General features: G+C 36.7%; 2 protein-coding genes across 3 annotated transcripts in view; one reads left to right on the top strand and one right to left on the bottom strand.

Moving 5' to 3' along the window:
* Window positions 1-27,729: 27,729 nt before the first annotated feature.
* Window positions 27,730-132,968, top strand: LOC114652364 (uncharacterized). 2 transcript variants are annotated; one of them, XM_051932610.1, is made up of 14 exons: window positions 27,730-27,762; window positions 32,294-32,430; window positions 107,619-108,756; window positions 116,469-116,698; window positions 117,760-117,933; window positions 118,699-118,906; window positions 119,232-119,292; window positions 123,672-123,814; window positions 126,926-127,029; window positions 127,292-127,367; window positions 128,594-128,682; window positions 130,302-130,448; window positions 131,128-131,228; window positions 131,839-132,968. In XM_051932610.1, the coding sequence occupies exons 3-14, from the start codon at window positions 107,688-107,690 to the stop codon at window positions 132,149-132,151; spliced, it is 2,715 nt and encodes a 904-aa protein (XP_051788570.1). In that variant the 5' UTR covers window positions 27,730-27,762; window positions 32,294-32,430; window positions 107,619-107,687; the 3' UTR covers window positions 132,152-132,968. The 2 variants fall into 2 exon arrangements, with proteins under 2 accessions (XP_051788570.1, XP_028658565.1); XM_028802732.2 differs by lacking the exons at window positions 27,730-27,762; window positions 32,294-32,430 and adding an exon at window positions 89,779-90,083.
* Window positions 132,969-143,107: 10,139 nt separating this feature from the next.
* The window catches only part of b3gat3 (beta-1,3-glucuronyltransferase 3 (glucuronosyltransferase I)), a 25,599-nt gene continuing 24,527 nt past the window's right edge, over window positions 143,108-144,179 (bottom strand). Inside the window, exon 6 of the mRNA XM_028802724.2 lies at window positions 143,108-144,004. Coding sequence (XP_028658557.1) covers window positions 143,906-144,004 — 99 coding nt within the window. The 3' untranslated portion in view covers window positions 143,108-143,905. The remainder of the gene's footprint in view (window positions 144,005-144,179) is intronic.

Genomic DNA, 144,179 nt, shown 5'->3' with positions numbered 1-144,179 from the left:
AAGAGGATTTTATTACAGAAGCCTTACAAGAACACAGAAGTGTTCAGTACAGGCTGAAAGTCATAGGATATGACCACACATCTATTGTAGGCCTGAATATACAGTTGAGTCCTGTCCACTACCTGCCTGAGTAAACACACTTCTTCCCTTGCTCTCCTATCTCGGGTTTTCTTCCTTTTTCTTTGCTCTTCTCTTCCTCTTCCTACTCCAAGCTCTCCTTCCTATTAAGGCCTGACATAGGAGTCCTTTAGTTGTCACAAGGGCGTAACTCAGAACAACTTCCAGGTTAGCCAGGTTCTCATAAAAATAATGAGGCTACTTCCTGAGAGCACTCTCCAGTAGCCTTAGGATTGAAACAAAAGAGATTCTTAATTACTCTTTGTTAATTGAAGTGTTCTAGTAGTGGGCAATCACAAGTTTGGATATAAGTTTGAGTGTGCTGCCTTCTTTTATAATGGTAGCACATGACATGATGCTCTGTGTCACCGTTGGTCATGTGAGTAGCTGGGGGTGTTTTGCTGTGGTGAAAAACATGGCCATGCCCATGAAAATAATGCAGAAAAGACTAACTTAACACTCCACAAAACTGAAACACGGTGCTGTCACAGTGAAAATGGAAAAACCTAACAAAAACAACAATGCAACCCAAAATAAACATAATAGATCAGGAAACAAGGTAAAGAGTTTCTGACACATCCTACATTTTTTTTTACAATAATCATATAGACAATATATATGGTAGTTTATATTTTTCATATGTTTTTTGTTTTTGGACTCTCTACCTCCAATGATGCTTGTTAACAAGATTTTGGTGATCTTTGTAGGAAAGTTCGGGAAATCTTTCAGGATTGTTTTGGACTGATGCAAGTTTTCTATGTAAAATATTAAGACATGATATCAATGGCCTTTATCATCTTAACTTATACTCTGCCAAATCTGAAGGTGGAGAAACAGACAGCTTTTCAAGAAAAACTATTTTAAGTTCAGCTGATTTTATTCTCATGTAGCACTCATTACAGAGTACAAGCACAAAAGGCTTTAAAGACTTATACATTTACAATGAGATTATTTATTTACATAAGGCGGCTGGCAACAAGACATTGGCATTGATAAAGTGGTGGTGGACAGTAAGATAAATACATATCCTAGGGATGTAGTATTTATCAAATGAGACATGGCCACATTTTCATATCAGGGTCATGCTATAAATGCATTTGCTATGCACTATATATAAAAAGCCTAAGAATAAGCACATCAGTCAAAAAAGTGTGCAAATTGTTAGTCATAAAGGACATTAGTTTACACCCAGTGATCACACTTAATACTCCTTCCAGCATTAATGCTCGAAATTAATATAAAAGAAAGTTTGACTTAATAGGTTTTCATTACAACATTTGGTTCACAGTACATTTATGAAATACGAAGAAAGTAGAGTTTACTCATGCTTTCAGTGCAGGTGTTTAGAGTGCAGAGATATAAAGGACATAAGCCACTTTGACAGGATCAAATGTTGGTTTGTTTGTTCTACATTTACACTTCCCAATATATTTATTACTTTTTTTCCAAAATGACTACTAACACAGTAGAATCCATATTTCTATAATTAAAGCACTGGCAGGTTAACTGATGACCTCAGGGACACATAGTGTGTAAGTTAATGAAATGGGACTGACATCTTTTTGGTTTAAAGTCCAAATCAGCCAACTATATGCCTTGTATGTTTATTATGTGAACAGTCATGTGAAAGGTGTGGTCTTCATTCATGCAGTTTTCTGGTCTGAAATGTAGTAATAGTATTGTCATTTGTCGAGTCAGTCTTAATACTGTTCTAAACACTGATCCAAACTTCTTATTTTATGACATCTGTCTGTAATCTTAGGAAATGACTTTTCAAGGTTTAGTGCTTTTTGACAAGGCAAAAAACTAAATGTGTGCAAGTAATGACTAGGTAATGAATACTGTCATGCTTAGAAAACTAAGCATGAAAACAAGGATTATTTGAGTTTCTAACTGGTTTACTAACAGCACTGACGGTTTGTGCCAGTTGCTTAAAGCTAGTCTAAAAGATCAACCTTTTAAAAAGGTTGAGGCAGCTGGAGCCTGTTTGATGTGGTCTAGCAAGTTGTTCCATATTTTAGAGGCCCAAGGGTAAAGTGATCTGACACCTGCATTTTTTTCAGTAATTGGAAATTTTGTCGTAAACTAGTATCCGGTGGTCTAAGTGACCTCCCAATACATATATGGTACTAGCAGCTCTTTTATTCAGACTATCCATCCATCCATCCATCCATTTTCCAACCCGCTGAATCCGAACACAGGGTCACGGGGGTCTGCTGGAGCCAATCCCAGCCAACACAGGGCACAAGGCAGGAAACAATCCCGGGCAGGGTGCCAACCCACCGCAGGACATTTATCAATGCATAGTAATATACAGTAATTTGAATACCATTGTTTTATTAACTAGTCTTTACATGTATCTAAAATGTATTCTAAGTTTCAACATTAGTTCCACACTTTTTCCAATGGTATTACATATAATGCCAGAATGATTTAAATGAAAATGTTAAACAGACTTAACTCCATCCCTTTTCTGTCTTCTTTTTCCTGTTCAAAGTAATGGGAAGCCAAAGAATATTCCTGAAGAAACGAATACAAGGCAAGAATTAGCTCTAGATAACTGAATACCTAGCCAATCACTAAACAGCATGCCTTTGGACTGACAGATGGAAATCAGAGTCACTGGTGGAAAAACATACAAATACAAGGGGGACATGCAAACTCCACCTGGTACAGAGCCAGCTAAGAATTAATTGAGGGACCAGATGTTCACTTTTATTATTTTGTAGATAATTTAAAGAGAAGGAAAGAACATCTAAATTATAACAACATAATGAAATCCATGTACTGTTTGCATTTCATATGACTCCTTTATTCATGTATGCAGCATAGTGGGGCCTTGAGTATACATCAAGAGAGAAAATGTACTAAGGTATGTATGTTATTAAGATTAAATTCTATATTTACAGGCCCACATCTATATAGTTCATTCTGTGAGGCCAAGCAAGTCACTTATTACTTATGTAGGTAATAGTGTGCTTTTCTAAACTGTTCTGAGAAGAAATGTGCCATGTAGGGTACTTTATCAGTGTTTTCCAAACAGTGTGCCGTGGTACATTGGTGTGTCGTGAGAGCCACCCAGGTGTGCCATGGAAAAAATAGTGTAGCACACCTGGGTCCGAACCTGAGGGGGACAAGCATGCAGGTGGTTGAAATCCCGTCTGAGGATGACAATACTACCGAGAAAAGCTGGCATAAAAGCAGCTCTGTGGTCGCTATGCTGCAGGCACAGCACTTAGAGCATTTTGGATAGTCCATCTGGCTGGCTGTGAGGTCACCAGCGAGTCTCACATAGCCGTTGTATAGTCGGCATATGAGTTGCCACTGAGGCAGACAGGCAAAAGGACAAAACAGCTGGGAGATGCCACCGAAGTGCTCAATAAGTGCTGTGTCTGCAAACGATTAGCTTGGTGCTGCTTTTTTACTGGCTTCTCCAGTAGTCTTGCCCCTTCTTGTAGTTGAGCACATATATGAAATATAATGTATTTGTGGTTAGTAAAATACGGGTGTGCCTTGGGAAGTTGTTGGTTACAAAAAGTGCGCCACCACAGGAAAAAGATTGGGAAACACTATACAATATTATCAAATATTTCAAGATTAACTTTAATTTCTTTAATGAGAAAACAAATGAATTCATTTAAGATAAACAGAAATTTGATTTTCAATTTTGTGAATTAGTAGACTTTGGAATTTTAGGGTGCCATGAAATATAAATGCAAGGCACCTTAATGGCTTTGTAAGATCTTTCTTTTTAGTTAATTTCTGTTCAGTTTATTTAGAGTTTTGGAACTATGGAATTTTAAAATTTCCTTTTAAATACAACTAGAGAAATTACAGATGCTGTTGGTGTGTCATCTGCAAAGTTACAGCCCCATTGAAAGTTACTATGGAGTGTAATTCATGTGTATGACCATCGATTATATGTTGTTGGGAGTTATTAGGGTTTTGATTATTATAACATGATAAATGTCACAGCAGCCATGAAGAACAAATAAGTAATACAAATTTAGCAGTAGTAGCAGTGTCATGTATAAAGTACAGTGAAATTATTAGTCACATGTTCAACCAGCATGAAGCATGTAACCCTAATACACAGGAAAGTATTAAAATAGACAATAGAAAACACAAAGCAGCATGCCTGATGTACTCCATACCAGTGTTTCCATACTGCATTACTAAATTAATCCATTTCAGGATTGTAACAGCCAGAGGTCATTCTATCAGTATCAGAAGCAAGGCAAACACCAGCAATAAATGAAAGCCCAATCATGAACATACCCACACTCACTTAGCAGATGCTAGAGTTGTACTGGAGGCAGGCTGAGCTAAAGTATTAACTTGAAGTTCTGAGAAGCTACTCTTACATTTATTTGAGCAAGTTGCCGAATTGCTGTCTCAGTTTTTCTTTTACTCTGAAGATGATAAGCATCACAGCTACTTGTGAAAGTGAGTCTATTGCCTTTGTAATGCACATTCTGATATTTGTTTATTCCATTGCTGTATTTAAATTTTATATTCAAGTTTATTATCAAGTGTACACAGTACATAGTGTACATAGTAAAACAAAATTCTTACTTACATATCTCCTCAGCATAATATAATGACATCAAAATCACACAAATACACACACAAATACAGTATATACAATATGAATTTGCAGCTATTTCTTTTTAGAGTTTAGAATGTCCCATTTTTCCAGTTTTTACTGAAATATAAGCAACTCAAGTCTAGTGAATAACTTGAAAAGGTACAAAGGCAGGAGTTAAACTGCCAGATGTAAAAAAAAAAAAGCTTAGATTACCAAAAACTGAAAACAACACAATTTTCAGAGTTACACAAAGGCACAAGTAATGGGGTGTCATCTTACAGATTTTCTGCAGCAGTGGAAGTTAATTAAGCTTTGAAAGCTGATGTAAATAATTCCTTCAGGTGTCCCAACTTCTGATGACTACTTACAAACCCTCTTTCTGCATAAGAGGAGTGTTGGAATAAATTGTGTTGCTATACCTTCTGACCTACACTTTTAGGGGTTATAATGGTCTCTCTGTCTTCCTTTGTTAATTTCCTTTTTCTCGCCATTATGATAGCAATATGCAGTGCAAATAATGCTTCAAATGATGTAGCAACACACTGAGCAGTAAGTGAGGATGGACTAAACTGTGCATATGTTGAACTCTGTGAGAACAGATGGAGAAATGCATAAGTGTTACATGATGAGGGTAGTCTTTAAATAGGACTCTGGCAAAACAGTTTTTTTTTTATCCAGATGTACCAGAATGGTATGAAATGTAAGGCATATGGCATCCTCTGTGGATCGGTTGTGATGATATGCATGCTGGAGATGATCACGGCTGTCTGGAGTATTATATTTAATGTGTCCCCGTACTAGTCTCTCAAAGCACTACATCATAATTAAAGTGAATGCCACTGGTATCTAATCAGTCAGATGGTCCACGTTTGTTTTCTAAGGCACTCAGATAATTGTTGCCCTTGAGCTGTGAAGGTAGACAGTAAAGCAAAACATGCTGTCAATTGTATGAATGTAAATGATTTTTTACATATCTTATGCTACTGAAGCTACATGTATTTCAACAATTGTCACTGAATGTCTCTGTATGTAGCTTGGGCAATGTGTTATTTTGCTGTTATGCTGCTTTGTTTAAAGGAGATGCTGTACAGTCTTGGGAGCCACAACCTACCCCAGCAGAACTGGGCACAAAGCAAACAACAAGGGGAAGGGGTCACCAGTTCTTTGCTAGATATACACCAAGCCACTGTCTGACTGAAAGTCTTCAACTAATATTTAAGATGTTGGAAGAAACCCGCTGTGCCTGTAGAAAACAACAACATAGACACTGGAAAAAAGTGCAAACTTAAGCACACATTTCTACTGTTTTATATGTTATTAACATTATATAATACATTTGCTGACATAAGCTAATGTATCATGTTACCTTAAACTGTGTGGAAAATGTCAAACTATCTTTCAGTTTCCTAGATAGTGTCTATTTTCATAGGAATTTTCTCATTGATTCTACATATGTAGATAAATAAGACCCTCTCAAATGATACAGCCCAAGATGTGAGCTGCCTGTATGTTTTTCGCTCTGACTTGTTTTTTTCAAGGGATTGGAGCTTGATTCACTTTTTTTCTTCTTTCCACATCGTGAGAGTAGCAGTTAAAGCATAAAAGTGATTTCAAAACAACGTAAAATTTGAAAACAGGCTAATTCAAATGAGTAGTGAAATAGGGAGTCTAACTGTAGCGACCTGCGTGGTTTCTGTGGTTTATTTGCCCCCCACCCCACCTGTTCTGACGCTGTGATATCTGAGAGCCAAGTGTCTTGTTGTTTTCTGTTGACTCAATTTAAAGTTTCCCAGTTTAAACAGGTGAATGACGTTATCCCCCCACTTCCTTTTCCTTTGTCAAAGGTGAACTGCAAAATTCCTCTAGCCTGTGTTTTCAAGGCAATACACATTTCCACTCAGGACACAACATTCTGACTGATTTGCAGAATACCATTGTTAAAGAAGAAACACACAAGGACCCCCGCTTTGAGGCCTATTGCAGTTCTAACCATTGTGTTACAGTGTGTTGCAGAGACCAGTGTGTTGTCCGAAATTCACTACTTTAAGTTTAATGGCAATGTGCATAACTCATACAGGCAACCAGAGCTAACCAGTAAGCCCATGTTTGATCACAGTTTGTTAACATCATAAGGTCAACCTATGAAACACTGATATTCTTAATGTGTAACACAATATTTTTTGCTTATGTATCATTGCACATTTTTGTTTTTAGTTTTCCTCAGCATTGTGAGAATTTTGATTTAATTACATTTCTCTAAATACTCAACTACCATTTTGTATTGAACTTTTAAGCAATACTGTTCTTTTGCATTTTGACAGTTAGTTTTAAATGATGCACCCCTTTGTACAGTATTTGATAATAATGACTCTTTGATTTACCAATACTACAAGGATGGAACTAACCCAGAAAGTGTGGTCAGTCTCTTTTCTCACCATTTTACATACTTACACTGGGTCAGTTCACAGAGGCCTTTTAACTTAACCTGTATGTTTTGAGATGTGGAAGGAAATTGGAGGCCCACTGACAAGATAAGCAGACACATCAAGAGTGTGCTAATTTCACACTGACAGTAACATGACACCAGTGCTAACTACTACATTTCTGTGTGTACAGAAAAATCACTGTAAATAAATAAAAGGTTACATAAAAAGAGACTAGAGTTTTTTTTCCATAGTTTTAAAAATGAATGGGCTTGGGAGTTTAATCTTTCACTTACTATTAGAAGTATTTTTTTTGTTTATTTATTGTTAGTTGGGAGTAGGGTTTGCACAAGTGAACTGATTAACAAATACAGTATGCCAAAATGGACAAGGTAGATGTACAGCACGAGATAAAAGAGCATTTTAGGTTAGAGAATTTCTACATTCTGTGAAATTCTGGAAAGTTAGCAGGGTAGCTTTCATAATATGTTTTTTTGTCATAATTGATTCATTTATTGTGTCAACTCTGTCATTAGTCTGGAAAAGTGATGAATAAGCAAAGAAGTGGGTGGAAATACCTAAAAAAATGAAATGACAAATTAAGAGTTCCATGTAATGCTAAAGCTAAATATGACCTAACTAACAGTTCATATACACAGCAGCCATTGATCTCACGAGATAAAACATGTTTCCTCATTTATGTCAGTAGTTGGTGGCTAAAGTCATTTCTTAAAAAGCAGAAACTGTTTGGCTGCATTGGCTGAGATGACATAACTAAAATAATCTATTTCAAATTTTTTTTATTTTTCTCTGTAAATTCTTTTGCAGACTTCCTCAGTTTATCGGGCTAGGTTAAAGAAGGCTATTCTGTTTCAATTCAGTATGTTTTTTTTGCTTTATAGTAAAATATATGCCAGTTATACTTTCATGTGAAAAAATAATACTCTCTTTCAAATTAGTGGTTTTACATGTCAGGACAGAAGTAACAAAAGTCCTCAAATTAGACAAACGTAATCTTAGGTGGCAGAGAATACTGTACATAACACTGACAGAATCGCCGGTACTGATACCAGTTTTTACCACTACCAGAGAGGAGTTTGGTCACAGGACACCCTGAACTGTCACAATCAATGAGGATCTCCTATTAAAATTTGATTACTCTACTAAGCCACTAAAGGTCTTCATAGTTTTTGTGGACGAAAAAGGCACAGTGACAACAGGCAGATAATATTTCTCAATTCTCTTTTTTATTCATCCGGAGTCACAGTAAGTAGAGATTCAAAAGAGCATAACTTATTGCCGCAAAGCTCAATTTGAGCACCGAGAAAAAATTAGGAGGGGTTTTTATAATTCAGCATTTCATGAGTAATAAGACAGAAAGAACATCCTTATCAAAACAGTAAAGTTAAACAATATGTCTGTTGAGCTAAGCATTATCTGTGTTCTCAAAGCTAAGCACAGGAGAGACACCTTTGCATAAACTACATGTACTTTCTGCAGCCTTGTGACCTTGTCCCTGAAACATTCACTCTGAGAAAGGGAAAACAAGAAACAGCTTAGATTTTATTTATGTGGACACTATTTCTCCTGAACCCTGGAATAACATATTTTTGTTAGTTCATAAGCCAAAGCGTCTCTCACTGGCAAGTTATAAATTAGCTGTTATAAAATTCTAATTAACTATACATGGTGCTGAGGAGAACATTCTTCTTCTACATTTTCCATTAACATAGGGCTGGGATCCTATATGGGGATCACTAGCCAATGCATATGTTGCAGGAACACCTGATGTTACTGGAGGTAGCTCTGGGTGTATGGCTACTGGATGTCTTTATGTTTGGGATCCCAGAAGTCATTTTCAGGGGATATCCAGGAGTATACTGCTGGGGCTTGAAAGCCTTTTTCAGGTCATAACATCTTTGAAGGTTTTGTTGGAAAGCAGAGTTTTAAAAGGGGTCAACTGGCAGGAGAAAGAAAATGCTGGAAATGGAGGTGGAGTGTACTGCTGAGGAAGATAAACAGATAGTGTGATAAGATATGATGCGTAAGCAACCACATGGGATAGCTAGGAGCTACTACAGCTGCTACACTTAGAAACACCTTAAGGGCTTGGGTCTTTTTTGTTTAATTCTTGATACACTTTTGCATTTCTCTCTGTTGAAATTAATCATTCCTCCTTAATAACTACCATTTTTTTGCTTTGGGTTTGGGGAATGGGTTGTAAGTATTCTCAGTAGTCCATAAAATATTTTACTTTGTTATGATTTATTTAACAAAAAATAAGGCAAAACACAGAGGCCATTTGTGACAATTTATTTTACTCATTTATTTATACATTTTATTTATAAGTGCCTTTCAAGACATCCAATCAAAATCAACAATTAAAAAAATCAAACAATTCAAAAATTAAAATAATAAAATATAAGATTAAAAAACCAACATACCTTTAAAACTTTTAGAAGTGCCCTTGTAAAAACATAAGTTTTCAGCAATTTCTTAAAGGTTAAAAGTGAAGTGCAAGTCTGCAGGGATAGAGGCAGGGCATTCCATAGTCTAGGACCAGCTACACTGAATGCCCTGTCACCCATAGAGCATACCCTGGATGGAGGTACAAAAAAAAGTTGTGCTCCAGAGTATCACAACACTCGAGATGTAGGAACATAAAAGGTTATACAGATACAGAGGACCCAAATCACAAAGAGATCTGAATACCAGTACACTGTATATGATATCGCAAAAGGAGTCAATGCAAGTGCTAAAGAATGGGAGTAACATGAGTTAAAGGATTTAGTATCGGTAAGAACCCCTGCTGCTGAATTCTGGACATACTGCAGTCTATTCAATGCATGACTACACACTCTGAAGAGAAGTGCATTGCAGTAGTCATTAGGTCACAAAAAGCATGCATGAGGGTCTCAGCAGCTCCACAATTAAGAAAAGGACATATCTAGCGACTGTATGTTTCTTAAATTAAAAAAAAATGCTGTAGTTGTGACATTTTAATATGTGAATATAAAAATGAGTAGAATCCAGAATAAGACCAAGATTTTTCACCTCACCTGTGTTGACTATTAGAAAGCCTGGAATAGACTGTGGTAGGTGAACACATTTCTTGAGTACTGTGTATGATGCAACAATGAGAGCTTGAGATTTATCATAATTTACCTTCAGAAAGCTTTCAGACAACCATACATTAATATCCTATAAACAGTCTGTCAATACTCCAGGTGGAACCAAGAAAGTAGGTTTAAAGTTCCGGTACACTTGAATATCATTGGCATAAAAATAAAATTTCAGACAATGCTTCTGAGTTGGATTTTAATCTTGTCTCGCCACAACCCTTCATTTATGTGGAAAGTGTAGACATGTACAAAAATGTTATTACTATAAAAGATCATATGTATGAAACACACTGTTTACTGGAGGTGGGTTCATCCTGCTCCTCAACCCAGACACAGTTGTAGAGAAACAAATTACTATGAAAATAATTTTTTTCTTTTTACTTTGAAAAAGGTAATGGGAGAATCATTCAAAATACATAAGCACAGAACAAATAATAGTTCATATACTGTACAGTCTACTACTACTACTACTACTACTACTACTACTACTACTACTGGGGGCTAAACAACCCCAACCATAGGTGACCAAAGGATCATATCAGAAGAGGAAGCAGCCAGTTTGCTTTTTTTTCAAAATAAAAAATGTATTCCCTCTCATACTGTAAATGCATTTTCGTGTTTTTTTTTTTTTTTAGTTTTTACAAGTTACAATTTTTGTTGTTATGAATTCCACAAACATTTACACTTCATATGAATAACATGTGAACTTTGTAATAAATATATATATATATATATATATATATATATATATATATATAGACAGAGAGAGAGATAGAGCTGTATCTGTATATTTGTTTATATCTACTATTATCTTATGTATTGCGGTGGGCTGGCGCCCTGCCCGGAGTTTGTTTCCTGCCTGCGCCTGTGTTGGCTGGGAATGCCTCCAGCAGACCCCCGTGACCCTGTAGTTAGGATATAGCGGGTTGGATAATGGTTGGATGGATGGATTATCTTATGTATCATTTATATTTCTCTCGATATATGTTCTCTGTTTATAATTATTCTTTTTAGGCTTTTTCAATCCATTTTTTTCATTTGTGTTTATTTCCAATACATTCCTGAATTCTGAGCATCAATAATTTTTTCATTGTTTTCATTATTCACTACATTCATTTACTTCATTGGACATTTTTGTTTTGTGCCGAATATACTGTTTCACACATATTATATTATTTTTGTAATTATTTTTGTTTATTTCTTTAAATAGATTATGTTCTGTTATTATTTCTCTGCTGCTTAAACTTATCATTACTATTAGTTAACCTACTATAAACAGCCATTGTTATATTGTGAGGGCTTATTTGGTGTGCACTTCCTCCTTGCCAGTGATCTACTATCCAGTTCTTTTTAACTGTGAGTTAAATGCATACCAAAAAGTGCAACCATTTATTCCTCACCTTAAGGATCCTTTCTAACCAATTCGTATAGTTATATCCACCAAGCCAATAAACAATCTAAAAGGCACAGATTTTTCTGCAACCCCAAGCTCATGGAAAAATGTAGCAGAGTCTTACTAGTTTCCTCTTGTTTGGCAGGAGTAGCTTGAGCTTCGGTGAGGTCCTGGCAAGTCCCTGTTATGCAGTGACCCCTACACTAAGAACTCTGGGACACAGACCTTACATAATTGGATCACCATCCCCTATCAGCTAAACTGGGAACTAAAATTATCTGTCCTGAGATATTCAACATGAACTTTCACCCATGACCTTATGTGAGAAAAATGAACTAAATTAGACGGCCAGCTACTGATGTTTTGCATTACAAATGGTTTTCCATAGTGTTATCTTTTCATTTGTAAAGTTTACTAAATTTACCGGAAAGAAACTGATGCTTACAGTTTGATATATACACATATCAAATAAAGATGTATTAGGCTGTCAGATGTATTAGTTGTGTTATATCTCATATCATTCATCTTTAATACTGTTTGGAAGCACAATGTAATTTCACTATAGGTAAGCTGCTGTTTTATTGTTTGGCAGAAGATGCCATATATTTTTGTATCATATTTTCTTTCATTAAAAATACAAAATAAAATGGGAGAAAAATAAACAATGGTTAAAAAATTTAAAATAGCTTGGTTCAAAATAAATCAGTAAGCAAAGAGAAAAATCAAAGAGAGGAAACCTTACATAATGTGAACTGCAAATATCAGATGCAGGCTCAGGAACTACCTTAAGTAAAACCATTTGCCAGTATTTTACAGTCTTCCAGGCTCACTGTGGTTTTAAAATCTCCTCCTGGTTTGATGGAATATGAGCACAGAAGGGCAAGAATCCTAAATAAGAGGAGACATAAATATTTACTAGGTACAACGAATAACTTTAAATCAACATATATCAATCTAATCTGACAATGTGTCACTTGTATGTTCTTGACTTGCATAAATTGGCTCATAAACAGTATGTCTGCGCCATCTGATTTACAGGTGGAGGCTATATGTCCTTAACGAGAGCATATGTGTAACTTTTTAATACTTATAAGACTGGAAACATCTATTTCTTTTCAATATTCCCTACTCCAAAAACTACGTCTGGACACAGCATGCCTATCTATCAACTGGGTTCCAAGACAAAGTGTTACACTGATGTCTAGCAAGGGATAAAGGGTGTTTAGAGGGATGATACTTAATTCACCGCCTGTTAGCTAAATTATTCTGCCAAAGTTTTCTATTACTAACTAATGGACATGAGAATTCATCACTGTGCTCGGACAGCAGTTTCTAAAATATTCTCAGAGTTTCCAATTCTCCAATGATCAAAACTACCAAATTATAATTTGGTCAGTGAATATGTTTCAGTCTCGAAGAATTATATAAATGGGCATTGGAATGATCCCTTTAGTAGTCACATGCAGATACTACAATATTGAATTGGTGGATGTTTTCACCTGTGGATATGTTGCAATTAACAAAATATTAAATTGAAGTTATGTATTTAAGTACATTCTTGCTGATCATGGCACCCTAGAGTAACCCATACTGTATGTGGGTTAGTCATGAAAGTTAAAACTTCTCTTTACACAGAACACTACTGCTACTCAGCCATCCCAAGAAGGACTATGCATAGTACCTGGAGCAGACTTAATTCAATAGTTGAACTTTAAGATCCAGGATGGACAATTCTGATTCAATGCTTAGCTATAATAAACTCAACTTTTTGTCCTCACAAAGATATCTGAGGGTCATGGGAGTTTGTCACTCTTGTCTATTTGCACTCTGTAGCAAACACTTATGATTGCATATGGAGTTTTGGGAGCTGCTAGTGTATGAATATGGCCCCTGGTCTGTCTGCCAAACATGAGTTGTGAAGACTTTATAAATTTCAAAATGAATACACTGTTTAATTTCGTTAGACCTATAAATGAATATTGCTTGTCTTTAAAATTAAATATAGTAAAAATTACTCCAAAATGCCAGTAAGAATTTGGAGATTTGTGAATGCAGAACGAATATAACAATATACGCAAATCAACAATGAAATTGAAAGTTGATTGGAGGAGGATTCATACTTTGATAAACTAATAAATACCCCATTGCTGTATTTAGTACATGCTAAGGTATTTCGCAAATTGGAATTCTTGTTGTTTTCAATAATCAAGCTGCTACGAGGTTCATAGCCTGATTAAACTCTAAATATGGTTGCCTAAGATCCTATTAACCAATCACTGCCATTTGATTCATGATTTTATGTTGAGACTACAAATTATTTTACAATTTAAGAACAATCTGGATTGCAAATCTAGATGTTAACCTGATAACTAGAAAGTGACTAGCATTTAAACATTTTGATTCACATGTTAAATTATACAAATCAAAGAGGCAAACCCTTTTCACATTATTCATATTATCTCCCAGTGTACTGCTGGAGGTAATTGTCACTTCATAGATGCTCTGATCAGAGACGTTTCTTTTCTTTACTTTTGTCTACTGTTTCTCCGGAGTCCCCCGCCCACATGTTTAAAATGTCATGTTTATTAATTTTAATGTAGCTAATCGGTGTGAAATTAAAGCCGGGTAATTTACTGTGCAGTATTTGCATATTCTACCTGTGTTTGTGTGTTTTTGTCCTATTTTCCAATTCTCCTCTCACACCCCAAAAACATTCATGTTGGGTTGATACACAATTCAGAATGGACCACTTGTGAATGAGCTCAGGTGTGTGTAAGTGTGTCCAGTGATAGGCTGACACTTTATCCAGAGCTTGTTCAAGGCTTGCACCCAATGCTGTCAGGATGTCAATGTCTGTCCTCCTGAGCTATATTAATAGGTTTCAAGAAATGGATGAAAGGTTGATACTAGAATATTAAACATATTACCTGTAATATGCTTGATTAATATGAACAGAAGCAGCATTCAACATTTTATTAGTTAGTGTTAACACTTATAGTTCCAGAAAATTTACAAATACAAAAGATGCTAGTTTACTTGTTACTTATAAATACAAAATACTAAAGGGCATTTTTTTCTAAAATGGCTTACAGTTTTATACTGATCTTTTTATCTTTCATTCTCTTCCTCTGCTGCAGCGTCAGATGGTTAGAACCAGTAATCATGATTATTGTCATTCCTTATTATCTATGTTCAGATCCATCCTTTTTTGTAATTTGCTTTTCCATTACAAAATAGTGTGTCTATCTTAGTACAACTGGATTTAGGGCAAAAACAATCCTGGGTGAAACAAAAACTGAATCTATTTGTAATTGCCAGTTAATCTAACCAGACATCTCTGGGAAGTGGCAGGAAACCATCAAACTCAGAAAAACCCACAGTAACACAGAGTGGACATGCAAATACCACACAGACAATGACTGGTCTGATAATCAAACACAATTCCCTAGAGCTGAAAAATAATTAGTTACTACACCACGGTGCTACTACTTGTCACATGTAAATAGTGCATTCTGTATATTAAAAGGTATCCAAGTCAAAGTGAAGCAGTGTCCAAGCACTGCTGCAGATTCTTAATTTCCTGTTATAGTTTTAGGAAAATAATCAGGTAAAATTATACACAAAGAAGTAAACTTTTATGAGAACACAAAACACATTTTCAAGTTCTAACCAGTTTGAGGCTGTTTTAACTGAACAGAAATAAATGTATTGATTCTTTTTCTTGCCCTTACAATATCATCTCTGCATTTCCCACATACTGTATGTTAAAAAAAGAAAAAAATACCACCCAACATATTTCTGTAAAAAGAAACTTCAATAATGCTGCATTCAAATGGCTCCAGTAATCAGTATATGTGGCGGTTGTAAAGGCTATAATGTCAAAATGTATCTTTTAATTTAATTTAATTTTTTTTTTACTTGAGCATACTCTAATTTTTACTTTTAATTGAACAAGTAGTATGATGGATCTACTGATTCAAACCACTTAACATCAATGGTGCTTCAGTGAAGCATGAGAAAGTAGCAAATAATCATAAAAATTAACTAACAAAGAAGATAGACAAGTATATATAGGCAGATAGAATGGCAGACAAATAAATATCTAAATAACAGCTGAAACAATCATACCTTTATTTCCTATACAGCTTTGCTATAACAAAAACCATCCTAAGACAGCATATAATTATTCATAAATAGTTTGACTATTTATAAATGTTTTTGACAGCTGAAGTATGTGCAGTTATCACAGTGCCAACAAGAATATAAACAGGCAGATGCGTAGATAAAACCAGTATTTTTATTAAACCAGTTACTAACCGTCTCCTAAAAATATTTAAAATATTATTCAAGATGAAGTAACTGCAGACTATTAAAAATTACTAATAACAACCTTAAATGTACCCATTTCTGCAATAGTTTTCCATATATCCAAAGGCTCTCACCGGTCTCAAGCGAAGTGCCGCTTACTGGTTTTTCTGAGAAACCGAAAACCAACCTGAGCTTCAGGCTGTTTGTAAAAAATAAAAAATAAAAAAAAATTGAAAGAACCTTTTACATGGTTCACAGGATATATATTGATTTTCTAATTACAGTATTTCATTCATTTAGAGCACTTTAATTGTTTTTTTTTGTTCTTCAGTGTGGTTATGGACCTTTATAAAAAAAGCCTGCTAAGGTTTTATTTGACCATGTGAGCTACATACTTATTTTCATCATATATTTTCAGGTTGAGTTTCATTTTTTTAATCAGTTTATAGTCTACCTGCCTTTAGATCAGATTGATTAGAAAGTCTATACCTTACAAATTAACTCAGTGCAAATGCTGAAAAGAAAAGGTATGATGGTGATAATTGTTATTTTTTATTCCTACTGTAAACTAGGAATCTAAATACCAATAAATAAAAGCACTGTTCTACTTTGGCCCCTGCACTATTGATAACTTAACTATCCTCTCCAGCTAGTGTTTGAAAGAACCACATCTCCTCTCTGTCACTTCTTCCATTCCTTGACACCCCACAAATTTGCCTTCTTGGGCTTCTATTTGAAAAATAAAAGGTTCTCTTCTTTTGTCAGGTGGTGTGACTTATTTATCCATCCATCCATTTTCTAACCCGCTGAATCCAAACACAGGGTCATGGGGGTCTGCTGGAGCCAATCCCAGCCAACACAGTCTAAGGTATTCATATTTTAGTGCTATTGTTTAACTGATTGTGTGGAAAATAGAGCACCTATACAAGAAATTGCATTTTAAAATAAAAGTATGTTTGTACTGAAAATATAGGTCTAAAAACCTTCACATTGTTATTTAACTTAGTGCAGTATTTCTTGCATATTTCTCAACAGCTAAGAGTGAGTCAATATCACAGCAGAACTTTAAAACATTTTGTCATATTAAAGCATTTTTGGCTATCCGCTTGTTAATTATATTAAGACTTAAACTAAGCCTTTTACACAAGCAAATGATAAGAAAAAATATAATTTTCTTAATTCAGTATATACCATATACTTATATATTATCATGATGTATATACACAAAGACATAACTGTGTAAAATCTATTAACAACAACTAATGATTTATTTTTTTAATGAAAATCTATTTGTACGACTGTGTTTGGGTCTGTTAAGATATAGAAAACGAGTCTCATAACTTAGACAAACTGAAAGTATGACTTTTCACTTCACGTATGCTAAGAAATTTATTAACTAACTAATGTTGTCACCTTTTTTTTACACACATGAAGGACAGAAATGCTGTTAATTTCATCATGAGTTTTGGGAATTTCAAACAATATGTCATATCATGCATTTTGACAACCTGAAAAAAATTTGCATAAAATTGGTTATTGTGGACTGAATGACCCCATTTTATTTATAAAATTTCTTATAGCATGGTGGCTTAAGAGCTTAGACTCCAGACTTTAATCTATGAACTACTTCCTTGAATCTCCCTGAGCCATTGTGTAACTGGTAGTCACTTAATGTGTTTGTGCTCTAATTGTTAAAAAATGTAAGCAGTTATACCCTTACAAAGATGTTTATTGAAGCAATTCACTACATACATTACTGTAAATGTTCTTTTTATATTCCTGTCCAAGTGACTGTTAAAAGATGAAACAAACAGCATTTATAAACATAAATTACTTAGGGATGAGAATGAAATGTCAATGAAACCCTACACCAACGTTAGAAGGCAAACTGAAACATACACGCTTACATTTAAATATACTTCAAAATAATAGGTAATCATATATGTTAGCCAAAACTTTATGCCTTAATCTGTAGACAGGCAGACAAATTCAACAATACTAGATAGATAGATAGATAGATAGATAGATAGATAGATAGATAGATAGATAGATAGATAGATAGATAGATAGATAGATAGATAGATAGATAGATAGCTTTAGATATGATGTATCATTTTGAGATATTTTCCCATACATACGGATGAATGCTGTACTTTGAATTTTACAAATATTATATAATAAAAAGAAAATGAATATGCTATTTCAAATTGGTTGTACATCCTTAGCATTAAATTAAATATCTTCATTTTGCAAGTTACTTTATCAAGCCTGTTTCAAATGTTCATACTGAGGACAGAAGATAGTTTGTATGTGGGTGTATACATATGTGTCATGAGTATATATATAAGTGCACTTACTGTAATTCTATTTCGTACATACAGTATGTGAAGTATAAAACAACCATTCATTTTAAGCAAATGTTTTGGCATTTATTATGTATGTGATCCCTATCATTTTCCAGCACTTTAAAAGTTATCTGATTAGAATCTTTGCCTTGATTGTAATCTTAAATTCTGGAGTATGTTTTATAATCCAGACCATTTGGTAAGATTGATTGGTAAATTGCTAACTGCTGATGTAGTATTTTTGTGGCTGTATGTAAGTATTTGAAAAATGCCTGAATTAATTTTTGTCACCTTTTTATTTAATCTTATGGTATTATTTTCAATGCTGAAAAAAACATTTTTCCTGTAATATATATTTCACTGCTTAACATCAAAAATACAGCAGTTTAGAGAACTCATTGGCAAGTGCGATGCTTGCAATTTTACTTCAGCTTATATAGGGTATGTGGTAAATACAAACAGACGCTCGTTCGGATAGATACAAAGGCAAGATGTATGAATAAATGGATACAGAAGTGGAAGGTGCTATATCATGAATATAAAAGGCCCTATGAAATATTTGGATGGATATACAGCATCTATAAAACAGAAGAAGAAACAGAAGAAGCTTTTTCAGGTAAGACAGAAGAGTAACCTAAAAGAAATTGAAGGCATTTCCACCGTACAAGGGCTGTAGATTAAAAAAACTTCCAAATTACACAAATACACTGTGTTACATGCACAGTAAAAAAATCAAACATATATACACACAAATACATGTACAAAGTATACACACAAATACATATTCATCACATAGTACTATACTATATATATTTAGAAAATAGGTATAATTATACTTTATACACAATTATTCCATACTGTATATTTAACAAAAACATTTCCTAATATCAAAAGTAGTTAATCATAAATGTAATTTGTGCAAACATAAACACTAAATATAAGTATAAAATATAAGAGTACTGAGAAGTCCCATAACTGAAACCGTGAAGTCTTGCACTTTGACCCCACAGTATAAGAAATGACAAAAGAAGCCTAATATGGATTCCCTCGTTTGTGCTGTTTTGAAGCCGTTTTTCAATGTTTAAATACACAGTGAATTACTTAGCTGTAGTCTACTTAAATATTTAACATTACTAATGGTTTAAAAGAAGCACATTACTCACAATACATACCCACAGAATCGAGAAGCACAAATTTAAAAAAAATCTATGGTATGTGGTAAAAGACAAAAAGCATAGGAAAAGACATTAATGATCCATTTTATCTCCTGAACATTAAACAGTGAACTTCACATTAACACAAACAAGATGTAGAGCATTTAAAGCTCACGTAAGCCTACAACTAGCATGTTTTCTTAGAACGAGATGGCTTGATTCAGAATATTACAGCGCTGGCTTAACCACTTTAAGGGTCGAGGGTGAAGTTTCAATATGATCGTAAGACGTAAATGATTTACAGATACCATTACAGATCTGATACAGCAGGTTTCGGTACAGTGCACACTCAGAGAGCAGTTATGTTTTATCCTCCAAGTGTGCTGGTTTCATTTTTTCAGTCAAGAGAAGACTTGTACTTAAACTGAAACTACAACCTACTGTTTTTTCTCTCTTGTCTCTCTCTGGTGTTTAACATGAGTGGCTCTTTTCTCTTTCATTTCCTTCATCACCTATGAAAATCAAGCCACCTCTCTCCTCAGCCTCCCACCTCGCTACCCACCTTGAGACAGGAATCAGTCATACTTTGAGCATTTGTCAAACTGATCGTTCATCTCCTGACATTCTCATTTTGAAAATTACAAAAAAAAAAACTCCCCTTTTCTTAGAGTCGTTGACAGGTTATGGCTTTGTTTTCATTTACACTTTTTTAAATGTTTCAGTTTACATAAAAAAATCCTATTTATTTATTTGTATTGCATACAGCTCTGCATACTGTGTCAGAATGCATAAAACATAATGTGTGAAAAAAATGGAATGGATAAAGGATTTGGTCCTGCTTCTTTGTTGTTTTGTATTTACTACAAGGAAGAGGAAACAGTATTCAAGGTACACAGTTAAGAGGTTTATGCTCATAGCAAAAATCAACTTTTCCATAAGTGCTTTAAGCTTGTGTTGTAATCAGACCAAAGTGCTTGCTATTGCGAAAATCTAACAAACTAGTGGTCCACTGAAAATACTATACTTTTTTGTAATTCATTTAAATATTGGCATTCTATTATATCGGTCCAATATAATGGAAAGTCTGCAAGGGAAATTCACAAAATATGCTAAAATGTTTGTGGTTAAATATGTCTTTAGGAGTGGAGCTGGGAAGAAGAAAGTTGAAAATGGTAGTGTAGGAGTATGCAGCCTGCTGTAAGATAGGCAATATTAAATAGTGAATCTCTAACAGGCATGTAAATAAAACTTGAATATTTCTGCACATTTGCAACAATTATATTCATCCATCTACTATATTTATTGTGCACAACCTAATTCAGGGCAGCACAAGTCTAAAGTCTATTTCATTATCTTTTTCAAGTAGCAACCAATGTCTTACAGCTGTAAAGCAGACACACTAAACTTTGCCACCAGCAGTTATCCATTTAGCTATTGATATGTTTGAAAGAAATGATTAATCTTCCATTCTTGCCATGGATAGATTCAATTACATTAATTATATTAATCCCATGGTGTAATTCAGATGCAAAGAGCAGCAGAAACATAACAAACATGTGTACAGACTCACAAGAGCAAATAATACAGCCAATCTGGCCACTGTGCACTGATAGAATATTTCCAGCAGCTTGCTGCACACATCAAAAGACCCGAGTCTCCTTAGGAAGAACAGTCTGCTCTGGCCCTTCCTGTACAGCACCACTGTGTTTTCAGACGAGTCCGGTTTGTTGTTTATGTGACTTCCCAGGTACCTGTAGCTCTGCACTTCCATATCCTCCCTCTGAATGGTGACTGGACTCAGAGGCTCCTTGGCATGTCAGAAGTCCACCACCAGCTCTTTTGTCTTGCTGATGTTGAATTGTACACTAGGTGGTTGTCCCTGCACCACAAGACAAACTCCTCCACAACCTTCCTGTACTCTGACGCATGTTCATTATAAATGCAGCCTTATAGTTGTATTGATTTATCCATTGTGGTAGTGGTAATAAATGGATTGGCATTCCGAACAGAATGGAGACTGGTCTCTGACTCAGCCAGGAGGCTGTTAAGTTAAGGCGACGTGGATGGATGACACTCTGGCCAGAATAGTTTTGATTCCTATTTAGGGACAAGATATAATGGATGGACTGTGTGATACTGCCTGCAAAGAACTGTGTGGTTGTGTGTGTTTGGGGCTTTGGGATGCCCCCTATAGGTCAGATCATTCATCTAGCCCACTCAATCAAATTATGGATCATAGGACAATGAAGCCTATTCTAGTAGTATTGTCCGCAGGGCAAGAACAAACCCAGGGCTCTCCTCTACAGGGTAGATTCAAGCACAAACCTACATTGAGCTAATTAAGTGCTGTTAATCAACCTAACATGCAAGTCAATTGAATATAAGGAAAAAATTGAAGGACGTGGAGAAAAAAAAAACACAAAGCCACGGTGAATTTGCATGCATTTATTTATTTAAATTGATTTATGTATATGTCTTTTATATTGTGACTCTTACTTCTATCTTCCTGTGACCGAGCAGAATTAAGTATAAACAGTTCAATTCTAAATGATTTACATTTAATCATTGAATTTTATATACTTCTCCAGATATGACTTTTATTTTATGCTTATGTAGGTTTTTGACACAACCTTCTATTCCACTGATAAGGGTCTAACATTCTTGTGCTGGAAATAAGTAGTGATCCACAATTTGGTTCATGGAGCATCACTGTGGTGGAATTCTTTTCTAAAAACAAATTTGTTCCTGTAAGTGAACTGTTTTATTTAATTATACAGTTTGCTCCTGAAAATTCTACAAATTAATATTTTACTTCATCTAAAACATTGAAAATGTGTTGGAAAATGTTGCTGGTTAAAAAAAGCCATTAAGGTATTATCTATATATATAATTCACTAAGCCGCCGACAAGTAGCCTCCCATAGAAAGCACGCCGGAAGGGGCGTGGATTCACTAAACCGCCAACAAGTAAGACGCCAATGGCGCACGCAGGAAGGAGCCACGCCCACCAACTCTAAGACCATTGGATACGACGACAACTCGCAGAGCCACGCCCACCAACTCGGACGTGATGACTCGGAAAAAACGCCGTCATTTATGTTCGTCTGTGCTACAGTACACGTGCACCTCTGAGCCACGTTGACTTATCGGTTACAACACACGACCGCATGCACCATAGCAAACTGTTTTACATGCTACATACAGCAATTCGCATCCGCGACAAACATGCGTCTTCTTAAATGGTCCTGCATGAACACGGAAAACGTTTCCCTGCCCACCAACACTCCTTATTCCCCGCCCGGCATCCACCGCATCCGCGACAAACATGCGTCTTCTTAGATGGTCCTGCAGGAACACGGAAGACGTTTCCCCGCCCACCAACACTCCTTTTTCCCCGGCCCGCATCTACCCTCGCTCTCTAGGCATTCACACTGCCTGCTCATGTGCCCGGACGCAAAAACTCACCAACCACCCAGTTAGTCCCTTTCATCTGTGCTAGGAGTCCACATGCACCTCTGAGCCACGTTGACTTTTCATTATTCTTTTCGGTTACGACCCCCGACCACGTCCACCATCGAAAACCATGGGAGAGGAACAACGAAGCCCCGCCCAGAAACTCTAACCCTCCTCACAGAGTTTCCCAAACTCGGTCCTGGTGAACCCCTGTAAATGCAGGGTTTTGTTCCAACCAGATTCCTAATCGTTAATGCCGGTGAAACTCATCCGGGATAAGTCGGTTTTTCAAACGCAGCCGTGTAGCAAATTATTCTAGCAGGATGTAATAATCCGAGATAAATGTGTGCCCCCGCGCTCACACTGATTACGTCCCTGCCCTTTGTACACACCCCCCCCCCCCCCCCAAAAACCGCAAAGAACAATGAAAAGTCTACGTGACTCACAGGTGCATTTGGACTGTGCAAACAGGAAAACAACTCAGGTGACGAGTTGGGGGTGGGCACATGAGCAGGCAGTGCATACTAAATGAGAAATCAGCAGTTTAGCATGACGGAGGGGGCGGAATGGGCGTCCTTCCCCTCTCCTCCCATTCCGCCCTCCGCGCCCGAGCACCTACCAATTTTTCAAATGTTAATTTTCTCCCATCCATCCATCCACGGTGGCGCAGTGGGTAGCGCTGCTGCCTCGCAGTTGGGAGATCTGGGGACCCGGGTTCGCTTCCCGGGTCCGCCCTGCGTGGAGTTTGCATGTTCTCCCCGTGTCTGCGTGGGTTTCCTCCGGGCGCTCCGGTTTCCTCCCACAGTCCAAAGACATGCCGGTTAGGTGGATTGGCAATTCTAAATTGGCCCTAGTGTGTGCTTGGTGTGTGGGTGTGTTTGTGTGTTTCCTGCGGTGGGTTGGCACCCTGCCCAGGGTTGGTTCCCTGCCTTGTGCCCTGTGTTGGCTGGGATTGGCTCCAGCAGACCCCCGTGACCCTGTGTTCGGATTCAGCGGGTTGGAAAATGGATGGATGGATAATTTTCTCCCTGTGCTTAAAAATCATTAAAAAAGCGGCCTGATTATGCGGCGTATGGTACGCCGCGGGTTCGCTAGTAAATAATAGTAGGCAAATTTGAACAATGATGTACATTCACATGTATGCAAAGATAGAGAGAGGTTGGGAGCATATACAGGCATAATTACAAATCCTAGGTTACAAACAATAACGGTATTACAATAAATTCAACAGAATTCAGCAAAACCATCAAAAAGAGATTTAGGTGAGTATAAAACAGAATCATAAATATAAAGGTTGAGATTATCGGTCACAGAAAATAGAAATATTCAGACACTTAAAATGTTTATAAATAACTAGGGGGTTCGCTCGCCAACCCCCCAGCCTGTGCTATGTGCCAGCTACTTCATGTCTCTGCCGCTCGTGTTTTGAAGAGAACACACCCCAAGGAGACGCACTCGCTCCTCCAAAATCCCCTCATTAATGGTGATACAATGGGAAACAAATCCATTTTTTTTACCTTCTTTTTGCTCAATCAGCTGCTGGCTTGCTGCTGTCATGCTGTCATGCCACGTGATCTGCATCTCGTGCAGCGCTTCAAACATTTAAAAGCCTGTACAGCAGCTGTCCTACTCTTTGTCTTTTATTGATGACTAACCCAATATGTTGCCCAGATACATGTTAAAATTTGTCAAGGTTTCTGCTTTACCTACACAACTCAGCAGTTTACTGTAGTTCCCACAACTCATTCTGTAAAGAACTGTTTCCTGGCTTCAGTCTTAAATGCACTACCTCATAATTTCATATAGTGTCCTTGAGTATATGATTCTCTGTTCAACTGAAAGAATTTTTCTGGACTAACTTTATCAATGCTTTTGAAAATTGTGAAGACCTGAATAAAATATCAACATCCTTCTCTGCTCAAAACTGAAGAGGTTTAATTCTCTGAACCTGTCAGAGTAGGGCATACAGTATCCTTTCACTTGGTTGCTTTCCTCTTCATAGCTTCCAGTACTTTCATATCTTTGTACTTTCTCCATACATGGAGGAAATATTGCTTTCATGAAAAAAAATTGTCTTGGGGTTTTGGGTATTTATAGAAACATACGTGTGTGACAAAAATATTGTGGATACATGGACACAAGAACAACTTCTTATGAAATTTTATAGACAGCTTGCACTTGTTAGTCCTAAGAGCTGATTAAGTTTTGGGTGAATTCCAACTATTCCGCTTCAAGCTTTTAAAGTTTAAAGTTTTTAAAAATGATACAAACAATAGTCAAATCGATCGAAGTTCACGAAATTTCAGATGTACGACTTTGAAAAAAGGCATCTGTAAAATTTCAGTTTACTGTAATCCAAAGCTTGCACTTTGAGCTTTAAGAGTTCAACATTTTCACACTCAGTAGTCACAGCACCAAAACTGTAATTACAAAGAACAACTGATTACCATGACTTTATTAAATTACCTAGATGTCTATTTTTTGTTGCAGGTAGTTACTTTTTATTTTAAAAAGTTACCCTTTTGAACTAAGCAACTTTAGTTTATGATTTGGGGTACATTGCCCCAAGACCACCCGAGCTGCATGATGGAAGGTGTGGGTTTCTACCCCTTCTTCTAAAATTTTTACCATCTTAAATAAAACAAACCATGAGTAAAGGAACTGATACAAAATTAAGATAGCTACATGTGGATTAATTAACTAATTGTTCAAATTCAAACAAAAGTTTAATAAAATAAAAATATGATTTTCTTTAGATAGATTTTCCTTTAAAGTGAACTAAAATATGAACAATGCATTTCAGTGGTATTGCATCTTGCATATATTTTGTCCAACAGTTATTCTTTTGAGTACATGACCATATATAGAGAAATCGTGAAACCAACTGTGGATGGAAAACCACTAGATTGCTGGACACGTTTACATGCATACAGACATGTTCATTCACACCAGACCAGTTTACAATTTTCAATTAAACAAACTGCGTATCTACAACATTTAATTTTCCTATTATGACCTTAAATAACGTTAGAATTTTTGCCTTATTTTTGCTTATTTGCATGGACCACGGATATTCCAGAAACTTATTTTTTTATAGGAAGCTGTTAACTGGAAGTTTTGCTGTTTTCTCCTTAGCTGACAAGTTTATGGATTTCTCTCTCCCATTCATTTAAAAATATAAAAAGCATGCTGACATTATTAATGTTATATGGTTATGTACATCTCTGTTACGTCTGTATGTGCAGTCCTCAGCAAAGTTCTCATCAGTAAAGATGGCTATTTAAGAATAAATTAAAATATATGAATCAGAAGTTTCAAAGAATTAAAGAATGTGACAGTACTTGGGAGGATAACACTGTGTTTAGAGAATAAAAGTCCACTTATATAAAACGTTTTCACAAACATTAGCAAAATAAAACTGAAGCTTTTATTAAACACAATTTCAAACACCACTTCAAAAATAATGAAGGCAAAGATTAAGTTACAAGTTTGTTGATAAATGTGTACTCTTTCACTGCATGGCTGCAATGCAGCATATGTTTTCTAAACACTTGAAGGCATTCTCAAGAATTTGTGATTGAAATCCATGTGAACAAAAGGAGAACATAGAAACCAAAAATATTTTTCCATTTTTATTATTTTAAATCACTATTTCGATTTCCCCTAGAGATGCTAAATAATTTTTGTAGCCGCTGACTTAAGCAGAGCATCGAGCTGAACTGAAAATATTGGAAGACATAAAAAATTAAAAACTAATCTGCATTTAATCAAAAAGTGATGCAAAAACAGGTTAATGATAAACTGAAAAATGAAACCCATCTAGTTAATATGTTCAGTAATTTAGTGTTTAATTTATTTTGCATAGAATTGAAAACATGAAATGCGTCTTCTGAGATGCTTTCCCAGAGAAAAGTATCAACAACAAATACACACAATAGAAAATGCTACGTAAATTTGACAGGAAATTAAAAAATATTCACAATTTAATTTACAAAACTAACATTTTCAAATGTTTAGACATGGACCATGTTCGACTTAATTGTTTGATAAGACACACTGTAAGGGTCTGTTGGAACTGCAGCAATAAGACAATGGCTCTCTAGAGACTATAAGATATTGCTGTGTTTATGCTGTATAGTAGATTTTACGAAAGTAAGTACAGTACACTGTATATTTTTCATAGCTCTACCAAGACAGATGACACATGTAACGTGCTTATTATTACTAAGATTGTGGAAACAACCACAAGCTGGAGCCCTTTATAAATCAGCAGAGACCAAGAGAAAAAGTAAGACTGCTTAATTAAGCTACAGAAGCTGAGAGTAAAAACACCACAAGCACTCCAAATGTACACGTTTACATTTCAGCAATTTAGGTTTCAGTTGATCATTTTTCATCATGCCCAGTACACGGAGTTGAAATGAGAGGACAAGCTTTATTTTATTATGGTAAAATGAGCTCACTTGGTCATACTGCCATTCATAGAGATGGCAAAAAACTTGTAGTTTATTCAGTTTTTAATAATATTTGTTCCTCTATCTCTGGGCACATCGTAAAATATACTGTAGATAATTGCAGAATAAAGTGCCTTATCACCTGAAAAGCACAATAAGAAAGAACCAAAAACTGCTCTTGTAAAACTGAAAGTTGTAGGCTTTAACACTCTCCTTTGACTAAGCTTGGTTAAGAAACAGAGAATTGATCAGCTTCTTGCTACCAAGACACAGCACTACAAAAGACAGTCATACTGGGCCAGCATACCTCAAAGCTGATTGGCTCATTTGGATTTAACTAGAACGTTTTCCCTCGCCTACTCAGACACTTGCTTTTGAAGGTGCTTCCATCTGTCTCTGCTCCAAGGTAGGTTGTTTGCTTTATTTCATAAATAGCTAAATCAGGCAATTTTTTGTGATCCTTCTACTAAAACAAGACATGGCTTAGAGGGCCCCTTCTGCTCTTTCACAGATCTTAAAAAGGGAAGGTGAACTGTGCGTTCCAGGCTCTCCTCTGTTTTAGCCAGACAGACTACTTAGCCATTATTTACACCTTTTGAAATGTTATCTCTTACCTGTGGTGCCTTTCCAGCCTGTATCACTCTCTTCCAAGTGTTTATCAACTTTAAGGCGTAGCAGTAGAAGCACCACACATTTGCTAATATTTTACACAAAGTTCTTTCAAAAGCTTAGCATGCGAGTTACTAAATAGTAAAAAAAATTCTTTTGTAAACTAGCTATAGTTCTGAAATGAAATATTAATTTATTTACATTTTTACATTATCATTTTATAAGTGAAACGAGATAAAATACTCTCAATGAAGATTATCATATATTGTTAATTTATTATGTATTTATTAATTTTTAAAAGACAGCTGTTGTTTATACATTTAAGCTTAATCTGTACTGGACACTATATGACAATGAATAAAACTGTCTAAAATACCTCAGCGATTCCCTTAACAAAATCCCAGTGGGCGATGACACATAATCACTACAAACCATTATAGTATTTTTGATGATATTGTTCTGCAAATCGTAACGAGTAAGTTGCACTACTTGTTTCATAGTTCAATATCTTAAAAGTTAATCAAGGTCATATTTTTCTAAAGAAATCGCTGTTTTAAATAACTATAGATCAGTGTGTTAGTATGAAATGTATTTTGCAATTATAAGAATAGTAAATAAGTATAAATAATATGTTATTTACTGTTTATAATTAAAGTCTAGGAAGTACCACCCAAAAAAGCAGCTAGAACAACCTTTCCCTCTTAATTCTCTGATAAGTAAAGTGTATTCTAAAGTGAACCCCACATGATTTGTTTGAAGCATCCAGTGGTGATGTATGTGTGCTGTTGTTTTACAATATTTTTAAATGGCAACACTGCATGCCGTCTACTTCCTTTAATTCATGGTGAAACCAGGAAACACTCTAGTAATCGAGTAGGCCTAGATTGCCAGACATGGAAATTTTTAATTTGTTTTTCAAGAATGGCATGGTGACAAATACAAATAAAATACGGCACATACCTTTTAATTACATTATTTTGTTGTAACCTGGGTTTTTAAAGGCCTTTTCAAAAGTGATACTTCAGATTTAAAAAAATAGTTAAAAGTACTTTTGCAGATCACATAAAAATGCCCTGCCTAAGATGGTCTTTTTTTGGTCTGAATTTCTTTATAATACCTTAAGAATTATATGATTATTGACTGAATTTCAAAGTAACATGTAAAGAAAGAACTATCTCATATATAATAATGACATTTAATTTGAACATTACGCAAATTTTGATTTGATTATTTCTTTTTTTCCAAGTCTTAATATACCCTTTTAAATTCCACTTAATTTTATTCCAATAATATTAAGAATAACTTTAGTACTGATCACTTTAGCAATATAACAGTTGTGTCTAAATTTTTGTGTGTACAAAATATAGCTACGTTTGCACCTTAACTTACTAAAAAAGATTTTGAGTGAAACATGTGCTACCTGTTAACCTGAACTGGACAACATGATTTTAAAATGAAAGGATATTAATGTATACTGTATGTACATACACATTTGTGTTGAAAAAAGGACCAATTCTCTATATCAGTAAACACAAAAAATACTTTTTACCACATGATCGAAAATTAAATCCTTTCCCTTTTTTTGCTGAGAAGACTCAAGATATAAGAGCACAGTGACTAGTGCATTCCCCAGACAACTGTTCTGTTTATATACAGTAGATCAGTATGATTTATGTATGATTAGAGACTTTATAAGATTAATATTGTGCACAACAGAAACTCGAAATACCTGATTGGATTTTTATTACTTTTTTGTTTTACTTTCTATATTACCAGCATGTCTGTTGAACATATATACTTTATAACCCAAGGTATGTTAAACCAAAAAAACTGTGGCCAAGTATACAACTTCCTGGTTTATAAATTACCCACATTGTTTATGTTCAGTATCGAAAAATATGGACACAATGAAAAGCAAATGACAATTACTATATATGAGATTATAAAATATTATATATTCATTTTGTGTTTAACTATTACTGCATTAACTGATAAGCTCTTCAGTAACTTTCATTAGATAATTTTTGTGAAAGGCGGCATTTGAAATATTTATTACTAAAGTTTGAACTCTTTTGTAAAGATTAATAAATGCTTAGTTGGCCCAAGTAATTTCCTATGTATGTGCTTGGGAAATACATATTATGTATACAAAGGCCTTTATAGCCTAACTTTACTAATTTCTAAAAATAAAATGTAGACATATTTTCCAGGATAAACATTAGCATGTTATACTTAATTTTCATCTTTATAACTGCAGATAAATTTAATTTTAAGATCAAAGATCTGTCACTCTTTTGCAAATGAATTTTTTCAAAATGTTTTTATTAAAAATTTAAATGTAATAATTTTCTTCAGATATCTGAACTATTTCAGAAACTAGAGGCACATATTTAATGTTTTCTGAAATTAGTGTTAATTTATGTTGTCATTTATTTGCTTAATTTTTGTCTATTTCATGTACAGTATTGGATAAACAAGCCGAAATAGTTTCAATTGCAGATTTGAATTGTGAATTAGCCAGTAAACTCTCATGTTGTGTTTCTTAGGCTCATGTCAATATATTTCCTTAAAGCAATTTTACCTTATTCTGATATGCTTTTAAATAGGTCAAACTATTTTTGCACTAAAAATTAAGAAATAAAACTCTCCAATTCTGCTTATTTAAACACTGAATCATGAAGGCTGAAGTACATCCTGACAATGCCATGTGCAATGCAGGAAAAGAACATTTGACACGCTCACTCATACACCCCGACTTAGTCACCCCAGGCAATTCTTGAGTCGCCAATCTTTCTAACATACATGGCTTGACGATGTGGGAGACAAAACACACAGATACAGAGAAAATGTGCAAACTTCAGGCAGACAGTGACCGGGCTAGGATTCAAACTCAAAAATACAAAGATATGAGGCAGCAGCAACAGCCTATATGGTATAGACTAATATACAGTATAATTAACACCACAAAAACTGACTTCATTAATGGAAAGGCAATAGTTGCACTTTTACAAAAAGTTAAAAAGTTATTGTGACAGCAAAACGTGTATACGTAAAATAACATTATACAAGATCCATTTGTCTATCGAATTTCAGTTCCTATTTTCTTACAGGCATGGTCATGCAAAATCAAAACCTATTCCAGGGGGATTAGGAAAAAGTTTGGAATCAGTCCTGGATGGGATCCCAGTTAGTGGCAAAGCACATACCCTGTGACAGTTTGGAGAACATTCTGAGAAGAACGTTGTGCATACTTAGTGTGAGCATACAGAACATGTAAAAAGAACTAGTCGCAAATGAAAGCGAGTCTGAAATCCTGATAGGGGAGAATACAATCTATTATGCCATTTAATCAATTTACAAAGAAACATAGGCAGCATTTATTTATATTTACTTAAAGTCAATCTGTTGACCATAATTGAGTCTACAAACCTACATATTCTCTCACTTCCATTTGAAGTCTGCTCCTCCTGTAATTCTTTTAAAACAGACCTATTCAAAACTGCTATACTGATGCCAGCACTACTGTTCTGATTATGCCTACCATTGCCTACCATCTGCAATGTATTCGGGTATTAGTTGCTGCAAGGGCATAAACAGGTATCTGTTTATTTCATTTCTTGTCCTGCTTTTTCAATTTTCTGTGTGTGATAATGCCTGTTATAATGGCATTTTCTACTGCTTGAAACAAATAGAAGTTAATTAACTAATAATGGTATACACACATGCAAAAGAAACATGTACAGCTGATGACTTGAAAATATGCACAAATGTCATATATTTACACACTAAAAGTGTCCAACCTTTTCCCCCCAAGACCCTATTCAGGATTAACTGGTATTACATTAATACTACATTTGAAGAAGAGCTTTAATTTATCTGAATAAAAGTTGAAGTGAACATTAGGCATCTGAGACTAGCAAATCTGGATGTGCAAAGTTAATATTATTAATATTAATAATATTTTAAAAATAAAAGATCATGGAATGGGTGGTGTAAAAAAAAAGTGAGAAAGACACTATATAGCTTATATAAATAACCCAGCAGAGAGGATTGTTTAAAGTTGGAAAAGGAAAAGCGTCCATATAGAAAGAAATAACAAACTCTAATCTTCCTCAGTTGTGTGTCATTTAAGTAGCACTGTGATAAACAGCTTTGAAACATCATTCTTAATGTAAAGCAGATCAACTTTTGTTTGTTACCCTTTGTTTTTCTTCAACACTCAAATGACATAATATTAACTTTAATGGATCTTTAATCATCTTTACTGAGTGTAGTATGTGCACAAATGCACCTTGCATCCAGCACTGGCTTTTTTTTTTACTCTCCAGGTTCCTCCAAACCTTACTGATTTAAATTGGTTAAGGAAAATGGACAGTGCTATGAACATGTATGAACACACAAGTGGGAAAAAACAAGGCAAGTGAGCAGTCACCTCAGTGAAGGTGCAAGAGACTGTGACATCAAGGTAAGCCCTACCAGCACAGGCGAGATTAATATCATTTTGTGTGGTGTTAGGATTGTAGTATTTAAATTTGTAAACTTTCTCTAGTACAGTGTTGGTGCATGGGAGCCACTCAAGCAATGAAAGGAGAGGCAGGTAGAAAAAGAAACAATTCATGAGAGTGTGAGTGAAGGACAATGGTTTAATTTACACCACAATCTTTCCTCAGCACTCATATTTCCAAATGTTAAGAATAAGCCTGCTAGCATTAGAAACAACTAAGCAATGAAAAATTATTAGTATACTTTAAGTCAATGGCTACATACTCATAACAATCTCAAATGTATTTAATCTATTTTGGGGTCAGAGGAGGCTTGGAGATTACCCTGGGTGCTTTGGGCACAAGGTAGAAACCAGCCCTAGATAAGGTACCAGCCCATTGCAGGACACACTCTTACACACATATGGTCACATAGGGTTACTTTGGAATTGCCAGTTAACTTAAAATAAATGTCTTGGGAATGTGAGAGAAAAACTCATACAGACATGAGGTGAATGTGCTACATTGAAATGTAGGACTCACCCTTACCTTTCTATTCCTTATTGAAATATCACAGGCACAATGTCAGTTCTTAAAGGAGTTGCTTGGTTGATTACAAAACAAGACTGCGGGTAGAAACCAATGGAAAACATTGCCGATGCCTATGGTACCAGGTGTCTTCATTAATTTGCCAATGTGCTATGTTCAATGCATCAAAGACAAACCAAAAATTGCCAGATGCATCCAAGTTGTTTATATGACTTTGCATTAACAAGAGTCAGCTTGCAGCCACTTTTTGTCACAGCATATCAGGCGAGGTTACACTTTTTAAAGTAACCAATCACATTTTATCACTATACGAAAAGACATTGGGCTCTAAACTGAGAAAGAGCTATAATGAAAACATGTTATAGATTGATGTGGTGCAACAAGAGGTTTAGCTACACTGTATTTCTCGATAGAACTATATTTTGTCCTCAGGGGGAATTTTGGCTTTTTACAGAAGCTTTATAAATAAACAAAATACATAAATAGGTAGATAAGAAATTTATTAAATAAATAAATACACACACACACACACACTTTGGTCTGAACACACACTTGAATAAATATAAAGCAAGAAAAGTTTACGTAAAGTGAAAGCTTCAGGGTTTTTCCATCATTTGTCAGGTGTAAACACTCCCTATTGTATATCACTTCACCCACAAAACTATTCCATCCCTGCACAACTGGGTGCAAAGCTAAAACACAATTGAATAAACACAAAATATCAAACAAATTTCCTGTCAATAAAAATTTACCCCACTGTTTTCAGAATGCGCTCAAACTTTCTGGGATTGGTGACTTTGTGCTCCGCATAATTTAGCCAGCATTTTTTGGACTGATGCAAGTGTTCAGATAAAATAGCTTTTTCTAAAAAAATACATTAATTAATTAAAAAAAAAAAAGTAAAAAAAATATGAAAATTTCACCTTCATGTTTAGTATGTGGATAAACTTGTTTAAATGAATACATAGCCCAAAAAATGTACATGTTGTTGAGCTTGTAAATGGACACATAATTATCTTGTACATTATGAATCTTGTTTAAAACTGCAAAATACATTGTTATAATGTGAAATCTATGTTTATGTCATGCCTTTAAACCTAAAAAAATTTGTGTAACTATGCAAACTAAAAGGGAGTAAAATAAAAAGAATAAAGCATATCAATGAACATAAAAATGAATAAACAAATGTTAAAGTCAAAAGTGCAAATATTCCCTTAGATATTTTGGAGACTACTGTATAATGATTTAACACTGAAGCGTTAGGGGTTACTGTATTTGCTTTAACACTTTCTTAATGAAGGATTGTATGAAAGATCTAATGATACATATATCTGAGCTGCTAATGGCATACCTAATTGACCTAGAAATTTTGCCAAAAATGATACCTTTCAGGTCACAGTATAACAGAGTTGATGAGTTTAATCTTGCTCTTTCACACAGCCAAAACCTACAGTGACTATTTATAGTTTCTAATATTTTAATCCAGTATGTCCCAAAATACAAAATGTTTATTAGCTTTTTTGGACTGACAGAAACTTAGTTCTTAGTTAAAAAGTGAAGTCATGGCCAGTGAAACCAGTACACTTCCAGCTCAGAAATAAATAAATAGCAGTTCATGGAATTATTTGCACTTGGTTTTATACTGAAAAGGTTTTTATCAATTACATTAAGAATCATTGGATACTTTTGAAGTCTGAATGCTGCAAAAAGATAAAAAACACACAAATAAAGAAATAAACCATAGATTTCAATTGGACTCACTCAACATTTAAATGGAAAATGCTAGCTGGATAAAATTATTTTCTAATTTTAAGAGCCAATTGGTTAACCTAATTAACTAGAAAGTTTCAAGTCCATAGCTCCAAAACCATAAGCAGAATAACAATTTAAAAAGGCAGAAGAGAAAAAAGCTTCACAAGTGGAAAATGGTACCATGCATAAAACAATGCAATGAACTGACATGAGCATGTATTATACCAAGGCATTGCTTCTCAAAAATAACTCTTTTTAATTGGACTCTTATTCTAATTTAGCAAACTGTTATATCTCTGTTTCTTTGTTTGGGGTCAATGTAGAAATTAAAAACTAAGTTTGGTAATTTTTATTAGAATGTACCAAGAATTTTTGTATGATAATTTTGGTGATAATTCAGCATTTTTTTAACTTGGTTTCTACGATGCAGCATGTTAGCTTTCTGTGTTGTTTGCCCGGGTGTCTGCACATGATTTGTCTTTACTGGGAGAAATTGAAGGGAGCAAACTACGAGACAAATTAATACAAAAACAACAAAAGAGCAGAGCATTAAACATTTAAAACTGTGGCAAAAATATAGATAATTCTAAAAGTCATATAAATGTGCAAATCACACTGTTGTGCTTTTCTGAATGTAAAATAAGACAAGAGAAAAAATATCAGCTAATTAAATTTGTGAAGCTGGTTGAAACAAACACCTGCGGCCATATGGGGCCCTGAAGATTGACTTTGAGAAGCACTGTAATAAGAAATATTAAACATAACATCTTTTATATTAAGAGCAATATATTATGGAGTGTATAACAAAACTGTTTACTGACAATTATAGAAAAAGGGAATAAATTGTACTTAATACACGAACAAGAATCAAATAACCCATCAAATAAATAAATATCAAATAAATATCATACAGAGCAATTTGTTTAGGACATGAAAAACAGTGAAATGTTTATATAGATTTAGATCTACTAAATAGGTTAAGATTTGGTACATGGAACACTGATTTTTTAATATGAAGCAGAATGATATTGTATAGCTATTTGAAAAAATATATCAAAAACCAATAAATAATAAAATGATTTTGTCACCATCTCCTGTGGCTGTTCTGGCAGTGGCAATTCCCTTTCTTCATGTTTTTTCATAGGGTTTGGATAGGAATGAAGGGCTAGGGAACAATATTTCTGGGACTGGGCTCTCTTTGATTTCTTTATTCTTAAATTTGAAATAATTTTACTTCTTATACTTGTTGATTTTGATTAAAAAAAATAATCATCATGACCATCATCACTGGTTTAATAGACATTTTCTGGGTTTACCCAGGTTATCAATTTAACACTCAGATCTGTCTCCTCCCCCCACATGAATACATAAAATGGTGCATGGAATACGCTATGTGATGTTTTCACGCACCACTTAGTGTTGGTTCCATGAACCTGAAACTTCTGGGAAAAGGATCAGTCACCCAATGACACTGTATTGGATTAAGCAAATATCATTTAATGGGCTGAAGAAAAGTACAAAATACAGTATATCATTATGTATATAGCTTGGTTTAGTTCAATTAAAGCCTTAAGTATCTCAAAACACTTTTAATAGACATTTTTTCAATAGATTATTTCTGTCAGTCAACTTCCATGTACCCTATTCTAATATCCTAATGTGATACCAGAACATCTGCAGGTTCTTTCCATACATTTTCTTTTTCCCTACCATTTACTTTCTGTCTGAATTACTGCACAAATTAGTAATTCTGCAAAGATTGAAAATACTGTCTTGTTTTACTTTAGTTGTTTTGAGTTGTTTGTATAGTACTTTATGATAGAGTTTGCTGGGATGGCACTATATAAAACAACTAATTCACTGATACTCCCTAACAACATGTAAGTCAGTTGTAAGCATTGGAATGTTTATATATCTACCATAGAGTGCCACTCTTTTTTTTTTGTTGTTGTTTTTTATTTCGCCTTATACAATTTCTTTTATTATTAATTTGTTAGTTTTCACATACCCCTTGGGGTCAGAGTGCAGGGTCAGCCATTGTACAGTGCCCCTGGAGCAATTGAAGGTTAAGGGCCTTGCTCAAGGGCCCAGCAGAGTAGGATCTCTTTTTGGCAGTGACAGGGATTCAAACCGGCAACCTTCGGGATACCAGCACAGATCCTTAGCCTCAGAGCCACCACTCTGCCCCAATACTCAACATTACCTACAGGTTAGGGAAAATTAACTCCGAAGGTGATTTAAAAAATCAACAACATGTAATCTTGTCAATATTAGTTTAATAGAGCTTTGACCCAGTAAATACAACTTTAAAATGTTTCCAAATCATATAAAATCACAGAAGCATAAAAGCAGCAAAACACTCGATTGAATATGAAATTCTTCCCCCATTCTTTTACATTATCTGAAAGTACTGATTGACACTGTATAGTCCAGGCAGTAATAGTCAATTTTCCATCCATCCATCCATCCATTTTCCAACCCACTATATCCTAACTACAGGGTCACAGGGGTCTGCAGGAGCCAATTCTAGCCAACACAGGACACAAGGTAGGAAACAAACCCCGGGCAGGGCACCAGCCCACCGCAGAGGTCAGTTTTCTAGAGGGTTTAATTTTACAGACTTGCATTTGAAGAGGGCTAAGGAATTTTTATGCATGTTTTAATGATGGCTCATTAAAAAATAAAAAACAAATAGTAAAATTTGATTTCAGAGAAGATGTAATTCTTTGAATAATTTCATGCATTTTATTTGACAAATGGAAACTATACAGTCAACTGAACTTGCTTTGTTAGCTACATACCAGATTGTCCGAATATCTGATAGACATCATTTTTGGCTGTCACAATAACTTAAGATATATGAAGTTTTCCAGGGTAACAGAGAGCCAAAGTCTATCCCAGGCACATGGCAGAGACCAACTGTAAACAATATGCTAGCCTATTGTATAGGATACTCTCAGTGGCCTAACCTGCCTGAGTTCTGACTTAAGACTTTAGTCCTAATAGGACCTATGTGGTAGAAATCAAAAGAGATGGAGAAAAGTGGCTTCAGTATTCTTGAACGCACTCACGAAATTGGAACAATAGCTAAAGGCTCACACTAAAAAATTTACACAGAAAACTAGAGACACAATGTTTAATGTTTTACCTTTCTTCAGGTTTAGTCTTCTACAGACACCTGATGCAGGCTTAACAACTAAAGCACTTTCTTTTTAATTTTTCAGCATGGAAATAACTTTTACCGACATTTTCCTTTTGCACATTGACACATCTCCTCACTAACTCATGATACTGTGATATCGAATGCACTCACCTGTTTTCTAGTGTGACAATGATGTTAACCTTTTCACAGAAATATCTTATTCAGTTTATGGAAGAGGAATGGAGGTTTCAGATAACTGCAGGCCTTGACGTCACACAAATATATACATACATCCACTTGTTTTATTAATCTTTTCACTCTCACTTGTACATTGATTATGGATAAATTAGATGATCATTAATTAAAAGATGAAAAGAGATTTTCCACAGAAGATTTCAGCATTCAACTTACTGTCTGTAAGATCAAACGTGATATTTGGGATGTCTCAACTATCTGTTTTGGAGTAAACAAATGAGTATTTGGGATTTGAAAGTGATTTTACTTTATATACACTTAGCAGTGAGAGGGTTAAACTGGTGACAAGGATGAGACCATGAAACACCTTGGGTCAGTGACTGAGTTGATGACTGAAACAGTAATAAAAGAGAGAGGAGGGAATTCATTAAACAAATGGTCTTAATAGCTCTTGGTTCCTCAATAAACATTTTGTCCATTCCAGATGTAATCAGTTGCTTTTCCAGTCTCCTGTGTTAAAGCTTTACAAGGTATACCCACACAGTTTCAGGCTGTATATTGGAATGTAAGGACTAGCACTGCAAGCAACAGATTTGTTGTAACAGTGGATCATGACAAGAATGAGACAGTTAGCTCTGACACAGGCAAAAGATGCAGCTGTACCAGAAATTGTAGCTCTTGGGTTTGTGAAAAGTCCCTAGGCAGTAAATACATCAGCAGCACAGAGACAGAGATATTAAACTGTGACATTTTTAATTTTTACACTTAAGATCCTCAGTCTGACAGTTGGAGGAAGGGAGATGCAGCATATTATGGCTGACCTGATATGTGTTAAAGTGGTGAGGTTACCTGGGGTGATTACCTAATACTTTGGGTACATTTGATGGCTGAGGACTGCAGGAACACCTTGGGCTGACAGTGGGATTATGGACCTAACCCCAAGATGTAGCTCCTTGCTACAGCTTAAAGAGCCCATCCATCTACTGGAGGGTGGAGAAGAGGCCAGAGGTTCTAGCTAAATAGAGAGGTATGGATGGTGGGAGATTGGTGGTATTATTTGAAAAATAAATGGGTATATGGACAAGACAACCCACATTATAGACAGGGGTTCAAGACCCAGACATAAGAATTTTGCTTTCTTCCATTTGTCTTGTACTCCAATACTACGTATGTTAATTTCCTTTCTTATGAAGTCTGTTTTTGCCAAAAAAGACAAACATTTTGTAAATTTGATCACTTTGGAATTTATTTTGCTTAGGGATGGCTTAAGAGGGTGCCCTATTTCACATACAACTATATTAAGTTAACCAATATAACTCAGAATTCAGGTTAAAGTGAAACAAAGTGACACATTTAACCCTAGGGATCTCGCTTCAGCAACACTATCAGCACTAATTAATTGAGTTTTGAATAGCAGAAAAGCATGTATTATTCAAAATGTGAACAAATTCACCTGTTATACCTGTTATTATTCACAATTTTAACACAGAATATTGTGAAGCTTCTATACTGTTATGTAGTCTCTTTAAAGTTTATAAATATTAACATCTTGAATTGCTTATAACATATGAAGAGTGTTATGTGTTGTTGACACCTGTGAAGTTAAATCTTTACATTATAGGTTTAGTCAAACAGAGATGCTGCAGTGTCCCTTTGCCAGTAGGCAGACAACATACACTTCAGAACAGGCACTCTCCCTGAACCTAAGCATATTTGGACCCAGACAGTACTTGGATAGGAGACCATCTAGGAAAAGCTTGGGTTGCTGCTGGAAGAGGTGGCATTGTCCTTCGAATAAGACATAAAACTGAGGTCCTGACTCTCTGTGGCCATAAACGATCCCTGGGCTTGAATACTTGAATACTTGAATATTTTTACTGGTGCCTTTAGAAATGGGCCAAAATCATTCGGTGCAGGCTTATGAAACAGTATGTGCAATACCCTGGACTGATGTCCAGCCTAGGGTCTATTGATACCTTGTGACCGATACAGCTTGGGTAATGTTTTGCTCCCCACAACCCTTTAATGGACAGTAAAAATTCAGAAAATGGATGAATGTATTTTAGTAGAACATATTGGCAGATGCTCTGCATTGTTGTGGGATATTTGGTTACTGAAATGCTGTAATCCATATATCAGCTTTTTCTGTTTGCTTTTGATTACGTCAAGCTATACTGAGATAGATTATCATAATATCTCTTATGTATATAATATACTGTATATACCCCTCACTACAATAATATATAGTATGATCATTACCACTGTGTGCTGGCAATCCTGAAAACTAATTTAAAAAGTACACTGATCAATCAACTAGTGGATTTAGCTTCCTCATTTTTTCTAGAGGTGAACACTTTTTTAACATTTACTTCCTTGCTTGTATGGTACAAGATGATCATTTGTCTTCCTTTTATTTTTTAAATCCCCATGATAGTTAAACTTCTAAATATCCTGAAAGTTATCTCTTTGCATACACTATTCATGGTTATGTAATATTTTTATCTTTAGTTTTGTCCTGTCATTTACACAGTCTGTGCATCAGGGTGTATTTTCTCTGACTGCTTTGCTTGAATCTGTTGGGATGGACTCTAGCACCAACGACCTGGAACTGGAGCAAGACAAACAATTGGCATGTGAGTTTTAGGTGACATCTCCATTTGAGCTGAGTAAAAGCAAATAAAGAGGAAGTGAAGATGTAGAGAGAAAAAATTAAACACTGTATGAAACCACATGAAACTTAAAAAATAACAGATATATAGAGAAACATATGGTGGCCATACTTTTAAACTGCTCATTACATTCGTAATAATCATTAGGTATTCATACAATGACAATGCTCTCAAACATGAAACACGTCCAGCTCTTTTTCAGTTTGCGTTCCTTTAAAAATATTAATGTTTCCCAGAAACAGCAGATGGTAGGTGTGTGCACCAGAGACAGAAGTATTCACAACAAAGACATTACTAGACTAAATTTGTTATTGCAGTAGCTGGTAACAAGGATGTGGGGGCCTGAGATTCTCATGTAGGTTTTTTTTTTTCAGATGGGGCGTTGTATCCACAGAATGGGCCATAACCACTCACCAACCTGGACAAAAGCACAAGCACATTGTGCTTTTCAGTGTAATGTGTACTAGTGTTGATGAACACTCAGACAGAGTGAGCTCCCGTTATGCTCATGATGAATTGTTTGCCAGGAGACAAAAAAAGTTCTCATCCATCAATAAATACATACGTAGACATTTTTTAAGTATTTTGAATAAATATCCGCGCAAGTAGAATATAATTTCTTGTAGATACAAATATCAGGTGAGTCACTTCATTGGAGCTGCAAAATATACAATTTAATATTTCAAAGCTCCTCTATTAAACTTAACTTTTAGATTTCCCTGTATATATTTCAAAAGGTACTTTATCAGTAAGATAAATGGTCTACATCAAATTTTACTTGACCATACTGTTATTCTAACAAATTTAGTCCAATTTGAAAATAATTATTTTATTTGCTTTTGCTGAGCTTATGAAAAATATCAAAAATCTTTTTATAAGTAAATTCATACAAATCTATGATACAGTATGTTTTTGCTAATTATGCACACGTTGTCAGGACAGGATCAGACACTTCATGGCCTTCTAATGCAGTGTTTCATGAATTATGGGTTGTGACCCAAACTGAGCCACAGACATGTCTGCAATAGGTCACCACATGATTGTTTGGTAAATTTGCTGAGCTCATCCATGTGTGAATTCTATGTCGTACCATGCCATCTGCTATTTGATCTACTATTTATTGCAGTAGTACATTTTGTGAAACAATGTCATTGATGAAACACAGAGAGGTTTTGTTTCTGTTTCATGAAAATATAAAAAATATTTCCCACCTCTTGTGAGGTGAAGAGACAGTACAGACTGGCACTGGTTTGAAATGTTGAAATTAAAATAATAGGTTTGGGACAAGAATGGGATGATTTTATTCTAAGTTATGAAGGGTGAGTAAATTGGGTGGGAGTACACAGTATATATAGTGTGCCGTGGTCATGAACAACTGGTCAGTGTCTCATTGTGAGTTCACCATTATGGCTTACATTGAATGCACAGCTTTATATTTAATTACTTGTATATGCAATAGTGTAGACCATGCAGCACTTGTTAGTGGAAATGAATTAACTTGGTTTACCCTAAATTTACCTGTGAATGATGTACACTGCTGCTCCGCACCAACTACCTACCATTTATATTCCCATAAACACAAACAAATTAAAAGTGCAAGACATTTTTAAAATGACTGCCTCCAGCTAGTCTCAAAGACTTTGGGATTTTCTGAATGCTCACATCTTACTAAAATGGTTCCAGTATTTTATGACATCCCTTCAACTGCTGTATAATGCAACTCTGTCCTCTGCTAGCCAAAATAATTTACCTAAACTCCATGTTCATATAATCTTTGTACAGTTGCTTATCCATAACCATTAACACAAACGACCAAAATTCTAAAACATAGCATCACAGAAGATTGGGTAACAATACTGTGGAGCACTCAGTATATGAGAAACACAGACTGACATACAAAAAAATTTAAACAAAACATAACTTCCAGAGGGCGGCACTGTGGTTCAGTGGGTAGCGCTGCTGCCTCGCAGTTAGGAGACCTGGGTTCGCTTCCCGGGTTCTCCCTGCGTGGAGTTTGCATTTTCTCCCCGTGTCTGCGTGGGTTTCCTCCAGGTGCTTGGGTTTCCTCCCACAGTCCAATGACATACAGGTTAGGTGCATTGGCAATCCTAAATTGTCCCAGGTGTGTGTGTGTGTGTGTGCCCTGTGGTGGGCTGGCATCCTGCCTGGGATTTGTTCCTGCCTTGCGCCCTGTGTTGGCTGGGATTGGCTCCAGCAGACCCCCGTGACCCTGTGTTCGGATATAGTGGGTTGGATAATGGATGGATGGATTAAAGTCAATGTTTTGGTGTGCATCTTAAATAAATGTTGAAAAACACATACATTCCTATAAAAACACATTGTGAATAAATGTGTTCTTCTATAATTTGTGTTTAGGCCATTGTCCATTTTCAATGTGTGAAGATGTCTTTGAAAAACAAACATCTAGATGCTCTTGCAAAAGTTTTGATTAAAATAAAAGTGGAGTGATTTACGGTATTGCAGTAAAAAAGCATTTAGTTTAAACTGGTTTAACAGTATGCATTTGTGGTTGTGTTTCTGAATTGAACCTTCAAGGATGCATAGGCCATTAAAGGGTCGTTGGTTGACTACGTTATCTAGCAAATCACCTAACTAATTCACCTGTCAACTGACTGTGCTGAACATGTGTGATGTGTTGGCATAGTGTTCATCTTTAATCATGCTAAATAAAATTGATCAGGAATGTATTGTGTTAACCACATGTTTGTTTATACACCGGTTTTGATTTTGATTTTTTTAGTTAATGTTTTCTTATTTAATAAAACGTACAGGCCCTGCGTTCTCCTTTCAAATCCCAAAAATGAATGATAGGTTAACTGGTGATTCAAAATTTGCCTCATGTGACTGTAGATATGTGTTTGGAACTTGGGCTGGCTCCTGCCTTACTCTTGATGTCATCAAACTGGTTGCAGAGTTCCAAACCCTCAACCGGATTCAGTGGGTTTGACAAAATATAATATTAGGTAAACCATAAAGCTTACAGAGCAGCACATTAGAATAGTTCTAGGGACTTGCATCTGATTTTGGTATGAAGTCTGCTCCATGACCATGTGAATTTTCTTTGATATCTGCCCATATCCCAAAAATGTCCATCATAGTTTAATTAGCATAGTATGAGTGAGTATAGGTGTTGAGTATCTTCACAGTTGGTTCCTACCTTGTGTCTACAGCTTAAAGAACTGACTTAAGGCTTGTTACAACCCCGCAAAGGAAAATGTGGACTTAAAAAATGCATAATTGGAGATATTAAGAATTTCTCAAGTTCAGACTTAACTCTGTCACATATAACTGTTACTATGGAATTGTTGTGTGTATTTGTTCCCACAGTAACAAAACTAAAGAATATGATTATAAATAACATAATAAAAGGGAAATTGCAATCATACAACATAAAATGTGACAAACAACAAATAATATACAGAATCAAAGCAACATCCAACCATGCATGAGCCAGTATTCACAGTTATAAAGGATTAAAATTAAAATAATCTGGATTTTGAGCTGTCAATATACATACTGCTTTAAGGCACACACTGTTTTTGAACCTGTTGGTGGAAGCTTTGATACTGCTGTGCTGTCTGATTGCAATTAGGGAAGTTTTTGTTAAGGTGGCTAGAGTCTTGTAATGTGATTTGGATGTCTGCAACTGACCATGTGCCAGATCTGATGTGTTTTTATAGCTGTTGCCATAACCTTTGAGATATGTCTTTTATTCATGTATAACCATATCACGTTACACCCTCAGAGTCTTAGAATTTGGAGCTCCTTCAGAGATAACTACTGTAGATGCAGAAAACAGTACCAGAAATTCCACTGTGGTGTAGAGGAATTAGAGAATTAAACCTGTGCAATATACCAATAAAATGTGAGTTACCCTTCTCGGAATATTGTGAGAATTTTTTCCAAAAACAGCAAGACGAAGTTCATGTAAAGAGAAACTCTTACTGGTTAAACTGAACAGCAACATATTTTTCTCTCTAATTTTTCAAGGTGTAACTTTTTATTTATTCCCACCAAAAATACCAAGGTTGGCATTCAAATATAAGTAACAGTGTTGACTTTTGAGCTGACTAAAAGGCAGGGAGACATGTGGAGGTGGTGGGAAGTAGGTGGTTTGGTTTTCAGTCATCTGTCTCGACTCAAGACAGAACAGAAAAACTGCTGTTCACTGAAGGTCCATACAGGTTTTTTTCTGTATATAATAAAGAATAATGCACATTCTCTGATTGAATATGGGATAAAAAAATAAACCTGACAAAAATATGCAAATGCTACACCTTCTTTGCCTACATTTGTGGTCTGCTTTTTTAGCACTGGGGTGGCAGCATGAAGGAAGCTTGATTTAAGGGGATTTCAGCTATTTCATGATACTAAATTTAATGTGATACTAAATGATAGTAAATTTAATTTTAGACAAAATGTCTGCTCTTTTTAAACACTGATTTGGTGCTGGCTTCATTCTTTGCTTAAAACTAATTTTTAGAGAGGAAGATGGCATATCTGTCATCTGTCCAAATAAAATATCAGACAATTAAAAAATGTCTTTGATTACAAAAGGTAATTTAACCAGAATATGGCTGACTGGCCACCACTTGCATTTGCGACTATAAGTAATTAAAATACAGTGATTATAATATGTAGCCATGCCTTCCATCATAGCAGTAATTATTATGCAGTTATTTTTTTTATTTACAGTTATTATTGAAAATTATGTATGGTATTTTTTATTTCATTTTGACATCATAGGGTTTTTTGTGTGTTGACAAATTAAGTACACCAAATAAAATAAGATTCCAGACTATGACTGTATTAAATGTGTAGAAGGTGCTTTTATTGCCAATACATCTGATTTTAGTGTGTACAATTACGCACACTCAGCTCATACTCTATTAAATAAATGTTATCAGAATTCATATGAGTCGGGGGGATAGTTTAGGAACTATTCTTACATAAATGTATTATGGAATAACAATGCCCATATGCATCAAAATCAAGAAATTGATTGTTACAGTGTACACATGATGAAGCACTCAAACACTAAAGGCACATGAATCAGTGACTGTCAATTTAGAAACAGGCTTTCCCCAAAACAAGTTAACAGGGTGTCGGGGCGTATCCTGGCATCTTCTGGTACAAGGCAAGAACTAACACCAAATGTAATGACAGACTGTAGACCACATGCATACTCATACTAAGTCAAACAGGAACCGTTGAGGGAACAACACCAATCAACTTAAAAAGCATGTCCTTGAGATGAGGGACGAAGCCAAATATCTGAGACAAAACATACCCACTCCACAATGACAATGACTGACCCAGGATTTAAACCCAGATCTTTGGATCAGGATCAGCATCTTCAGTCAGTGTGACACTTCAACAGACATTTTAACTCTCCATTGGGTACTTGTTTCATTAGTGTCATGTTTAATAAATCTGAACTACAATATGTCACATTGTACATTCCTTGAATTGGAATCTGCTATTGAGCTACCACAAGCCCATTTGTCCTTCATTCGATACTGTAAAGTGTTATATATTTAATGTAGTCTACTAACACATTTAAGTGCATTCTGTTATCATTGTTATTTTTAATATGACTCACTGTTATAAAAATATTTAATAGACAAAAATGTAATGACTGACTCTTTGATAAAGTAACTAAAAACATTTTAAAATACTCCAGTATTTAAATCAGTTAACTAAGTTTCTGAATGCACCTGTTACATTTTCTAACTTACTCAAGTATACTTTTTTCATTGCAGTGTCATAGACATTTAGAGTCCATCAGGACAGCACTAGGATTTAGGTAAAATGAACCATGGAAAGCATACCAATGTGTCCCAAAACACACTAAAACACAGAAAGAGATTATTAGGAGCCAAATAGGCTCTGGAGTATGGAAGTAAAATGGAATACCTGGAAATAATGTATGTACGTGAACTGCTCCTATGCAATGACACAGTCTTATAATGATATCAGGCAGCAGCTCCATGCTTCTATCCTAAAGTCATAAAAGTAATAGGCTTCCCAAAAATTTATTTTTCTTAAATGAAACAGACCTTCAAGACTGATTTGGCATAAATTTGAGTCACAGTTTTTTTTATAGACTATGACCATGGCCATGTATGTGTACCACCCTAAATTGGAAGAAAGCCAAAGACCAAAGAGTATCAAAAATATTTATTTTAATTAACCACATTACACAAATATAAGCTCATATATTGTATAAACTGTCAAACATGATATACCTTAGATGTTCTACTGGAGTCTACCAACACAAGCCCTGGTCATTGACTCTTAAGTAGAGGGATTGCCTACTGTCCAAAACTACAGTGCCACAAACACTTTATCTCTACTTTGCTGACAGTTAAGCCTGTGCCCTAAGTCACCTCTCGACTCAACCCAGTGGCTACTTTCAGAGATATCCCTTTCAAACTTAGGAGTGCCTTTTCATCTCAACAGTCATTCCTGAATTCTCTCACTTGGGAATCCACGGAGTAATTACCTTAGAGGTGCCATTTTAACAAGTGAAGCATACTGTCCCCAGCAGTCCTTTCCTCTCAACACTAGTACTATGAACAACTCTTTAGTCATCAATGTAGATTTCCCTTACAAATAGACCCTACCATGCCCCAAAACTTTGCCATCAATGAAACCAATCACAGAAATACAAATTTTCCATTATAATTTGCACACTTACACGAAATTAACAAAATTACAATGATGTTGTTCATACTTCTGTAAATTTTTACTTACTGTTAATGTGCAAGTGCACTGTTACCAGTCATTACATTACTGACTATAACCCTACCCCTGCAAATAGGCTCATTCAGAATGTGCTTACTGCTTTATAGGAATTGACGATGCTCATTCTATTGTGGATTCCAAAGAGATAAAATAAACAGAAAATGTGATTTTGACCTTTAAACCGAATCTCATTCATCTGTTAACATTGCGATGATCTGAAAATCCACTACCATGCAAGAGATGCAGCAATCTACTCTACTCTTGTAGCTATAAATATAAGAGTATGCATCCACATCAAAATATAAAATGTCAAAGTGGTGCTTGAAAAATTGTTGAGATTAAGCAATTCAGAGAATTAAATGGAAATTATCACATTGAACCTGGGTAGAAAGGTGGTAAATTAAAATTACTTTTGAAAATGTCACGTAAGTATACTAAATAAATCAGTAGTTTCAAGTGATACATAGTGATGGCAACATTGTCACCTTGAGAAAGGCAGTTGGTTCATGTGGCACTAGTAGTAGACTGGTAAAATAGAGGAAGGTGCCAGGATTAAGTGACTAAGTGAAGTAGGTTCAATTGATTCTCAAAGAGAATGGTTTAGTAAAATTTAGCAAGACAGTGAGTTCAAGTTATTTGTGTCATTTAGTGGCATGAGAAACTTGAATCAAGTTAATCCAGCAGTCAACCATATTTCAGAGCTGACAAAGAAGATTTACTGCAGTGATTCTAGACATCAAATAGGATGGATTTAAATTAAAGCAATTCATATGTCTGTTTTTGGTTTTTTTTTCTTTATTTTTCCATTTGTCCAAAGGTGCCTGAAACCACCCATGAAAATTTTACTGTTCACTTGGCGCCTTCAAAGAGGCCGAGGTGCTCTTCTATAAGAGTAGTTTTAGCCTGTGTCATTTTGATAATGACAATACTGGAACTGATATGTTGTTGCTCAGGATGTTGATTTAAAGATTCAAACTAGCTGTTTGGATTAGTTTTGTTTTGTGCAAACAGTAGTTTCAAGTGGGATGAACAGCACAGAACAGTACATAAAGAGTACAAAAAGAGGAAAAAGAATGACTACTATAACTTTATCCATATCTTCTATATGCATATTTCATTCACATATCTGTTCCCTATGTTTAATAAGTAACATACTTTAGCATTATTGCTTGCAACCAGAAAAAAAAAGTTGGAACTGTCTGGTTCTAGTTTCTGGTATTAGGGGAAAAGAGTTAGAAAGTAAACAATTATGATTTTTTTTCAATAAGACAGCAGACTATTTTCAAAAAGCCAACAACATGAATAAGCTAGTGAGTTCTACAGGATTTACATAACTAACCAAGAATGTGAAAAAGTAAAAAGGTTGTGTTTGTTCAGGTAATGATGCCTGTTCTACTTGGTTCCTTCTTAAAAACTGTGAGAATTCTTACTAACTGTTGTGTGAAAATTTGCTCATCTTGAACATGGCTTCAAAGTTCACAGTGCCAATATTTTATCTGATTGTGAATGGTTTAGGTGTGTGTAATGCATTTTTTGCTTAGGTTTGTTTCTTGACTGTGGTTCATCATTTTCACTTTGTCTTTATGTGGATTTCCTCCCATAATCCAAAAACATGCAATTAAATCAACTAGTAACTCTAAATTGAATGCAAGGATTACATCCTCACAATGTCTCCTGAAGAAAAGGTCCTCCCATAAGCTGTGTGAGGAGGAAATACTCTTTATTCTAAAAATATACCTATTTTTTTCTTCTCAGATTTTAGTACAGCTGTAGGTTTTCTGAAGCTCAGAGACCACAACAGCTCACCATACTGAAAATGAGGTCATGCCAGAGTGTTGAAGGGTGTGACAAGCACTGTCTGTAAATTATTTTCTAAAATGAAGCTATGCAGCTATGTGCTTAAGTCCCCAAATGATATGTTTTACCTTCCAACACACAGAACTACTTTTCAAAATTGATGCTTTGTAAACTATGCCTTGTTTACTTACAGAGTGCTCCTCACATCAATGAAATCAGGAAGAATGAAGATAATAACTAAACCATGATCTCTACATTGATCAATATGCCCTTTTCTTCAGTTTTCAAAATATACACCTGTGTTTTTATTAGTAGTTTGTCCCTGTGTGATACTAAAAGGATAAGATAGTCAATAAGGAACTTTCATTTCTCCCAAGCCCCTGGCTAGAAATGCATGTAAACAAAGTGGTATGGGAAGGTATGATGTTACTAAAGATAGCTCCAAAATCTTCTATGGCATGTGAAGGTACCAAAATCATAATGGTAAAGACGAACAAATGACAGAGTTAAAAATCAAGCTGTTGAAATAGAGGTCAAGGAGTTTTAATAACTCATGGAGTTGGGCAGAATTTCAAGAAAAAAAGAGGGGTGTGGATTCAAGAGATTCAAGGGCTACATGAGTAATGAAGACTAGACTGTGTCTCTGCTCAAGAGAGAGAGGTTGGGAGCACACGCTGATAGCGCAAACAAAATAGATTGGGACCCGAGAGCAACAGGTGACACCTCACCACCACACTGGAACAGTGTAAGGTTTTTCATGGTGGCTGAAGTGCCAATCTTGCCACGAACACCCAAGTTTTCCCTATAAGTTGGAGGACCTGCAGTTGCAGGTTATAGGCTCAGAAGATTTAAAATTCTGAAGCTGAAATAATTTCTAAATAAACATGGGTTGGGGGGTGGATTGGACTAAGCAGTTGTGCCAGCATTTTAAAACAACCAGTTAAATACAATGCTTCTTGGGAAGCACTGCTGAGAAACAGTAATAAAGACAACAGTTTCAGAAGTAGTGATGTTAACTTAAATGGTAGTTGTGGAATGGTTGACCATGCTTCGTCACAACTCCAGAGACCTCAATTTCTGCCACAGTTTGTATGCAATTTAAATGTTTTCCTGGTTTTTTGGATTTGTTTCCTCCAGGTGCACTGTTTTCTGACATACATACTGTCCAGGGTTGGTTCCTGTATTGTACCTGGTGCTGCCAGAAAATGTTCTGGATAGATAAAAAGGAAAAAACATATTCAGAAAATGGATAGAGCATTCTTTATTATTATTTACTGTTATTACTCTGCAGTGGGCTGGCGCCCTGCCAGGGTTTGTTCTTATCTTGCGCCCTGTGCTGGCTGGGATTGGCTCCAGCAGACCCCCGTGACCATGTGTTAGGATATAGCGGGTTGGACAATGACTGACTGTTAGTACTATTTGGCAGACTCCTTGACAAAATCAAGGTACTTTGCACTTGTTTACAAATATTATTTATCGATATACAGGCAGGTTAATTGATATGTCAGTGTTATGCAATAATTATGTAAACAAGCAGAACATATAACATTGACTTGTAAAGTCCAAAGTCATAGCCACTATGCCACTTACAGGACTTTGAATAATTATAGATGGCAGTTCAGTAAACATAATAGGCAATGGGCCACAAAGAAGCCACAAAGCAGACTGCTGACATGAGTTCAACACAATAACATAAGGTCAGGAGCTGTTCTTAAACAATTCTGATTCTACCCCCATCCCCAGTATTGCTTTGGCTTGCGATATAACAAATTAGTCAGCTTTCCATACCAATGTTGCTCTTTAACCCACATGGTTTTGAAACTGCTATGACAAAAAACCCGGCATTAGTTTCATTGTGACTAGGCTGTCATTGTTGGATTACTTACACCTTTTTCTTCTTTAGTCTCTACTAAACAGCGTATATGCTACCATATTGAAGCTCTTGAGCTCAATGGCTTAAACACTTAAATCCAACCACATCCTTTCAAAATATAATTTAAGTGGTGTTTTAAAAATTAACGTTTTTTACCTTTGAACTACTTATACATTAAATGTATGCAGTTCACTGGAATCTTTCACATAGTTCACTCTGCTTTTTCCCTCTGAGGCGAGATTCCAACATTCATATTTGCCATCTTTATCTCTACCACAGCAAAATAATACCTTACAGTATGTTATCTTCTTCAACACGCTATTTGTTCCATGATGCTAAGATTATATCCCTCGCCTGCCTGCCCCACTCAGCCCCTCCAGTTTAGGGACACAAGCAGTTGAGGTTTAAACATGCAGCACTGGGTGTATGGCAGTAATCATTGACAAGATGAGATGCTTGCCTGATAAAAATTGCTAACCAAATTGAATCCGGTAAAATTAAACTTACTATGGTATGCCACTTTATACATATTCTCAAGATACTAAAAAAGTGTTTCATTCAATCATTGCAAGATGTGCCAAAAACAAAAGTTATTTTAAAATCATTTTCAGAACCTGCTTTCTCTAAAGCAGGAAAACAAGGAATCAGGAGTTGTTCTGGCTGCCATGTGTGTAAGGCATCCACCAGATAAAAAGGATTCCTAACTTGCATGTAAAGATGTTGGGATAGGAAGTGGCTTCCTATTTCCCTGTAACAGAATAATTAGGTTCAGGAAATGGAATGGAGGATGTAAACTGTAGGGCTAATGATAGCAATAGTTAAACATGGACATTAAGAAAGTATAGAATAAAAGTGGGCATTGCCCATTTTGCTAGGGTTTAGTGGCACACAAGCTCGGTTAAGACAGCAGATTTAACCAGGATGCAAAAATTCAGCTGCACCCCACCCTCCACCTGCATTCCTGAACGAACACTTAAGTTAATGACTAAACTCTAGCTCAACCAACACTTCATCAGATACAAAAGTATAAATTAGAGTTGTGTTGAAACCACTGCAGAAACTCCTTCAGACAAAAATGTACCCAGATGAACATCGGTTTTTGATTTGATTTGATATACTTTGTTAATCCCCAAGGGGAAACTATTTTCACATGACCTTTGGAGGTCAGAGTGTAGGGTGACGGACAAAATAAGGCACCTATAAGCAGGCACTGGTTTTGTAACTGCAAGTGACCTTGATCTAACCACCAGAGGTTACACCTTCCTTCTATCCTAGCTGCATTCAGCTCTTCTGCCCCTTTGGGAAAGCTGAAGGCTTATAATCTGTGCTTTTTGTGAGCTGAAAGCTGATGAGCTACACTCTTTGGGGTGAGAAGCCACCCACCCTCTGCTGAGCAAAAAGCCCACAAACTTTCTTTGGCCTGGAAGCTAACCTCCATATTGCCTTGGAGCTGGATGCCTCAAACTAGCTCTAAAATCCACTCTGTCAAGTCAAGCTCTATGCCAGTGACTGAGCCCAATCTGAAAGGTCTGATGATCAGCAGTACTTCAAGAAGGGAACTTCACTGTCTACTCTAAGTTCCAAAAGGCACAGCAAAGAGCCTAACAGTGAGTTGAAGAAGGCAGCAGCATACCCCACCAGAAACAAAGGACCATGTAGCAAATGCCAAGAGTGCACTCAAAGACAAGAACAGTCATCCTCTGTGATAGTGCAGGTCAGCTCCATGCTCTTATTGCCTTCAGAAGACTCATGAACCCATCACCATTGACAACATAACCAAGAGAAGAGCAGGGCAAATGAGGACAAACATGCAGCAGCAAGGGGTAGGTGCATAAGTTCATTGGTGCTTTTATTAAAATTTAAAAACAAACAGTGTTAAAAAAGTGGAATGTGTCATAAAGTCTGCAATAAATAAATAATCCATAAAAACAAGTGAATTGGTGCTCATCAGGGTTTATAGTTAGCACTGTTACTGTTTTTGACATATACAAATATATACATAGTCTTAATAAGAATATAAATAACAAGCTGGTCAAGTTAGCAGATTATATTAAAATAGGTAGAATGTCAAATAATGCAGAATAGTCAGTCTGGACAGAATATAGACTTAATCAAATTTTTGGCAGCATAAAATATTCTGTAAATAAATGTAAAGTATAGGAAGTAGGAAGTAAAATGTTAGACATGAATACACAACGGGAGATCTGAAAATTTAAGTACATCTTAGGTGTTATTTTTATTTTTTTGTCTTAGATTGTATACTACTTCAATAAAATGTATGCAAAATAGGGGGCAGTATATTACCCACCACAGAATTCACACTTGGACGAATGGAGCTAATTTTACTACATAGTCATGTGGTAACCCATCACAAACATGTCCGTGACACAAGTTGGATGGCAAACCATATGTTTGCTGATTTAAACAATTATATTTTAGTTCTTTACTTGTAAAGCATTTTCATCATGGAGTTCATTAAAGAAGAGTACAATATAAAATAGTTGATTGGCAAGGATGGACTTTTACAAGCCTCACTCTTTTTCTTCCAAACATAACAATGGTTATTATGACGAAACAGTTTGATCTTAGATTCCTCAGACCAGAAGACATTTCTCTAGAAGGTAAGATCTTTGTCTGCATATGCCATTGCAAACTGCAGTCTGGCTTTTTTATGGTAGCTTTGCAGCAGTGGCTTCTTCCCTGCTGAGTAGCTTTTCAGGTTATGTTGATATAGGACTTGTTTTATTGTTGATATAGAAACTCGTCTACCTGATTCCTCCAGCATCCTCACAAGGTCCTATGCCGTTGTTCTGGAATTGATTTGCACTTTTTGTCCAAGTCCATTCTTCTCTAGGAGACATAATGCATCTCCTTCTTTTGTGGCATGATGGCTGTGTGGTCCCATGGTGTTTATACTTGCAAATTATTGTTTGTACAGATGAACGTGGAACCTTTAGGTGTTTGGAAATAGTTCCCAAGGATGAAGCAGATCTATAGAGGTCCACAGTTTTTTTCTAAGGTCTTGGCTGATTTCTTTAGATTTTCTCATTATGTCAAGCAAAAAGTCAGTGAGTTTGATAGTAGGCCTTAACAGAGATCCACATGTTGACTCCAATTAAGCTAATTGGTGATCAGAAGCTAATTATCTAATTGCCTAAAGGCTTGACATCATCTTCTGGAATTTTCCAAGCTGTTTAAAGGCACTTTTAGCAAAGTATATGTAAACTTGTGACCCACTGAAATTGTGATATTGTCAATAAAAAGTAAAATAATCTGCCTGTGAACATTGATGGAAATTATTACTTTTAAACAATATGCCAAATTTATAGTTTGTTAATATAAAATCTGGGTAGGGGTTATAAAGTGAGCTTTAAAGAATTCATCATAAGTGTATGTAAACTTATGACTTCAACTGTACTTAATATTATTTATACAGCAAATTTGTCAAAAAACAGACATATCCTTTAATGCACTTTCTTCCTAAGAATATACTGTATCATACTGATTAGTCACTTCACTGTATAGTCAAATTTCATGGTTATCACTATAAATTGCTAAAGATCAAAAACGGTATGCTGTTATTAGTCTGTTTTCCATCAGTGGCAATGCCACTTGAGTAACTCTTCAAGTTATTAAGCAACTTTGGCTCTCAAATGCTCAATGTTGTGCCAGTATATTTTATCAAATGACATTCTACATAACAGAGGATTTTTTTTCATGTTTCATACTACAGAATTAAATCCTGTTCAACAGCTGTTTTTACCCATTTTAATAAATAAGCAACTTTAAAGATATTATTTATTTTCTGTATCAGTTGTACTAGATGCAGTGTTAAGAGGACACTGAAGTTGGTCCTTGTACAATCAGGCCAAAAGCCAAGACAAAAAACAATTTGAATAGAATTTATAGTGTATAAAAACACTCATGTAATTCATCACAGAGCCCATTTATGTGCACACTCACCTTCACAAAAAGCAAATGTGAAATAGCCCTATCTATCTCACATCTTTTTGGGAATGTGTGAGTAAAACTGGAGCATCCCAATGAAAAGCCATGCAGGTACAGGGAAACTTAAAAATCCACTTATGCAACAATGCCTGATTGAAAGTCAAAGTGTTAGATCTTTAATGCAACAGCACCACCCACTCTGCCACCCTCTTTATACATTTTTTAACATGAAAAATGTGTATGAATAAAGGATTATAACCAACAAAATATTTAATCACTTATCCATTTTCAATGTACCGTATATACTTGAATATAAGCCGAGTTTTTCAGCACCCAAAATGTGCTGAAAAACGTCACCCTCGGCTTATATTCGAGTCAGGCGAGAGAGAGACACACACGCACGAGAGAGAGACACACACACACGCGAGAGAGACACATACGTGCGAGAGAGACGCACACACACGTGCGCGCGCAAGAGAGAGAGCTAGTGAGAGAGATACCATATTGTTTTTGTTGATCCTCTTCTCCACTTACAGAGCTAGTTTACTGTTTTTCTTTGAAATAATTACTCAAAAACATTTAACCTACTGATGCCTCAATTACACGGTGGTGCAGTGGTAGCGCTGCTGCCTCGCAGTTAGGAGACCTGGGTTCGCTTCCCGGGTCCTCCCTGCGTGGCGTTTGCATGTTCTCCTCCGGACGCTCCGGTTTCCTCCCACAGTCCAAAGACATGCAGGTTAGGTGGATTGGCGATTCTAAATTGTCCCTAGTGTGTGCTTGGTGTGTGGGTGTGTTTGTGTGTGTCCTGTGGTGGGTTGGCACCCTGCCCAGGATTGGTTCCTGCTTTGTGCCCTGTGTTGGCTGAGATTGGTTGCAGCAGACCCACGTGACCCTGTGTTCAGATTCAGCGGGTTGGTAAATGGATGGATGCCTCAATTAATGTACGGTAATTTTATTGGTATTTATTTTGATTATTGAAACTTACCAGTAACTGCTGCATTTCCCACCCTAGGCTTATACTCGAGTCAATACGTTTTTCCAGTTTTTCCCATTTTTGTAGGTAAAATTAGGTACCTCGGCTTATATTCGGGTCTGCTTATACTCGAGTATATACGTATAAATATAAATTTAAGATCCTAATCAAGATGGGGCTTTACTACACCTTTACTTTTCTTTTTAATGATGAAATTTTACTTATTTCTAAATATATGGATTACACTAGAACACTAATATGTCAGTCCAATCAAAAACACAATCAGTCTAGTAAATCACAGAGGGAGCTAAGATTCATTAATCTCAAACAACACTAAAAGCTCCAAACTTACCCAATATAGACAGATAATTTGTAATGAAAAGCCTGTTATTCTATAATACTGATTAAAACAACATATTTTAGAAAAGGAGAGAGCAGTATGATTCTTCCTGTTACATAATGTAATATACAAAATCAAATCACAGTGAGTAACTCACTAGATAGTTTAATCCCATGGGATATAACTCCAAACACTGTTGCAAGATGATTTTGGATGATTATAAAACATTGCAAGAAAACATTGTCACCCCAAAAGGTTTTAATTCAGGACACTGCAAAAACATATCCTCTAGAGAGGATTGAACCACATACAAATGTTGAATTTCAGAAGATCTTCAAGTATCTTTGTACTTGTAACTGTAACTCCCAAATACCTGAACTGTTCTGAGACAGTGCAGTTTCCAGAAGATATGCACACACAATGTCTCAGTCTTAAGTCACCAGTCAATGTAACATGCATGTTTTAGGATGGCAAAGTCAGAAACCTGAAAAATAAAAAATATGCAAATGCCAAACACCACCCACAGAGACAAGGAAAAAACATACAAATCTCACACAGGGAATGAATGGGGCAGTCTTTTGACACTGATTTCTAAAACAGCAGAATTACAACAGAAATAAGGACTATAATGTTTAATTAAATTGTACTTTCCATTAATAATAAGCAGTTTGGGGGTAACAAATTAAACGCAATGTGTTACGTAGTCAGATATCTTTTTAAAGTAATGAGTACCCTAATGTAATATTTGTAAAAATACCTGCACTATTTAAAAAAAAAAAAACACACACATATATGCATTACTGTGTTAACACGGAAGCTTAATCACACCACTCTAAAAAAAAGTACTGTGTTATTACTGCCATTATTTTGCAAAGAAAATGCCTGCTGGTGTCAGTGTAATAGTATTTATGTGCATACTCTGGCCATTTAGTGTGTGGCGTGTAATCAAATCAAAAGAACTCAACAAAAGTTATAGGTATACATTTAACCCTGCATGTGCACAAGAGGCACATTTGCTCAGCCCAGTTTAGGTTCACAGGGAGCCAGTGATCATTGCAGGTGTAAAGGTGGTAGTATGGTATGACCGTATGGCAGTCCTTTGCAGTGCTCAATCACACACCCAAGCAGAAAAGAGTGTGCTGCATACAATCAAATAACAGAAGCCTATTAATAAAGTGCAGTTTAATTTTAATCCAGCTATTTGCTATAGATATTTTGATACAGTGTTATTGTGTGGGGCAGCAGCCATTGTTCATATTAGGCATCTTTGGGGGCTTGAATGGAAAAAGTTAATGAATGTTATTTACTTCCTGGCATGTGAAAGAATAAAAATATTTATAACACACAAGAAAATTACCAAACTTGCCTGTTTCTGGTCAGTTTTAATGAAGGGTTTTAACAAAACAAATGCTGGTCAGGAAAATGTGCAGATTTTCATACAAAAGAAAAAGTAATGAAAAAGTAATGCACTATTTGTAATGCATTCAATTTTATAATAACTACATAATATAGTTACTTTTTTGTAAGTAATGAGTTATGTAACTAAGTTAATTTTAAAAGTAATGTTCCCCAACACTAATAATAAGAATTGGCTTTGTATTAAAACAATTAGTAGAAGAAAAACCTGCAATCACTTTGAACTTTCAGGAGGTGGGCTGGCCGTACTTCACACAGTAAATGTCAATCTAAGAGTGGTGGTGACTAGCAGAATAATGTAGAAAAAAAGTGGTTGTGATATATTTCTTCAAGACTTAACAATTTACAGCAATGACATAATGTTAGTGCTGTAGGCAAGACTGAGTTTGGTTATGTGCAGATGGTGGATGAAATCTTAAAGGATCCTAGGTGTGGGCAATATTAAAAATTAGGGCCCTTACAACCTTCATACTTCAGGTACAGGGGATCGACTAGTACCTATATTTATCAAGCATCTCACAGTTACTCCTAGGAATTGCACTCTGACTAGGTAAGAATTTGTCCTACCTCAGAGTAGTACATGAGAAGAATTTATGAAGCACCCAATGCTTACTCCCAACTAGGAGTAGGTCATATTTGAGAATGAATTACATCATAATTTTATGACATTCATGCCACAAACTGGCACTCATAAAGGTGTTTTGTAGATTCCTTGGAAATGTGGATGAGGCTTTGCAGTTTTCAGATACTAATGCTAAAGCTTCGCCACAACTATTACTAATAATAATTGTAGCTGCGTTTACCTAAAATTACCAAAGTTTTGCAGCTTTAGTATGCTTCCTGGGATTCTGGCAAAAGTATGACACATTGAAATGATTCCACAGACAAAATATCTTTGTTTTTAAAAGCTTTAGTAAAAATTAAAAGTAAAACAGTTCATACAAAAATAGAGAAAGAATTGATATAGCAAAGAAAAGAAAAGTTCTTGTTTAAGAAAAGTTCTGTTTAAAGCTTATGTATCTTGTTTTCCTGCGGTGGGTTGGCACCCTGCCCAGGATTGGTTCCTGCCTTGTGCCCTGTGTTGGCTGGGATTGGCTCCAGCAGACCCCCGTGACCCTGTGTTCGGATTCAGCGTGTTGGACAATGGATGGATGGATGTATCTTGTTTCATTCTTTAAGTTTGCTCATGCAGTTGAACCATTTTTAAACAGTCAGAAAACTGTATGCCTATCTGATTTACATACTGTAAATGGGTCTTTCAGTACATGCTAGCAATAAGCCTATTCCAAAACACACTGACTTAATTAACACACTGTATTACATATATAGCTAATAAAGTTCTATCGCATATTGCCTACAGGGGGTAAAAGCTATACCATATTCTGTAGCTATTGTAAAGAAATAGAAAATTGTATTCTATTCCACTTAAGCAAACACTAATACAAGTTTAACTTAAAGCTTTAACTTTCCATGATTGGCTCTTACAATAATACTCAAAGTAGTAGTAGAAGAAGAAACAAACATAATAAGGTAGGATACTAAGCTAAACTGTATGAAATTATGGCCACTTTGCAAATACAAAAAGAGTAATACTGTAAGCACCAAGATAGAAAGACCAAGACACACACATCGAGTGAAAGTAAATCCCATAATGGTGACGTTTGTTTAAAATAAATGATCCACAGCCATACTTTCAGAAGAATCACCTTCCCATTGCTATGGTCATGGGAAACACCTTGTAAAGTAATAGTTACTGAAACTAGCCGAAGCTTACGCTGTTTCTGAACTCACATTCATTCTTCCAGTATTCCCAATCATCTTCCAGATTTGCATGCCGTGTCCGTCATTCTGACACCTCCTCATTCACTCTGAGGTTCTATTTATCCAAAGACCTGTGAATCTGTAATGCAAATATTCCAAAGGTTCATTGAATGCAAAACTCAGCGTAAATGTGTGACATTTCACTGATTATTAATTATAAATTTACTAATTTGCAATATCTATACAGTACTTGCATTTTAACTGAGAACTTGTCACAGCACTCTGAACCTGCACTCAGTGAAAAACACTATACAAAAATAATCTGTATTGAATTGAATTTTGGGTGAACACATATGGTTTAGCTGGAGCAATTACATTACGAGATTTGTTACAAGCATTATTAGATTTCTGTCAAATTAATATCTTTTTGCAAGTTAATCATTGTTCAGCGTTTCCAAAACAGCCTTTCCTGTGTTGATCACTGCCTGAACGCCATCTTCTGGCAGTTCCTAAAGAGTTAGGACAGATCACGAATTCTCCTAAATCATGGGGTCTGCTCCAGGAAGCAGAATCATTGTGAACTCTAGTTAAAGTAAATTGGGGTTCATGGAAATCAGGTTAATTCTGTTCCTGAAATGCTAGATTTAGCCAAACATGATTTTCTGGAACAGATTAAGCCAGAATTATGTTACCCTTGAGGCCAAAGATCCAGATAACTCAATAATCTTGCTTTTTTAATATGCCCCGTATTTGCCTATCCCAGAAAGAAACATCTGACGAAATCCAACTCAGTTAATGCTCTGAAACTAACCAGAAAATAGCAAGTCTAACGTGAAGGATTAATGCTTTAAGGTGACAGTAATTAAGGAGCAGGGCATCCAGTCATAAGATCAGAGTCTATAAAAGGCCTGTCGGAATATTCAGATCCCTATCAGACATTCTGGCATCCCCAGAGAAGTGTCTGAATGAATATTACCATTTTACATCCAAGGCTTTAATATATCTGAACAATCTTCTAAAACATGACATATACAGTGTCACACATCATGCCTCTTACCTGACATTGATGCATATTGTGGACATTTTTTGTCTTTTTTTTGCACACTGGTCGGGCTTTTGCTGAGGCAAGTTGATTTTGAAGTATATGCCTTCAACTAATGTATATAAAGTTTTTCTCGCAATTCTACAGCTGTCAGAAAATGCCATGGAGTCTATGTTGTTCTTTAACTATGTGTTAACTGGCAAATTGAGCTCCCACATTCGTTTAATTCTCAATGAATAGACACGCAATGGATGATTTTTTCAAGGAATAGACATGCCATGGATGACTTTTTATGAATTAAATGTAACAACAAACAGCTGTATGAAAATCATCAGCACAAAGACCAGACCAGATGACAAATTTTATAATGAGTGTTTCTGTTTTACTGGCACGGCCTCAATTACAGAACATTTTGTTGTTTTTAATATTTTACTAGTGGATGGGGAGAAATCAATATGGTCTGTTATAAAATAATAATGAAGTCAAATACATTTAATTATTGAGGAAAATAATTTAATATTAATATGTTACTTTTTATTATTTTTAAAATGTACTTACAAATACTGTCATGACAGGGGGCTTTCTTTCTAATCCTTATTTGTGCTTCTGTTTTAAAAGCTCTACGTAGTATGCGACAATAGAACCACATCATTCTTGTTCATTACACATCTCTGATCTAGATAGATAGATAGATAGATAGATAGATAGATAGATAGATAGATAGATAGATAGATAGATAGATAGATAGATAGATAGATAGATAGATACTTTATTAATCCCGATGGGAAATTCACATTCTTCAGCAGCAGCATACTGATACAATAAATAATATTAAATTAAAGAATGATAATAATACAGGTGAAAAAAAACAGACAATAACTATGTATAATGTTAAATATTAAGGTTTACCCCCCCTGGTGGAATTAAAGAGTCGCATAGTTTGGGGGAGGAACGATCTCCTCAATCTGTCTGTGGAGCAGGACAGTGACAGCAGTCTGTCGCTGAAGCTGCTCTTCTGTCTGGAGATGACATTATTTAGTGGATGCAGTGGATTCTCCATAATTGATAGGAGCCTGCTGAGCGCCCTTCGCTCTGCCACAGATGTTAAACTGTCTATTGTTGGCATGGAGCTGGATCTACTGTAGTATTACAGGTTTACTAACTTGGAAGTGGTACTGTTTTAAAACTGACGATTTTAATGTGGAACTTAAAGCTTAAACTTAAACCATTTGTTTCTCGCGGACAAGACGGGCAATGTGGATTAATGGTATAATACTTAAATGTGCTACATTATTACTTCTTGTCGTTTTTCAGTTAACAGTATAGCATTTAATCTTTTGTCACTTTGCTACGAACATCAGATTAATTTAAACGATTGTACGGAAGCTCCGAGGTTTTTGTTTCTCATCGAATGGGAGTTTCATGACCTCACAATCTACCGCTTTACGATAAGATTCACGTTTATGCTGGTACGTAACGCTTACGCCAAGTTTATAGTTGACGCGTCTATGACATCATATTTAGAGACACGCAGTCACGAGCAGTAGTTTCGAACGGAAGATTTTCTCAGTACGCGGCCCAAGGAACGCGACTGCCGTGTATCCAAAACGGTGAATCTAAGGATAATTGGACACGTGGGTGCCAGAATGATGAAAAAAGTTCTGATTGTTACGCAGCAGGTCATTATAACGCAAGGAAACACGTAAAAACATCTGAAATGCATCTGCTCGTGGTGTAGGTCCCCTGTTTTGAAGATATCAGTGCCCTGTGAATTTCAGCGACCGCAAACTAACACGATGCAACTACACCTTAGTGTGCCTGCGCCAAATCAGAACGCACACTGAATTACTGAATTCCACGGGGCACAGATATATATCTTTACAACATCCCCTAGTTTTGATGCTTTCGGGAAAAGCAAGTCCTTAACGCCTCCCTGGCTTTCTAAAGGAATCCCACATGTTATCAGTTAACCAAGCAAAACAGCATCATTGCACATTTAATATTGGCCATAAATGTTTACAGTGATCATGCATGGTTAAAAATTTTTAAACATTAAAGCCGGAGACACGGGGGTAACAACCATATTGCAGGTATTCAAGTTATTGCCAGAATTCTAGAGTTTCATCGGTGTAATAACATAATAAAATGTGACTACTTACATTAATAAAGATGCGCGCAATGTCAACAAACTAATTAAGCTTGGCGGGCTGTCACTGCGAACCGCAAGAGAGAAAAGCCAAAAGTATCACGTGGTCGTGCGCAAGTTCATTCATACGAACATGGCGTGTTACGCCAAAGTGAAAAAGCGCGGTGAGTTTTGAAATGCATATGTAGCTGGAAAAGAGCACACTATTATAGATATTAAACATCAATGCCGTTTTTTCAATAACACTAGCAACCAAGAATAAGCTTCATTTTTGTTTCCAGATATTTTTTATGCGAAAGTTCTCGAAAAAAAAGCATGCTGGTGGTGACGTCAAGATCACTGATTGATTTCAGCCTGTGTTGACAAGCCGATTAACCGCTTGGACATAAAAGTTTAGATCGATGTGCACTTTACACTACCTGTTGTGTTTGTATTCCTCTTGTCTGTGAAATGCTTTCTCATAAACTAAATGGAAATCTGTCTGTACTGGACCAAATACACTGGTGCTTTTTTTGACAGTGTTAAACGCGACTTGGAGTTGGAAACCAAGGTGTGTAAATCAAATATTAAAGACACTGGCAGAAAATAACGTCTAGAGAAACATAAAATGGTGTTGAAAAAATCCTCTAAGTGCATAAGAAACCACAGCATCTCTGTCAAGTCTTCATAGCCTCATATTTCAGTAAGTATGCAAGTATCCAAGCTGTTAGCTTAATCATTAACTGTAATTTGTGTCCCCTTGAGTGTTGGTGTATGTCATAATGTGCCCTGTGCCAGACTGGCAAGCTGTGCCAGGTTAGTTCCTGCCTTGTACTTTTCTATTATCGTGACGCAAATCGATAGGAGCCACCGCCCCCACTGTCTTCCACTGCAAGTCACACATGCACATCATGCCATGTTGGCAGTTAATTCCTTGCCACTAATCTTTTCGCTTTATCTCTTTGATAGTGCAGTGTACCCCAGAACAATGAAAATCTGGGAACTACCAACCAGTGAAGAGACATCCGTGTCCTTTCTTCAGGGCACAGATATTCTTCCTATAGAAAGGCAGTGTCTCCGAAACCACCCTATGAAATTATATTTCTCCGACTGGGTAAAGCGGAGGTACTCCAGGAAAACTTGCCACACAAGTGTCACCATCCGACAAAGGTATTGGTTGGAGAATTCCTGATCACCATTCACGACTGTGGTTCAATTCATTTATCCGTGGTGTGAGGAGCTAATGTTAGTGAAATGGTACGAAAACCAATTAGACATGGCGAAGGTAACAATAGTTGACTGGAACAACTATATGTGGGAAGTTTGCACGCAAGACATCAGTCGTCGTGAGAGGACACAAATTGGAAGCGAGGGACTATGTGTTGAAATTGATGAAAGTTTGTCCGGCACGCCGGTTGAGGAGGGGGGCCCTACCGATTTGCATCACCATAATAGAAAAGTATCCTAAATTTTGCCAGATTAGGTTTGTAACTAAAAACTGGATTACAAGGATTTGAGAGTGAATGAATTAAATACTTCCTATGGATGACTTGATTCTAAAAACACCTGAAGACATGCACTTAGGTTTATCTGATTTCTGATATTAATGGAAAAGTAATTACCTCTGTAATATCAGCACTACTGATGCTTTTATCAGGTGCTTTCTTTATTGAATTTTTTTGTCTGCTTGTTATATCAATATCAGAAACTTTGTTTGAATAACAAATCATATACCACAATGTATGTGGGCACCCATGCATTTACAGATCTGTACTTGTGGGTATTTCATATAAAAATCAACCTGCTAAGTCAACATCCCGGAGTAGTGTTTTCTCTGCTGCAAATAACACTGGTATTTGCTATGTACTGTATTTATGAAGAAGCCAGCCGAGGACCTGTAAGGTGTTTCTTTCTCTATCTACAGACTCTGATGAATTTATCCTTTTATGCAGTTGTGCATTTGGGCCTTCTCTTCTTTTTCTATCCTGGTTAGATCCAGTTTGCCCTCTTCTCTCATGACAGTAATAGACACCTTTGTATGAAGTCTTCAGTTTCTTGGTACAGAGTAACAGATTTCAGAAGTGCTGATGTAATTACATTTGTACATGGTTAATTATGGATAAGCTAAGAGAGTAGACTGTTCTGACACTGAAGGAATGGCTGCTGAAAATGAGCCTTTGCAGTCATATGTGGGGTACACACAGAGTGCAAATAGTACCGTGTGCAGTTTTGATGTCTAGGGGCTATAAAAATTACATAGAAGTGCTAGAAAAAGTCCAGAGAAGAGCAACTAGAATTGCAGGGGATGAGTTATGAGGAAAGAGTAAAGGAGCTGAGCCTTTTCAATGTAGGCAAAATGAGATTATGAGGAGACATGATTGAAGTATTTAAAATTATCAAGGGAATTAGTACAGTGGATTGAGACTGTTACTCTAAACTTGTTGGAGCCTTGTTAAGGGTAAATTTCGCACAAATGTTAGGAAGGTTTTCTTCACACAAGGAACCATAGACACATGGAATAAGTTACGAAGTAGTGTGGTAGACAGTAGGACTTTAGGGACTTTCAAAACTAGACTTGATTTCCTTTTGGAAGAATTAAGTGGGTAGGACTGGCAAACGTTGTTGGAAATGAATTCATCTAGATTGTTCTATTGCGAACAATAAATTAAAAAGGAGAAATTTCAAGTATTAATAACCATTAGCAACACTAGTAATGTATTGGTTGTAATACTTGCTTGTCATGGTGCCAGTGAGTGACAGTGTTGCATGCTGTTTAGATGTGCAAGTGAGAATTTCAGTGTAATCTGCACATGTTACAACACAATTAATTTTGAACTTAAAGTATGCAGAAGTGATTTTCTGCATGAGTGGAGCAAGTTACATAACAAAAAAAGTAAGTGAGGATGATACCAAAGGAAAATATTTTTTAGGCTGCCCATCTTTATTTTTAGTGTGACCGTGATTAGACATGCAAAACATTTCCCACAGGCACCACTGGTCAGAAATTCCAGTTAATAAAGCTTGTTCATCAGGATCTTCAATGGCTCAATGAAGTGCCAGAACAATGACAAATAACTCAAGTTCATCATACACTTTCTGCACTCATCGTTCAAGGTTGTTTGCTCTTAGATCTCAGAGATGTGTATGTTAGATGAATTACACATTTTCACAGTGTTAGTGTGTTCCCTATGATGGACAGCTGTCCCATTCATACCTGATTCCTCCTTTGTGTCTCTTTTATGGCTTTCTACAACCCTATAATCCCTATAATGGGAAATGGTTTGTGGGTGGACCTTTCATGCTGGCACGTGGCAGTTTTTCTGCACCCTCCATCATACTGATTATGCATTTTGCCTTATTTTATATGGCAAGCAGAATCTCTGGGCATTCCACTCTCATGTCTTTCCTGTAGCAGTTAGTAAAATGACTGAAACTGATAACGGCACACTGGATGTATTCTACAAGACCACAATCTAGTGACTTCTTCAGTAAAGTCTGAACTCCTGAAAAATTTTAGGAACTGCACGTACCCTGGGTACAATTTAGAGAAAATAATAGTGATGTGCTAATTTTTTGTTTCTTCTGTCCAAAAAGGACAGTGATATGATAAAATGAAAACAAGTTAAAGGAAAAAATGCAAAACTGATTTAAAAGCACAAGAAATGTTTTTGGTGAGATGGTGAAGAAGACAATATACTAGTGGCAACAAAACATGATCAAAATGTGTGCAAGAAAAAAAGAGGGCAGGGAGAAGATGGGGAAGGGGTGGGGGGGACCAGACATTTAAAGAGTCGTTAGTGAGAATCTTGTCATCTCAACACTTATCTGGTGTTCATCTACCTTCCCTTTGGTTTCAGTCAAGTATCGTGCACACTTGTTCACATAGGCTGTGGCTTTATCTGTCAGCTTGCCAAAATCAGCAATCAGACCAACATGAAATGAACTGCTATATACAGTACATTGAATGTACGTAACAATGTGTTTCCAGGAAACGACAAATCATACAGATTAACCTTTTCATAACCTACATAATGACAAAATAGCTATTTCCCATTTAAGCAAGCATATTTCCAGAAATAAAAGAAAAAGTTTTAAGCAAATAAATGTTTTCAACTTGACATTAGTGTAGTTTGTTTTTATCTGTTCATTTTCAACAGTTATGTACAGTTATGTAATTTGGCTTTCTCTTAACTCATGCTCATATTAGACAATGTCGGCCCCTTTGTTTGGAGCACCTGACAGTTGTTGTACCCTATCCTTATTTGTCAGATCTGTTATAGTGAATTGGGGAAGGCATCATGTGCACAGGAGGTTCCCCTGCCAGTCTTATAGGCAGTGGGGCAGCCTCCACCGATGAGGCTTCGGGGAGGCCAGGCTTCATTTCCGACACAGGAGGCACAGCGGCTCTCACTGCTGAACAGGAAGTGGCAAGGCGCTCGCTTGCTCTCGTAAACAATAAAACCACACAAACCCTGTCAGTAATCACAAATGCTCTGTGTCACTTCACCCACGCATGCAGAGGAACTTTCTGAACCACTTCTGTAGCCCCTCCCAACATATTGGACATCAAGTTTGTAGGTGGAATTATCTCCTGTTTTTACATTACTACAAGGTTTGGAAACAGCGGACCTGTTAGGATTGCCTCCTGTCCCCTGTATGCTTTAGTCCTTTTTACGTCTTTTTCAAGAGAGCACTGTAATAAAAGCTGAGCCAAGTTTTCATTCTCCACTCTACCCGCAGCACCAAAATAAGCACAGTGAAGCTTAGTCAATGTGCTGCCTGTGAGAGATTTGCATGTTCTCCCTATGTCTGCATAGGTTTCCTCCAAGTACTCCATTTTTCCTCTTGTAGCAACTGTAAATTGGCCAACACTGAATGTGTGTTCCTTGCAGTGGGTTGCCATGCTATCCAAGGGTGGCTTCCACCATGCCCCAGTTAAGTATAAGACTTAACTACAATAAGTAAGTTAATTTAATAGGTGAATTATATTTCAGCTTATTGTTTCCCAAGTTGGTTCACCTTTATTTTTTTCAATGTCATAAATTGTCATAAATAAGGACGGTGGCACAGTGGCGCAATGGGTAGCGCTGCTGCCTCCCAGTTAGGAGACCCAGGTTCACTTCCCGGGTCCTTCCTGCGTGGAGTTTGCATGTTCTCCCCGTGTCTGTGTAGGTTTCCTCCGGGTAGTCCAAAGACATGCAGGTTAGGTGCATTGGCGATTCTAAATTGTCCCTAGTGTGCGCTTGGTGTGTGTGCCCTGCGGTGGGCTGGCGCCCTGCCAGGGGTTTGTTTCCTGCCTTGTGCCCTGTGTTGGCTGGGATTGGCTCCAGCAGACCCCTGTGACCCTGTAGTTAGGATATAGCGGGTTGGATAATGGATGGATGGATAAATAAGGACTCAATTGACCAATGGTAAGTTCAGACACAGTTGCCACCTAGCTGTTGAACTCGGACTTTTCACTCTTTGTTTTTTTTCATTTTGGTATGCAGAAGAGGAAGTTAGATTGGCTTTGTCACCATATCTCTCCCTCAACTTCTTTTATACCTAACTGGTTTTTCTGTCTTCCATCCTTAATTTCTGTTCACATTAGATCTATTATATGATAAATCTGCATTTTGTGTATGCTGGATTTTATTTGTACCAGTAAGCATTTCCTTGGTAATATCTCTGCCTTGATACAGTATATGAAGTGTCCAGGGGCAGTTGACTATGAAGGTTTAGTACCAATTTAAATTGAATAAAATTTATTTTGTTTCTTTATTGAAACATAGACTATGCCAAAGCACTTAAGAATGATGTAACATAACAAACATGTTAAAAATAAATATAGTGGGCATAGTTTTGAAGATGAGTAAGTACTAAATGAAGAATAAATGTAACATTACTAAAATCCACTTTATCATGTTTAGCCTTTCAGGGAACCATACCTCCTCCAATAAGCATTGGGTTCAAGGGGGAAAATAGCCCAGGAGTTGTCCATCACAGAGCTCACTTAAACTCACACCTATCCTCATACCTGGCCAGTCACCCTAACCAGCACATTGTTCAGGATGTGGTAGGAAATCTGAATTACCTAGAGAAAAAACAATCCAGAAACGAGGAGATCATGTAAACATGGGTGACAACTGGCGTGAGATACAAATTCAAGATAGTAGATCTATAAGGCAGCTTAAATAAATAAGTCAGATTATTTGGAGTGGGCACCTGTGTGGGGAGGAGGTTCAAATATATACATTTGAGGATTTTTTTAGCTTGTTATCCTCTTCCTATTTTTTGAAATTAATTAAAAAATTGATTAAAAATATGTCAGATTTAGGCAGGTATAAATTATCAATTGATATATGGTAGTTCGTGTTATAATTCAAGAGTGGTTATATTAAGTAAATACACAGGTGGATAAAATGTGCATGCCATGCAAGTGCACAATGAGTGGCAAAAAGAACAATAATATAATTTAATATAAAGGAGAAGTGGTGCTGGATGTTATTGTTATTACACAAGAAGCCTAACGAGTAGGTAGTAGTAGACATGTTCAGTATATGAAGCACTTGTAATAATACCAGTTGTAAGTGCTCCTTAACTCTGAGGTGCACATGTTCTTAATGGACAATTACCAGCAGCAGGTGATGTGAAGTGGGCTGTGCACAGATGATGGCAGAGGCTGGAGGTGGTAGCAGCCTTTTCCAGGGGCGGGGATCAGAAAGAAGTGTTATGCGCATACAATAATGTGACACTTAATGTTCTCTTGCCACAAATGAAGATGAAGCCTAACCAGACAATGCCTAATTTTTAGGGCAGTGCATAAACTTGGCAGAAAGTGGGCCAAATAACCTTTGGGGACAATGTAAATAAACCCATCTAAACAAATTCTCAAGTAAAATTGAATGGCTTAATGTATGTCAGCAGTACTAATATCTGTATCCCTATTTAATTTTGGCTGTTCTGACATCCATTTATATGGATTTTCTGTTTGGACTCCACTTTCCTCCCACAATCCAAAGGTGTACAGTGAGACTGTGTAGGTAAATGTGCTCCGCAATGGCATCCTGTCAAGAGCTGTGTGGGTAAATATGCCCCGCAATGGCATCCTGTCAAGAGCCCAAATCTGACTCTAAAAAGGCTGTCATAATTTTACAAGCTGCTAGTATATGATTCAGTTAAAACTAAGATGCTAAGGAACTCCTGTTTTTTCGGTTTCTTTCTTGTATTTTATTTGTTGAGATTTATGATGCCAGAGATTCCAGAAAATGTTTATTATAATTCCAAACTATGATGTCCAATCAGTGTTGGCAGGATAGTTACTGTATTTGTTTATAGTATGACACTCCAAGTGTCAACTTTACCGTGGTTTGTATAACAGCATGAATTTGAGATAATTCAAGCCATGATTAATCAACCAGCTTGAATGTAGACACCGGTACTGGAAGAGAAACATATCCATCACACTTAACCACAGCAAGCCATTTTAGAAGCACCCATCTAACAGCATGTCTTTAAACTATGGAAGGGAATTCTACAGACACAAGAAGAAACCCACTTAGAGTTCACCCCAGCTTGAATCAAAACCAGGATCCATGAAATTTGAAGCAGCAGCACTACTTGCTATATTATTATGCTACCGATAACAGAGTATGATAATTAAGGAAATTAACAGCTATTGACATAAGAGGGCACAGATTTTGAAAGTCCATGACAGTATGGCCAGTTCACCTACAGTATAAGAACATTACATGTGCTACTAGGCTGGTATCATTCTTTCAAGGCTGAAAACAGAATATGTATCGACCAAGAAAAAGGTAATAAACAAGAATTTCCAATGATAACTTAAATGGCCAAATATCCCAGAACTGTTCCAATTATGGTTTCACAATTGCTGGTGACACAGCAGATAACATTACCATGTCGGTTAAGCGCCGGTTCAGATGTAGATGTAAGATGCAGTTTCCTTTTTCTCCAAATGTTCATGTGGGTTTCTTCCATTAAATTACCGTCATTTTTTGTTGGGCTGCATTAAGTGGCCTCATAGCTGATTAGTATATATTTGACGTCTTGGACCTTGATGGAACCAGTTGTTTTTGCATGAAGCTGTAAGCGTCTCTCACAGATGCAAACAGCTGATTTAGCCACATTTCATTGGCAAATTCTACAGACATTATCTTCTTATGCTTCAGAACAGTTACACTCTTGTAGCTCAAACTTTGCTTCAGTTCTGGTATTTCTGTCTTTAGCAAATGAGTAATGGACATAAACAGTTCAAGCTGATTAATTTAAGAAAATTACAAAAATGTTGGTTATATTCTAAAATAACATAATGTGTCTTAATTTCAGTCTTTACATCAACAAAAGCCAAACAAAAATATGGGAAAGCTTGCATTTTCACACCCATTTTAATGAGAAAACCCTGATCTTGTAATAAAGCTTTCACCTCAACAAAGATTCACTTCCTTCTTATTCCAATTCAAATATACATGCTGTTTCTACCAATAGAGTGTGTGTATAGTATAAAAGGCAAACAAAACACAGTGTTTATTTTATTTAGTGCCTTAATTGTGTACTCTAACATTCTTTTCAAAAACTTCCATTTAGTAAACCAGCAGGTAAACTTTTTACCTTATGATTTAAATTAAGATTGTTGTATAGTATATGCTGCGGTGGGCTGGCGCCCTGCCCGGGGTTTGTTTCCTGCCTTGCGCCCTGTGTTGGCTGGGATTGGCTCCAGCAGACCCCCATGACCCTGCAGTTAGGATATAGCAGGTTGGATATTGGATGGATGGTATAGTATATAGAAAAGAAAAAATCAGAAAATCCTTATTGTATATTGTGGCTTTTACAGAAAACACAAATATCTACAGGGATAAAGTTGTGCAGGATGAATAAATGCAAACAAAGTAGTAATGCCACACTCACTGTGTAAAGACACACTTAAGTGAGGTTAAATGAATATTAAAAGTAGTAGAAAATTAAGGAGAGCAAAGTTGAAATTTCAGGGTTTTTTTATTTAAATAATCTCTTTTCATCTTCAGTATGACTAATTATGATTTGATTATGATTTAAGTAAAAACAGAGGTGGGTAGTAATGAGTTACATTTACTCCATTACATTTACTTGATTAACTTTTTTTTTAAAATTGTACTTCTAAGAGTAGTTTTACTGCACCATACTTTTTACTTTTACTTGAGTACATTTGTGAAGAAGAAACGCTACTCTTACTCCGCTACATTGGCCAACACTCGAATCGTTACTTTTTTTTCATTAGATACAGTATATTTTTGCCAGAGAGAAGCTGCCAGTGGATCTACTGCATGACTGTTTCACCAATCAGACATAGCAACAATAAACACAAGACTCCGTTTCACCAATCAGACGTAGCAACAATAATCACATGGCTCCATTTCACAAATCCGATGTAGCCATGCAGTCACATGACCACACACAAACTGTGGCGGCATAGCGGCACAAATTCCTTACAGACAGCGGACAGGGAAAGAAAGAATACAAGTGGAACCTCGGTTTGTGAGCATAATTCGTTCCGGAAACGTGCTCGCAATCCAAAGCACTCATATATATCAAAGCGAATTTCCCCATAAGAAATAATGTAAACTCAGATGATTCATTTCACAACCCAAAACTATTCATATAAAAATGATTAATACAAAATATAAAGTAAGAATACATAAAACAAATTAACCTGCATTTTACCTTTGAAAAGAATCATGGCTGGTGTGAGTGAGTTTCTAAACTCTTGTGGGATAGTTTTGCTGGCAAACAGTCTTGCTCCCTTTTAAGAAGAAAAGTATTGTATTTAGCTAAGCTTGTGAATGACTTGAATGAATGCCTTGTCATTAGTGTTAAATGTTGTTCTGTGTCAGCTTTTCTGTATCCTGCATGCAAGAGAGTATATAATATTCAGAGGCAAGACTTCAGAAAATAAATCTGGAGCTCACTGCAATGCTGATATTATTTAGCCTATGGATACAGAAATGACCTTTAGCGCAAAGCAATATTTTAACATTATGGTATATTGGTACACAAGAGTGCCTTTTCAGTCTGACTGTAAGCTTAGTATTTTCATTCTGTATTTCTCTTAAACGCTAGATTAACAGACCGTGGCGTAGTTGCACAAAACAGGCTGCTCCTCTTCATGTCTTCCTGCTTTTGGACATGTTAACTAATCACAATTATTTAACAAATGATGGCTATACAATTTAGAACTCCAAACAAATAGCTCAATCAAAGTCTGTGAACAAAGTTTATTTTTTAAATGTTTTTGGCGAAAAAAAGTAATTTAACCAGGAGTTCAACATTAGAGGCAAATTCACGAATGAGGCTTTGCAAACAAGTTACAATAAAAATCTGTCTTGGCGAAACAATGATAACCAAACCGTTGCAGGATAAAACACACAGGCACACAGGGAGTACATTCTTCCTCTAAGAGTGAGTCACTGTTGCCCCGATGGCCCGAGTGTTCATACAGAATGAAGAGCTTTAAATAGTCTGCATAATTTGTCACTTTTCAGAATAGTATGTTCCCTTCCTTATGTAATTTATAAATGCAGACACTTATACTGTATGTATTAAAGAGAGGAAGTAGAGTTGTTGCTTTTCATTTGTTTATTTGCACTGTTGTGGTATCTCTTTGTTCTTCTTTCCCTGTGTACTTTTTTGATTCATTTGGCCTCCTTACCATTTATTCTGGGGGCAACTGGTTGACGTAGGAGGCTTCTCCTTTCACAGTATATGACATGCATGTTGGAAATTATAATTGTAACATTAAGCTTTTGTTCTTTTCATGCATGCAATAGAATTACAGATAAAGAATAACTTGTACAGAGACATTATCTGAAATCTACTGCTTTGTGAGCTGCTTGATTTTTATTTAAGTTAAATGAAAAGACCGGATTCAATAATTATAATGAATAGTAGCTATAAGTTATGAAAAGATTAATGTTTTTAGAATCACAAAATAAAGTTGTTTAAAGAATGTAATGGAATGCCTCTTATGATTCAATAGTACTAGGGTGTTGTACCGTGTTAGCCATTATGAATGTAGAGAAAAGCCAAGCAAAATGACACTTTTTATTGGCTAACTAAAAAGATTACAATATGCAAGCTTTCGAGGCAACTCAGGCCCCTTCTTCAGGCAAGATGTAATCTTGATTACATCTTGCCTGAAGAAGGGGCCTGAGTTGCCTCGAAAGCTTGCATATTGTAATCTTTTTAGTTAGCCAATAAAAGGTGTCATTTTGCTTGGCTTTTCTTATGATTCAAGAATACTCACATAGAGTTCTGAAGTACACTGCTCAAAAAAATAGGGGAGCACTTAAATCTTAAATATTCATTACTGAGTAATACTGTGTAATTTACTGAGAAGAAAATGATGTAACAACGGTCAATGGAAACCCAAATCACCAACCCATTCTGGGCTAAGATTTAACATTACACTGAAAATCAAAGTCAGAAATTGAAATCACAGGCTGATCCAACTTGTGTGAATTTCATCACTGCAACTCATAATATGACTCAGTAGTATATATGGCCCCCTCGTGCCTGTATGAACTCGCGACAATGTCTGGGCATGCGCCTGATGAGACGGCAAATGGTGTCATGGGGAATATCCTCCCAGATCTGGATCTTTGCATTAGTCATCTCCTGGACAGTCTGTAGCACTACTTGGTATTGTCAGATGCACCAATACATAACTTCCCAGTGGTTCTCATCTGGATTCAGGTCTGGGGTATGTGCGGGTCAGTCAATAGCATCAATGCCTTCGTCATCCAGGAACTGTCTACACACTCTGGCCACATTAGGCTGGGCATTGTCCTTCACCAGGAGGAAGCCAGGGCCTAACACATCAGCGTAAGGTCTGACAATGGCTCAGAGATTTCCATCCCCGTACCTAAAAGTAGTCAGGGTACCTTTGTCTAGTATGTGGAGGTCTGGGCGACCCTCCAATAATATGCCTGCAGCAGGTACTCATACAACCAGTAGTGACAAAGACAATAGCAAAACACAAAAATAGAGAAGATTCAGTCAGAAAAGATAAGGAGAGAACAATTGTCTGTGGCCAGCACCTGCAAAATGATTCCCTTTTTGGGGGTTGTCTTGCTGTTGCCTCTCCAGTGCACCTGTTGTTACTTTTATTTGCACCAGAGCAGGTGATGTTGATTCACAATCACTTATGTTTCCTAAAACTGGACAGACTGATATCCCTGAAGCTTTACTGACTTGGTGTTAGACTGTGACTTTAACACATACTTTAACCACATCGTGACTAGGTACATGTGTTAAAGTACTAGTCAGTGTGCAGACAGTGCTACTTTGTGGCTATGGAACTGAACAAAAGGCTATAATTTTGTCAGGTAATGTACATCCCGAGCAAATATTGTCATTCAGCATATTAAACATACAGCTATTGTGCACAACAAGCTCCAGTTAATGTGAAAGAGTAACATTGATTTATATATCATTTGATATATATCATATATATTATATATCATAGGATACCAGGGCAGGAACCAAACTCAAACAGGATGACGATTCTTCATAGAGCACACTCACTCCACATCCACAGTCAGTCATCCAAAACCAATTTGTAGCCACCAAATTAGGATTTGAAAGGAAAACAGTATAGTGCCTAGTAAAATCCAACGTAGACACTGAAACTGAAAACTCCACACAGATAGTTTCCAGGATCTGAACTAAATCTCCTGATGATTTGAGGCAGAAGCTCTGACCACTGCACCACACTGTTGTCCTCACCATTCTCCAATTGGCAAGACTGGGCTCTGTATTACTCTTATGCAGTATCAGTCTCAGTTCCTCTCCATTAACTGTGTGAATTAAAAAAAAATGTTTAAACCAGCTCAGCAAAATAAGGGTTAACTATCAACAGGATGAAATGCACAAAAATGCAAGAAGATTATTCAGACCTCCCAAAATGGTCCAGATTCCACCTGTGTATCACATAAACTTGACCTCATTGGCTCTTGGACCATTGACACACACAGTGTTTCTCGAACTCAAGTATGGGAAAATACAATGCCAGCTCTGTTCAGCTGATCTCTTTTGCAAAGTGTGCATTTTATTTTAATTGACCATATTTAATTAAATGACTTTATGATTCTTTGTTTCAACACTAAGAAATGTAGTAATCCACAGCCTTGCATTCATTGTCTATGTGGAGTTTGCATGTTCTTTCTGTGTATGTATGAATCTTCTCCAGGCACTCTGGACATCATGTCAAGTAGGGGTGGGCAATAAACAGATTAATCTAGTATACAGATAAGATTTTCTTGTGGCATAAATTTAGAAAAAACGTTTCACTGACATGCTAAAAATTAGTGGAAAACTTACAAGTTTTGTGTATGGAAAAACTGGGAAATTTGATTTTCTGTCAGTAGAAAGGAAGCCTTTATTGTCATTGTACCAATAAAATGAAACTGTAAAAGTTACAACTGTAAATGGTGCAAGTACATCAACCAACGACAAACAAATAATATAAAAAGCTCACATCCTATGACAAATAAATACAATACATAAATAAATAAGTGACAGGAAATTATTATTCACTAAAGTTATTGTTATACGTACTGGAGTAAAAAAAAAGGAGCAGGTCTATGAGTTCTTAAAATTTTAATTTTTTTTAATTGAATTTATTAAAAGCATATAACATTCCATACAATCAAGTCAAACTTAACAAAACTAAACTCAAATTAATCCCCACCCATGAGAAAGAGAGGAAGGGCAACAACTAGACCAAAAGTGTTAACATTAGTAAATGGAGAAATATAAATCCCCCGATATTTATACTATATTATATATTTCCCCCAATATAAATACTTATTCTAAAATGTTATTGATTTGGTCCTGCCAGGTTTTTAAAAAGTTTTGCAAAAGATCCTCTAAGTGAGAATTAGATTTTTTTCAAATTTCAAATAGTATATAACATCAGTTACCCACTGACTTAAAAGAGGTGAGTTAGGATTCTTCCAGTTGAGCAAGACAAGTCTACGTGCCAATAGTGAAGTAAAGGCAATCACAGTTTGTTTGTCCTTCTCTACTTTAAGCCCATTTGGGAGTACACTAAACACAGCTGTTAGTGGATTAAGAGGGATTGTGACAATAAGGCTGTCTGACAGGGATTTAAAAATGTTCATCCAGAATGATGTTAATTTGGTACACGCCCAAAACATGTGGCCCAGTGAAGCTGGGGCTCGATTACAACATTTGTAGGTTGCATTTTGCCCTGGAAACATCTTGGAAACTTTTAGTTGAAATAGATGTGCTTGATAAAAGATTTTAACCACATTGTGACTAGGTACATGTGTTAAAGTACTAGTCAGTGTGCAGACAGTGCTACTTTGTGGCTATGGAACCTAAAGTGAATTCTGTGCATGGCTACATTCCACTCCGTTCCTGAAATGTTGAGTAAGAGATCCTTTTCCCGCTGTGCTCTGGGATCTTTAAAAGGAAGGGACTTTAAAATATTTTTATATATTATAGAAATGCTTTCTGAGTCCCCAAGACTGATCAATATCTATTCTAGAATAGAAATAGGTGGAAGGTGAGGAAAACTGGGCAGATTTCATTTAGCAAAGTTTCTAATTTGGAGATAGTGGGGAAAAATGTGTTGATGGGAGATTAAATTTGGAGTATAATTGTTCATAGGATGCAAAGACATTATTTATATACAAATCTCTAAATGATTTAATCCCATACATTTTCCAAACATTAAAAACTGTATGTTAGAGAGGGTGGAAGAAGGTGGTTATCATGTAGAGGTGCCACAGATAAAATATTCTCTAACATAAAGTGCTCCCTACATTGGTTCCATATTCTGAATGAATGAAGGACAAATGGGTTGATACTATATTGATGATACCTTGTATTTTCTGGTGTACAAAGCAAGGAAAATAAAGAAGTGCTGCAGGATTTGATTTCTATTGCATACCAAGCTAGTGTGTGTTCATCTATTTGTGTCAATGTCCAGGTTTTTATAGCTTGTATGTTTACCTTCTGATTTAGGTGGTTGTAGGGTCGCCTTTTGAATGTGTGGATTTTTCGAATTCCAAATAAATGAGGTTATGATTGAATGTAATTTCTTAAAAAAAAAAAGATTTGTTAATGTATATGGGGATGTTTTGAAATAGGAACAGAAGCTTAGGGAGGATACTCATCTTCACAATGTTAATTCTTCCTGCTAAAGTAAAATGGAGGGTAGACCATCTATGCACGTCTTGTTTAATTTTATCTATACAAAAAGCAAAATTTTGTTGAAAACAAGCTTTATATTTACTTGTGATGTTGACCCCTAGGTAGTTATACTGATCTGCAATGATAAAAGGGAAGGTGTCCAATTTAACATTGTTTGCTACAGTAGTCACTGGAAAGAGCACACTTTTGTTCAAAATAATTTTAAGTTCAGATATCTTTTGAAATTCTACTAGTGCTGTTATGGCTGTAGGCACAGAATTTTTGGGGTCTGGTATATGCAGTACCATATCATCTGCATATAGTGATATTTTCTGTTTTCTGAAAATCCCCTTTATCTCTGATGCATTCCGGAAAAAACAGCCAATGGCTTAATGGTAATTGTAAATAGCAGTGGTGACAAAGGGCGTCCTTGTCTACTACAGTACTGTTCTCTAGTTTGAAGTAGTCTGAAAAATGTTGTTAATACAAACCGAAGCTTCTGGACTAGTATACAGTAATTTGATTCATGCACATATGTTCGGGCCAAACCCAAATTTATGCAAAGTGGTGAACAGGTAATCCCATTCAACCATATCAAATGCTTTTTCTGCATCCAAAGATATGATTTCCAGAGTGTTTAATGATATTTCTGGCTCTTCTGAGGCATTGGGCACTGGAGATATCTTCCAGGGAGGGCAGAGAGCAGCCAGTGATTTTTCTCTGATGTGGATATTACCCTCTGCAAAGCTGTCCTGTTTGCTGCTGTACATCCAGCATACCATGTTGAAATACAGTATGCTAAAACACTCTCGATGGTTGAGCAGTAGGAGGTCAACAGCAGCTTTTCCTTCATTTCCACTTTCCGGAGAAGTCGCAGAAATGTAATTTCCTAGGACTCTCCACCAGGTCCCCGTTGATGTATAGAGGGCTGGCTCTGCTGTATGCTTCTTGAAGTCAATGACCATCTCTTTAGTTTTGTGTGTGTTGAGTGAGAGATTGTTCCTGGAGCACTACACTGACAGCTTCTGCACCTCCTCCCTGTATGCTGACTTATTGTCACTACTGTAGTTATGAGACCTACCACAGTGGAGTCAACAGCAAACCTGATGATAGTGTTGCTGGAGCAATTAGATATACAGTCATAAGTGTACAGGGCATAGAGAAGTGGGCTCAGTACACAGTCCTGAGGGGAGCCGGTGCTAAGAGTGAGGGTGGAGGAGCTGTGGGAGTCAGTTCTAACAGCTTGTGGGTAGCCAGTGAAGAAGTCCTTTATCCAGGCACAGAAGGAGGGGAAAAAGTTTAGATTATACAGCATATCAATTAGTATGCTAGGGATGATTGTGTTAAACACTGAGCTATAATCGACAATAGCATCCTTAAATAGGTCCCTGAGTGTTCCAGATGGCTCATCACTGTATGGGGGGCTGTACTAATGGCATCTTCCATGCATCTATTTGATCTATAATCAAACTGGTGAGGGTCAATGGTGGGAGGGAGGTTGGTTGTAATGTGCTGAGCTGTAAGTCTTTCAAAACATTCCATGACTGTTTACATTAATGCAATCGGTCTGTACTGTAGTCATTAAGGTTATTGATGACTGACTTTTGTGGACAGGGATGAGGCAGCCAACTTAAGACAGGGGGGAATGGTGGCCTGTGTCAGTGACAGGTTAAATAACTTAGTTAGAACTCCTCCCAAATGGTCGGCACAAGCTTTAAGTACCATGCCAAGTATGCTATCTGGTCCAGCAGCTTTTGTCTGATTCATTGTCTTGAGCACCAATCTCACCTGAAGTTCCTGAAAAGTGAGTATGTCACAGCTGGGATTCAGCAGGGGCAGAGTGTCAGTGTGAGACCACAGTGCCTCAAGACAGGCAAAGAAAAGATTTAGTTCCTCTGCCAATGAGGCATCAGCACAGATTGACACATGTGTACTGCTTTTGTGGGTTATAATCTGTCAGGTGTACCTCTATCTTGCTCTTGTAGGCCATCTTGGCAGTTTTGATGCCTCTCCTCAGATTTGCTCTTGCTGCACTGTACTGGGCCCTGTCTCGGATTCTCAACAGAGACTGAACCTCACTCATCATCGATGGTTTTTGGTTAGTGTAGACCCATATGTGTTTATCCACTGTAACCACACCAGTGTAGAACTTAATATAGCCTAGTACGGTTTCTGTATGCTCCTCTAAGCCTAATTGTACAAAAATGGGCCATTCTGTGTCTTCAAAATAGTCCTGTAGCTGCAAGAGGGCTCCCTCAGGCAAGGATTTGATAGTTTTTATGGTTGGTTTATTTTTCCTCCAGAGGGGAGTGTATGCTGGGATGACGAGCAGTAAGAGATGGTCAGAGAAGCTCAGATGTGGGAGAGGTAGGGCTCTGTAATCGTGCTTTAGGTTGGAATAAACACGGTCTGGCATTTTCTTCCCCCTGGTGGAGCACTGTACATATTGCACAAATTTGGGGAATAGTCTTTAGGCATGCTTGATTAAAATCGCAAGCCACAATGTGTACACCATCGTGATTAGCCTGTTGCTGCTTGTTGATCACATCGTGTAGGCAGACTAGAGCAAAGCTAATGTTAGTATTAGGACAGCAGTAAAGATCACTGTAGTCAGCTCCCTTGGTAGATAGAAAGTTCTGCAAAAAATTGTTATTGCTTCCAAATCAGGAGAGCATTGTGTGTATAAAATCTTACTGTTTGTACACCAGTCATTGTTTATATACACGCAAATACCTCCACCTTTTTTCTTGCTGGAGTCTCCATTCCTGTCAAAGCGGTAGATTGTACGGCCTGCCAGCTCCCCTACAGTGTCCGCAATAAGCGGAAGCAGCCAGGTTTCCGTAATGACCATCACGCAGTATTCGCAAACACAGAAGTTTATGCGGCTGCTTCCTTAGTCTAACCAGAAGGCCCGTCTGTCATCCATGCTTCTGCTTGCGCTTCCGACCCCATCTGCGTCACCTCTCAGGCCCAATAATCCAATGAACCCCTGGAGACCTCGCTATATTCTGCAGTATGTTGTGAATCCACTGGTAACTGCTTGTAATGTCCATATGGCATTGTAATCCAATATTAAGCAAGTCCATACTATTACCGATCTATCTTAGCACACCTTGCACATAATATATATGCAGACATTAACCAAAAACCACCGAAACAGTATATTGGTATCTTAAAGGTAATTTATTTATTTATTTATGTATGTATGTATGTATTTATAGGGTGGTCCAGATCTGATTATGCAATTATTGCATTGCATTAAAAGTTGCATAGTTACATCTGGACTACCCTATATATATATACTGTATATACTGTGAAAAATAGAGGCACTGTCGACCCCTTGAACCCTCAGACTAGACGTCAGACACCAGATAAAAGTCCAATATGACTTTACTTTACAATAATAATGTGCACCAAGCACTCTACACTCCACTATTCTCATATAATACACAATAAACCAATACAATAATCAATCCTCCACTCCCAGACGCGTTGCCACCCTTCCACCCAGCTCAGCTCACTCGTCTGGGTTTCCCACAGTCTTTTATAGTCCATGACCCGGAAGTGCTCCTGAACCCTTGTCCATGTGACTCGTTAGCACTTCTGGGTCGGATGAAAACTCTCCTTCTTCATCCTGGACGTACGTCATTTCCTCTGTTGCGGTAATTAAGACGCACTTCAGGTTATAGGGCACATGTAAGTCCTTGAGCCTCCCTGCAGCGTCCTCTGGTGGGCCCCACGGTGTCCAGCAGGGTTGGGAATAAAAACTCCATTGTCCATGATTCCCTGCTGGTCTTTGGGGCACTTCCATGCTACAGGGAGGGCTCAATCTAGTGGCCTGGGGGTATTGGCCGGGATGAACGACCGGCCATCTCCCACAATATATATATATATATATATATATATATATATATATATATATATATATATATATATATACAGTATGTATATATATATATATATATATATATATATATATATATTTATATATATGTTACATAGTTTACTGTCAAATAATGCAAAGAGTACGCGACACGTGTTTCGCCCTTATTTGGTCTCATCAGGCATACACACTCACTGCACCCCTCTCAGGGATCGAACCTTGGATGTCAGCGTCAGAGGTGAAGCCCCTTTACGCTGCGCCATGGCGTGTGGTTAATTTACTTGACAGCCTGGAGATCGGAGTAATTACATTCATAGCATTCATAGTCTGAAACACAATCTGATTGTATGGGTGGTTACCTACCAGGTAACTCATGAACGAACCACACACCATGGTGCAACATAAAGGGGCTTTGCCTCTGATGCTGACGTCCAAGGTTCAATCCCCGCAAGGGGTGCAGTGGAGTGTGCATGCCTGATGAGCCCAAATAAGGATGAAATACGTGTTGCATACTCTTTGCATTATTTGGCAGTAAACTATGTAACATTCTATGATCTGCTTCTCGCAGCTGAGATGGGCGTGGCGGATGTTTGCAGACTTGCAGACCAGCCACATGCGTTACCTGGTAGGTAACCACCCATACAATCAGATTGTGTTTCAGACTACGAATGCTATGAATATACATATGTATATATATATATATACATATGTATATGAACTTGCACATGAATTAAGTGTAATAAGTAAGCCTTTATGAATGTTACCCATAGTAATGTGTGGTTCAACATGATTGGCAAGTCAATGCAAACAGGAAGATAGGGCAGGAAAAAGCCTTGTTTTTTCTTGTGTTTGCTTGGTGGTGGCAGCAGTAATGTGAGTGAGAATGAATCTGTGCTTCAATCGATTCAAGAGTGAACAACTTAAAAGTATATTTAAATACATTATACCAGTATCTACTGAAGCCATCAGAATTTTTAAATTCCCTTTGATGTGTATTTTTGGCTATATAGCTCTCAGGTATTTTTCCCTGCCTTGCACAAGACAGATTCTGACTCCGTGCAACTGTATAATGGAAAAAATGAAAATCTATGACTTATAGGAGGATTCAATGCTCTTGTTCAAGGTTACAGGAAATTAGAATCTACACCAGCAAAATCATATATAAAATCAACAAAATAAGATGTGAAACATAATAACTCAAAACTAACAAAACAACAATAAAATATCTTAAGCATACATTAAAACATAAAAAGCAGAAAAAAGGTTAAAGGACTTGCCTAAAAGGCAATCTACAGCAAACACGTTCAATACATAAACTGTAGGAATCCAAGAAAAACAGGCAAGAATTTCACAGAAACTAGTAAATTCAAACAGAAATAGCAGTACTCCCAAAATTCCACAATGAACAAAATGATCTCCTGCTCCTGAACCTTCTCCACTGACTTAAATAGCCAGAGCGGTAGCTCAGGAGCAGTGACGTCAGGGTGTCACTACCTCCTGGGGTTTCGCCCACAAATACAAGGAAAAAAGGTACATTTCAAAAGATAGTACATAATAGAGAATGCTTTAAAATATAACACATAATAACTCCAAAGAAACAAAAATAATAAAATACATAAACTCATAATACTTAACACTTTTATTTGATTTTTCCAGGTTCCCAGGATTGCATTAATTTAAATGTAACCAAGGCAATTGTTTTGTTTTAGCCATTTTCTTTAAGTCGTCTGTGGCTGCACAGCACAACCATTTTCACAGACAGTCAAGTATTTCTTTTTTTGTAAAGCTAAGGCATTTAAATAAATCCATTCTCATTATCAAATGGGTAGCTTCCATAGCTTAGATAGCTTATACCCAACTATTTTTTTAACATTCCTCTGTATTGAAACTTCCACAGAGAGCAAAAAGAATTCAGTGAGGTCACAATAACAAAAGTTGCAGCATCTGAACAGTGGTTGATTCAAGAGCTTAATGTAGCCATCATCAGCAGAGGATGTGAGCAGGACTTACTTGGGACCTCCCCTAAGCACAGTAAGCAGTATGGTGGGTACAGAAAAAGATATACTGTATCACTAAGCCAGTGTTATGTACATAATAGAGACAGCATTTAATAAGATTTGGCATAAGTTCATTATTTACATATAATAGGTTTACACGAGAAACAAAAGGATACATCCTACATCTTCTCTATAGAGCTCTTAAAGACACTAAAAATTAGCAATTTTGTTCACCTATTATTTCTGCTACTCAGTTTCACTTGCAGCTAACAACTTACTGACACTAGGTACTTGACCATTATAATTTGATACTTTATTTGTCCCCAGGGGAACATTTGGTTTTTTGCAGAAGCTCTTTAAATAAAACAAAATGCATAAATAGATAGATAAATATACACACACACACTACAGTCTGAACACACACTAGAATAACTAAAAAGAAAGAAAACTAAAAAGTAAGAAAATTCCTCACTTGGCAGTCACAGTCCCAATAAGGCATCATGCAGAAGTATTGCTGTTGGTATAATGGAGCCCCAGTGCCATTTCCAGAAACACTTCTGGCTGAAAGTCCTTAGTGTTAGTATGTCAGTGAGGGGATGTACAACATTTTTCATAATGATACTCGGTTTTGTTTTAATTCCCTCCTTTGTTACTCTCTCCAGGGGGTTCAGAGTGCATCCCATAAGTGACCATGTCCTTTAAAGTAGTTTGTAGATTTAGTGGGCCTCTTTTTAAGGGATATTACCAGCCCAGCACACTACAATGTAGAAAATCCCACTGGCCATCACAGAGCTGTAGAAGATGTGAAGGATATGATGTTATGTTTCCCCCTCTCTGCCCCATCTTGACCTAATTGTGTCCTTAACTGGCTAAGATCATTTTGATGCCCATCTACATGATTGATATGGATAGGTGTAGGTATGTGATTGCTATGTCTTGTTACTCATGTGAAACACTGACCTTTACTTGACTTAACCGTGTCTTCTTTTCCAAAAAGCTGTATGGAGAAGGTCCATATTAACTTTATTTATAGGCATACTGTATATTCAAACACACCCACAGCTCATACTTCAAAAAGTTTTCCGTGGGCACATAATAGGAAAAAGAAAAGGTGGATAGATGGACAGATGACAGTTACATCAATTGGTGTATAGAGCTGTAGAGTACACTGCATCAAAAAATGTGAATTTATTACTATCCAGAATATATCAGAATTTAAACTTTATAAATACTCCTAAACTGATTATTAAAGAAAAGATCAACGTAGCAAATATTTATCCCTTTACAAGCTCAGGTGCTAATGGAGCCTGTCTGTATATAATTAATTTGTTTCATGTGAATTTAAATTAAGTACCCCAATCTTTGAGTGATCCAATACTTTGGCAGTATGGTCACAAAAACTATACCATGAATTCAAAGGATCATTCAAATAGGAAGTGTAATGCAATATTGAAAAGCACCAATCAAGTAAAGAGTAGAAGGAAATGTACTTTAAAACCATGGGTTTGCTGGTCAATCCATATGTGACAATTAAGTGACATGACAAATATCATATTGTAACTTAAAGCTGACAAAAATCATATATAGTAAAATGCAAGATCAACTGCAAGAAGGTGAATGCATCTTATAAGATATAATATTGACTTTTTAGCCTAAATAGTAAGCATTATACATGCATTTGCTTCCAGTCTGCCGTTGCCCATTATCCTGAGGAGAATATCATACTATGAGCCATGGTGATAACAACGTTATGCTGTAGGATGTCTTGTTGTCACAGCCTGGAATGCTTATGAAGACAAAGTTGAAAAGGATACAGCAAACTGCACAGAAATCCTTGGCAAAACTATGCCTTAGTCTCCATAATGCCTGAGACCTGGGTGAAAATGGATTAGACATGCAGCCAAACTAAGTGGCTCAAAAACTAAAAAGATGACATTGTGAAGTGCCTGGTCAAAGGCTGCAACACAATCTAATTGAGATTGTGTATTAGGTATAAAGTTTGAGGTAGTCTGTAAATTATAAAGCATGTATGTTCCAGTGCCCTGCTTTGTAAAGCTGGTGGAGACATTTTCTGTGAATTACTAATAGGGTGAATGCTTATAAAATCAGTTATTTTATGTTTTTTAAGGTAAAGTTTACATAGAATATTTATTTGGATTGAATTTAACATTTGGGCTTTACTTTGCTTCTATTAATTACTATTGAGAAGAGAACAGATGTTTTTTTTACTTCTTACTCAATATTTTATCTTTTGTTATAAAGACATATACATTTATAATAAGATTTATTTTTAATTCAGTTTCATTGTCATTGCTCCTGGTAGGTTTTTGTGGCTTTTTTAAGTGACACAAACAACTCAAGTGTGTTATCATTCTGCAAACTAATACAGCACATCTAAAGTAGTTAGCTGTAAGAAAATAATTAATTTTAATATGGGTGTCTGTTTCAGCAAAGTACATATTATTAAACTGGACTGATTATATTACCATGTATGGTTGCAATTAAAGAAGCTTAGATTGCATCAGGAAAGTTCTTGCAATGAAAGAAAACTTCTTTTGTTAAGAAAAGAAAAGAGAAAAGGAGATGGTATTCATAACAGCTTATCAAAAAAGTGTCGTCAGATGGCATAGTCTTTGAACCCGTGGTTTACTGAAACAATGTAAGATAACAGATTCACAACCCCTCCGCCCTAAGAAGCAGGTGTTAGCTCAGAACCTGGTTTCATTTACACTGAACATGTGAAGCATAATGAAACAAGGTCAAGAAAATATCTTTCCTTTTTGCTTTTACTTTGAATAGTGTTAAAATGATTGCTTAAACCAGAGTTTATGGTATTGCATGGTTGTTAGGATTTCATCTTAAGACTCACTACAACTGTCACTTTACAATGAGGTACCTCAAAGAACTAACAATAGACACTATGCTCAAAGGCCACATCAGTAAACAGGTATTGTTATTTTACATATTGCGTAAGATCTGGCATCTGTGCGGAATATGTAATGGAAAGTTGGGGAGAAAGTGAGAAACGGCACAAGGCATACCGGGCTAAGTGACAACAGAATAATGTGGGAGGTGAATACCAAGAAAAATAACCTTGACTGAGGCTGTGATCAGGATAGTACTGGCTCAGACTGAGACATACAGAAATATACATCTTAATATCTTTAAAATATTTTACTATATGGAAATACCATAAATCTACACAGTGTTTCATGCTGGGCACCATCACATTGTGTTTTATTTTACCTAAATGATGAAACCTACCTAAATACTGTATGTATCCTTGCAGGTGTACACATTAGATTAAATTTCAGTGTAGGGTTTGATCTCACCAATTTGTTGAGCCATTCAAGTATGATATCTGCACTGAGGCATTACTTTTTTTCTCCCTCATTCATCCATTTAGTGACTTCTTATTTTCAACTACAGGTATAGAGAGAGTTGGCAGTTAACACAGCAACACTGATTGTGAAGTAGGATCCACTCCTGAGTGAAATGTCATACCATCAAAGGTCACAATTACACATACCAGGCTAATCTGGAGATTTCATTTAGAGATTTTTGCTAGGATGGCTTAATAATAAATAAGAAAAGGTACTGGCTCTGGTGGTTCAATTAGATTATATTCATTCTGTGTAACAGATAAACAGGAGGCCATGTACAGTAATTTGAGTGATTTAATTTTTTTTTTCAATTTAAGTTTTACAATATCTTCATAAAACAGGTACATTGCCAGGATCCATTTTGCTTAGACATGTTATTCTCTGTAGGGTTTTCTCACGTACAGCTACATTACTTATGTATATATACATATTTATGGTGTTATTATGTATTGGGTTGATTTTCATTTGCTATCTTTTACCCTTCAGACTCCCCTATTACTTAAGTGAGCTGTAGACTTTTAAAATTAAAAAAGGGACGTTTGCTATTAGAATCATATTGCTTACTGATTATATAGTCCCTGTTATTCACTTCCACATATTTTGCACACATAAACATTCATTGATCATAGGACATTCTGAGGACTGATTTGAATTTCAGCTCCGGGACACCATATGTACGTTTTTGTTGCCACCATGCCCAAGTCTGAAGGTTTTTTGCCATGCCAAAACATCAATCATTAATATCAATCAAGGCCTGAATTTTATTTGTACCAGTGGGGGAACATTTCCCCAATTTAGCAGTACATGGGAGAATTGTATTGGTTTGAGAGGGATTTTAGCAGAGTTTTTATAAAGAATGATATGATCATCGTGGACTTTATGATTTGCCTTACTAAATTTATTCACCGAAATTCCATAATTGTAAAATGAAGTATATAAAATTATTACAAAAAAAGATGTAAACATTGTATCTGTGCCATGTACATTAGTGAATACCATAATTATTCGGGATATTTTAATTTCTACAATTTTTTATAACTAGTTTTGTTAACAACACACTTTTCAAATCAGCTTTGTCAGTTTTTTGATAATTGCTGTTGTGATATGTATCTTTGGATTAGTACGTGCAGAAAACAACAGATGATTAAAACATTTACTGAAGATTAACTTTTAAGAAACAAGTCAAATTAATTTAAACTGTTACAAATGTAAAATGTCAGAAACTCACAGTGATTTAATTGGGCAAATCTCTCCCTCTTTTTTTACATTTGTCCCAATGTTATGGCAATCTTTATGAAATCAAACATATGAATTAAAGATTAATCAGTTTTTTAGAATTCCTGTAAAACTGCTGTAGTTCTCAAAGTGCCTCACATAAGTGACCAGACTTTTCTACTGCTTATATCCATATATTTGTCCACAATTACCCATTGAACTGGAGTAACCCTAATGGTAGGAAATACTCGTAACTAAAGACTGCATCCCATTTAAACATTGTATTTTCTCTGCATTCATCACATTTTAGTTCGTATACTAATAAATATTTCTTTTGCTTAAAAAACCCAGATATAGTATTAGCTGATTTGTTTTCAGTAACAAAGTATGCTGTTTTAGTAAACTGTCAATGTAGTGTGGAGCACAGTAGTGCACCTGTCATCATCAGGAAGTAATGTATTATTAGCAATCTTCAAAATTAAGAGAATGTAATGGAGCACTCTGAAATTAAAAAATTAAAGTGAAGAAAAAAAAACTAATGCCTGAATGCACTACATCAGATTTTACTATCATTTTAGATGTCATAATTTTGAAATCTGTCCACCATGCTTTTTTTTCCATTTCAAGGTCACTGAAAGATGTTGCCAGTCCTGACAGAAGTAAGTACGAGGCAGGAACCAACACTAGACAGGATGTCAGCATACTAGTGAGCATACCTACACTCACACATTCAATGATTCATTCTTTAATTTTCTGAACCCGCTTATTCTAATACAGGGTAATAGAGTGAATCCCATTTGAGTAGCATGAGGCATAATACAGGATCCAGCCCTATAGTCCATTTAGCGAAAATACATAGAAATGTTGAAAATGTATAAATCCCACAAAAAAGATGATTGCATTAGCCAGAGTTCCACATAGCTGCCCTAATGGTGAAAAATAAAGTATATTTCTATCAGGTAAAAAATCATTTAATGTTTATTATTGAATGAACAAATAGGTTTGTGATTAAATATTTCATATTAGAAATAATAAAGTCAAGGAGCCAGGCAGTATACGTCTTCTATATATATTTAAAAGTTGTGTTGTAGTCATCCTCTCTATTCCTTATTTAACAAAATTATACTTGTTGGTAGTATAGTATTGTGAAACAATGTTCAATTTGTGAAACAAAACTGCTAGAGTTGCTCCTGTCCAGAGAGCAAATGGTTAACATGCATCTCGTATCACACAGTTACAGAGAAAAAAAAAGTGCTGTTGGTTTAGAAACATCAAAGTCAGAAAATACTCATGAAAATGACATAACTCTTCCTGGGTTGACAATTGCTGAAACAGTCAACTGAAGAAATTTAAACTGCTGTCTAAAAAGTGTATGAACGGACTGCTTTTTGATAGTGGGTAAACATCCATAAAACTAGTTTTTCATAGTCTGCACCTAGCAGCTGAAGTACTATATGTCTGACACATGGATTTTGTTGAGGCATGGCTTTATATGCTAAGGAAATAAACAGAAGAAACCTCACTGCACTTGCTTACTTCTTTAGTAATCCTGCTTTCCAGATGAACTGGCACAGAAATGAATTGGTACAGGAAGTCATGTAAGGCAAACAGCAGCAGGTATTGATAAATTGTACTTTAATTTTCATCTTATTCTTTAGTAAGTTACTTATTTAATGCAGTTGTGGATAGAAACTTTGTATTGGCTTAATTAAGGGGAGGTACAAGGGTACAAAATTAAATTGAAGGAACTTTTCGCAAGAAATGCTAAGATAAAAGCAATCCAATGCAGAAAAGTGTTTAATGCAAGGGGGCATTTCATTGCCCTTTTATGCACTGCTTGGACGAAAGACTTCTCATTTTTCGGCAAAATCTTTTATTGTCTGAATTTAGTACAATGTTGTATAAATGCTTTCATTGTCTTCTGTCATCCTCCGACAATAATGGCTGGTTTGTCTTAACAGGACTGCATAAGTTCACAACCAAAATGGATATCTATGTGCAACCTTCAAAAGATTCCTTCAAAATACCCTTTAGGACAGGTTGATAAAGAATTTAATTTCTGTTTAATAACTCCATAGAATTTTCTTGCTTCTCTCTTAAGCAACAAGCAGGTGTGTTTCAGAAAGGAAAAACTTCTGGTTTAAATAAGTTGTCTTTATTCATAACTGTTCGATTCTCCACCGAGTCATTGTCTGAGGGTATCTTACACAGACTTTCGCCATGTTCAAAATTACCTCATCTTCTCCAATGGAATCCCCCCACATACTAAAGATGTGCTGGTTAATTGCACTGGCATTTGCATATTTCTCCTGGACAAATAAATATGGATGTGTGTGTGAATATGCCAGTGATAAACTATCTTGCACTCAAGGGTTTTGGAATGACCCTGTAATATACAGTATCAAACTAGTTCAGACAAATAGATGATAGATGACTTCTTTATGCATACAGTATAGAAGAACATTGTGTTAGTGGATAATTATCATTTAGTGAGCAAGTATATTTTTTGCATATTTCTTCAATTAAATTATTATGTGCGACCCTTTTTTTAGTGATTGCTACAATTTACTTTCTAAGCAGAGTTTGTTCAATAACCGTCCATTTTTAGGAACCACTTATTAAAGATTAATTTAAGGCACATGTAGAAATCAGGCTTTATCCATTGTTTAATACAGTTAATGTTTATGGATTTATATGTTGTTTTTATCAAATCTCGTGCCATTAAAATCATTTTTGCTCTGTTTGTACATTTTTCTGTTCTTTACAGTTATGCATGCTTTTAGTACACTTGTTTCTTTACATTTTTGTTGTAAATTTTACTTCTAATGACATTACTGGTGGCTCATGTTATAAGCATGCAGGTTCCATTATGTACATGTGCCAAGGACATCATGCAGCATCTTTGTGTTAACCTTTTTTGTTGTACTTTAAAGAAAGGTGAAATTCATTCTATTTGGATAGTGACTAGTTGAAAAAAGTTTAGTAATGAGTCTGAGAGGTTAGAATCAGGGTTGTGTTGAATGTAAGCATTTGTTTCTTTTTCACTTTATTATGACATTTTGGCTACCTACGTCTCTAAGTATTTAACTCTATCTTGACTTAATAAAGATTCTGTTTAATGTCTAGAAATATATTTTTCCGCCCAAATATAACACCACTGAAGTCTAGGAATTAAATTGTATGAGCTAATTTGTTGGGCCCTAGTGAAAGATCAGGCCTGTCATCTCAAATCCTTATATTAACTACTTAACAAAACAAGGCCTCAGAAATTAAACTGTTTAGTAGCTAATTGTTACTGTGACTAAAATGAAGCAAACTGAATGTGCTAGGTGTTTTTTTTTTCAAAATCCTAAGTGATAAATATCAAGTACTAACATATTCTTAAATGTAAAACAAGTCCATAGGTCTGTTGGAAACTAAATATTTTACAGCATTATCAGATAAAGTTGGAAAGACAATGCTTTGGTCTAGTCTTAGTGTTTGTACTAGTTATTCATATATGTATATATGAGTGTGTGTGTGTATGTATATATATACAGTATATATATGTATATATACTGTATATATATATATATATATATATATATATATACTGTATATATAATATATATGTATATGTGTATATGTATGTATATGTATATGTGTAATACACATAATATATCACATTACAATAGATGAAGCACTATACAACAATACAATCAATACATTTCCAGAAGAGAGTTTACATTTGCAAAGTTAAAATCAACAAATTAGAGCCCCAACCCAACCCTTTTCAGTGAGATAAGTGAACCAAGGCCAATTATAAAAATAATCCTTGCATATATTAAAATATCAAAAGGAAAACAGGGCAGAAGCAAAAGTCTAGCAGGTTTATTTCAGAACAACATTGATATATTTTACAAAAATTCTGTAAAACCGTTGATTTTTTTTCTCATTTTTTTATTTTACATAGTATACAGTATCATTTGCCTACTGAATTATGGAAGGTAAGCTAAATAAACCAACACATAAATAATGTAGTGTAAGCAATTAGAGTGAATTTGTCATTACATAATTTTATCCTGTCTGGTGTCATTAAAGCAATAGGAATAATAAATTGTCTGACAATGCCTGACACGTAAGTGAATGTTTTCACCCCAAATGATCCTAATTTAGAGCAATCCAAAAAAACACCTAACGAGGCTCTTGCTTAATGGCATAATTCACATTTAAAGTCCAATAATTGATATTGTGGAAAATTGTACTTACGGTATATGAATCAAATACTGTGTAAGCCAAATATATTTCTTTAATATAACTATTCTGTTTATATTAAGGACAAATTATACATGGACTAATTCATTCATCATGTATTTCAAGCTTTGCCATATTTTCCTCTATCCTAAAATTCAAATTGTACTAATAGGATACTTTTTTCAGTTAACCAAGGAAACACGTTAATTATTTTGGTTTAGAAGTCTTGGTGTTACAGTAGCTATGAAATTCAAAAATCCAATTAAATTGAGCTTTTCCAAAATGAAAGAAAGTGATTATCATTGATGTTGATAGATGGTCAGCTCTTTGTCTCTCTTTAGTTGGTTATTATTGTTAAAATGAATATCCTTCTAAAGCCCATCACTTCTTTTTAGATATTTCTTTCACATGATGCACATGTATATTAATATAATCTATTTTAAAAACTTAACTTCATGTGAAGCTTTGTTAATCTGGAACACAACATTAAAAAGAGACAGTATTGCAAATATTTAATGTAAATGGCAGCATGGTATAACCCAACTTCCAGTTTTAATATTGGTTTGCAAATATTTGTACTTTGAGACTGTAGAATGAATCAGAAGGTAAGACAACTTTAACAGAGACACTGCTCACATTTCTTTTTAAATGCTTTGCTTTGTTGTCCTGTCATCAATAATTATTGCCAATTCATTAGCAGTCAGGTTATGACACACACAAAAAAATAAAAGCGATATAGAATGCACTTAAAAGCAGACATGATTTTATGTGCTGCTCTTCTGCACAATAATTGTATAGTCCATGTCTCTTTAACCTACAGCATTTAATTCATGGTTTTAATTATGTATCTGAATATTCAGAGACCTCTGTTTTGACAATATACATGCATCCTTTAAATAAGTACATCTAAAATGTGGAATTCCTGCAATATGCTATTTTTTCTATTTGCAATATAGAAACTTTGTCAAAAGGAACATACCCAGCTTCCCCAGTCTTCCATCAGTATCTATGATTGATTGTAGTATAGACACAAATGAGGAGAATAACTGTAGTATTTCTAGGCTTCATCAACTAACTCCCACTAAATACGTCTAGACAATCTTAGGTAATGACGGGGAAGGAGACCTCTCAATCAGCATCTTAAAAAAGGAATGGATTTCAGTCCTTTATAATACACAGTACACATTTTATCACTCTGTGCAAAAGAAAGCATAATTCATCTTATTTTTTTTTTCATCATAAACACACCTTTTTTAAGGAAAACATTTGTACAAAATATGTCAGGGATTGGACCTTAACTGTGAGTGATATGATCGATCAAAGGCTTTGCTAGATCATATATTTTATGATTATGTTCCCTTTACATGGTCTTAACTGAGTATATCATCCATCTGTCAGATACTGTCTGAGTAAGGACTCAGGACTGGTGTACAATAATCAAATCTGTGCAGATATATTAGTGTCAATCCCAAATCTACATGGTGAGGTAAACAGACATCCCATTCAACTCTATCAAAGGCTTTCTCTGCACCTAAAGATTGTAAGACCTCTGGGGAGTTAGTGTCTTTAAATTAATTTATTACATTAAACAAACTCTGAAGATTTAAATTTAATTCAGATTTGTGTTAAATAAACAGTAAAATTAAGTAGTTCCAAACTGATGAACACAAATCTAACCTAGCAATTTCTGTCCATTAGCATTATCGTATGGCCAATTGACAATGGAAGAGAGGAAAACAAATCTTCAGTCAGCGGCATACCTGGAGAACCCATGGGTGAATACACAGAAAATTATATCATCCAATATCAGACACAGTCACAGTCCTGGAGTCATCGGCCAACTTGCTAAACCTCCCCCTCTGGGGCATTCTGCAGTAGGTCTGTGCTGGCTGCCTAATATTACGAGAAAATCTTTCTAGGCATTTATTTCAAAGTTTCCAGAATCTTAGATGTCTTTCCATGGACAGTAAGACTGGCAGTAGAGCAGTGGCATCAAGTACCACAGCAAGACATCAAGAATAGAAGGAGAATAGAGGAGAGTTAATAGCAGTTCACAATTATGGTAATACTTATATTTTTGTACAAATGACTAACAAATAGAGATATGTCTAATCAGCAGTTCTAATCAGGGTATCACTAAAGTAGTGATTCTTAAGCCTGAATTTAAAAGCTAAGACTGAGGAGACATCTCTTATCTAAGCTGGTAAATCATTCCACAGCTTCCTGGCCCTGTAACTAAAAGATTGACCTCTCACTGTTAGTTGGTTAATCCGTGACATCTTTAGTAGGCTGACATCTTGAGATCTTAACATGCACTCTGGTTTGTAAGTAATGATAAGATCAGATAGGTAAGCAAGGCCTTGGCCATTTACAGCTGTATATGTAAGAAGGAGGATTTTAAATCAGCCCTAAGCTTTACTTGAAGTCAGTGTAAAGACTTAAGTACAGAAGTTATATGATTGAACTTTATGAATTCTTAAAATAATTCTTGCTGCAGCATTTTTAATTAACTGAAAGCTACATATAGAATGATTTGAACAGCCAGTAAAAAATGCATTACATTAGTCAATGTGTGAATACATTTCTCTGTATCCTCTATATCTACAGGCCATCTTAATTTCCAGTTTCTTAAGCTAGAATAAACAGGTTTTTGTCATCTTTACAATGTCTGTTTTAAATGACCTAATGGTGTCAAAGATTATGCCCTAAGATGCACGCTAATTCAGTAAAACTAATATTTACACCAACTGAAGTCAAATGTGACAGAATATGCAGTCTGTAATTTTCCCCAAATAAATAATATTTCTATTTTTTCTGTAGTAAGAGACAAGTAGTTATCTTACATCTACAACTTTAATTCACCAAAATTATTTAAGAACACTATTGGAGAAACATCATTTGGTCTAAAAGAAAAGTGTAACTGAGTATCGTCTGCATATGAATGAAAATGAATGTTATGTAAAGTGAAAACAGTAAATGTCTGAGTACTGACCTCGGCGGGACACCATATTTAACTTCTGTGTGTAATGACAGAGTACTGTCTGCACATTTCTGTACAGTAAATACTAAAGTCCATTTGATAAATATGAATTTAACCATGAGTGGATGGTGCTGAGAGCCCAAAGTAATTTTTCAGCCTACGTAATAGAATAGAGTGATCTATGGTGTCAAAGGCTGCCCTTACAGTGGTGTGAAAAACTATTTGCCCCCTTCCTGATTTCTTATTCTTTTGCATGTTTGTCACACAAAATGTTTCTGATCATCAAACACATTTAACCATTAGTCAAATATAACACAAGTAAACACAAAATGCAGTTTGTAAATGGTGGTTTTTATTATTTAGGGAGAAAAAAAAATCCAAACCTACATGGCCCTGTGTGAAAAAGTAATTGCCTCCTGAACCTAATAACTGGTTGGGCCACCCTTAGCAGCAATAACTGCAATCAAGCGTTTGCGATAACTTGCAATGAGTGTATTACAGCGCTCAGGAGGAATTTTGGCCCACTCATCTTTGCAAAATTGTTGTAATTCAGCTTTATTTGAGGGTTTTCTAGCATGAACCGCCTTTTTAAGGTCATGCCATAGCATCTCAATTGGATTCAGGTCAGGACTTTGACTAGGCCACTCCAAAGTCTTCATTTTGTTTTTCTTCAGCCATTCAGAGGTGGATTTGCTGGTGTGTTTTGGGTCATTGTCCTGTTGCAGCACCCAAGATCGCTTCAGCTTGAGTTGACGAACAGATGGCCGGACATTCTCCTTCAGGAATTTTTGGTAGACAGTAGAATTCATGGTTCCATCTATCACAGCAAGCCTTCCAGGTCCTGAAGCAGCAAAACAACCCCAGACCATCACACTACCACCACCATATTTTACTGTTGGTATGATGTTCTTTTTCTGAAATGCTGTGTTCCTTTTACGCCAGATGTAACGGGACATTTGCCTTCCAAAAAGTTCAACTTTTGTCTCATCAGTCCACAAGGTATTTTCCCAAAAGTCTTGGCAATCATTGAGATGTTTCTTAGCAAAATTGAGACGAGCCCTAATGTTCTTTTTGCTTAACAGTGGTTTGCGTCTTGGAAATCTGCCATGCAGGCCGTTTTTGCCCAGTCTCTTTCTTATGGTGGAGTCGTGAACACTGACCTTAATTGAGGCAAGTGAGGCCTGCAGTTCTTTAGACGTTGTCCTGGGGTCTTTTGTGACCTCTCGGATGAGTCGTCTCTGCGCTCTTGGGGTAATTTTGGTCGGCCGGCCACTCCTGGGAAGGTTCACCACTGTTCCATGTTTTTGCCATTTGTGGATAATGGCTCTCACTGTGGTTCGCTGGAGTCCCAAAGCTTTAGAAATGGCTTTATAACCTTTACCAGACTGATAGATCTCAATTACTTCTATTCTCATTTGTTCCTGAATTTCTTTGGATCTTGGCATGATGTCTAGCTTTTGAGGTGCTTTTGGTCTACTTCTCTGTGTCAGGCAGCTCCTATTTAAGTGATTTCTTGATTGAAACAGGTGTGGCAGTAATCAGGCCTGGGGGTGGCTACGGAAATTGAACTCAGGTGTGATACACCACAGTTAGGTTATTTTTTAACAAGGGGGCAATTACTTTTTCACACAGGGCCATGTAGGTTTGGATTTTTTTTCTCCCTAAATAATAAAAACCATCATTTAAAAACTGCATTTTGTGTTTACTTGTATTATATTTGACTAATGGTTAAATGTGTTTGATGATCAGAAACATTTTGTGTGACAAACATGCAAAAGAATAAGAAATCAGGAAGGGGGCAAATAGTTTTTCACACCACTGTAAATCTAACACCACAATTACTGTGGACTTTTCCCTCATCGTGAGATTTTAAAATGTTGTTTACAATACAGGTTAGTGCTGTTTCTGTACAGAACAATATAGTAGCCACACTGGAATTTCTCAAATAAATAGTGATGTAGACGGTGAGGCTGGAGCTGTGTTGCAATTACTTTTTCAAGTATTTTAGAAAGAAAAGGTACATTTGAAATAGGCCTATAATTGTTAAATTGCATATCAGTATATCTTCTTTAATAATCTGATAGCTCACATTTTTAGTTCATTAAGAACTGTTCTAATCAGTAATAAACTATTGATAATGTTAACAATGGGTACTTCCAGAATAATCACTAGTTTTGCTGCTCTGCATCTAAGAAAAAGGTAATAAGTGTTATTTTAGACGTTAACTTTATGACCTGTTCTAATATCAAATAGAAAATCACTAAAGTGGTGTGCACAAGGTTAAAACATGGTTTGGCAATGCAATGTTTAGTTTGTCTGATGACACTGAAATCTGGGACCCTTATATAGTCAATTTTATCATTAAGTATGTTCATAGAATGTTGTGTGTGCTAGTAGGAGAGCAGGCTAATTCAAGGAAGGCAGACCCTTGGACATGATGATCAAGGGAATTGCCCCCAAGACACAGTGGGTTGGTTTCAATGGTGATGTCTTGCCATTCTCTTCTCTTCTTGTTCATGTTTCTTCTGTTATTCAAAGTGATGGACTCCTTTGTTTATTGTCTGTCTCCAAATTGCATGGGTCTCAAGTTTCATATGTGGAATGGAGCAGGCCTTGACAGAACACTTCAAGTAGTCCTTCCAACGTTTTTTTTTTGAGTTCACCTTGAGGTTGGGGTCCTTCAGTGAGTATCCATACAGGACCATCCAGGTAAGCCGAGACTCATACATGGGGATAACATGCCCGGTTCAGCAGAGGACACGATTGAGCAGCATGACTGCAATACTAGCTGATGAGCAGCTTTCCAGAATTTTAGTGTATGGAACTCCCAAGTGATGTCCAGGATCTTCTGAAGGCAGCGGATGTGGAATGCTTCTAGTATGCAGATTTGCTCGCTCTAGGGAGTCCAGGACTTGTACCCATAAAGGAGTGTTGATATACATACTGCATGATATACCATAACCTTGGTTGCCATGAAGAGATTTCAGTTAACAAAGACATGCTTGAGTAGGCGGCCAAATGCAGAGAAAACTAGTTGGAGGTAGTTCGCGATCTCCTCACAGAATTGTGTGTTCCCCAGTGTCTTTTTGCTGATCTTGATGTCCACTAGAAGATCTGTGTCCTGGAAGGCAGTCTGAAGGGCCAGTGTCTTGGAGGTTCTGATTTCCTGGCTCATCCAAGAATAGGTTGAGTGTAAGGACTCAATGGTCCTCTGAAGGCTTTGCAGGTGTACAGCTATGTCATCAACATTGTGAACATACTGGAGCTCATTAATTATTGTCAAGGAGGTTTTCGAGAGTGCTCACAGTCTTTGGACGTTGATCAAATTGCCATGCAATCAGTACCGGATCCACACTTCTGGAGAGAAGAGTGACGGTGACAAGGTAAATGTTGAAAAGCACCAGAGCCAGGACACAGCCTTGCTTGACACCAACAGTGATTTCAAAGGGAGTAGATGTTTCCACTGCCAACAAGGACCTTTGCCCTTATTCCGTCATGGAAGAGACGGAGCATAGTGAGGAATTTTGGGGGACATCCAAACTTACAGAGTACTTCGCAAAGCATCTTATGGTTGACGGTGTCAAATGCTTTCCTCAGGTCAATAAAGGCAAAGCTGATGTCTTGCTTGTGTTCCCAAGTCTTCTGTAGGAGTTAGTAGATGATGAAGATCATGTCAATTGTGCTGCGTTTGGGACAAAAGTGGCTTGTGACTCCAGAAGTACTCTGTCTACAATGTGATGAAGTAACTGGAAACGCATGACACAGCCAAGGCTTTTCTCAGCAACATGCCACAGTGAAATACCACGGCTATTGCCACATCCCGATTGGTCCCCATTCTTCTTGTAAATGGCGACAATGTTAGCATGTTTCCATGAGTCGGGAATTTTGCCAAGCTTCCAGCACAGAGTGAAGAAATCCATAAATTCCTTTGATGGCATTGTAGAACTCATTGGTCTTGTTTTCATCCATGTACCATTGGATTTCAGTGGCCTTGCTAACCCACCAGTTGTTCTGAATTTCACAGAGTCTGCATTTTGTAATTGATCTAGTTTTTTTCCTCACCTGCTGGAGGGAAACAGATGATAGATTTGCAAGATGAGCTTGGAAAGCTGCATTCTTGGTCTCCAGGAGGGGGAGAATGTTGTGTGTGGCCTCCTGAAACAAGTCTGGACTCTTCCTCTTGGAGAATCCAAGGGCTTTCTTGGAGGACTTCAGAGCTGTGAGCAGCAAGGCCCATAGTTCATCAACATCAGGATTGGTAGTCATGATGTTACCATCCTTGGTTGGTATCTGGATGTGTTCGAGCTGCTTGTGAAGATGACTTGTCAGTCCGTTTCTGGTGTCAATGGTTGCAAGGGATGCAACGTTGTGGCATGGCTTGAGGGATTGTCTTCTGGTAGGTAGTCTAAATACAGCGCAAAGGATGGACCAGACATGTCTATGGTCTGCTCAGCATTCTGATCCTCACATCGCTCGTGTGATCAAGGCATCCTGGAGATCACGCTGACGGACAATAATATAGTCCAGGAGGTGCCAGTTTTTTGATCGAGGATGCATCCATGTTGTCTTGTGTTTGTTGGGGAGCTGAAACATTGTTTTGATAATGGACAGTTGGTGCTCTGCATAGAAGGATAGGAAACGGAGCCCATTAGCATTCATGTTTCCAGTTCCATGTTTCCAGATCACATTATTCCAAACATTAGAGCTTCTTCCAACATGTACAGTGCATTAAAGTTACCAAGTAAGGCAAAGCAGGAACATTCCAGACTGCTTTGTCAAGGGAAACATAGAAGTTGTCATTTTCTTCCTCTATTGAATCCAACGTAGGAGCATACGTACTAATGATTGTCATATAGAAACCTTTCACCAATGGAACTTGCAGGGTCATTAAGTGCGAACTGATGCCAAGAGGGGACTCCAGAATTTTCAGGAGAAGTTCATTTTTGACAGCGAGATGGATTCGCATCTCTGACTTCATCAGTGAGGTGAGTCTCACTGAGGGCACAGATGTCCACCTTGTAGCGTTGGAGCTCTGAGGCTACGAGGGCTGTTCTCTGAGGTGGTTGGTTGGTATTGGTCGATTCCATGAGTGTGCCTGACATTCCAAGAAGCTAGGATAATAGATTTTGTAGTTTTTCGACTGCATGTAGAGGGGTGGCTCGCCCCTATCCCTACAGATAGGACAAACTTTGTTTAGGACACCTGTTATTGTCCCTTCCCCATCAGGGGTAGCCAGTGTTATCCTTGAAAAAGGCTGCCTAGTCACATTGACACGGACAAGGCACTTGTCCTGGGTGCGCCTCTGAACGGCCATCACACCAACGCTGCTATACATGCGGGTTGTATACTAAGAACAAAAACTGCTGTAGGACTTTTATGCAGGAGAAAAGGATGAGGAAGATGGATGGAAGGAAGAGCCTGTGTAAATGAGTTGTTGATATCGGTGATAGTGAGAGTGCACAGTCCTCAATCACACTGCTTCACTTCCTGTCAAGAATCCACATGGCAAGCCAGTTGCAAGATGATGAGGTATAGCAGGAATTTGCACCACTTTGGATGGACTATTGGTGGGATAGGGTGTGAGTGGTTGAATCAGTCTTAGTCAAGACCTCACCTCTGACCTTGCCACCATGGGTGACCCTACCAAGAGTACACGACTCCTGGTAGGGGAGAAGGATCATTGAAGAACACAAACCATTCCACCACGTTAAAGCCCCGACTCAGTGGAGGTTGTTAGATCAGCAACAGTTCTAAACAGTACATAAGGATCATTTGTGTTGTCATCTATTAAGCTAGAAAAGTAGTCAGAACAGAACATAAAAGGAGCTTTTTCATATTTTTAACAGTGTGTCCATGCACTCTGTAAGTTTAGAAAACTTTGTTTAGACAAAAAGTAAAAAAAAACTTTAGAACACTTTTAGAAAGCTTTGTTGCTGTCCACCTACGCTCAAGTATCAGCATCCTAATTTAAGAGTGAGAGTTTTCTAATTTAAACCAGGGTCAGTTTCTATGTGCTTTAATCGCTTTCATAGTAAGGGGAGTTACTGTATCCAAGGACTATGTCATTGTCACATCATAATTAGATATCAGCTGATCTTGATTGTTTTCGATGATGTTTCTGTATCAGGTACTTGCAGAAATGTTTGAGTTTACAATCCACATATTGCACATATTGGTCTTTGTTTTAATCAGCGATTGCATAGGTAAGTGCAAAAACAAATTAAATGTAGCTTTTAAAAACAAACTTAATTTCTTAGGTAGTTACATGATGTAATATTTACATTTTGAATCCCAACTCTAAGTAACAAATAGATCTAATGTGTGATTAAGATAATGAGTCATGCCATTGACAATCTGGCAAAACCCCACTGCGTTTAACAAATGAGTAAAACATTTGCTAAAAGTGTCAGTTTACACATCTACAGTATAATTAAATATTATTATTATTATATTATTAATAATAAATAATCCACATTAACACTATATTACGTGATTATATTTTATAGCTAACTCAGATGAAAAGCTGACAAATTTAGTCATGAACAATGAATATGGCTCTGGTGGTCTATAAACTTGTGCTGCAATTGTACTGGAATCTGTTTTAATATCTGAGTACTTGAAAGGATGTACAGTACATTTGCCTAAATTTTTAGAAGAGATATGTAGATCATCACAAAACTAACTTCTTGACCAAAATCTCTTGATTTATGAAGGAAATCAAACATTTCTACTGTTGCTGTGGTCAAACTCTATATCTCTATTTTGGCAATAGTCAAACTTCCCTATCTCAATTGCAGCTGGTCCAAAATGCAGCACTTCATCTTCTGAGTCCTGACTGGTACAAAGATGGCAAAACATATTTCTACAGTGTTGGCCTCTGTTCGGTGGCTTCCAGTTAAATACAGAATACAGTTTAAAGTTTCATTTTTGTTTTTAAAGCATTCAATTGTTTGGCACCACATTACATTTCAGACCTCCTTCACCCCTTATCGACCCCTAGGCTTTTGAGATCATCTGATCAAAAACTGATCCCATTGTCTTGATTGAAGCTTAAGGGTGATGGTGATTTTTCTGTGTCTGCCCTTGTTCTATTGAACAGTATATCCTTTTACCTTCGGTCTTTAAACACTATTGATATTTTCAAATCTCAATTGAAGTCTTTTCTGTTGTCTTTGGCATATGGAGATGCTTAAAGGTAGTAGTGTTATATTTTTATTACAGCCTTTTAATGGTTTGGTATGATTTATGTTTGTGTTTTATTTATTTATCTATTTATTTTAATATTTTTATATGTTTAATATATTTATTGATTTTATTCTGAAGTTGTTTTTATTCAATGTTTATGTACAGCACTTTGGTCAACTTTTGTTGTGTTTAAATGGGCTTTGTAAATTAAAATATTGATTGATTGACTGATTGATCAATATCTTTTTACTCTGAGCAGATGAATTAATGTTCCAAAAATGTATTTACTGTGTAAATGTATTTTACTAAAGCTATATACAGTATAATTTTTTTCCCCCTCTGGACTTAGTTTTAGTTAACTCATTTTTTTCAATTCAGGATCCTTAATTGCCTATTTTAGTTTCAAATACCTGCATTTAGGTTTTAATTGTTGTCTGTTTTCTTGAATTAATAATGAGGTGCTAATGGTAAAGGAACTACCAGCTTTCCAGATAACATGCTTCAATTTAAACATGTGTATATGCATCATGAAGTATCCATTCATCCATTATCCAACCCACTATATCCTAACTACAGGGTCACGGGGGTCTGCTTGAGCCATTCCCAGCCAACACAGGGCGCAAGGCAGGAAACAAACCACGGGCAGGGCACCAGCCCACCACAGGGCACACACACACACATCCACACACCAAGCACACACTAGGGACAATTTAGGATCGCCAATGCACCTAACCTGCATGTCTTTGGACTGTGGGAGGAAACCGGAGCACCCAGAGGAAACCCACGCAGACACGGGGAGAACATGCAAACTCCACACAGGGAGGACCCGGGAAGTGAACTCACGTCTCCTAACTGCGAGGCAGCAGCGCTACCCACTGCGCAACCGTGCCGCCCTCATGAAGTATCTGCGTTAATAAAATGTTTTAATGTACAGTGGTGTGAAAAACTATTTGCCCCCTTCCTGATTTCTTATTCTTTTGCATGTTTGTCACACAAAATGTTTCTGATCATCAAACACATTTAACCATTAGTCAAATATAACACAAGTAAACACAAAATGCAGTTTGTAGATGGTGGTTTTTATTATTTAGGGAGAAAAAAAAATCCAAACCTACATGGCCCTGTGTGAAAAAGTAATTGCCCCCTGAACCTAATAACTGGTTGGGCCACCCTTAGCAGCAATAACTGCAATCAGGCGTTTGCGATAACTTGCAATGAGTCTTTTACAGCGCTCTGGAGGAATTTTGGCCCACTCATCTTTGCAAAATTGTTGTAATTCAGCTTTATTTGAGGGTTTTCTAGCATGGACTGCCTTTTTAAGGTCATGCCATAGCATCTCAATTGGATTCAGGTCAGGACTTTGACTAGGCCACTCCAAAGTCTTCATTTTGTTTTTCTTCAGCCATTCAGAGGTGGATTTGCTGGTGTGTTTTGGGTCATTGTCCTGTTGCAGCACCCAAGATCGCTTCAGCTTGAGTTGACGAACAGATGGCCGGACATTCTCCTTCAGGATTTTTTGGTAGACAGTAGAATTCATGGTTCCATCTATCACAGCAAGCCTTCCAGGTCCTGAAGCAGCAAAACAACCCCAGACCATCACACTACCACCACCATATTTTACTGTTGGTATGATGTTCTTTTTCTGAAATGCTGTGTTCCTTTTACGCCAGATGTAACGGGACATTTGCCTTCCAAAAAGTTCAACTTTTGACTCATCAGTCCACAAGGTATTTTCCCAAAAGTCTTGGCAATCATTGAGATGTTTCTTAGCAAAATTGAGACGAGCCCTAATGTTCTTTTTGCTTAACAGTGGTTTGCGTCTTGGAAATCTGCCATGCAGGCCATTTTTGCCCAATCTCTTTCTTATGGTGGAGTCGTGAACACTGATCTTAATTGAGGCAAGTTAGGCCTGCACTTCTTTAGACGTTGTCCTGGGGTCTTTTGTGACCTCTCGGATGAGTCGTCTCTGCGCTCTTGGGGTAATTTTGGTCGGCCGGCCACTCCTGGGAAGGTTCACCACTGTTCCATGTTTTTGCCATTTGTGGATAATGGCTCTCACTGTGGTTCGCTGGAGTCCCAAAGCTTTAGAAATGGCTTTATAACCTTTACCAGACTGATAGATCTCAATTACTTCTGTTCTCATTTGTTCCTGAATTTCTTTGGATCTTGGCATGATGTCTAGCTTTTGAGGTGCTTTTGGTCTACTTCTCTGTGTCAGGCAGCTCCTATTTAAGTGATTTCTTGATTGAAACATGTGTGGCAGTAATCAGGCCTGGGGGTGGCTACGGAAATTGAACTCAGGTGTGATACACCACAGTTAGGTTATTTTTTAACAAGGGGGCAATTACTTTTTCACACAGGGCCATGTAGGTTTGGATTTTTTTTCTCCCTAAATAATAAAAACCATCATTTAAAAACTGCATTTTGTGTTTACTTGTGTTATATTTGACTAATGGTTAAATGTGTTTGATGATCAGAAACATTTTGTGTGACAAACATGCAAAAGAATAAGAAATCAGGAAGGGGGCAAATAGTTTTTCACACCACTGTAAATGAGACAGAAAGAAAGGACTTAGAGATACAAATCTGTTGCAGGATGCAAAACATATAGATAATGTTCTTGGAAAACAAATAACCTACAATATGATAAAGATTTGTCTTGGAAAAATGAAAGCCCTAACAAGACATATAATTAAATACCAAGATTCATTATCTGGTAGCCTTGGCTTCTGATTACAAAACTTGTTCTTGCTGCCATGAGTGGAGTTGAGTACCCTTTTGGCCTATATGTTCAATGGCAAACTCTAGTCTTACTCTAATGTTCTTTTTAAACAGCAAAGGATTTTTAGTGGCATACCTCACATGCAGGTAAAATTTGTATAATCTCTTTCTGATTGCAGATGCATGCACTTTTAAAAGAGTTACCTGGTCATTCTGCAATTAAATCTTGGGAGACTTCTTTTATTATCAAACAGTCAGCTCTTGGGCTGAATTTGTTGGGTCAGCCAATCCTGGACAGATCAGCAGTCACTTGAAATCTATACTGCTTGTAAAATATTCTCCTCTTGGTGGAATGACTGTTTTTAAATAATTTGGCAATCTTTTTAAATCCCTTGCCAGACACATAGGCATCCACAACCTTCTTTCTGAAGGCAGTGAAGAGTTCCTTTGATCTTGGCATGATGACACCACATACATCAAAAGCAAAGAGAACATCAGACCCTACATATCTACAGCTCCACCTGTATTCTCCCTAATAAGGAGAAAAGCCAAGCAAAATGACACCTTTTATTGGCTAACTAAAAAGATTACAATATGCAAGCTTTCGAGGCAACTCAGCTCCTTCTTTAGGCAAGATGTAATACAGAAATTGGAGTTCCCTATGTTTATATACACACTCTAGGACAAGAAACAATATTGGTAAATATTTAAATGAGAAATTTTAAATGTAAAAAATTAATAGATTCATTCAGGCTAGGGTTAATTTAATAAGACAGAAAAGAACAATGTATTGTCAAGATCTCTGGATAAGATAACTGTCCAACAGAGTCTTTTGAAGTTTGTAATGAGTTTTTTCTCTACATTCATAATGGCTAACATGGTACAACACCCTAGTACCCCTAATAAGGAGAATAATAACAATGATAAGGTTCTTATCATTGTCACCTAATCTTAAACACCTGATTCTTATTTTATGGATTTGAAGTGGTGATAAATGTAGATGTGAACCTACCTTTTCCACACGTCAAATCTGTAGGTGTAAAGCTTCCATTGTTTCTATTTGGTCATTCTTCTGAGAGGTATAAAGATAATTTTGACTTCAAGGTATTACCAAGGTGAATGGATAGACCATATGAGTCACTCAGTGTTTAGTAACTTTATCCTTGTCTTCTAGTTTAACAGTTGATCCAAGTTTCTTAATTTTATATGCAATCTTTGGAAGACAAGGGCTACAGATCACATTTGTTTAAAAAATAACTGCCTTTTATTAACATTCTGCAGTCCTTAAACTTCACAGACATTTTGTATTTTCAAGTTGGCTAGATACCCTGACATTCTATGAAAGATCAGATGCTTAAGTTACCTACTTGGAAACTAGCCCTAAAATGTATTGGTCCATATAAAAAGTCAGGGACCATGTCCAAACAGTTATGTGTAGGCTGGTTTTATTAATGCAGGTTAGGGCACCCAATCTTTTCTTGTTTCCCATTTAAAACTAGTGGTTTCCTGTGTTTTCTCACCTCATGTTTCATATCTATCTCCTTATGATTGCAGGCTCATCTGAATATGAGGTTCAGAAGATCTTAGCCAGGCTTAGAACTAGAGGCCGTGTCTGTTATATAGTACAGTACATTAGCACGAGCATGGTCCTGAGGAATTTTCTAGATTACTGCTCATTATTTTTTTTTCTGTTAGTGCAAATATTTTTAGTGTCCAAGAAATATCTGTCTCTGCCACTCAAATATACAATGTCAGAGGTCTAACAATCAATTTAAATGTGTGGATTAATTTGATGGTCCCCAATAATATTCTTAGTGGCATTTAGTTTGAAAGGGGGTGGATTCTGCAAAGTATATGATGGCACTTTACAGTATTGAAGGTAAATTGTATAAATCCATAGAGCTCAAGAATTTGAATGCCAAAAACCTTTTGCCTGAGGAATTATATTCTCTACAGAAAATCTTTGTACTAGAATTCACAGTTTAGTTATACTGAATAACATGGACTAACATTTTCTTTTATATCTTTCTCAGCTCAGACATCCAATGCCTCAGGATTGTGGGCCTTAGTACAGGCCACTGCAGTTTGGTGGCAAATTGGCAATGGGTGACCAGGCCATTGTAAGCAGGCAAGACTCAGGAATTGCACAGACATCACCAGATGTGCTGTACTACCATCAGGGAGGAGTATCGCTAGGTCTGACGCACACTGCCTACAGTGTTCTTGGAATGGGCATTCAACCAGATCATGTGTCCAATGATTCCATGTCTACTCTTTACCCTGTTGATAACAGAAAGACTACCAGCCTTGCTACAGTTAAAGAGGTGGGAAATGTATGTGGAAGAACTTACAGCTGGGACCAAACTCCATCAGTAGTTGGAAACTGCACCAATGGCAACTCAAGCCCTGTGCATTCTAAAGAAGATACAAAGTCAGTGCCCACCCAGAATGGCACATATGAAATGAATGGAGAACATAATTATGAGCAGCACTTTGTTAACACTTTAGAAAAAGGGTTGCCCCTGCAAAAACTAGACTCTTTTTCTGAGGCATTTGCCACCAGACGGTTCATATCATTGCCAAGCCGTCTGAATGTGCCCACAGGAACTAGTGATAGTGAGACTTCTGTAGAGAAACAGAACTGCTCTACTTCAGTCCCAAAGAAAACCCATCCTAGAGCTCAAGAACAGTCAGAATACTCAAGCACACAACACCAGGCAACATCAATACAATATCCATACCAAAGGACGAGCCAGTTTTTACAGGCATCTCATGTTCTACAGCAACAGATGAGACCACAGTTTCACGCAGGCCTCCAGACAATGGGTCATTACCAGATGCAGCAGGACCAACAGCAATATCAGTCTTCTACAGAGCAGAAATTCCAGCCAGGAACGCAATTTGAGTGGCCACATTTGTGCAGTCGAACACCATCTCCAACCATATATAGCACACATGTGCAGAGCCATGCAGCAAGTGTATCTCCACAAGCACACTTGCAAGGAATGGAGAATGTCCCTCGGACGGTGTACCTGCAGACTCATGGAAAATCTGGCTTGAGCTTCTATCTGCAGTCCAATGCAACTAGCTCAGGAAGTCCTTTCACAGATGAAACCAATTTTAACCAACATCACATCAATATAAGGCAGCCAGAGGAGTACAAGAATGCAGGTAGTATTTAAGATGCTTCTAAGTACATTTCCATCTGTTTATGTTATTGAAGTAATATTGCAAACAGTCTTAAATTACTTGTCAAACATTACAAGATCAATTCGGCAGCTGTGATTGTAAATACATTGAATTTATATTTAAGGAAGACAGCATTTTAGTTTGATGTAAATTACGAGTGAGCCTCGCATAACACAGAGACACTTAAGGGACAATGTTTTGCTGCTGGCTGTACAAAGAAATACAGCTTAATAATATATAGCTGACTGAAGTACTATGATTGAATCTCAACCAATCAATTTTCCAAAGATCACGATGAGTTGTTTTTCTGTTTTATTAGGGTTAGTGGTGTCACCAGGAGTTCTCCAGAGGGGGGTGCTGAGTAGGTACATTTCCAGTACATAGGGATGCATTAATTTCACTACAAATTTGAGTGTGCATCACTGGGGTCACACTATACATGAATATTGGTGATTTAGTCAGTTATTTCTTGGAGATGTACATTTTCTTAACGCATTATCAGGCAATATCAAACAGAACTGAAAAGAGTCAACTATATAAAGTGATATATAATTCTTACACAAATTTACTGGAGCTCTCACCTCTTATATAGTGTCCCAAAGCTATCACAGCTTTAAACAGAAGACCAGTCCTTTCTAAGGCACATATACTCACACAAGGGCCAATGTGGAGTCTCCAACCTGCACATCTTTGGGGATGTGGAAGGAAAACTCATAATAACATGGGGAGAAAGTGCAAATTCCATACAGACATGAAATAAAAATATATGATATTTGTTAAAGTTAAAAATAGAAAAACAGGGTAGAAAAGGTAAGCAATGGTCAAGAACATGAAAAGCCAGGTAAGTCCAAGTAAAAAAATAGCCAAAAACAACAGGAAGCCTGGCAAAATTCTAAACCAAGTACAGTTCAAAAACATTGACATTAAACTTGGGAGCAAAACTCAACTGAAGGCCTTAATACAGGCAAAAAGTCCAATGCTAGAATGAAGCACTTCAGCCAGGATTCTTCTGTTATTTCACTTTCCCATCCCATCTGTTTCACACAATGGGTATTATTGAGAGGGGCAAAGAGGAAAATACAAACAAAAGAGGGGTGTCATAGGGAGTAGTCCAGAGTCTGTGACAGTAATACAGTAATCTTGACATTGGACAAGGTGCAGTTGGAGTCAAATATTTTTTTCATTTTAACAAATAATTTAAATGTGTGTGTATGTTTTAATTACATCAGCACAAATGGCATTACTATCAACAGTAGCTTACAGACATGTTGAAGGCATCTTTATCATTCAAATAACACTTGGATTTTCTATTTAGACAAATTATGCAAGTTTATATTTAAACAAATACATCATTGCAAAGGGAGTCTATCAATAAAAAATAAATAAAAGGCGACAGATAGATAGATAGATAGATAGATAGATAGATAGATAGATAGATAGATAGATAGATAGATAGATGTGTCTGACCTACTTATTCTTGCATGAAAGACCTCAGTTTTAGTGTGTCAGAGAAAAGATGTGCAACATGCTTCATAATGGCCATCAGTTTTGTTTTCTTCTTCTCTTCTACCAACACCAGAGGTTTGAAAGTGCATCCTGTAACTGAGCCTGTCTTTTTAATTATCTTAATAATTCAGTGGGCCTCCCTTGAAGTGATGTTACTAGCACAGTATAACACAGAATTGAAAATTGCACTGATCATCACAGAGGTGTAGAATATGTAGAATATTCAAAAATGAGTTGTAAATGCTTGTGCTGGACTGGCGAGCTTTGTTGGGCTGAATGGCCTGTTCTCGTCTAGAGTGTTCTAATGTTTATATAAGAGAATAATAAATGTCATTCCCTAGAAGTGGAAGGTGAGGCTGATGATGACGACTTCCAGGACAACAACTGTGCCAAAGCATCGGAGTGATTGTGCTTTAAGTGCATCTGCAAATTGCTTGTGGTTGTGTGTGCGAGCAAATAGCATGTTTTATATTTTATGGCTGTTCTTTATCATTTGGATTGAAACTGAAGCAATACAGCAGCAGTCTGTTTAGGGCTAGAAGTAATATTCATTTTCAATTTCAGCTTTTTATTATTCTTACCTAAAGTCACTGACAGGTCAGCACCTTTTTTCCAAGGTAGTTGTTCTAAATAACCTTACTGTGACTATGGGCAGAAAGTGTCTAATCACTTCTTAAAAAATGTTATTCAATGAAACAACATTCAGAGCTTTGGAAAGCCTGTGGAGCCTGGGCAAAACTTCATTGGTTCTAGCTGGTCTATTCAGGCAGTGTCTGTGACGCCTTTGGATGGTTTAGAGTTGTAATGCTGATTACAAATGTAATCTTTATCACCCTGCTCAATTTAGAAATTAACATTTTAATAACAACTTGTTGAACACATTTTAAAAATGTAGGTTGGTGTAATTGCTTAAATTTGAATATCAAAAAAATATAAATAAATACTGCCGATAAGTCAACTTGTACATGAATAAGGGGTGTGTTACTGCAGTGATCCATGTAATTATCCATCAGAACAGGTCTACTGTTTACCCTTAAGCATTCTTCAGAAGTCTGACATTGTGCTAGAGCTGATTAACTGAAATAGTTGTTTATATCATACGAGATGCTTTATTTTTTCATTTAAAAGTTCTGTTTTTCCTCTGGTTAAAGTACACTTGACAAATTAGGCTGCACAAAGGATTGCTTACTTCTGGCTTTCTTTCCTGGTAACATGGTGGATTCAATTAATATGTAATATGCCACAATTATGTAGTTCATTAATCTGTAACATGTTTCATGTTTTGGCCTTGGACAAACCCAACTGTTGTCTTCCAAGGATTGCTGAAACAATTTTTTTCTGTGGTTTTCTACTGTCCACTGTCATGAAGTTGAGAATCAATTATAAATTCTTTTCTTGGTTAGTACATTTTTATTACAAAGAAAGTATTTTTTCCTTAATCTCTGGACTGTAGGATAAAGGTTTATTTAATCGTTTTATTATTTTAGGTTTTTCTGTGATGTCATCTTGTTTTTTGATACATTCTGCTAGTTTAAGACATTGCTGACAGGGTGTGACTGTGGGTTGTAAGGGGTGGTTTTGAGAGGTTACAACCTCTGATGTTATTATTTGTGATGGTATATAATGCACTATTCAAGTTTTTTGTACAAGAATTAACTAAGTGCTTTAATTCTGTCTTGCCCTGACATAAATGAACATCCTGCTTTTTTAAATTTTTGATTCTTGGGTCTTGTTTGGTTTTGGTTCTCTATTTTGTTTTGACTCACTGGTTTTGGGCCTTGCCTGTTTATTGAATATGCTTTCTGCAATATTCCTCCTGGTCCTTTCTCTTTCCCCTTGCTATCTGCTTTACACTTACAGATTTGATTAAGTACCTGTCTAGAAGCTGAAAATGTAAATACAACTCTGAAGACTGTTGATGGATTATATTTTGTTAGCACTCATTGTAAATTAAACATGAATACATTTAATGCAATCCTAAAGGAATACTCTAGTCAAAAATTATATTTTTCATCTTTTACCTACCTTGTTTTCTTTGCAGTTATGGCAGAGAAAATTTTTTTAATCTAAATGGAGGAAAAAAGTTGCTGAATCAATAGGTTTTTATGGGAACCAATGCTAAACAAACAGAAAACAATATCAAAACACAAAATTCACATGAGACCTATCCAGTCGTATGCTCACAATGTCCAAAACACATGTAGTTTTGCTAAAGTTCTGGAAAATTCTTTTGTGAAAGGCTGGTGACTGCGCTCATATGAGTTTGATCTTTTGAATTGAAAGCCCACCTCTCCCCTCATTCATTGGTCATTAAGCTATAGTGCCATATCCCTGCATTTTTTAAAGGCGGTTTGTGAAACTGCACAATAGAATTGGTCTTCTGCTTTACACCTGATAATGTTTTCACATTTTTTTTTTTTAATGAATAAAGATATTACTGTACAGGACTCCTGACCAATGAATCAGGGTGGAGGCAGGTCTTCGATTCAAAAGGCAATTTTCTTTTGAGCACGTTCCTCGGCCCCTCATGAGAAGATTTTGATGGTTTATTTAAGCCCTAGTGTGTGCTTGGTGTGTGTGTGTGTGTGTGTCCTGCGGTGGGTTGGCACCCTGCCCAGGATTGGTTCCTGCCTTGCGCCCTGTGTTGGCTGGGATTGGCTCCAGCAGACCCCGTGACCCTGTGTTTGGATTCAGCGGGTTGGAAAATGGATGGATGGATTGTTTATTTAACAATATTTCATTTGGGAGGTTGTGAGTTTACAACTGGATATCAGATATAATAATAATTCTTTGCATTTATATAGCGTCTTTCTCACTACTCAAAGCGCTCAGCAATTGCAGGTTAAGGGCCTTGCTCAAGGGCCCAACAGAGCAGAGTCCCTATTGGCATTTTACGGGATACATTCTGCGATACAAGTAAGCTTAGATTTTTTTTTTCATGGACATTTTGATACTGTTTGTAGTTTGTTCATCGTTGGTCCCCATAGTAGCCTATTGTACTTGTATTTATCATTCTTCTGTGATTTATAGGATCTCAGGATTTTGACTTTGTGTTCTGTGTTTTGACTTTGCTATTGATATCAAGTATATTGGTACTTGTTTGATTTGAATTGCCTTCTTGTTAAAGGCAATTCCAGTTTGCTTTTGTGCTCCACTGAGCTTTATTGTAATTGCAAAACATTTTTTGTCAAGAGTAAGTCTTTTATTTTACAAAGGTTCTATGAGGTCCTTTTGTCTCTAGTTTGGTTTTAATGGAATTTCCCCCTCTAGTGGTCTGTTTTGGAAGTGCTTTTGGCACATATGTGCTTTGGGGCTCCTAGTTCATGACAGTTTCTTGACCTGTCTATCTTAACGAAATAATGCATCTTTATGGCCTAATTCCCCAGAAGAGATCCATTCTCAGGGCCTGATTTTAGCTAGATGCCCTTCATCCTCCTTGGTTACAATCCAGAATCATATGTGTCCTTCAGCCTCCTAGAAGGTAAGCCAGGTGACTATTTAAGCTAAATTTTGTATCTACGTGATAGCTAAAGTTGACTAACAAAGTTGTTTTTAGTTCATTTTATCTGGTGATGTGATGTTCAGTTACATACATCAGAGTAGTGGTGCCCATAGTCATATACAACACATGCAGCATGAGCCAAAGCTGAAATTACATTAAACTCCAGCAATTATTTAAGCTGATGCATTGCACTAGCATGAACTGTACCTTTTAAATATGAAAACCACCCAATGGAGAGTTTGCCAAGCTGAGTCACAATTACATGAAAGTAAATTATAAAATTAGTATATATTGTTTTGTCATGATTGAGTAATTGGGTGACCTTATTCTCCTCTTTATACTCTTTATCATGTAGATCGTAAAAAAATGTCAAATACCATACTCTTGCCACACTGTCAGATACTGTAGTTCAGTACTTCTCACCTTCCTTTTAGAGATAAAGAACAGTAAGTAGGAAGAATTACACATTTAATGATGTATTATAAATAATATGCTCATAATAATAAGAAAGTAGAGTACAATGACAGTTGGTTACAAACCAGTGAAACCTGATAGTGTTAGATGTTTCATGTGGCACGTAAACTTGTAGTTACACTTGATTCTTTCTGATCAGCGCTCTTTAGGTCATAATCTGGTCTGCTCTCTTAATGATGGAAAATGGCAGAGAGACCCAACTTATACCAATTCCTGTCACATGTCATGAAACAATGGTGTGTCAGGGTACAGTGTTCCTCTTAATTCAGTGACCAATCTTAAAGAGCCACAACTCAATTCCAGTGATCAATAGAATAAATGTACTTGTCCTTTCCTGGGGGATGGCTTATAGATTGTCCTGCACCCTTGTTAAACCGATTTCCAAAACTGATAAAGTTTAGCTTTATTGAGGCAATAGTTAAACAGATGTGGCCAAGTCCAAAAATGGGATAAAAGGAGAGGTTTTTAAGTATGGAGACTGTTGAAGAGATGTGGAGCAAATTTACAAATTGTTTTATATACAACATGGGATAAGTTATTCTAAATGTAGAAGCAGTGGGAAATTAAATAAAAATCTGTAGTGGATAAATAAGGAGATAAATAAGAAAATGCAAATATATCCAACTCTGTCTGCAGGGCTTGTAAGTGCATGAGGGCAATAGTTAAAAAGAATATTAGTAAAGCTAAAAGAGAGAAATATTGCAGAAAAAGTGAAAGGTGACCCAAACAGTTTCTTTGAGTATTTTAATAGTAAAAGAAATGCCAAGGAAGAGGTAAAGTGCATTATGAAAAGTAAAGGGTGAACTACAGTACAGTATACAGAGTGAAACAGCAAATGCTTAAGATTTGCATTCTTCTGATATTTACACATGTGAAGAAGTTGATGACCTCCTAACAGTAACAGGGAATTTCAAGGAAGTACTTAGCCCGAAATCAAACAACAACAACGTGCCGGGCTGTGGGGTTGTTTTGCAGCAGCAGGAACTGGGAGACCAGTTAGAAAACAAGAAAACAAAGACAAGACAGGAGAGGCTTAGAGACAACTCTGAGAATGTGCTTGAGTTGTCCGCCCAGAGCCCAGACTTGAATGCAAGTAAACACCTCTGGAGATCACTGAAAATAGCTATCCATCATGGTCTCCATTCAACTTGACTGAACTTGAAAGGCTCTACAGAGAAGAATGGCAGAAAAAAACCCAATTCAGGTGTTCAAAGCTTGTTACATCATACCCAAGAAGACTCCAGGCTATAATCACCACAAAAGTATTTCAGCACAGTACTGTTTAAAGGGACTGAATATCTGTGCGGATTTTGTATTCAGCTTTGTCATTCTGAGGTATTGAGTGTTGCTTGATGAAAATATAAACTTTAATGATTTTGGCATAAAGCTGAATGAACTGTATATATAGACAATCTGGATAAGAATATACTGTAAATAACAAGCTGGCTAGGTTTGCAGATGATACCTGACTAGGAAGAATTGCAGATCTAAATTTATCCAAATCATTACAGAAGGACCTGGATAGAATTCAGACTTTGACAGATCTGTGGCAGGTGATATTTAATTTAAGTAAATGCAATTTACTATACTTTAAGAGAAAAATGTTAAATTTGAATACACAATGAGGTGTCTGAAACTTGAAAGTACTCCTATGAAACAATGCTAGGAGTCACTAGACTCTTCATTTCCTATATCCAGACAGCATACAGAAGTGATTAAGAAGGCTAATAGGATGTTATGCTAAATAGCACAATACAAGTAAAGCTTGTAAGTTAAGCTTTGTAATGCACTAGTGTAACCTCTCCTAGAGCAATGTGCTCTGTTTTGGTCTCCATTTAAAAAATAAGACATAGCAGTGCTAGTGGAAGGCCAGAGAAGAACGACAATGCTGATTCAAGGACTGCAAGGTCTGGATGGATAGAAGAATGGATTTTCTAAGGATTTTCTTTTTATTAACTATTGCATGTTTCTTGGCTATTTCATTACGTCTTTCTTACTGTGAAAACCTAACAGTTTAATATTTACCCAAACATAAAAAATGCCCAATGTAATTACCACATAAACTTGTGGCCTAGAGTAAAATGTTTCAAACTGTATGGCTATCTGGTACTATCTTCAAGGCTGGTATGTATAAAGACAGATATTTTTAAAAATATGTTTGTGCATGGTAAAAAAATCTTTTATCATGTTATCAATTTTGTTCTCTTTTCAGATGAACATTCTCTTCATACAAACTGCAATCGTCCCTCTGTTCAATATTCTGAGGCCTTTAGTGGAGATCAAGAATCCTCATTCAAATGTGAAGAAGAGCCCCAGCCCTGTGATCTCCATAATGATTGTGCTGATTTTTGTGACCCCTGCTCAGATCCCCATGACTCTTTAATATCACTTAATATCAAGACAAGTGAAGAACAGTGCAGCCAGGATCTGTGCTGGCAAGAGGTAAGAGTACTGTGCCATTAGTTGGTGAACCTCAGTATAAACTGTTGAAGTGTTACAATAATTATTGATTTTTATATAAACTACTACAGAAGACATCAGTGAAAATATTAGATTTTAATCAGTATTATCCCATTGTTTACGTGACTCAGGTTACATTATGTTAATCATTCTGTTTAAAGTTAGCAATTAAAAATAATGGAATCTTTAACAAAAAAGCTGATACAGGTGCAAAGGACAATGAATTCCATGTAGGAATGGTCATTATCTATGTGGAGTTTGTGCGTTCTCTATGTGTTTGTGTATCTTTTCCTACAGGTACTTGCATTTTTTCCCACATTCCAAAAGATGCACATGGTAGGCAAATAGTGATTCAGATTTGGCCCCCATATGAATATGGGTGTGTTTGTGAGCATGAGAGGCCCAGGGATTCATTGATGCCATATCCAGGGTTGTTTCCTGCAATGTGCCCAGTGTTGCCAAGATAGGCCCTGGCCACCCCATGACCAGAAGCTGGTTTAACAATGTTATGTTATCTAAAGTTGTGTTAGAAATTGAGCCTGTACTACCATCTGCTGACACTCCAGTATTCATTCACTTGTACCTTTGTCAAGCATCAATAATTCTAAAGAAAATATGTTGCATAATGAACTGTAATAATAAGAGAATGGAAAAAGCTGATTTTTGCTTTTTCATGAACTCTTATGCTTTTCATGCAATCATGAATCTGGGAAATAAAAAGTGAGAGCTACATGCTGTGCTTTTTGGGAATGTGATAAAGTTTTTGTTGTAGTCAAAGTCATAATGGATATTTGTCACAGAACCAGCCCAGCAAACACAGATTGGCGTTCACTATACCCCAGGTTCACAGCTAAATGAGTCTGTGTTTAACCTTTTTTTATGCTCTCTCACTATACCAGGCATCAAGTTAGAAATCCATAAAGCCAGATGCTGTAAACTCCATTGAAGTGCCATGCACTGAACGTAACCAAGATGAATGTCACTATATTTTAGACCCATTTGCTTTGACACCTTCAACTTTTCCTTTCTTCTTATCTGACCAGGCAGTTGGCAGTAAAAGTGGCATTGTCTCCTATGTCCGTCAAAATGCCTTCAGCACAATCACTGAGCCTTTTGTGTTTCCCATGGGCAGACCAGGGGTAGAGGGTGAGAGCAGTTACCAGAGTTTTGAATTCAACCAAGAAATTCCTGAACTGGACTATAAGCAGGACCTTGAGGTAACGTGTCTGTTATCGTTTTCAAATATACTTTAAGAATGTACATATTATTTCATGGTGGTTTTTGAATTTGTCAATGGGTTGACAGCATTTCCTTATATTGGGGATACAGTTTACAGATTTCTTTTTCTCTTCATTACCGTTCTGTGGTGTGTCATATCTTTTTAGCCCATACAGGCTTGACCAATATTGTTCATGCTGTTGTGCAACTGCCAGAAAACAGGAGAGAGAACTTTTAAAAATCCTTAAATGCAGAACTTCTGGCTGCTCCTCACCAACAACTCACCCTCTTTTTCTTTACTCATGAAAAAGGTTAAGTCTAAATTTAGAAATGTCCAGCATGTCTGCTCCCATATCTTGTCTTAGCAATAAGCCTGAAAGGGTACAAGCATGCTGTTCATTGTTCTGCACTTCATCCATTTCATCTCACTATATATGCCAGATATGTGGGTTAGTAAACATCTTGCCTGATGATCTTATTTTACACCTCAAATTTATGTTTCTATTTTTGCAAAAAAATACTTGTCTATAGTGATCATCCAGAGTTAACTTGGGCCAAACAGAAGCAGTTATTTTGAAAACAATTATGAATTGTGCTGTTAGCAATGTAATTTGGAACATGACCGCTTGATGGAGTTTACTTTTTCTAAGATTGATAGATACTGTTGTTCAACCATCGGCCACTATTTTTTTCCCTATACTTTTTTACTTCCATGTAGGAGCTTTGTATAAATGCCTACATATTTCTTGTATTCCTCATTTCAGGGTCCAGCTGCCCCAATTTACAATGGAATTCCTTTTAAAAGCCTTTTGCGTTTCATGAAATGTGCTGGAAAGCCTGAAACTCTGGAAGAGCATTTTCCTCCAGGGATGTTTCACTACACTCCACCACCAATGCTAAACCCTCTGCGCAAAGGAACGGGGCTGTTTGTTAATATCAACATCTGTGAAGCTGGAATGCAAGGTTTTGTTGGTAATTATTGGCTTTTTTTTCACAAATGCTAAACATTCGGCAACAGTATTCTTACATACAATATAGTGTATTGTGATAAGAGTTAGACTTGCCTTGAAAAACTGCATGTCAAAGTGCAGTGCATCATTCTTTAGCTGATTACCAAAAATGCCACAAATCAATAATAATGGAATTATTTTGCCAGTAATAACTTACATTAAAAAATTATAGACACACATTGAAGCCCCCTTTATTTGAAATGTTTTACTTTTACACTGTGTTGCATGGTGATATTTACTCTGAATTTGAAGTGTAAGACTGTAAGGCTGCTTATGTATGTTTGCAGGAACCCAGGACTACTTACTCACAGAACTCTGTCAACAAAGTGCAACTTATTTATCCTCTCCGTGAGTAACCCTAAATAAACTTTAATACTGTGATGGGTAAGGGACCAGCCTAATCGAACCAAAAACTCAAAAAAAGAAAGTATGTCATAAATTGAGAGTTTATTAGTTGAAACACAGATTTGGAATGAATATAAGAACAACACAAACTTCCAACACAAGACAATAGCAAAAGAGACAATGATTTGAGCATGACAGGGTCTGCTGCCTCAGTGGATGCAGATTGTACCCAATGTCTATCTGATGGAAAGGCTCAAAAACATTAATATCTGCCTGTAACCCCTGATCTCTCTTGTTCTTTCTTTCTGCTTTTCTTTATCACTCTAGTTTTCTGTACTCTGTACACATGACAGTATTACTGCTATCTCACTGCCATTCAATGCACTTGCACTGACCCACCTGTACACTCCAGTGACCAGGTAAGAGTACCATGTAACAGTTCATGGAACATATACACCCCTGAAAGAGAGCCCTTAAATATGGTTGTGCTCCTACCTTTATGTTTTAAGCACTGCTGTGACAGTTCTGTCTCCACTAGGTGATAAAAACCCAACAGGCTTTTACTTTTTCCCCATGTTCACTGTTTTACACAAGAGAACTCTATGTAGTGACAGGGCTTGATGTCAGCTTACTGCCCCCACTTACAGTATCTAGTCTGCCTCTAATAGGGTTCTCTAGCCTCTGGCCCTTTGCACACCACTGTTAATTTTGATGTCACTCATTTCCTCTACTTGTATTATCTTAGGACCTTTTGTGATCCTAGAAATAGTATTGTCTGTCACAAGTACAGATTACAGTGAGGAATCCCTTGCCAGCCAGACCCCATTTCACAATAGCCAATGATCCAAACATTTGTATATTTATATGATAAAAAAGACACACTTAAGCATTACCATGGTGTTCTGGGTCATTTAGTGCAGTGGCAATACTTCATTGAACAGTTTAGCTCATGCTTATGTGGTATATATTAATGTGTGAAGCTAATAAAGATACACTGTACCTTCAAAAAGTATTTGGACCCCTTCGCTTTTTACACATTTTGCCGTGATGCAGCCTTCTGCTAAGATTATTTAAATTAATTTTACTCTCAACAAGCAACAATCAATACTCAAAATGACAATGTAAAATTGGATTTTAGAATTTTCTCTGAATGTGTTAACACATTGACATAAGTATTCAGATAATTTTCTCAGTACAGTGGAACCTCGGTTTGCGAGTAACTTGGTTTACGAGTGTTTTGCAAGACGAGCAAAAATTTTTAATAACTTTTCACTTGATAAACGAGCGAGGTCTTGCAGTACGAGTAGTTTGTCTGCTGAGCGTCATGTGATCACAACTGAGCTGATGGTTCTTCTCTCTCTCTCACTGCGGGATTGTGGGCAATCGACTCCTATTCTCCGTCTGAGTCGGCGTGCCTCACTCATATAGTCAACATCCGTACGAGCGTATAGTGTTTACTACAACATTAGCATTGTGACTGTGTGTGTGTGTGTGTATGTATGTATGTGTGCTTGCACGCGCTCGTGTGTGTGTGTGTGTGTGTGTGCTCGCGTGCACTCGTGTGCTGTAACGTGCGAGTCCCCGTCTTGCACCCTAAAACATGAAGCTGAGTCTCAGTACTTTAACAACACAAGCTTTATTCAGCTTGAAACAGCACGGTTATATATACACAGACACAGCAGCAGGCAGGGCCCTGCACATTTATAATGTTCCTTGTTCCTTGTATCACCCATTGACGGCAGGCGCTTATAGTGTGTCCACGATCTTTTCGGATTCGCTTTTACAGAGAACTGCTACAGCGCTGGGAGACTGCGATTGCTTTGGGACGCTCTTCCGCATGTCGTCCCATTGGGTGCAATCCCACAAGGGTTTAGAAACTCACTCACACCAGCCATGATTCTATTCAAAGGTAAAGTGCAAGGTAATTTGTTTTATGTATTTTTACTTTATATTTTGTATTAATCATTTTTATATGAATAGTTTTGGGTTGTGGAACAAATCATCTGAGTTTCCATTATTTCTTACGGGGAAATTCACTTTGATATACGAGTGCTTTGGACTACGAGCATGTTTCTGGAACGAATTATGCTCGCAAACCGAGGTTCCACTGTACTTAGTTTAAGTACGTTAGGTGGCGATTAAGGCCTGGAATCTTCTTAGGTATAACACAAGCTTTGCACACCAAGACTTTGGGATTTTCTGCCTTTCTTCCCTGCAGATCCTGTTAAACTGTTGTTAGGCCGTGTGGAAATTGTCAGTGGACAGCTATATTCATTTTTTTCCAGAGATATTTGATTGGCTTCAAGTCCAGGCTCTGGCTATGCCACTCAAGAGCATTCAGAGTTGTCCCTAACCAATGCCTGTGTTATCTTTGCTTTGTGAACCATGAATCTAGTCTGGGGGTGTAGAGAACTCTAGAGAAAGTTTTCATTAAGTATACCTCTGCACTTTACTCCGTTCTGCCTTTCTTCAACCCAGTCTACTCACCCAGTTCCTGTCGCTGATAAACAACTGCACAGCATAATGCTGCCACCACCATGCATCACCACTGGAATGGTTTTGCATAGGTTTGAGCAGTGCCTGGTTTCCTCCAGACATGACACTAATCTTGGCTTCATCAGATCAGAGAATCTTGTTTCTCACAGTCTGAGAGTCCTTTAGGTACCTTTCTTCCATGTCTTTTTAAAGTGGACAGGCTTCTGTCTGGCCACTCTGTAATAAAACTCAGGTTGTTAAGAGTGCTGCAGTGATGGTTGTCCTTCTGGAATAATTTCTCCCAACTCCAAAAAGGTTGTCAGGAGCGCAGCCAAGAATAACCCTTGCATTCTTGGTCATCTCTATTACTAAGGCACTTCTACAGTTGCTCTGTTTAGCAAGGTGGCCAGGTCTAGGAACAGTCATGGTTATTCCAAACATCTTCTATTTAAGAATTATGGAGGTCACTGTGCTCTTGGGAACCTCCAGTGCTGCCAGACCTTTTTTCTAGTTTTCCCTAGATCTATGCCTACACACGATTGTGTCTTTAAGCTCCGCAGGCAGTCCATTTCACCTCATGGTGTGCTCAAATACATATTTCAGCTATGGCACCTTCTATAGCCAGGTGTGCACCTTTTCAGTCATGTACAACCAACTGGACTGACCACAGATGACCTCCAACCAAGGTGTAGAAACATCTCACCAATAGAATGGGATGCACCTGACCCAGATTTGTAGTGTCATAGCAAAGTGTCTGAATACTTGTGTCAGTATATTTCAGCTTTTTATTTTTAGTATATTTGCAAAAATTCCTAAAATCCTGTTTTTGCATTGTCATTCCATATTAAGTAGTGTTTGATGTGGGGATAAAATGAATTTAAATGATGTTAGTTCAAGGCTGCAACGCAACAAAATGTGAAAAAAGAGAAGGGGTCTGAAAACTGAATGCACTGTAATTACACCAGGATAGCTGGCCTACCCATCTACAGCTGCAGGTCTTTACTCCAATCAGTCTTCTAATTACTCAGTTTTTGCTGTTAGTGGGACTTTCTGTTTGTTTGGGTACCCTGATTTTGTTCAAAGTGGGGAAAAAAAATTTCACTTTTGTATAGTACACTTTTATAGAAAAATCAACAACTGTGTTACTGTGCAACACAATTTGTCATGAAATTAGCAGGTTTACTGTTATACGTTCATTTAGCAACCAGATGTGGAACCTGATAGCACACTGGGTACAAAGAGAACCACTTAATCTTGGGGCATATTCACTCATGCACCATCATACAAGTCCTCGTTTAACCTAAAATGTTAACGTCTCTACAATCAGGGGTGTGGAGGAGCTGCAACTTACTGATAGGGCGCTGATTTATAGAGTGTGCCATGTGAAGTATGGGTCAAGTCACCCTAGTAGTACTGGACTTGGTATTTAAACACAGCATGCTTCAGGTAACTTTTCTTACAACCAATACAAAAAAAACACACAATCTATACACATAACCTGCTTCAAAAATAATGTGTACTAAAAATGTGAACAAATCTGGGGAGGTAGAGTGGCATACATAGGTTTCAAACCTACACAGAACTCTTACTTTTCAAATTGAAATTTATTTTAGAACTGAGCAGGAGGAGCACGAGGGTGGCTGTATGACACCTTAATACCTGTGTCTTCACTTCTGCCATTATTGGGCATGTTGTTTGAAGCTTTTATAATATATAATAGCATGAGATACATATGAAAGGTATTGTAATTAAATGTTTACTTTCTTAAACTTAGTAATGGATCTGTAAAAATGGATTAACCACTAAGGCATCCAATTTTCCATCATAAATGCAGTATATCTATAAAAATAATAGCATTTCATGGTAGCTTTTACTTGTGTGCCTAACATGACTCTTTAATCCCTTAGTCAGGTAAACATTGGCCCCGAGTACCAAGCCTTTATCCCTGACCTGGAGGACCACTGCCATGCAAAGCATGAACCTGAATGTGCTGACCTGGTGTGGCAGCCATGGGCAGATCTACAAGACAACACTGACACACAACAGCAAGGTAACACATAGTCAGGATATATACCTGTAGAAATTCAGCATATGCTTAGGCCATTTGAGCAGTGCAATCCTGACCTGTTACAATTCCGTTTATTCTGTGCTATAAGTGGTAAGTTTCGTAGACAAACTTTACTATTAAAACAATTATACCATGATTAAAGCCTCCCTTAGGACTGCATCATACGTTTTAAAATGTCAAAGCAGTATTTTTGAGTTTGGATAGAGTAAGAATGTAAGAAACTCTCGAGAACAAAAACTGGAAAGTGGACAACATGGTTGTGTGTTTAATGCATTCAAATCAAAACTTAACATTTTACCCCATGCTACTGCTTTTGAAAACATTCATTACTACATTCACAGGTCTTATTTGTAAACATTATTCAATTCATTTTTCTTAATATAAAAAGTTGATGTTTGTGTCCCGGTAAGATTCACTGTGTAGAATGTGCCTTTTATGTTTTACCCTGGCATGCACTGTATACAGATTAACTTCTTCCTCAAAGCCATCATCATGTTTATCCACACTGTTGTCCATTGATATTTACAGTTAGGTCCATGAGTAGTTGGACAGTGACACATAACAACAAAGCACAACAATGGATTTTAAATAAAACAATTATTATCTGATTGAAGTGTAGACTTTTAGCTTTAATTTAAGGGGTTTACCAAAAACATCGTATAAGCCGTTTAGGAGTGACAGCCATTTTTCTGCATTTCCTGTATAGTGCCATCTGGTGACAGCAATGCTTTATTTAAATGACCACTTCTGCCACAGTCTGCTAAATTTGAATAATTTATATTATTTTGATACAGATAATAAGTATTTTACTTGCATGTAAAATTAAATAGAAGAACAAATATCAAAAACTGAGGGTGAGAGTAGCACAATGCTGCCTCACTACTCCAGAGTTCCCTGTTCAGAATCTGACAAAGTCACTGACTGTGGAATTTGCACATTTTCCCTGGCTTTCTCTCAGTATTCCAGTTTCCTCTTGCATAAGAAAGATGTGCATTATGATGGTTACTTGGAAATGCATGATGACTGTGAAACATCAGTAAAGCTGTAGCCAAAGTGCTTTATATTAAAACATACAATAAATAGAAATAAAATAAATAGAAATAAAGTACAATAAAAAACAAAATACTGCCAGCAGTGAGTTAAAGAAGAGGAAAAAAGATGACTAAGAGTAGGGAAACCATCAGTATCAGTGAAGGTCACTGAAAGCTAGAGACCAGAAATGACTCTTCAGTCTTGTTTTGAAGAGTTCAAATGAAGGTGACCCCTTAATGTAACGAGGTAAAGAGTTCCACAGAAGAGGTGCAGCAGCTGCAAAAGCCCTGTTCCCCTTCGTTTTACACTTAGTGCAAGGGACCAATAGAGACAACTGACCGGTAGATCGAAGCTCTCTGGATGGCTGGTGTGAAACACACAATTCAGATAAACAGGCAGGAGCATATCAGTGTGATGATTTAAAGACTAGCAACAAAATTTTAAAGTAAATTCTGAAACTAATGGACAGCTAGTGTTAAGAAGCTAATCTAGGAGAAAAAGAACCAAACTTTCTTGCCCCAACCAAAAAACGGGCAGCAGCATTCTGAACCAACTGCAACCTACATATCAGGGATTTGCCAATCCCAGAACACAACGAGTTGCAGTAATCAAGCTGAGAAAAGATAAAAGCATGAGTAGCTTTCTGAAGATCCCTCAGCGATAAAAAAAAAAAAAAGTTTGACTTTAGCTAAAAGACAAAGCTGGAAATAGCAACTGTTGACTATAGAGTTAATCTGTTTCTCAAAAGAGAGGTTACCATCAAAAATTGACACCGAGATTACGACTGGAGGTTTGCAAAAGTCAGCAAAAGAGCCGAGGAGTTCAAAACCAATTTGAGCTTTGGCAGGGGGGCCAGCTATCAGCACTTCTGTTTTATTTTGATTGAAATCAAGAAAATTGTCAGCCATCCAGGATCTTAGTTCAAAAAGACAATTGTGCAGCCTATTAATTTCAGAGTTACAAATAGGAATATAAACCTGTGAATCATCAGAATAACAGTGAAAAGAAATATTTAATTTCCTGAAAATAGTTCCTATAGGATGAAGATATACAGAAAGTAAAATAGGACCCAAAATGGATCCCTGAGGAACACCACATTTAACAGGAGAATTAGACGAGAAAGAGGAATTGAAAGTCACTGTAAGATATGACTGCAAAGTTGAGAGCAGCCCCTTTAAGCCCCACCAGATGTTCAAGCTGCAACAGCAAGATCTCATGGTCTTGCTCAGTTCTGAGTTGAGCAAGAGCCATGCAAGGATCTAATGCAGCCAATGAGTATGGACTGTACTGTGCACCTCTAGAATTTCATGAGCATATATGGACACGTTTTTTTTTTTCTTCAGACACCTGAGGAAGTAAAAGAATTGGTGAGCCTTCTTGATGGTTGGGGAGATGCATTATGCCCACTTCAGGTTACCAGTGAAAGGCATTCCAACATTTGTGGCTATCCAATGTAGATGAAAGTGTTTTAACTGCTGTTTCCTCAAATCTATGGTCCAATCCTTGGTTTTGCTGATATCAAGAGAGAGATTGCTGTCCTGGTACCACTATGTGAGAAGGCAGACATCTTCTCTGTAAGCCACTTCATCAATGTTAGTAAGCAGGCCTATGATTGTGGTGTCATCGACAAATTTAATGTTGGAGTTGGAGCTGTGTTTTAAACAAGGTAATAAGTGAACAAGGTGTATGGAAGGTGGCACAACACACACTGACCTGTGGGATGCCAGGGCCATAGGTCAGCATGCAGGAGTAGATGTTTCCAATCTACATATGTTGGAATTTAGAAATTAGGAAGTCTTAAAATCCAGTTGCAGGGGGTTGTACTAAGTCCCAGTTCTACAAGAATGGTGATCTGCTTTGATTGTGCAACCGTATTAAAAGCACTGGCCTATAAGCAATACTGTGGCATAGTCATTTTCATGATTCAGATGTGCCAGACAATATGGCATATACTACCATACATGAGTGACATGTCAAGTAGGTGGACGTGCAACTTGTGAAAAGAGAGATTTGGACTTGGTCCTTATTTTTTAACATGAAGACTTTGCATTTCTTTCATAGTGGAGAACCTCCTGGACCTAGCTAGCTGCAGTGCTGTTCCTGGAGGTGGAACCAACCAAGAATTGGCTCTGCATTGTCTGTTTAAGGCCCACGGAAATGTGCTGGTGAGGAGAAACACATTTTATTGTCTATAATTAATAGCTATGTTAACTATTCATGCTAAAGCACAAAGAAAGAAAATGTCACAGGCTTAAAGAGCAAGGTTCGTCAATACAGTGATTTTCTGCTACATCACAAAATGTTCATAGTATGTGATTATGTTCATTAGATACAATCAGTTAAATTATTTTTATTAAATGGACAAATGTAAATGTTCTTAGACTGGATGAATCAGTTGGTTAGACTTGTTTTTTATCATCCTCCCAGGGTGCTTTGGAAATGTTGCTTTTTGGCTCACCTTATAAAGAAGAAACACACCAAATGTCTGGTTACCACTACACTGGTAAGATGCTTCCAATTATCCAACAATAACCAGCTACTCTGATATTTCCAAATCATTCCTTAAATTTCGAGTGAGACTATGGTGCAGTGATCAGCACAGCTGTTTCACAGTTCCTGTTTCTTTCCTCACCCGCTCAACTTGTGTTCATATTGTTTTTTTAAGAGTATTTTAGTCTTTTCTCAAAGACATTCATATTAGACTACCTGGCACATCTAAACTGTTTCCACATATGAAAGTGTGGGTGTTCTTCTGTCCTGCCATCCCTCCAGAACTGCTAACTGCCTGGCACATGAGGAAGTGGAATAGACTACCCTCTTCCACAACCCTGTTATTGAAAACATGGGTTCAGAAAATGGATGTTTTCCATGTGTTCCTGTTTGACACATTCAACGCAATCCCTCCCATGAGTATCTACAAACAGGGTTGTCTCAAATTAATGTTTGAAGCCTTAATGATTCCTTACTTTACACAAGCTTGAAGCATTTTTTGACTATTTTTTAGATTTTTTTTGTTATGACCCATTGTTTTATCGTTTGTATTCAACTTATTTCTGTCTCATTTTAAATCTACTCTGTATGTGTAGTAGTTATAACCCTGTTGTGCTGGTGATGACTTTCAGATTTTTAAAAAATCCGAAGCATTTTATTGAATTTCATTACTCCAGCCAGCAGAACTTAGAAGAAAACTATTTAGAATAAAAAGGGAGATGTACAGTATTATCCTTTACAGCAGAACCATGTCCAGTGCTGAAACTAATGTTTTATAGAGGAGACAGCAGGCCATGGGAATGAGAGAACCACACATCTGCTACATCTTTATGCTGTGTTTTGTTTATGACTTGTGTTTACCTGTCAGCTTTAGTTAACATCTCAATCACACAATTCAACAGGATCCTATCTAATATACTGTATAGCATTTACTCTCATTTTATGCCAAACTCCTTTTGAGATTCTATCCTATCCTACCTAAAGTCACTGCTTAGTTTATCAGGGTACAGGTAACTTATTTTGGATTAGGTGAGCATCACCATGCTGCAGACTAAGTGTAATGGTGGGCAATTTGGGTGAACTGCTTTCAGGTTCTTGGATAAAAATCTCTAGAAAATATGAAGAGATTTGTTAATGTTGCACATTCACTCACTTTAGATATTTTCACAAATTTATCAACCATGTTTTATGTGGGACCCCATGTGATTTAATCATCTAAGAACAATTTGTATTTACCAGGTAGTGATGTTTGGACAGCAAATGAACGGAAGCTCTTCAACAAAGCCTATGCACTGCATAAGAAGAACTTTTGCATGATTCAAAAAATTGTAAGTGGTACTCTGTAAATTCTCAAAGCTGATTTCCAGTCTAGTAGTACAATATGAAAATATAAAATAAAGATAATGTATATTACTTACTATTGTATTTTGTGACTGATGCCTCATATTTAAAGGGACCTGGGTTCCCATCCCAGTCTGGCCACTGTTAGTGAAAAATTAGCATTTTCCTCACATGTGGGTTTCCTCTGAGAGGTTCCGAGTCCACCTCACATCCCAAAGAAAAGCGTATGTGTTTGATAAAAGTTAACTAATGTCTCTGCATTGGTCTATTAAGGGTATTCTGGTGAGTTTGCCCGAGAGGGGACTGGCATTCCATTCACAGCTCTTGCTTTATGTCAGGATAGTTGTGTGTTGGAATGAAGGAACTTTATAGCTAAATGTTTTATTTAAAAAATACAACATTCAAATATATGACAATCACTGCATTTTACCTAAGGCAACAATTTCAAGATCCAGCAATGTGAATTTCCTTTAGGGCCATATACAGTAAGTGCTTTCATCTGCCTGCTTCAGTAATTGTCAAACGAATTACTTTATTAATTAATTCATATAGGGTTTCTTAGGGTTACTGTCAAAGTTTCAGAATAAACAGACTGACTCTCATCTAGCTGTTGACAGGTGGGATAACAGATTATAAAAGCACACATATCAAATTTTGTAATGACAATAGTGATTACTAGTCTTATTTACATGCAAGAAGGGAAAAATAAAAATTCTTGTTATCTTAACCAGATCCTAATTAACAATGAGATGCAAATGACAGAAAAACCACCATCTCAACCACAGCTAAACGTGTGAAGAGTGTTTATCGTGTTTTCAAAAAAGACATGGAAAAGGAAAAAAAAAACAAAGACTCAAAATTATGAATCTGCTGTGGGTCCAGAAATCATTTGAACAACATTATCAGTAAAGAATTAACAAAATAAAAGAATGACAATGTTTCAGAATGAAAGCCATAGAGCTGGATAACGTTTAACACAGAAACTGGGTTGGAATAAAACTACTTGATGTGAACTGCATTAGCAAATGATAACATGAAGGAAAAAATCCCTACTGGTAGGAATGGTACTGACTAACAGGAGAAAAGAAAGGCAAAAAAATATATATGTTCCATTAAAAATTACAAATGTATATATTGTACCTTTAATACAAGCTAAACAGACAGTTTATGGAATTAAAACATTCGGTTTTGTTCCATTGTAAATTCTTTTTAACAAAACAGTATGTGATTTGCTGTACTTCGCATCAGAGAAATGAAATCCATTCATCAGTTTCCCATACTCACTCATATGGGGTCAACTTAGAATTTTGAGTTTATCTAACACACGTCTTTGGGATTGGGGAAGAAAACCCAAGTAAAGACAGGGAGAACATGCAAGCTCCACACAAGAAGCACCAAGGTTGGGGTCTGAGCCCAGGACTCTGGAGCTTTAAGGCACTGATCCACAGCTCCTCCCTGAGCATATACTGGATGAACTAATATATATATATATATATATATATATATATATATATATATATATATATATATATATATACACACACACCTGTATATGAATGAGTGAGAAAAAGACAAAATAAAAACATTAATTCTGAATTAATTTTAGGTGAAGACAAAGTGTGTATCTCAGTGTGTGGAGTTTTATTATCTTTCCAAGAAGATTTTACAGCAGCAGAAAAAGCAACGTGCTGCTTTAGAGAGAGAGATGGAGAGAACAGGACATGGCCTAAAGCAGGACATACCCTACAGTCCGGTAAGTCGCCTGTACCTCGCACCTTGAGTCAAGTCTTATTGCTGGTATTTTAATGAACTGTGTGAGCATACAAAACGTTAAACCTTTTTAAACATGATTTTTGTGGCCTTAACATATATTAATTAACCAGGGAGTAATATTAAGTTAAAAGGAGTTCTTTCATATGAATACAATTATTTTCTCTGATTTGTATTTACTTTAAAACCTTTCTATGGAATATATTGGCCAAATATCATGCCAGCAACTGCAGTTATACCAAAAGAAATAAATAAAAGATGTATAAAACTTTTTTTTTTTTTCCCCAAAATTAAACTGAGTAGAAACAAATTGGGGAACAGACCCTGTCTCCTAAGGCTCAAATGCTGACTGCTCAGGTAAAATACGATGTCAGTGCTCTACTCCATCACAGAGTTACCATCTCACATTCACCTCCAGCTGATCTCCCTCAGGGTGTACAGTAATAAAACAAGCAGCCATGAAGTCCGTTCACAACTGAGAGTACCACGCTCCTTTTAAATATTTATTGGCTTTTTAGTTGCTGGACATTCTCTCTCAGTCTAATGTGCTCTACCTTTACACGAACACACAAATAAGTTATAATAATTACCAATGCGTGGTGACAATGCAGGTTTCTTAATACTGAACACTTTGTAACTAATCCTTACAAATATGTCTTCAGGTCTTATCTTGCTCTCAGAAAGCCGATTCTCAGCCTGCAGTGGAAGGAGTGCCTGCCAGTCCATCTGTGACGGGCAGTTTTCCCTGTAAACAGTGTGGAAAGTAAGTAGCAAAATTTAAAATTGAAAAGGATGAACTGTGCAAAAATCTTTGTAATGGCATGAAAATATTGTAGTGACTTAATATTCCCAGGGTATTACAACAAGGTATCACTTTGGAAGCACGATAATTTGGCATCAGGGGTCTCATGGAGTGCAACATCACAACTTCCACAGTGAAGAATCAATTCCTTTCCTACTCAACAAGTAATGTTCTAAGACATATGTGCACAAATGTGTTTCCCCCTCTGCTTTCTAACATCAGTAGAGTGTATTCCATGTCTTATTTTTGAGACTGCTTGTTTGTTTCTTTGTAAACAGAAGTGGACAGTTACTAATGAACAGCCACAGATGAAAGCAGCCTTTGTGTTTACTGCTACCAAGAAAAATACAGCACTGTTCATTCACACTTGTCTTTAAAACATTAGGAGTTGTTTTCAAACAAATGTTCTGTAAACGAGCAGCTTCAGGTCCAAGGAGAATGTAGGAATGTTGTTTAGGTGTTTAGGAACTGTACTGTCAAACTTGATGAATCCCCACATATATTTGTCTTTAACTGAGATCAGCCATGATTGGTGCGAGATTATTGGTGATTTTCTACTGTTCTTTTATAGAATGTTTTACAAAATAAAGAGTCGCAATGCCCACATGAAGATTCACAGGCAGCAAGAAGAGTGGCGAGACAGGAGCACTGACCTTGGAAATCCGCCTATCACCACAATTCCAAATGTCGAGGCTTTTCTGAGCAGGCAAGGGGGCCCAATGACCCTTTATGCAACCCACTGGGACAATCGGAACTTTCTGGACCAAAGTGACCTACTGTCTGACATAATGACCACCACCACAAATTTACCATCATCTTTCTACCCAACTGACAACAGCAAACTAGGCTTCAATAAAGGGAAGTGCACCAATGCGTATCTTTAACAAACAGAACAAGCATGGCAGTACCACAGATGGGAGGTGTAACTGCACTGGAAGGTGGCATCAGAGATTTTACATTTTTTTTAATTTGACTGCATAACAAATATATGTTACATATAGCCATTTCATCCAGAAGAATGAACCGCTCAATATCTGTAGTAGCATATTTGCCAGGGACAGTTTCAAGGCGCTCAAATTCAATAGTAAAGATGGCGTGCCGTTTAAAGTCTCTGGGTTCAACAATATCAGTCTCCTTTTGTGTTAGGTACACAAGAGGCATCTCTAGTATATGTTCATGCACCTGTTTTCATAGCAAAGGTAAGTATTTTAAACTTGCTTTGTTATAATGGTTGGTAAATAAATAAATAAATAAATAAATACATAAAAAATCAGCTAATCATTAGACTTACCCTGGAGCATACAAATTGTCAGTAATGCATGATGAACATCTGCTTCTATTACCCGAAGTATGTGCAATGGACATGTAGAGCTACTATTGTAAAAACAAACTGCAAAACTTCAATATGTGTATAGAACTTAATGACTTTTACAAAACTTGTGTCATAAGAGAAAATTCTCCATGACAGAAGTTCAAATGCCAGAGCTGGGCACAGTGTGAGTGTCCATTTTTCCATTCTATGGGAATTCAAAGATTTCTTGCAAACTGAAAATAATGGTCTGTAAATAAAAACAGAAAAACAACTTTGTTTCCCCCAACTTCCAGTACCTTATAGCTTTGGCTGCCAGGAGTCCCCTGTATCATTAAATCATCCGCCTCACAGAAATCTGGGTGAGCACACAGAGGTTTATATTTTTAATATTGAAACAGTCCAGATCCATAACTCTCTCACTATGCAAACTATCTTCTATTGTGTACATTTTACTGCTTAAGGACATTTTTGTTATTTTTATTTATACTTTTTATGCAGCTATATCAGTGTGCAGTGTAGCATTTTACCTTTGGTTTTCATTGGCTTTTGCTCCAGGAAGCCCACTCGATAGCCGTCCAATTGCTGAAGTTATGTAGCCTCTGGAACACAAGGATCATCATTAGATATAGCAAAACCGATGGCACATAATGCAGGTGGTAGTATTGATTTAGTTTTAATGCAAATAACACAAAATTCCATGACTTCACGTCTACCACTTTCAGTTACAAAGAGTGGAATTGTCCAATAAAGCATCCATCGGTCTGACTTTCCAAACTCGAATATTAGAACCAACCAAGTGCAGTTTCTCTCACTCCATTCTACCTTTGTGTGCCTTTTGCAACGGAAAAAAAGCAGAGTTTGGGATAAATCATCTGGTCTAGTGTGGGAAAAGCGACAGTGAGTTTAAGCTTGGTGACGCATATCTGAAAAAAATGGACAACCCATGTAGTGGCACTGATTTGCCGTCCTGATAGAAAGAGGCAGCTTGTGGCTTCCAGAATGACAAAGCAATTGTTAACCAAGGAATCTGTTTTTGTCGATGTGATATACTTACTAAGCCACAATGCATTCTTAAGGAGTCAATAGTCTCAACATATGCCATGTAGACATGAACTGTGCCGCAACTGTCAATTACTGATACGTTTCCAGGAAGGTCTGTAACTGTCAACTGCAGTGTTTTATTATTAATAACTGACATGTAATCCTGAGAATTTACAATTTTCAAAAAAATAAAGAATTTAATTTATTTTCTTCATGTAATGAGTCTTGTGTATTAAAACATAAAACACCTATAGATATAACGAGAATCACTCTGCAATCGGCTCTGGTACATTCAAGTGTAATATGCAACACAACTGTATCCAGTAACTGTGATGTTTACTAAGATGAAAATATAATGGCTTTAGAACTGAATTTACAATATCTAGAATGCTATATGACTGAAATTAAAAACTAAATTAGGAAGCAAACAAGTGTTTCACCTTATGTGTCATTATTGCCTGTGCTATTTACAATATCATTCTGTATATACAAATGGATCCTTAACAGTCAATATTCAACAGTTTGTATGACCATCAATTTCTAATCTTTTACACTTACCAAGTTTACTTATCTTCACAGATTTAAAGGGTCTAGAGAGATCAGGTTGTTTTGTAATCATCTAAGCATTTACTGTAGCATATCTACCAACCACCATAGCACAGGTTGAGCTTGGTAAGAGGCAGTAGGTGTCACAGGTAAATAAGAGACACAAAGGGATTTGTTGGTACTGTTATTTTATTTATTTTCACAGTCTCTCTGCCACTCGTGCAAAAGTGACTCAACAGCACCGATACAGCCTAAAGGCAACAAAAAGGACGTGCACAAACAAAAAATACAGCTGCAAAACACAAAGCCAGTGGCAGCACCCATAAATCACCAGAACACAGCCATGAACAAACCAGCAGGGATACAACATTTTACATTATGATTACCGTTTATACTGAAAGGTGGGAGACATTTAAGACATGTAAGACATGATTAAAAAGACTAGACAATGATGTAATAAACATACAAAACATGGGCAGCTTTTGTAAAAAAATGCGTGTACTTTCTTTCTTTTTAAATAAGAGCAGGATAATTAATAACCTTGTACATCACTGCTACCGCTCCCTTCTCCTTTGGGTGTTTTCCCAGGCCTCAAATGGCATTCTTACATACAAGACAGGGGAAATTCAAGGAGCCCTAAATCACTTCTCATCAAATACAGTGTTAGTGCTCAGTCTCGCCACGCTGTTCAATAATGAAGAACAAAACAAAAAAAGGTGTGCCCTACGGCAATATGCATGAAGCCACCATCTAAACTATGGAGGTTACTTTAAATGATTACAGTGCCAGCTGGATTTTACTCTTTTTTAATACCAAATGGGGTATTAAACACGACAGTCTGTCTGTTAGTCTAAATAAATACATACCTATTAAGGCTTTATGAGTACTTACACACACACGCGTGTCTACAAAGATGTGTTTTTAACTGAGCAATGTCCTACAGTGGTTGTACAATTTCCATCACAGCCAGGCTGTTCTTTTTAAAAGTCTGGTTGAATGACAGCTCTGAGCTCAGACTGAGACATCGAAACAGTCTTACAGCTGGAGTTCAGCTTTTCTCAGACAATAAGCACCTCTGTATTTTTTACTTACTTACTATTTAGCGGATGCCTTTAGCCAGGGTGACTTACAACATTTAAGACACAATTGATTATGTTTCCTTTTTTCCTCAAATTAAAAAAATAATTAAAAATTCTCAGTTAAAATAAGAATTTCTAGCAGTAAATAACAATAAACTACCACTGAACGAGCAAGTGAATGCAAACTTGAGGACCAATACGTAGCATCAGTAGCATTACACTTAGTTTCATAACACAGGTTAATCCTAAAGAAGAAAACAGTCTATCTTTATGAAGGATGTCACCAGTCATGGAATTCGCCTTTGATTAAAGGAGTTAGGTACAATGAAAACCAGCAGCCACTACAGTTCTGCACATCCAATCGTTCAAAACTCTGGGAGCTTTAGCAAGAGAGTCCAAAATCCACCTTAATAAAAGGATACAAACAAGTCTGTGTGTATCTAGTTTAACAGATGGTGCATCACAAACATCTGCAGAATAAAATGCTTTACTACAAATGTTTGTGATGCACCATCTGCTGGAATGACAAATGCAATGTTTATGTCTCTATTATATGCCATTTGGTATGGGATTCATAAAAGCAGTTTTCATGTCTGTGATGTTGGAATGACAAACACAATACATGTTATTAGTACAAATGTTTGGCAAGTGCCATCTGTTGGAATGAGAAAGACACTGCAGCTGAATGAACACACATCCACCTTTTACAGTGGAACCTCGGGTCACGAACGTCTCGGACCACGTACAAATTGGGTTACGACCAAAAAATTCGCCAAACTTTTGCATCTGTTCAAGACCACACACTCGGGTGATGAACAAGCCAGTTTCCCTTCCGGTTCATACGCTCCAATGATTTCCACACGTGTTCAGTCTCTCCCTGTGCAGCGCACGAGAGACAGAGAGAGAGGGCTGGCTGCATAAGGCCAAGAAGGCAGTTAAAGAATGCACCTGGCTTGTTTTTAAAGACACTGATTCCAGCATTGTTTTAACTTTTTTTCTATTGGATTTTAACCTCCACTTCACTTCTGTTTACAGCGATCTGTTTGTAGCACTATAGCGTGACTTCTTCCAATGTTACTTTTTTCTGTTCAAGGTTTTCTCAGTGTTACTCAATGTTTTTACATTTAGTTTACTATTACACTGTGCATTCTATGGTATAATTAACTATTTTTGTGCTTAAAAATCTTTAAAAAAAATATATTTACATACAGTTTGTACGGTCCGGAACGGATTAATTGTATTTACATACAATCCTATGGGGGAAATTACTTCGGGTCACGACCAAATCGGGTTACGACCAGAGTTTTGGAATATTATGGTCGTGACCCGAGGTTCCACTGTATTTAAGATGGCTGAATGACAAAATACATTCCAACAGATGATGCACTGTAAACGTCAACACAGAGTTCTATGCCGATTATTTTGATTTCATCCCGTCTTGGATGGGCAGTACAGCAAGTCAAATTATAAAACCATATGTTCAGATGCCCATTCTGGTTCACTGTGTGAAGTGGAGCATTTCTAATCATTGTGACTGCATATGTTTGTGTAAACTTGCAAGGAGGACACCATAAAAAGGCTTACTTTTTAATGACTTGCTCAGATAAGGGTGTAACTGTCATTGTATGGAATGAACCTCAACATAATACAGGAATTATTTGGTATTTTAGAAGTCAAGCAAAATGACACCTTTTATTGGCTAACTATAAAGATTACAATATGCAAGCTTTCGAAGCATCTCGGGCCCCTTCTTCAGGCAAGATGTAATCAACATTACATTACTACAAGCACCTTGCGGCAGCTTCCCGGACTACCAAGTAAAGTTCCGCATTAAATTCAAAATTCTCCTGTTAACTTTTAAGGCTATCCACAACCTTGCCCCTCCATATCTGTCCGCCCTCCTCCATGTTGCCATTCCCTCCCGTACCCTTAGATCCTCTTCCTCCATCCACTTCATCCAATCATCCATCTAACCACCATGGGGAGCAGGGCATTCAGTTGCTGTGCTCCCCAGCTCTGGAGCTCATTACCTTCCGAGCTTAGAAACCTTGATTCATTCTCACTTTTCAAATCTAAACTTAAAACTCATTGTTTAAGACTGTTTTTTTCTCTTTGACTACAATTGCTCTGTCTAATTTTAACTTTCGTATTTTAATTTTTTTTATAATGTGTGTTTTATCTATTGTTCAGTGTACTTGAGTATTTAGAACAGCGCCTACGAATAAATAAAATGTACTATTATTACATTCATAATGGCTAACACGGTACAACACCCTAGTCCTACAAGTATATTAGAGGAAAAAAAAAAACGTAACTTGCATGATGTTATATTTCTTCTTAAAACACTCAGCATGTAGTAAACACTTACTTAGTTGTCTAACTTGTATTCAGCAGCATGCAAGTGTCAGGCCAGACTCCAGCATGAACCAGAATTAGCATGGATTTACACAAAGGATCCGTTTTTGTGATGGTGTAGTGCTGAGATGGTCAGCACCCAAACAACTGTAACACACTTTATTAATCAAGGCTAATGACACTACAGTATATTCACACAGCTAAACAAACCTTGTGCCATTTGCACTCTGACTCTGCTTCCATCTTTCTCTCCGTCAGGTAAAACTTCTCAGTAACAGAAGCCCAGGAGATTTTGCAGTTCTGCATAGCATTAAAAAAAAGCAGAGCTCAAATTCCAGGTCTTGTTTCTTTACCTGATAATCAAAACCCAGCCATGAATGACAGCAGAGAGTCAAACTCAAAATCTGCAAACCTGCAGTCACAGAAGCAAAATCACACACGTGTACTGTACATTCAGCAAGTTTATGAGGACTGTTACAAGTGTACATCTAAGCTGGAATTTCAATTGGAAAAATGTTCAAACCAGAAAAACCAAAGGACAGTAAAAAAATAATTTCAAAAACATAAGCACAAGGACTTAACTAAATGTCCTTTTAATGGCTTTTCATTGACCAGCCAGCCGTCATTTCTGTCTCTAAGAAAATATCTGCCTCTTAGTATATACACCAGTAGACAGGCTCTGAAGTCAGGCCACATCCACTTGCATGTGAAATGGATAAAAGGATCAGGCAAATAACAAGTAATAATAGTTAAGAGTTACGCACATTTATAAACAAACAAAATGAAGTCTCTTTACAGGATACATCATAATTTAACATTACTTCACTATAGTAATGGGAACTCAAAATCAATGCATAATTTTAGCAACGAAATAGCCTCAGGTACCTCATAAGTTTGGGTTCTTATCTTAGTGCCACACAGCTGAATAACTGGGGTAGGCTCTCAAAACAGAGCCATGATATCACCTACAGTATGGCTTACCCAATGCTGCGGCTGCTGTTTTTAAGTCATCAGTGGATATTTCTTAATTAGTACATTGCTGTTTTCTTATAACACCCCTTCACTGTTTCCTCCACTATTCAAAGTGCACACTGAAATGCTGTAAAGATTTTGGTTTCTTATCCACATTTCTTTTCCTGTACATGCCCGCTAAGCTTCTGCTTTCTAATTTTGTTCAAAGTGCTTGCTACCAATGAGGTAATTTGATGGGAAGCACAAAGTTGGTTAACGAAACACAGTTATCAGTTCCACTTTAGGAAGTACTTTAGTCATGTGTACTGGTGCATGCCATTTGTCAAATGAAAAAGATGACAACATTTTTACTGAGAAAATAAATTCACAAACTTAAGCAGCATACATTCAGTCCTCTAAGTTAAAAGCTACATCAACAATACGTTTTCTGTATTTGGCTATTCAAATCTATGTGGTAGGAGATCAACCATGAGAAGTTCTACATTTCTTTACAACCAATGACACATTGAGGCCTCCTTCCAAAAGAGAAAGAAGAGAGCAATTCATTACGTGTAGACTGGCACTTACCTCCAAGTCTAGAGACTCCTGATCAGCTTAAGGCCCTGTCACTTTACATGACTTCAGCAGCGATTCTCAGTCATAGACTTCATTATCATAATCTTAGAGAGTTGAGGGCAGTCATGGCATACTCTCAGGACTGCCACTCATGTCGTCTGACATTCCCAGCAACACAGTCTAACCCAGTTTTTCTCAACCTTTAAGTATTTGCGACCCGAGTTTTCATAACAGTTTTAATTGCGCCCCCTTAACGTTTTTTTGAAACCCTAATAAAATGTATTCCTATATTTTTTGCTGCCGATACACCGTTACAAGTTTAAAATTTTCCTACGAATAGCGAAATTACACCACATATGGCAACATTTGCGCCCCCTTTTTTGTTACTAGGGGGCGTGCCTCACAGTTTGAGAACCGCTGGTGTAATCTATCTATCTAATCAGTGCGCAACTAGAGCAGGTTTGATTTTGTCAAATGTGGTAAGGATGGACTCTGTGAGACAACTTGTCATGACAGCCAACAACAAATGAAAGCACAATTCATATGATGTAGTGACGAGTGACCAAGGAATGCAAGTGTGTGCACTTTACAAACAGAAGACAGGACTGTCTGTCTGATGTCTCGTGCTTTACATAACTAACACAATTGTGGCTGAAGTCACATTACCTGTAAACCCATCGCACTGCCATCAGCTCCATCAGACAGCACGTGTAACTGTCCAAAAAAAAAAAAAAAAAAAAAAAAAAGAGGACGAGCCTGCAATACTTTGGAAATGTGAAACTGGGCTGGAAAGTCATGGTGCAATCACTCATTTCCCATCTCCAGTGATTTTTTTTTCATGTAAATTGATGTGCTCAGGCGACAAGACCAGCAACTGCCATTGTCAAGTTTGACATCCCCTTTGACAAGAAGTCATGTAATGTGACATCGGCTTTATCTGAACACGTGTAAACAAATGACAATCTTAAACATTCAAATTCCCTGTTTTGAATTTACTTTTTAAGTGACAATGCTCAATGGTCTGCACTGTTGCCTCATTACTCCTTATTTCAAATCCAGCTCTAGGCACTGCTTTTGAAGAGTCTGCATATCTGACCCTGAATATGAATAAATAAATTCAGACAATGAATGAATATTTTACAATGACATACACACAGCATGAAACAAAGAAAAAAGGAGTACTTCTGCTTTGTGGTTCAGTTATTTGTATGTAAAATGAAACCAAATGCTGGTCATGACATCTTTAATGAACGATAGTTTGTTCTCTGAACTGTTTTGCATCACCTTCAGCTTCTTCATAACCTGCAGAATCACAGCTTTATACGGTCATTAGACTTGAGGGATAACTGCAGAGAACATTAATAAAGACTGAATTATTACTTGAATCATTACATTCACTCCTCAAAATCTCCACCCATGGCACTCTGCAGCACACATCAAAAGATAAGAGCGGAGTGTTCAATTTACAAAGCTGCAAATAGTCTAGATAGGACTTTAGTGAGAAGTCAAGCAAAATGACACCTTTGATTGGCTAAATGAAAAGATTACAATATCCAAGCTTTTGCCACAACTCAGGCCCCTTCTTCAGGCAAGATGTCATACAGAAAGTGGAGTTCCTTGTGTTTATATACACAACAGGACAGGTACAACATTGGAAAACCTTTAAGTGAGACATCTTAAATGTAAAAAATGAATAGACCTCTTCAGGCTAACACAGTACAACACCTTAGTAACTATAGATATGACTTTGAAACCAAAGTCAAATGTCTGCTGAAGACGGACATCACATGCTTGATGTAGCAAACAGTAATCCCCATTATGAAAGTCACAGTGCTAAATGTTTAAAAATGTTTAGGCAATGGGAACGTGTCCCAAGGCTCCACAATATGCATGACAAAGTACTGTTAAGTCATAGAAGCATTCATACATTTCTGTAACATTTATTTAGCTGACAGCTTTACAACATCTGTTTAAAGTCATTGAAATGTATCTTTAAAAAGTTATTTTACAAGTTTCAGTGCTTAAAAAAAAAAAAAAAAAAACACCCACCCACAGACACACATAAACAAATGACACTTCACAGGGGAGTGCAAAGTAACAGCAGTAAAGACGGCCAGAGTTACCTTGATAAACTATGCTGAGCCTTAAGTATAACAAACACTTTACAAAAGAAAAAAAAACAGAAAACATACAGCATCTTAATAAATATGTAATATGTACAGCTATAAGAAAAAAGAAACAAATATGATAGTCCAAGTAATTTTAAACTCATTTCATCTCAGACCTTGTCTATTTTAACAATAATCTTCCTTGTAGTGTAGACTGTGTTCACTTAAGATCGTAAGAACAATTTTGATGATAACATACCACTCAGCCCAACACAGCTTGTCCATTCCTACCCGCCTGACTTTTACAAAGCCACAGCCACACGAAGTTCTGAAGGTCTCCACCATACTACTTGATAACTTATTCCAGTTAACTATGGTAATATGAGTGAAGAAAATCCTTAACATTTGTGCAAACATGATCCTTAACCTGCTTCCATCAGTCCCCCATGTTATTGTTGATACATTCATTTAAAATCAATACCTGGAATTCACTGTACTAGTTCTTCTGTACTAAACACTTCTTTTATGTCTCCTCTTAAGCTTTGCTCACTTCAAATGAAACAATTTGACTCGGGCTGGCCTCCCCTGTACCGTTTCCAGTGCTGCTCTACAGAGATCAGAACGGCACACCATCTTCCGACTGAGGCCTCACTAGTGTATGGCATAGCTTAAGAATGACCTTTCTTGATTTGTACTTAAAGCATCGTGCTGTAAGATCGAATATCCTATGAGCCCCCTTAATCACTTCAGGATACTCTCAGTACGTGGACAGTGACAGACAGGCCCGCTACAACTCCCAACTCTTTTCTCATAAGGTGTACTTTCAAGTTTCTAACCTCCTGTTGCATTTTCTACTTTCAGTATTTCATCAACACCAAGAATGTTTTACATTTACTTTTTGAAACATACTTGACAGACATCATAAATAATTTAAACAACTGTTCAATAAGCCAGGACTCACAGTATGTCTCTGTGCTTTACCATGACCAGTTGATAGTAAAGATAATTTTTAAAATAAATAAGAAAAAAATACAATTAATAATAGCAACAATTATTAAAAATACATTATTTAGGACTAATATATTCTCATTTAAAAAGTTAGTTACATTTCTAGCTACACTTAATCCATTTATTCAAGGTTAATGGCAAAATGTTTTCTAAAGAACAGCAGTTATAATATAATATGAATTATCTACAGTGGCGCATAATAGTCCTGCCTGAAGTAACTAATTTTGGCTCTGAATAAAATAAGCAAGTTTGCAGAACTATGGCTTCATCTGTACCCTTGGATTTTCTTTTCCTGTAACATTTTCATAGTTTGCCACACTAGTAACCCACGTTATTCCATGCACAGATAAGCATGTTAAAGCACACCAAAAGAGCACTGAATTACACTGCCATTTTGTTTATTTGCTGTGTGTAAGATGCAAAATTCCTTTACCTTAAGTACAAAGTGTGAATTCAAAAAGCACCCCAGGACAGATATTCTCCTTGTATATCTAATAAGAAGCATTTCATTTATTTCTGAGTCTTAAGTGATAAGCCAGTGAAGTCTAGTGTCATTCTTTAACTCAAATTCTAGCACCATGCCGAAAACAAAGACGATGATCACTGGAAGAGAAGAGCTTCAAATAAAACAATTTGCATAAATAACAAAGAGCATAAAGAATTTCTTCCAACATCCAGGAAATATTTCTGCAACTCTGTGGAATAACGATATTCAGAAACTGCTATCTGTTCTGATACCTTACCCTACACTGCACACTCTTCAAGCCATATTATTACATTTGGAAAAATTCCAATAGATTCATTATATCCTATTCTTTTTAAAATTATAAAAAAAAATAATATTCAAATTCAGAAACTGTAACAATTTGACAAAAATGTATTCATGTTTTCTTTAAACAAGCATTTGGGGTCTCTGTCAACACTCTAGATAGACACTTCAGTATTTTGGACTACCAACAATTATTTGACTTCATGGGTGCTGCACGGTGCAGAAACCGAATTTGAATTTGATAGGAAACACTGCATCACTTACTTTACATTCAGTTGTTCTACACCACACATATTATAACATATTCTAATAAACCTAACAGTTTTGACGTGATATGGATAGATTCCAAAACCAGATGACAGTCACTTGCTGTTTTTCATTGGGCATTTTTACTGAATTTGAATTAACCTAAACTAACCTGGGTAATATAAAATATTAATCTAACTTTCCTGATTCTTTTATCCTTGGCATCCACACTTCCTTTTAATTTGCAGACATACATTTTTTGTCACAAACTAGGTCTATGGTAATTATACATACCAACAACAGCTTTAGGAAATATTTTAAAAATATTATACTGTAAGCAAATTACAATGCAACATGTGGAGTAGTTTTTTTTGTGGTTTGTGTTACACCATGTAAAATAAAATCTCTATATAAAAAAAGAACAAAAATGTTTGAGAACTCAGTAATTATTGCATAATGGGAATTTTTTTTAACTTGGGGACTTGTTCTCATGATGACAATTTTAGAATTAAAAGAACATTTCTCTTGCATTTATTTCCATACCAGTTTACTTGTTCTACATATGCCAAGTATTTCCGGAAGCCCAGTCTGGGACTTCAAGTCCTGCTCGTCTTTTCTCACTTGGGTGGTGCAGATCAGGGCTTAAGCTATACCTCAATAGTGATATCTGATCCCAACCCTTGTTTCTGGAGGGCTTCTTCTTGCTTCATTTTAGGCTTTTCAGTTCGTGTGTGCCATATAAGAACCTACAAAAATTAAAGATGAATTATCAATGCCTGGAATACTTCCAAATGTAAAAATCATACATTAATATTTACTATTTCTCCAAGCCAATTTCTATTACTCCAAAAGCAAAATATTACAAAATATGTTAAGTGGACCTTAGAGTGAGGTTAAGTATGATTTGTTTCTTTTTTTTGC

The sequence above is a fragment of the Erpetoichthys calabaricus genome, chromosome 1, assembly GCF_900747795.2.
Source record: "Erpetoichthys calabaricus chromosome 1, fErpCal1.3, whole genome shotgun sequence".
NCBI lineage: Eukaryota > Metazoa > Chordata > Cladistia > Polypteriformes > Polypteridae > Erpetoichthys > Erpetoichthys calabaricus.
This window is presented reverse-complemented; position numbering and strand designations above follow the sequence as displayed.

Excerpts from the sequence above, each read along its gene's own strand:
- LOC114652364 (XM_051932610.1), top strand. The coding sequence starts at position 107,688 with ATGGGTGACCAGGCCATTGTAAGCAGGCAAGACTCAGGAATTGCACAG. Across the intron at positions 108,757-116,468 it reads AGAGGAGTACAAGAATGCAG|ATGAACATTCTCTTCATACA; the intron begins GTAGTATTTAAG and ends TTCTCTTTTCAG. Across the intron at positions 119,293-123,671 it reads GCAACTTATTTATCCTCTCC|TCAGGTAAACATTGGCCCCG; the intron begins GTGAGTAACCCT and ends TTAATCCCTTAG.